The 144,179-nt window shown below is 36.8% G+C and overlaps 2 protein-coding genes across 5 annotated transcripts; both read right to left on the bottom strand.

Annotated features, from left to right (window-relative positions):
* Window positions 1–35,812: 35,812 nt before the first annotated feature.
* On the bottom strand, window positions 35,813–41,214 carry LOC121263476. Its single transcript, XM_041166383.1, has 6 exons — window positions 40,717–41,214; window positions 39,735–39,788; window positions 39,342–39,389; window positions 38,457–38,492; window positions 37,420–37,461; window positions 35,813–36,176 (listed from the first exon to the last, which is right to left on the bottom strand). Exons 1-6 carry the CDS (start codon window positions 41,191–41,193, stop codon window positions 36,063–36,065), a joined length of 771 nt encoding a protein of 256 aa, XP_041022317.1. The 5' UTR covers window positions 41,194–41,214; the 3' UTR covers window positions 35,813–36,062.
* A 21,974-nt stretch (window positions 41,215–63,188) lies between these two features.
* On the bottom strand, window positions 63,189–106,599 carry LOC121263477. Of its 4 annotated transcripts, XM_041166384.1 has the most exons (7): window positions 106,081–106,599; window positions 105,827–105,880; window positions 105,670–105,714; window positions 105,311–105,343; window positions 104,355–104,402; window positions 102,842–102,957; window positions 102,065–102,558 (listed from the first exon to the last, which is right to left on the bottom strand). In XM_041166384.1, the coding sequence occupies exons 1-6, from the start codon at window positions 106,474–106,476 to the stop codon at window positions 102,844–102,846; spliced, it is 690 nt and encodes a 229-aa protein (XP_041022318.1). In that variant the 5' UTR covers window positions 106,477–106,599; the 3' UTR covers window positions 102,065–102,558; window positions 102,842–102,843. The 4 variants fall into 4 exon arrangements, with proteins under 4 accessions (XP_041022321.1, XP_041022318.1, XP_041022319.1 ...); XM_041166385.1 differs by lacking the exon at window positions 105,311–105,343 and having other exon boundaries at window positions 104,355–104,399; XM_041166386.1 differs by lacking the exons at window positions 104,355–104,402; window positions 105,311–105,343 and having other exon boundaries at window positions 106,081–106,598.
* Window positions 106,600–144,179: the final 37,580 nt, after the last annotated feature.

Here is a 144,179-nt window from a genome sequence, read left to right on the forward strand (position 1 = left end):
AGTAAGAAGAGAACATATACTAGTATGCAAACATGAGCATTTACATAGTTTAGAATACCAAACAAAACACTTTTTATTTTCAGTATGCAAAGTCAGAACGTGTTATCAGAAATATCAGAGCGAATGTTCTAAAAAATATTCATATTCAAAGTTCCCTTGGCACAGTATAACGGAAACATCATATGAGAACGAAATCCCATGTTTAACACCCGTGGTAGGGTTGTGCAAATCCCAATGGCCAACTGAGCATAAACAGAATGTGACTCTTCGTTTTATTATTCTCGAAACCTCGAGTGTGCACATAGGAAAGATTACGCAGAAAACCATTTTGTTTCCAAATTGGGTTCACCAGAAACAGAAAAGTTGGTACCAACCCAACTTTTCGTTTCAACACTTCCAAAAGACTCTCCAAAAAGTCCTTGTACCCTACATCACTTAATCTTCTATGATCACAAAACTTGCAAGTACTCCTTATTCCTGACTCCCAGCCGATGCATCAAAATTAGCTGACAAAACAATGTGGAGAGAAAGAGGTGAGTTATCAACAACTCAGTAAGTAGAGAACATATACTAGTATGCAAACATGAGCATTTACAGAGTTCAGAATGCTGAACAAAACACTTTTTATTTTCAGAATGCAAAGTCAGAACGTGTTATCGGAAATATCAGAGCGAAAGTTCAAAAAAATATTCTCATTCAAAGTTCCCTTGGCACAGCATAACGGAAACATCTTATCAGAACGGAATCCCATGTTTAACCCCTTTGGTAGGGTTTTGCAAACCCCGACGGCCGTCCGAGTATAAACAGAATGTGAGTCTTCTTCTTATTATTCTCGAAGCCCTGAGTGTGCACATAGGACAGATTAAGCAGAAAACCACTTTGTTTCCAAAGTGGGTGCACCAGAAACAGAAAAATTGGTACCAACCCAACTTTTCATTTCAACACTTCCTAAAGACTCTTCAAAAAGTCCATGTACCCTACGGCACTTAATCTTCTATGATCACAAAACTTGCAAGTACTCCTTATTCCAGACTCCCAGTCGATGCATCAAAATTATCTGACAAAAAAATGTGGAGAGAAAGAGGTGAGTTATCAACAACTTAGTAAGAAGAGAACATATACTAGTATGCAAACATGAGCATTTACATAGTTTAGAATGCCAAACAAAACACTTTTTATTTTCAGAATGCAAAGTCAGAACGTGTTATCAAAAATATCAGAGCGAAAGTTCAAAAAAATATTCTTATTCAAAGTTCCCTTGGCACAGCATAACGGAAATATCTTATCAGAACGAAATCCCATGTTTAACCCCTTTGGTAGGGTTGTGCAAACCCCGACGGCCGTCCGAGTATAAACAGAATGTGAATCTTCTTCTTATTATTCTCGAAGCCCCGAGTGTGCACATAGGACAGATTAAGCAGAAAACCACTTTGTTTCCAAAGTGGGTGCACCAGAAACAGAAAAGTTGGTACCATACCAACTTTTCATTTCAACACTTCCAAAAGACTCTCCAAAAAGTCCTTGTAACCTACTTCTCTTAATCTTCTACGATCAGAAAACTTGCAAGTACACCTTATTCCAGACTTCAAGCCGATGCATCAAAATTATCTGACAAAAAAATGTGGAGAGAAAGAGGTGAGTTATCAACAACTTAGTAAGAAGAGAACATATACTAGTATGCAAACATGAGCATTTACATAGTTCAGAATGCCAACCAAAACACTTTTTATTTTCAGAATGCAAAGTCAGAACACGTTATCGGAAATATCAGGGCGAAAATTCAAAAAAATATTCTTATTCAATGTTGCCCTGGCACAGCATAACGAAAACATCTTATCAAAATGGAATCCCATGTTTAAACCCCATGGTTGGGTAGTGCAAACCCCGTCGGCCGACCGAGTATAAACAGAATATGAATCTTCTTCTTATTATCCTCGAAACCCCGAGTGCGCACATAGGAAAGATTACGCAGAAAACAACTTTGTTTGCAAAGTGGGTGCACCAGAAACAGAAAAGTTGGTACCAACCCAACTTTTCATTTCAACACTTCCAAAAGACTCTTCAAAAAGTCCTTGTACCCTACGGCACTTAATCTTCTATGATCACAAAACTTGCAAGTACTCCTTATTCTTGACTCCCAGTCGATGCATCAAAATTATCTGACAAAAAAATGTGGAAAGAAAGAGGTGAGTTATCAACAACTTAGTAAGAAGAGAACATATACTAGTATGCAAACATGAACATTTACATAGTTTAGAATGCCAAACAAAACACTTTTTATTTTCAGAATGCAAAGTCAGAACGTGTTATCAGAAATATCAGAGCGAATGTTCTAAAAAATATTCTTATTCAAAGTTCCCTTAGCACAGCATAACGGAAACATCATATCATAACCGAATCCCATGTTTAACCCCCGTGGTAGGGTTGTGCAAACCCCGACGGCCAACTAAGCATAAACAGAATGTGAATCTTCGTTTTATTATTTTCGAAGCCCCGAGTGTGCACGTAGGAAAGATTACACAGAAAACTACTTTGTTTCCAAACTGGGTGCACCAGAAACAGAAAAATTGGTACCAACCCAAGTTTTCATTTCAACACTTCCAAAAGACTCTCGAAAAAGTCCTTGTACCCTACGACACTAAATCTTCTATGATCACAAAACTTGAAAGTACTCCTTATTCCCGACTCCCAGCCGATGCATCAAAATTATCTGACAAAAAAATATGGAGAGGAAGAGGTGAGTTATCAACAACTCAGTAAGTGAAGAACATATACTAGTATGCAAACATGAGCATTTACAGAGTTCAGAATGCTGAACAAATCACTTTTTATTTTCAGAATGCAAAGTCAGAACATGTTATCGGAAATATGAGAGCAAAAGTTGAAAAAAATATTCTTATTCAAAGTTCGCTTGGCACAGCATAACGAAAACATCTTATCAAAATGGAATCCCATGTTTAACCCCCATGGTTGGGTAGTGCAAACCTCGACGGCCGACCGAGTATAAACAGAATGTGAATCTTCTTCTTATTATCCTCGAAGCTCCGAGTGTGCATAAAGGAAAGATTACACAGAAAACTACTTTGTTTCCAAAGTGGCTGCACCAGAAAATAGAAAAGTTGGTACCAACCCAACTTTTCATTTCAACACTTCCAAAGGACTCTTCAAAAAGTCTTGTACCCTACGACACTTAATCTTCTATGATCACAAAACTTGCAAGTACTCCTTATTCCTGACTCCCAGCCGAGGCATCAAAATTATCTGACAAAAAAATGTGGAGAGGAAGAGGTGAGTTATCAACAACTCTGTAAGTGAAGAACATATACTAGTTTGCAAACATGAGCATTTACAGATTTCAGAATGCTAAACAAAACACATTTTATTTTCAGAATACAAAGCCAGAACATGTTATCGGATATATCAAGGCGAAAGTTCAAAAAAATATTCTTATTCAATGTTCCCTTGGCACAGCATATCGAAAACATCTTATCTAAATAGAATCCCATGTTTAACCCCCATGGTTGGGTAGTGCAAACCCCGACGGCCGACCGAGTATAAACAGAATCTGTATCTTCTTCTTATTATCCTCGAAGCCCCGAGTGTGCACGTAGGAAAGATTACGTAGAAAATCACTTTGTTTCCAAAGTGGGTACACCAGAAACAGAAAGTCGGTACCAACCAACCTTTTCATTTCAACGATTCCAAATGACTCTTCAAAAAGTCCTTGTACCCTACGGCAGTTAATCTTCTATGATCACAAAACTTGCAAGTACTCCTTATTCCTGACTCCCAGCCGATGCATCAAAATTATCTGACAAAAAAATGTGGAGAGAAAGAGGTGAGTTATCAACAACTTAGTAAGTAGAAAACATATACTAGTATGCAAACATGAGCATTTACATAGTTTAGAATGCCAAACAAAACACGTTTTATTTTCAGAATGCAAAGTCAGAACGTGTTATCAGAAATATCAGAGCGAAAGTTCTAAAAAATATTATTATTCAAAGTTCCCTTGGCACAGCATAACGGAAACATCATATCAGAATCGAATCCCATGTTTATCCACCGTGGTAGGGTTGTGCAAACCTTGACGTCCAACTGAGCATAAACAGAATGTGAATCTTCATTTTATTATTCTCGTTGCCCCGAGTGCGCACATAGGAAAGATTACGCAGAAAACCACTTTGTTTCCAAAGTGGGTGCATCAGAAACAGAAAAGTTGGGTACTTTTCATTTCAACACTTCCGAAAGACTCTCCAAAAAGTCCTTGTTCCCTACGGCACTTAATCTTCTACGATCACAAAACTTGCAAGTACTCCTTATTCCTGACTCCCAGCCGATGCATCAAAATTATCTGACAAAAAAATATGGAGAGGAAGAGGTGAGTTATCAACAACTCAGTAAGTGAAGAACATATACTAGTATGCAAACATGAGCATTTACAGAGTTCAGAATGTTGAACAAATCACTTTTTATTTTCTGAATGCAAGGTCAGAACGTGTTATAAAAAATATCAAAGCGAAAGTTCAAAAACATTTTCTTATTCAAAGTTCCCTTGGCACAGCATAACAGAAACATCATATCAGAACGGAATCCCATGTTTAACCCCTGTGGTAGGGTTGTGCAAACCCCGACGGCGAACTGAGCATAAACAGAATGTCAGTCTTCGTTTTATTATTTTCGAAACCCAAGTGTGCACTTAGGAAGGATTACACAGAAAACCACTTTGTTTCCAAAGTGGGTGCACCAGAAACAGAAAAGTTGGGTACTTTTCATTTCAACACTTCAAAAAGACTCTCCAAAAAGTCCTTGTACCCTACGGCACTTAATCTTCTATGATCATAAAACTTGCAAGTGCTCCTTATTCCTGACTCCCAGCCGATGCATCAAAATTATCTGACAAAAAAATATGGAAAGGAAGAGGTGAGTTATCAACAACTCAGTAAGTGAAGAACATATACTAATATGCAAAGATGAGCATTTACAGAGTTCAGAATGCTGAACAAAACACTTTTTATTTTCAGAATGCAAAGTCAGAACATGTTATCAGAAATATCAGAACAAAAGTTCAAAAAAATATTCTTATTCAAAGTTCCCTTGGCAAAGCATAACGGAAACATCATATCAGAACGGAATCCCATGTTTAACCCCCATGGTAGGGTTGTGCAAACCCTGACGGCCGACCGAGCATAAACAGAATGTGAATCTTCTTCTTGTTGGTCTCGAAGCCCCGAGTGTGCACATAGGAAAGATTACGCAGAAAACCACTTTGTTTCCAAAGTGGGTGCACCAGAAACAGAAAAGTTGGCATCAACCCAGCTTTTCATTTCAACACTTCCAAAAGACTCTCCGAAAAGTCTTTGTTGCCTAAGGCACTTAATCTTCTATGATCACAAAACATGCAAGTACTCCTTTTGCCTGACTCCCAGCCGATGCATCAAAATTATCTGACAAAAAAATATTCAGGCGAAATCAACTGAGCTAAAAAAGGTGTCATCCATTTCACAAGAACCTTTTGGGAGATTTTATAAGCAACTGAGCAAAGGCTGGTAGGACGAAACTTGTCAAAACTCTTGGGATCATCTACCTTCAGAATCAACACCAAATAAGATGCCGTGTAATATCTAGGTAAAATAGAACCTGAAAAGAAGTCCTTGGCTATGTCGACGACATCCTCTTTTATTAAATTCCAACAACTTAGATAGAAACCTGAGCCAAAACCTTCAGGTCCAGGAGAACTCTCTTTCGGGATTGACTTCAAAGCATCAAAAATCTCAGGCTCAGATGGAGCCTTACCAAGAGACACATTATTTTCCTCAGAAATCGAACACTAAACAAGAGATGAAAGATCCACCTGTTCAACATCAGAATTAGTCGAAAGAAAGTTCTAAAAATAATTTAAAGCTCCTTGATGGACCTGTTTCGACGACTCCAAAATTGTTCCATTCTTTATTCGCATCTTAGAAGTAACTTTATTTTTCTTCTATTGGTTAGCCACCGCATGAAAAAATTTTGTATTCTGATCCCCTTTTATAAGCCACTTCTTTTTTGCCAATTGAGAAAGTCTAGTTTCTTCCCGTTGTTCCCAGGTATCCAATTCGAGTTTAGTAATCAAGAAGTCACATTCGACTTCATGATCATAGCCGCCTTGTAGACGACTCACTAAAACCTCCAATCTCTCTTCTAAATCTTTAATATTCTACCCAACATGCCCAAAGACCAATTTATTCTAAGCTCAGAGAGCGAACTTTGTTTTCTTCAACTTTTCCGTAAACATAAAAGACCCATAGCTCGAGTAGGTTCCTTCCAAACTTTTTCTACACATCTCTTAAAAGCTGCATGAGTAGCCCACATATTTTGATAGCGAAAAGGATGAGGACCACAGCTTACCACCTGTTTTTTAAAGTAAATGAGTATTGGACAATGATCCGATGTCTTCCTTTTAAGATATTCAAAGAAAGCTGAAGGAAACCATTTTCCGAACTGGATATTAATGAGGGCTCTATCAATCCGAGCCCAACTTCTAGTCTTCTAACGCTCGTCCTTGTGGTGGGACTTTTTATAAAATGATTTTAGAATGGACAACGGGAATTACCGTTCGATTTAAAACTTTTTACTTGCATACCCAATGTGCAAGACTTTACATTTATAAGATAAAATGTACTTTGAGAATAAAAGAGGTTTACAGCGGAAAACATTATTCTTACAATAAAAAGGTCTCTCGTACAATTAAAACTCATGCTTAGACTTCCTTGCTCTTCCCCATGGGCCGTGTTCGTCTTGGCCATTCAGTTCCTGTGGGGGGGGAGGCACATGCATAAAAACTAAAATGAGTCTATGACTCGTAAGCATTACTTCATACAGTTAAAATATAACAACATAGGTTTTCATTTATCCATTCATCATTCATACAAACTATACTTACATGCGAACATGCATATGTGCGTTCATTTGAAAACATCACTGAATGGGGTTTTCTTTTAAAATGGACTTTCTTTTCGTAAAACATTTCCCCCGTCAGTGCCTTCATTTCTTAAAAGTTCATGCATTCATGCATCCATACATTCTTTCTTATCATTTTAATAGGCCAGTACACACTGTTATGCCCCGTGTGTTGGGGTTAGCGGTCTTTATTTGGACTCAGACTCTGGCCGTGGCCACTGGTTGGGAATCCCTTTTTAGTTAGGGGGCAGCACTGGGTGCACTTCCAGTACTACTTACCCGGCATTGCAATCTGCCCATTCATTGGTACCCTTTTCATTCATTAATGTGGCCGTTACGTATCTTCAAACATTAAAGTATTAATTCATTCAGTCCTTTCTTATAGTTCAGTCCTTTCAGTTCAGTCATTTTCCTTTAACAGTTCAATTCATGGAAAAACATCATTTAAGGCATGGGCTTAAACTTTCAGTTCATTTCAACTCTATCTTTCATTTAACAGTTCATTCATGGAAAACATCATTAAAAAAACATACATGGGCTTAAACGTCATCTTTCATGGCATCCATAAGCATCACCTCATGGCACGCATGAAAGCATCGGTTCGTAGGATCCATAAAAGCATCTTTTTTCATGTCTTAAATGCATTTTTATCAGTTCGTGGATTTCCTTAGAAAATACATACAATAGATACAGTGTATAGTCATCCATTCACATACGTACAACTAATACTTTCATTGCGTAAAAAGGGGCTGCCAAGGAGGGCCGTACATACGTATACCTTTGAACACTTAGCATTTTCTTTTGTAAATCATCTTTCGTGTCGTTTAGTAATGCATCATAAGGAAAAGCTTTCATTTTTCGTTTCTTTATATTTTAGAAAACTCTAGAAGAGTATGAACGTAACACTTACCCGAACTCCATCCTACTTGCATATCATGCAGTCCATTCATGTGTGTGTCAGATGCCAACCTACATGCATACACATCACCTTAATGTCATTCTCTATCTAATGCATAAGTGACTTAAACTAGAAATAGAGCTACACATCACTTGGAACACTCTCCTTCTATCCCGTGCACTTACGTGCCCTTTATCATGCTAAACCCTTCGGGAACCACTTACGGTCACCACATCTTCCAACTCAAGGTTTTGTCTCGAGTGCTCATCCACTAAAGTGAACCCATATTTTACCTTAGGATTAAGACACTAAGACCTTCGTCTTACTCTCCTTACTAGTCACATTCGACGCATGATTCCAACCGATGAAATCATGAATCCCAATCCTAGATAATACACCCATCACTACCTCCATGCACCTTAGCTCACACTAAATCCTCATTCCCATCCATACAAGCCACACAGCTCTAAGCCAATTCTGAGGATTAAGCACCAAGTAACTGTGCTAAGGACAGATTACCCATTACCTATGGTGAATCCGTCTGGCACATGTGTCTAACCAAATTACACATGTACCTTATCCCTTTATCACCTAAGATCATCATATGACACGTTGATCACCTGCTTGTGTAAACAAGCACCATACTCCGATATCAACCTTCTCTTAACCCGGCTAGCATGACTCTTCATGCTACTCATCCCTTTCGACAGTTCATCCCAACACTTAACACGATAAGACTCCGTTCACAACCACGCCTTATGTCACGTCATATAACTCGAGACTACACCCAAGCTACACCGTGACCTTGTCACGTCACCTGACATCCCACTATGCCATTTCTACGCCAACTCCTAACCCATCACGAGTACGGTTCCTCACATACTCCTGTCACATCGTGACATTTCGTCACGTTCCTGCTACACCATTTCTACACTAACTCCTCACCCATCATAAGCACGACTGTCAGTAACCATGTCACTTCATGACGTTGCCTAGTCATGCTTCCGTTGCGTACTCTTACACTTGTTCTGCTACTTCACGCATATTCCTAGGCATAACTCCATCACGGTGACACTTGTCACCTCAGACTACAGGCTAAGCCATAACTACTTCGGGACACTGTTTCACAGTTCCCGACACTACTCATCACGTTCCACGCCCATCAATCACACAACCATCCATATCTCTGCCACACGCCATACGGAGTGTCGGTGCCTCGTGGAGTACACTCCAAGGTATACTCCCTTTACACACGCTACGACCCATCGCCATTACGACATACGTGCCACATGGTGCATTGCTCCACTACATGGAGTATACTTCACGTATACTCCCTTCACACGTACTACACCACATCACCATTATGGCATACCCGTCATATGGTGCATCACTCCACCATATGGAGTACACTCCACGTGTACTCCATTCACACGCACTACACCACATCACCATTATGGCATACCCACCATACAGTGCATCACTCCACCACATGGAGTACACTCCACGTGTACTCCCTTCACACACGTTACGCCACATCACCATTATGGCATACCCGCCATATGGTGCATCACTCCACCGCATGGAGTACACTTCACGTGTACTCCCTTCATACACTCCATGCCACATCACCAATATGGCATACCCGCCATATGGTGCACCACTCCACCACATGGAGTACACTCTACGTGTACTCCCTTCACACACACTACACCACATCACCACTATGGCGCACCCGCCATATGGTGTATCACTCCACCACATAGAGTACACTCCACATGTACTCCATTCACACACACCACGCCACACAGAGTACACTCCACGTGTACTCTTTCCATTTCACAATACACCAGGAGGGTATATTTTACATATACTCTCCTTATCCCACACTACGCCACACACAGAGTACACTCAGCGTGTACTGTTCCTATTCCACATGCCACATCACCAATACAACATACTCTACAACCACACTACACCGCACAGTCCACAACACTGCACAGCACAATTTCCAACTACGCTCCACACTTCACAGCGTACAACACAGATATGCCCAACACTTCACTACACAGAATGCCCAACACTTCACTATACATCACATCACAACATAGTGAACTCCACAAATACTAGCAGCACAGTCCACAACCTAATCAACTAATCAACATCTAACATAAATAATGAAAGATAGAGGGTTATACCATCGACGAGATAATTCATGCGTTGTTCGCTGATTGTCACGGTCGATGATGTCAGAAGGGTCGTACGTGGCGATTAACCCACGTACGGTGGCTGTTTGGGCGTTTGAATAGCTAAGTGTGGTCTTGGAATGGCTCGTGGTGGCCTTGTGATGGTGGCAAGGAGCGTAACACGGCGAATCTAGCCGTGTACAATGGCGGTTAGCCATGTGCAACGGCTATCCATCACGTGTAGTGGCTACCCACCACATAAAGTGGTGATTTGGACCTAGGGTTCAGCTAAGGGAGGTTGCTGGTGGAGCCGTGGAGGCTCGGTGGTGGTCTCATGGTGGCTGGGGTGGCGGAACACGGAGGAGGCATGGGTTTCCAAGTGAACCCGTGGGTCTTGAGGCATGGAAATGGGGGAAAAGCTTGGCTGGTCGTGGCTAGCTATAGAGGGGCTGAGGAGGTGCGGTGGAACTCGTGGTGGCGTTGGGGTGGCGCCACGGTGGCCTACAGCGGCGGATCGAGCTTGGGAAGGAGGGAGAGTCCGTGAGAGAGTGAGAGAGAGTGTGCATGCAAGACAGGCAGATCGGGGCCATGGGTGGTCGGGATATGTTGGTGGTGGCTGGAGGAGACTCATGACGGTGGCTGGACACCATGGGTGGTAGCGCACGGCGGTGGAAAGGGGAGAACCCGTGCGTGAAGGAGGGAGAGAGCCCATGCGGTGGAGGGAGGCTATGGGCCTCGGGTCACATGGAGGAGGAAGGGGGAGGGATGGGGAAGTGCATGGAGGTGCTTGGTGGCCGTGCACGGCGGCGCAAGGAGGGGAAATGGGTTAAAAACCCATTTCGGCTACTTACCTTTAAAAGAGAGGGAGGGCTGCAAGATGGAGGCCAGCTTTGGTGGAGGGTGATGGCCGGTGGGAGGAGCAGCTACCGTGGAGGTGGTGGCGCTGGAGGATAGCGCACGACGGCGCAGCAACGTGAAGCCCATTCCGGCTGTGCACTGCCGAGAGAGAGGAAGAGAGAGCGTGAGAGAGAAGGGCGGGCATGGGAGAACTCACCGGAGGGAGGAGGTGCCGGTGATGGCGGAGGTGAGGCTCATTGATGCACAGCGGCGCCGGGCTAGGCAGTGGAAGACACGGCTTGGAGAGGGACAGCGTACTACGTACGCGTGAGCTGAGGGAGGGAGGACAGAGAGAGCGCTGGGGAAAAGTGAGGGAGAAGGAAGAGGGGTCTAGGTATTTAACCCAATCCCTTCGTCTTGGGATCTTCAAAATGATCTACGATGGGAATTAAAATACTGATTTGAAAATACGTAAACATTAACTTAATTAAAAGCACTTAAAGGAATTAAGTTAGAATATTATTTAAACTAACTTTAGTTTATAAAATAATATTCATTCATCATTAATAAACGATGAAGTCTTATTTAATATATTTAAAAGGATAAAACTATTTAATTAATTAAAGCTTTCAACATAATTTAAATCCCATAATATTTTAAATAACTGAAATCATTTTCGACAATTATAATATTTTTGGAGCTCTTCAACAATATTATAATTGTCGTATTCAAAATCAAACTTAGTTTAATAACACTAGAAATACTCCTTATAAATATTTCCAGTACATTTAAAACACTGGACGTGCCTTAGAAGTCACATAATATCTTGAGAGACATGCCATCGGGGTTTGGCACGCATGATGAGGCTCACAGTCATTAGGGGGAAGGACAGACTGTTGCATAATCTTATCATTGGAATTTGCTTACATCAGAAAGAAGGAACGTACGTCAGAGAAAAGAAGTGTACGTAAAAAGGAAGGAGCAGGGTATTACAAGTCTGACCCTCATGGCCATTACACCACGACGGCCGACGTCCCACTACCTAGAGGTCCAGTAAACCACAGTGATCAAGACAATTATTAAAATCTTCCACAGAAGAAATCGGCCTTGGGTTACCACCAACTCTCTCACTATCATCTCGGATGATATTGAAATCCCCTACAACAAGCCATGGGGACTCATTGGTAACCACACCCTCTAAACTATGCCATAACCCTCTACGCTCCATGCTACTACACTTTGTGTAGATAAATGAAATTAAGAGCTTGTCTATACCAATCCGAAACCACCAAGATATTGACTGATTAGTCATAGACAGCACCTCCCAATCACAATTTCCACTCCAAAAAATCTATATTTTGCCATCTTCTTCCGCATTACTACAAAAATTTGGTAACCCCAACGAACAAGCCAAATGATTCATTTTATCAATCGCAACAAAAGGCTCCAAAATCCCAACAATATGCACTTCATGCTTCTTCACTAAATTTTTTAATCTATTTCTAGAACTGCCTAACCCATGCAAATTCCAAACCAAAATGTTATCAATCATAAATTGAGTTTAGAGGGTCGGGATAAAACCCGTTGTGATTGTCTCACTGAATGTTTCTTGGATTCAGACATTCGACTTGGCTGGTGACCCTCAGGATCCAAGTTGTAGTGTTTTCGTCGAGCCAGTGCTTCCGAAACACCTTCCTCTTCAGCATCTAAAAGTGAAACTTGTCGGTCCTCCCCCACTACTACAACATTTTCGTACACTATTGGAGGCCTACATTCCAATTCTAGAATTTTGGAGATCAGAGCGGTTTGGCCCCTAGAAAAACAGGGCTTCTACTACAGGCAACAATTCCATCATAGGACTCCCAATGTCAACCTGCACAGCACTACACCCTCGTACTTGTCCAGGCATAAAAATGGCCTCTTGCAATATTGGCATAGGGTCATCCAAAACCTCATTGACAGCATCTTCCATCCATGTAAACATCTGCCCAGTAACCATATCAATGAAGTTTGGTTCTGATTGTTGTATCATCAACAGGTCCTTGTCCTGTTTCTCCGAACTCCCATCCTCCCCCAAAACCAATGTTGTTTCCGTCACTAGTTGTTCTTCCATATCCTACCCAGACTTCATCGAAACCAAACCTTCCACCACATGTTCTTTGTCCCCCTCCTTCTCCTCTGTTTTCCCTTCCTCACTTGTTTTTCCTTCCTCGCTTGTTTTTCCTTTTCACACTTGCTGGTTCTTTTTTGGGACACGGGAACCTGCTCCCTCCACAATACGCCGAGTCTCCCCCATCCTACATACCACTTTCGTATGCCCTTGCTGACAACACTTAGTGCAATAAAATCCATGTTTTTCATACCTTGTCTCCTGCCATATGGTTCTGTTTGCAGAAATGACAATCGGAAAACCATTGACAGGGTCCTCCTTTAGATCCACCTCCACACACATTCGTGCACCTGTGGCCTTCGTTTTGTTTACTGTTGCATTGTTTGTGCCCAAGTATCAGCCAAATATGGTGGCTAAGATTTGTAAACAATCACTTATATACATGTGCAAAGGCAAACCAGGTAAGAAAATCCATCAGGGCACCAGCGAAGGTTCAACATGAAGATCAAACTCCTTGGTCCATCAGAATAATCTAAAATCGCACCCGTCAATTACACTACCCTTTCACGCCCAGGCATGTACGAAATCACTCTCCAACTGCATTTGGATGAGCACGTGAAAATCGTCCATAAAATTGATGATCGGCACCTCTACCAGACCCCAAGACTTAATCACCTTCAGCTGAAATTTATCAATGATGGCCTGTAACGTGAGAACTTTAATACCATAGCAAACTACAAATCATTTGCTACTTTTGGTGTAAGAAGCATGGTCATAGCTACTTACCTCTATGCTCCTCGATACTTCCAACGTCAATATAGGTCCTATTCCAATAAATAGCATAAGCATGTTAATACTCATACAATATTCTTTAGCCCTCCCTTTAAAAGAGAAAACCAAGATATTACAATCTAACGTCGCTTCTATGCTTAACATTAATCCCAAATGACTACTCATCACCTCAACTTATAAGAGAAATAACTTAAATATTAAGACATGCTAGCTGTCCATGGATAGGCTATTTTAAAAGCTTACATGAAAAGTAGTTAAGAATTCATAAGTTTCAAGTAAGGTCTCTTTAGTTCAAGCTCACTTTGGGTTGTGAATATTAGAAGATAAAATCTGGAAAATTCTCAATAATGGGCTTTAAAATAGATTTAGGCGTCTCAAGTAGGTTAAACAAGCTTAGGAAATATGCCCTTTAAATCAACTTGTAGTCCCTCATTATAAAAATGATAGCTTATCAATATTTTGGACTCTTGGGTTAGGTAGAATTTAACCAAACAAGCAACAATATAAATGGGCTATTTTTACATCAAGACATGGTGTGACATGGGCTTAGAGGTACTTGGACAGCTTTGCATATCATAATATATCATGCACAAACAATCTCTTATATCTAAACTAACTAAGCTATAACCTATTCACATAAGCAATATTTTAATTAGATTAGATAAAACCTTTCATTAAAATTAAAGTAGCATAAAGTATAGCAAAGTTACCAATTAAAAAACTTTAAAACCTTTAAACACTCAAGCTTATGCTTTACCCACTTAATACCTTTAAAGAGCAAGATATAAAATTATAAAACCAAGCAAAACCTTTAAACCAAACCTCTACCATCCTAAAAATAGATTACCAACCAAACCTCAATACAAGGCACATGATACCAACATATATAATTTAAAATCACCTTAATCATCATCTATGATTAAACCAAGTTTAATAACAACATAGTATTTTTGAAATATAGCAAAATACATAGCAAAATAACTATAATACATTTCGGTTTGGGCCAAAAACAGGGCATACATATTTATTTCAATATAAGAATTTAACTACACCAAAACACAAGCTAAAACAATTTAGTGAGCTTCCAAAATTACACTAAAATCAAATGAGTCAAATTAGGATTTTTATCTTAAGCTCTTAGCCCCTTTCAAGACACAAGTGGAAGACCAAATAGAGGTATACCCGTGTAGATGAAGAGCAACACGATATCACTGTTTTAAACCCCAAAACCGAAACATCATAGGTAAGAAAAATGGTAAAACTCGAAACCCACATGTAAATCACACTAGGGAATAAACCAAAAGTCTATTACCTTCAAGATTTCACCCTTTGGAAGGTGAAATCAAGCTTTATCTCCAAGCTTTGAGGCAAAACCGAAAATGAATATGGAGTGAGTGCTCTCGTACTGTTTGAAGAGGATGAGAGAAAAATGTTTTTCTTCTTCCCTTGCTATGGAGTCATAAGCTTGAAGATGATGAGAGGAGTTTGGTTTCTTGGAAAACAAAAGAGAGGAGAAGAAGAGAGGATCGGCTATGGCTTTTTCATGGAGAGAAGAATGAAGATTCTTTCTTCCTTGGGTGAGAGGCCGACGTGTAGGAGAAGAATACTTTAGGATTTGTTTTATTTTTTTCTTTTCTTCTATTTGGTAGGTTCCTACGTAAGCTTGGAGGAGGGAAATGGCATTTTAGTCTTTGTTTCCTCCTTCCAACACAAGGAACCAAATGGATGGTGGATATTTATCTACCTCAATGATACTTTTCACCTATCAATCCAATGGTAGAAAATAATTTGGTTATTTCTTAAATGAATAAAATTAAAGGATTTAAGAGAAATTATTTCAAGGTCTTAAAAAAAATAATACCCTTGACTTATTTTAATAAATCATATTTTAAAATAAAGCATACTAATCTTAAAATAAAATAATTAAAAGTAATAAAAATCTTTATCTCAAAATATTTAACTTAAAAATTAATAAAATGGTGTAAGGACCTACGTAGTAGGACTCGGGTCTTACATTGTCATTTCCAAATCCATGAAAACGAACCCTGGTTCACCATTCACGTCCACCGGATATCGCATAGAAAGTTACCGCTTGAGCAAACGTCTTCTTACCTGCATCTCCATGATCAGATCCCCCCGCCTACGTCGAGGACACCGGTGGGGGTGGGGGTGCCGCCATGGGTGAGCCCTAGCACTGAAAACGAAAAAGATCTTCGAAAGGAAATTCCAAGAATTTCGGACCTCTCAAAACCGCCTTCCCACGTAAATTGACTAATACTAGTTGAACCTAGTACTAAAAGCAAGAGATCTCCCATTGAGGGAGATCTAGTTAAGTCCTTTTTATTGAGATGCTCACCATAGAGGGAGTCCATGCCTTAAATTGACTAATACTAGTTGAACCTAGGACCAAGCTTAAGGCTTATGGAGGTTATTTGATGACTCAACTCTTCAACCTTATTTTCTAAATTATTTCCCTTCTTTGTAATTTTTCTTTTTCCTTTTTTTTCTTGCACTTTTCTTAAATTAAAACAGTGTGGTCTTATATGACCAAGCATATCACAAAATGATAAGTAGGAGTAAACTTACCTTCGGACTTACCTTGGTTGGGCTTCTTTGTCATTGATCTATCATGTGAGGCTATGGGAACATGAGATTTAGACATGGCCTTCTTTGGAGCTTCCTCATCTTGACTTCCTTTAACAAAAATGATACATTTTGATGAAGTGGCAACGGATAATGAGCCTTTAAGTTCCATACCTTGGGAAGTCATGTACTCCAAACCCATGCGATCACAACTAGATTTTTGAAAGCTCAACATCTTGTCAAGTTTCTATGTTGCATTTTTTTCTTTGCATTCTTGAATCTTTTTCAACTCCTTCTCAAGTATTCCTCATTGAGCATGTAACCTTGATACTTCAATTTCAAATATCTTTAGTACCTCGAACAGGTTACTCGTCTTATTTTCCACAGCTGTGAGCTTTTTATACTGCTTCTTATTTAATTTCTTCAATTTGACTACTTCCGCACGTAGATCATTGTAGGCTTCTTGTAAACTTAGCTCATGATCAGCCACAACTAGAGCAACCTCTGAATCACTGTCATCATCTTCACTTTCAAATTTGGTTAGATTAATATCAGAAAATTCAATAGTAACAGCAGAAAAGACTATAAATGAAGTTTCATCATCAGATGATGAACTAGAATTTTCAGAATCAGAATAGTCACTAATTTTGACGTTAAGAGCTTTTCCTTTGTTTCTTTTAAATTTTGGACACTCAATTCTTATGCGACCATAACCTGAGCATTCATAGCACTTTACTTTGTCATTTTTCTCATATTTTTCTTTATTTCATTTTTCTTTATCACTTTTCTTGTTAGTAAATTCCTTACCTCATTTTTGTTTTTCACTAGCTTTCTTGTTAAAAAAGAATTTTCTAAATTTCCTTGCAACAAGATCTATATCCTCATCGTTCATATTTTTTTCATCAAAAAAATTTTCTCGATCTTCTTTCACAGTTTTTAAAGCAATAAACTTACCATTCCTTGCTTGAGGAAGTGATGACTCATATGTTTGCAAAGAACCGACCAATTCTTCAACTTTGATAGCATCCAAATCCCTTTCCTCAATGGAAGTCACCTTTGGGCGAAATCATTCAGGTAGAGATCTTAGGATCTTCCTCACAACTCTTGAATTTTCCACCTTCTCGCCTAGATTGAACCTAAAATTCACAATATCGTTAAGTTTCGCATAAAAATTATTAAAGTTTTCATCTTCCAGCATTCTAGTTTCCTCAAACTTTGATGTTAGTAATTACAATTTAATTTTTTTTACGATTTTGGTTCCCTCATGTGTGACTTCCAAGATATCTCAAGCTTCTTTGGCCACCTCACACATGGAAATTCTCTTAAATTATTTAGGAGAAAATGTCATAAAGATAGCATTAAGACCCTTGCTATTCCAATTACAGTTGTTAATGTTATCTCTTGTCCGTGCATCAATGGCGGTCTTAGGCTTAGTCCATCCTTGCTCAACTGCATGCCAAACTCGCTCATCCAATAATTTGAGGAAAGTCCTCATACGAACTTTCCAATAAGTATAAATTTCTCCATCAACGTGTGGCGGGACATATAATGATGACATTATCTATAGGGAGACACAGATCATATTCAAATGAGTGGACCACGCTTTAATGCCAATTAAAATTACCCAAGTACCATTGTATTTAGTTCTCACGCTTCACCACTCAATCAATCAAATTGATTAGTCATATGTTATGTGATAATTTGATAAATAATCAAATACATAGAATAAATAAATTGCATACCACCAATTTTAGTGAAGAAAAGAAACCCTTTGAAGAAATTTTCAAAGGTAAAACCTTACAGGACAGTCAAATTCAAAAAAGTCAATCTTAATATTTGAAAATCAATTACAAGTAATTCTCAATTACAAAACTTTTGTAACTTGACTCTCTTACTTGACATGACAAACGATCCGTTTGTCTTCTACCACAGTGGCAGCTAGAACATCTGGCGATCTTCAAACTATTAACTCACCTCCTTGAACTCCAGTGTCTAAACTTGCTTACTTCAACTCCGACACGGAGTAAGCACACACTCAAAGAGAGAAACAATATGAAAATTCTGTAATGAATTTTCTCACCAAAATATGCACTGGAAAGTGCTCTAGAAAATACTCAGAAATTAACCTCTCTAGATCCTAACCAATATGATCCTTTAACTAAACAATCTGAAAGAAGTTTTAGTTTCAGTAGGACTCTGTTGACAGAGCGAATATGTTGTGAAGAATGCTCCAGACAGAATGCAGACACTTGCGATAAATTCTCTCTACAGAAATTGAACCCAGTTCAACTTCTTTTATGGATAAGAGCATATTCTTTGGAACTCGACTTTTACACTTATGACTTATCTAAACAACCTCTAATACTACTTAGATAAACTCAATATTGTTATAGATAAAGTCAAGATAATTTACATTCATCCAAAATACAAAATTAATGATAGGATAAACTCTATCATCTTAGTTACCTAGTCATATCCAAACTTATCAACTTAGTCACCTAGTCCTAGCCAAACTCTTGCATCTACAGGACCAAGCTTTATTTTTAAGCATATAGAGATATGTATATGTTTGTATGGTATGTATGTGTGTTAAACAAGGAATATACGGTTTAAATTTTATTTACATACACACACAAGCTTGAAATTTACACATTAATCCATCAAATATAAATATGACTAAGGCCTTGTTTGGATATTATTGTTCACAACTCATCTCGTCGTATCTCATCTTATTTCCTTCCCAAACATCACTCAAGGATACACACTTTTCAATTTTTATTTTTAACATTTTCATCTAATCATTACTCAATCATTACAACTTTCCCAAATCTCCAAACAAAACACAAAAAATAATTCAACGTTTTCAAATCTCAAAACAAAAATAATATTAAGGGTCTGTTTGGAATTGTGGTAGAAGTCTTAAAAAGTGCTTAAATAGCATAAAGCTCTTTAATGAGAAAATTAGGTTGTTTAGGTGTTAAATATTAAGGGTCTATTTGGGGTTGCGGTAAGAGTCGTAAAAAGTGCTTAAATAGCCTTAAAAGCTCTTTAATGGAAAAATTAGGTTATCTATGTGTTACCTATTAAGTACTTTTGATCTCAAATAATCAAAAAAGTACGTTTGAGGAAAAATATCATTTTGATGCTTTTCCTCAAACATGTTTTTCCGAATAATGCTGAATGTAATTCGAACTGGGTATGGTCATAATACTCATACAACTTTCAGATAATTACAACTTTCAATCTTTCAAGGATATGGTCATAATTTTTAAAAATTTAAATAATCGTCACTTCTACCTTAGAAAATACTTTTTTAATTTGTTTTCAAACAAACGTAATATGTTTAAAAGTGCTTTAAACATATGGTTATCAAATAGTAAATAAAATCTTAATAGTGAAACTTATTACTTAAGTTATAGCTATATGCCCTAAAGTTATAAGCTATATTTTCTACCGCAATTTCAAACATGTACTAAATAACATTTAATCTCAAATAAGTTAAAAAATATGATTGAGAAAAATTGAAGCTTTTTCTCAAACCTGTTTTTACGGATAATGTAAAACATAATTCGAGTTTTAAATGTCAGTGGCTGAAAATACTCATACAAATTTCAAACTTTCAAGAATATGGTCATAATCTTTAAAAAATCAAATAATCCTCACTTTTATTTCGGAAAGTACTTTTTTAATTTTTTGTCCAAATAAATGTAACATGTTTAAAAGGACTTTAAACATATGGTTACCAAATAGTAAATAACTTTTTAATAGTAGAACTTATTACTTAAATGAAAAGATATAAGCCATAAAGTTATAAGCTATATTTCTCACTGCAATCCCAAACATGCACTAAAAAATTATATTATAATAATATTTAACTTTCTAATATTTTTATTCTAACTTTTTTCTCTCTCATTTTCTAAAATCCAATAAAACATTTTAAGTCAAATCAAATTACTACTATTCACATATTTCTCATCTCATCTTAACAGAAGTGTTTGGTTCGAATGGTATGAACTTAGTTCAAATGCATAAATCAGTGTTCGAACGAGATTGTTTAATTATAATAATTTATTGAAAGAAATCCAAAATACCTTAAAAATAAATATTTTTTAATTTATTAGTTATCATTTTCAAAATATAAAAAATGTAGATATATTATATAGTATTATTTATGGTGAATTAAAATATTTAATATTCATAAATTAATTTTATGTAATTAATTTAAAAGTATTTTAATGAGTTCTTTTATGTTAAATAAGATTTTTAGTTAAATAAATATTACTTTAGTAAAATAAGCAAAAATATTTTTGACAATAAACAAGCTAGTAAACACCAAAAATAAAAATTATACATTAATTACATCCCAAAAATATAATGTTCGATACAACATAAAAAGGTGAAATAAAAACTAAGACTATCTATCTGGTAAGTAACTTAAAATCCTCCTGTGAGGAAGATATGCGTCCCTCCATCTCTTCAAACTTCTCTATGATGGAATCAACGATCTCCTTGAACAAAAGTCGGTGATGCTCCTCGAGTAGAGATCGTACCTCATGCAAAGTAGCCCCAGCTAAACACCAGCAAGAGCAGAAGCTAGATCACTCATCGTGCCACTATCTTGTGCTGCTGGACTATTAGCTCGAGTCTTCCGCAAGTGACCCTCGCTCCTGCTGAATGTCATCTTGCTAAGAGGCCCGATCTGTGGCTGCCTCCTCTCAGTCATTTGCACATTGACCACCAATCAGACTAGGAGGTTAGATATCATCAATGCAAATGGTAGACGGCCTCCACTAGACTAACGTGACTCAAATCAAATCTGGAGGAAGAAATATAATGGCAGATTAATCGGCTCTTCTTGAGCTATTCGTAACATAAATCTAGCTCGCTAGATGTCAAAATCAGTCTTATGTTTCCTCGGATCGACGTTAGTGGAAACAATTAAATTTAACATTCTAAAAAATGTTGTACAATCTACCTGCCTAATGTACAGCATTCAGCATCATCTGACGAACTTCATTGTTTGTGAGACCATCATCTGTTAGAGCTTCATCCTCACTATCACCCTCACCATCTGTCTCTGCATTCGGCACAGCCAGTGTAGGGTATGTGCCAATCACGTGAGGGATATCAATAAAATTAGAAATAACAAAGGGGGAGATAGTAATACTCACTCCCCGAATGGTAAAGGTGAAGGTATCCGCATTAGCCTCCATCTCACCGATGGTACAGTAGAACTCACTGACCATGTTTGAATAGGCAGCACCCCTCTACTGATAGATCCGTGCCTACACTCAGTCGGTGATGATGGAGTATATGCTCTATCTATCCCACGCAATATCGCAGAAGTCATCTAGAATGATCTTCCGCTCGACCAATATCGGTCTCCACAGCTGAGCACTAGCTTCTCCTCTAGGTTGGCTGGCTTCTCTCCCACATTTTCTTCCAGTATTAAAGAAACAGCTCGTTTGAATAGAAAATATTTTGTTCGAACTAACCATAATTACAATCTTAAAGCTAACCACTAAGTTCGAACTAAATACACATATGTTCGAACGGTATAAAGTCTCATTCGAACAGGAAAATTATATGATCTATTTTGGCCCAACAGTACTAAATATTTGACTGTTTGGCCAAAAGGACATATAAGTTCAAACAAAAATTATATCCATTTGAACTATTCTTAATGTAAATCATAAGCATTCAAATGGATACTATCATATTCGAACATTACATTGGCTGTTTGGCAATTAAGCGTTCCGACGACCTTGAATCCGTGCGAACAAAAACTTGCCCAACAGCCATGGTTGAGTCAATTCAGCACTGTACGTGAAAACTACATAAATCTTGAGAATCATTCGTTTAAATCGATATCAATGATTAAGGAGTGAAGCCCCATCATTTCTACCTATTATTCACCGAGTGCAATGGCCCGAAAACACTAAAATGGGGTCAAATTGATTCAAAATCCAACCCCCTTCACAGATCTCAAATATGTTTGTTCTAAAAATTTACATAGCAATAGGGGATTAAGGGCCTACCTCTTGGAAGATAGGGCTTTCAATGGCGGAGTTGGTGGTGGGAATGACGAGCGAGAAATTGAAAGTGAGGAGCTTCTAAGTTCGAACTGGGTTAAAGTGATGAGTTTCTACCGTTTGATATTCGAACTAGGTATTTGTATGGAACAGTTTCATTCGAACTGAAAATGGAGCGTTCGAACGTGTGTCGTATGTATTAACTATGTTCAAACCAACAAAAATGTTGTTCAAATGGGGTAATAAATTATTCGAATGTATCTTGACCTATTCGAACGTGTGAAGTATATATATATATAATAGTATATATGAATATTATAATACTAATTTGAATATTATATAGTATATATATTAGTATTATATTAGTATATTAATATAATATATATGTATAGTATATATATAGTATATTATATATATATATGTTATATATAGTATATTATATATAGAGAGGGTAACATTTCATTTTGGTTTGACAAATGGATGTCTAATGGCCCTCTAGCTATTTTGAATTCTTTAATCTCGTGTCCTCACTTGAAGATTAAAGATGTTTGGGTTGATAGTTATTGGGATGTGCAGTTGCTTGAAAGCTTGGTTGGGTGTAACAAGGCGAATTAAATTATAGTTGCAGTGTCTCATGGTCGTGTAGGAAAGGATGTTGTGATCTGGAAACCAAGTCATGATGGCCATTTTTCTTCAGCTTTAGCTTTGGAATTGGTTCGATTAAAAGGAGCTAAGTCGGAAGGTATGGATTGGATTTGGCATAACCTTCTACTAAAAAAAGCCTCTGTTTTTATGTGGAAAGCAAAGTTTAATTGTCTTCATGTGGATGCACGAGTTCAATATGTGGGTGTTCCATTAGCTTCGCGATGCAACTGTTGTAGATTGGGAGAAAGAGAGGATAGAGATCATGTTTTAAGTTCAGGTGAAATTGCCAGGGAATTATTGAAGAGGGTGTCGATTGCTTTGGGTGTGAAGTTTTTGCCATCTTTGAATTGGTGGCAGCGGGTATGTCATTGGTTTCGATGTGCAAAAAAATCTAGTTAAAAGGGATTCCTGATAGGGTTGTTGCCTATTTTGATATCATGGAAACTATGGAAGTGGAGGTGTTTAGCTAGGATGGAAGGAAGATATGATTTAGTGGATAGTGTTTGGTTTTCAATTAAGACGTGGTTGATGTTAATTTCGGGGAAGATTCGAAAGACAGGTGTTGTTTCTACTCTAGATGGTGTGATCCTGAAAGAGCTTGGCATTTCAATCTTTTCTAGTTTTCGACATCAACCACTGATGATCTCTTGGACACAGCCTCGGGCTAGTTGGTTCAAGCTTAATGTAGACGGTGCTTGCAGAGGTAATCTAGGCAGTTGTGGAGGTGGTGGTGTGGTCCGTAATGATAGAGGGAAACTGATGGTAGCTTTCTTGGCAAAGTTTACTCATGGTACCAACAATGAAGTTGAACTTTGTGTTTTAATTCATGGTTTATTGCTTTGCAAGGATCTTGATATAAGAAAGTTAGAGATAGAATGTGATTCTATGTTAGTGGTTTAGGGGTTGGAAAACTTTTATATAATTTGGTATTTATGGGATTTTTGGGAGGAGCTTATTGAGCTTATTCAATATTTTGATTACACGATTGCTCATCAGTTTAGGGAAGGGAATAAAGTGGCGGATTTTCTAGCAAGGCTGGGTGAGGGAGGAAGAAATTGTACAATTTTGGGTACCAATGATTTACCCCACCCGGTGAGAGGTTTGCTGAGATTGGATTATCTTGGTTTATCAAGTTTTAGGGAATAATGTTTTACTTTGGGTTTTGTTGGGTTTGGTATAGTTTCATAGTAAGCTTTTAGTTTGTGGTTGTATGACTAGTGTTTTGGTCTTCCTCCACCGTAAGTGAGGGTTCATTTCAATAAAGTATGGAGGTTCCAAAAGTAAAATATATATATATATATATATATATAGGGGTGTAAAAACTAACCAGAAAACCGGCCCAGACTGTAACACCCCTCTCATTCTTTCTGACGTAAGCAAATTTTGAAGACCGAACTTATTACAAGGAGGAGAGGATGTAAACAGCACGCCCCTTCTCTCTAGCGACTGTGAGCCTCGTTATGCCTGCCAAACCTCAAAGGCGTGTTTTTAATGTTTGCAATTGATTTTTAAAGTGAGCCAAGTGTTTTAAAGCCCACGAATATTTTAAATGTCTTGAAAATATTTATATAGAGTATTTCCAGTGTTATTGAATCAAGCCTATTTTAAGTAAGACAATTATAATATTTTTGAAGAGCTCCAAAAATATTATAATTGTAGAAAATCATTTTATCAATGTGATTTTAGTTATTTAAAATATTATGAGATTTAAATTATGTTGAAAACTCTAATTAATTAGATGGTTTTATTCTCTTAAAGATATTAAATAAGACTTCATCATTTTATTAATGATGAAGGAATATTATTTTATAAACTAAAGTTTAGTTTAAATAATATTCTATCTTAATTCCTCTCAATACTTTTTAGTTAAGTTAATGTTTACACATTTTTAAATCAGTATTTAAAGCTCAGTGTTAGATCGTCTTGAAGATCCCAAGATGAAGGGCCTGGATTAATTACTCAAGCCCCTAGCCTTTCTCCCTCACTTTCCCTTTCCCTCTCTCTCTCTCTCCTCTCCCTTCAGCTTACGCCGCACGCACCCCCCCTTCACCTAGCCGAATCTCCTTCAGCTCAGCCCAACGCCGCCGTGCACCGCCTAGCCTCACCGCCACCATCGACGACTCCCCCGCATGCCGGCGACCAAGCCAACCACCATCGGGCTCCCCCACACGCAACTCTCTCTCTCCTCCTGCGATAGCCCAACCGAAATGGTTTCACCCATTTCTCTCCCCCTTACGCCGTCGAATGTGACCCTCTAGGCCACCGTACCGCCACCAACGGCCTATCCTCTCACCCGCGAAGCTTCCACCCTCCAAGCCCAGCCTCCCTCTCCTTCTGCATCACACACACGCACACTACCCATAAATGGGACTCACACGGCTTCACCACCACCGACAGCCCTAGCGCTGCCATGTGCCGATTCTAGCCCCACCGAGCACCTCCCTTGACCACCATGACTCCTCCTCGAGCTCTTTCTTGCCAACCAAGCCCTCCACCTCTCTCAAGCCTCTCTCTCTCTCTCACAGCTCCTCTCCACCCATTTGGCCCAAATCCGCCTCCGTAGGCTGCCGTGCCACCTTACCGATGCCACCACTAGCTCCACCACACCTCCCTCAGCTCTTCCATGGCTAGCCAATGACCAACTGAGCTCCCCCTCCATTTTCCCTATTTGAGACACACGGATTCCCCTTGGAAACCCACGGCTCCACCATGCTCTGCCACCCCAGCCACCACGAGACCACCCTCAGCCCCCCTTAACTTCCCCTAGCCTAGCCCTCAGCCCAAACTGTCACTGTACGTGGTGGATAGCCACCATGTAAGGTGAATAGAAACTATACACGGCCTTAGCCGCCACCCACGGACTCCCCACCATGTCGACCACCCTCGCACAGCCTAGATCTAGTAGTTAAAATCCTAGATCTAGTCCCTGAGATAGTCCCGTCGTAAGGTCACGGTAGTGACCGCTACCGCCCAAGCTATTGGCTTCCGAAGCCACTGGTCACGCCAGACAGCGAGCAACGCACTGGTTATCCCATCGATGGTATAACTCTCTTTCCCTTTATCTTTGATATTATGTTAGTTGGTTGGTTAGGTTGCGGACTGTACTGTTAGTAATTGTGGAGTTCGTTGTGTAGTGAAGTGTTGTGGACTGTGCTGTGAAGTGTGGGTGTAAAATGTGTGTTGCAGTAGTGAAGTGGCATAGTGTGTGAAGGGAGTGTGGAGTGTACTCCATGTGGTGGAGCGATGCAGCATATGGCATGTATGTCGTAGCGTGTGTGAAGGGAAGGTGAAGCGATACATCGTGTGGCGTGTTGCGAAGATAAGGATAGTTGCGTAGTTGATGAACATAAAGTGTGATGAGTAGTGTCGAGAACTATGGAATAGTGTCCCGAAGTAGCTGTGATGTAGCATGTAGTCTAAGGTGACAGGTGTCACTGTGTAGTTGACTTATGGCCGGGAGTATGTGTGAGGTGACAGAATAGTGTAAGAGTAGCACAGCGGAAGCATGACGGGGAATGTCACAAAGTGTGTACCGGCCAAATAAAGTGTTAAGAAAGAATGTATGAATGCATCAAACTTTTTAAGAAATGAAGGCACTGACGGAAGAAACGTTTTACCAAAAGAAAACTCCTTTTAAAGAAAAAATCCCTCCTAGTGATGTTTTCAAAAGGAATGCATGTCTCATGTACGTATAGTATGTATGAAATGATGAATGCATGACTGAAAACCTATGTTAGTATATTTTAACTGTATTAAGTAATGCTTACTAAGTATTCGACTCATTTTAATTTTTATGTATGCCCCTCCCCCCACAGGAACTAAATGAGCAGAACGTGTCGAGACAGACACGGCCTAAGGGGAAGAGCACGGAAGTCTAGGCATGAGAGTTTTAATTGTATGAGAGGCCTTTTTATTTTAAGATTGATGTTTTCCGCTATAAACCTCTTTTATTCTCAAAGCACATTTTTATTTTATAACGTAGAGTCTTGCACCTTGGGTATGGAAGTAAAAAGTTTTGAAACGAACGGTAATTCCTGTTGTCCTTTCTTAAAATCATTTTATAAAAAGTCTCACCACAACAACAGGAGTTACACGAACTGGCCTGAACCAGTCTGGTGCATGGATCGGTTCCCTTAGTTCCAAAACCAGCCAGTACCAGTTTGATTCCAATTCTATGCTTTTTAGGACTGGACCGGACCAAATCAGTTCACTATATTATATATTATATATTAATTTTTTAAATATAATATATAATTTTTTTATATTATATATAATTTTTATATATAATAATATAAATTATAATTATAAATAAGATAATGTTATTATAATTTATAACATAAAATTTTAATTTTAAACATGAAAATTTATTTGATCAAATGCTTCAAACATAAAATATATATACTAATAATATTTTATGACCTAATAAATTCTCAACATATCCTTTTTGGTAAACATATAATACATTAGTATATTAATCATATTTCACTTTAATTAATTAGTATACTAATGTATATTAGTATATTAATTACATTTTATCCCCTAATACTAATACTATTAAAACCGAAAAATCAGACCGAACTGGATCGGAACCGATAAAACTAGAGGTATCGGTTTACAAGAGTAATCGGTGCATAATCGGTTTTCGAAAATGTAAAACTGGTGTATACCGGTTTGGTCCTAAATTTTTTCTAAAATCGGACTAGACCGGACCGATTACACCCATAAGTATATATAATATAGTATATAGCATATAGCATATAGTATATATATTATATATAGTGTATATATATAGGATATAATAGTATATATAATAGTATATATATAGTATACAGTCTAGATAATAGTAAATATAGTATAATAGTAAATATAGTATATTAGTATTATATATTCTATTGTATAATATATTTGTTATCAACAGATAGGGTACTTGTCTGAATGAATTAGTTTGTTGTTCGAACAATTAGTGTAATGCATCAAACTTTGTTCGAAAGAAATTTTCTCGTAGAATATGTTTGGAGGAAAACTTGGCACCAAATCCATGGAATATACATCCATTCCAACGGATATGTGGCATACGGAATCGATAGTGAATTTCTTATTTGTCTTCATTAAAGGAATATGTCGAGGAATATTCTGGTTTTTTTGTTCGAACGAGTGTGATGCTCGTTCGAATGGTTAAAGATTGAATTAAAACCTGCGGAATTTAGGTGCCATTGTGAAATTTTTGTGTTCGAACAGGTAATTACTCATTCGAATGTTACATTACAGACTTAAACCTATACCTTCAGTCATATTTCACGCGGATTGCATTTTATTTCCTTCATTCGGCCATGGAGATACTGCACACAGATAGAGGGCAGCGCCCACCTTGAGGAAAGAGGTTCTAGAGAGAGAGGAATTGCTTTGTAGTTGAGGTAATGATTGTCTTTTGTATTTTGAATTTATATGTAGTTATTTATTGGATTTGATTTATGGAATATTTGGGTATTTGGGTGTTAATGTTAAGAAAGTTTGGGTATTTTATAAGAATTCCTATATGTTTACCCATTAATACCCAGTGATTTATAATTGAATAAAAGCCATATTTTTTGATAATGAGAGGAGGGGGGAAAACAGAAGAAGAAAATAAGAAAGAAGAGAGAGGAGAAACCGAAGAAAAAGCAAAGAAATAGACTGCCAAACTGAAATGCAACGAGAAATGCAAAATATCATTTTGATTAAAATACAATTTGCTGAATAAAGGTTGAATTTTAAATATCATTTGGGTATTTGGGAGTTTCTTTGCAAAGTATTTACAAATTATATCTCATGTGTATATATAAAAATAAGGCTCAATTTACTCGTATGATGTCTCTGTGTAGTTGCTTAGTTACAAAGTTTTTTATTTATTAAATCTAGTTATTCTTGTATATTATGTAGATTTACAACTAGGTTGAGTTCTGTCCATGGCGAGTAGTGGATAGTTTGCAACAAGAAATGTATATGATTGCATTCTAGAGGCAGACGAACAACACGAAGAATTTGATAGTCTGACAAATGAAAAAGCATATCAACAAAACAAATCAGGCATCACTCCATTTGTTGATCTAAGCCAATATGACACAGTCTCGTTACATAGAGAAGATGTTCAACCAGAAGTAATTGAGGGTGGAACGTCAGAAGATTATGAATCAACTGAAGTATCTAGTGAGGATGAGGGCGATTGGTCCAGCAAAACTGATAGTGAATGAAATTAATATTTGTATAAGTATTGTTGTTATAAATATCTATATCATTTTTTAGAATAATAATTTATTACAATCTCAAATAGATATGCCTTCCAAATGCAAAGCAACTCGTGTGCCATCTTCATCCATTATCGACTCCCCAATTGGTTCACCTGCCATGAATGGTTGGCCAACATCACCAGACCGAAAAGAAGGTATTTTACCAAATTAAACACTATATTTATTGCTCAATTTAAGTAATATACATTTTCAAGAAATTAGTATTTAATTAAAAAGTGCTTTAATTATTATACATATATATAGTTGTTGTAAGTCAGTGCCGAGGTCGAGGCACTACAAGGGGTGTCTGCATAGAGAAAGTAAGGAAATGAGAAAAAATTAAAGTTGATATTCTTGATGATCACACCGGTAGCTCTGGGGATTCGGCAACTTGGCTTGCTTCTTATGTTGGTACCCTTACTCGCACATATGCATCGATCGCTACATCCTTCTAGGCCAAAGTTTCCAAAGATAAGAAAGATCACATCAAAAATCGTTACTTGGTAATAAGTTACTTAGCTAAAATTTAAGTATAACATGTTAATTTATAATTAGTTTGTATTTATACTAATTGTTTATAGTTTTTTGAAGGATGAGTTTGAACTTACTTTTGGCCGGCGAGAGGATCGACTAACGATTGAGGAGCTGATGTCCAATGTATTTCGGAGGTACAAAGGTCAATACCATGCACACTATCAGAAGTTCAATACTGAACAGAGGCGCGTCAAAATCCATTTCAAGCAATGCCACCAATGCCACCAAACGAATGGGAGAAGGTTTGTGATATATTTGAAAATTCTGCTTATCAGGTAATTTTGCTGCTATTTTTTTTATAATATATGATATATGTATTAAACATATAGACATAAGGTTTTTTTTTTTGCTTTTTTTTTTTTTTTTGCTTTTTTTTAGCAATGCAGTATTGCGAACAAAGCAAATAAATAAAATTTAACGATACACCATCATACGAGTTCTCGATCTTTTTATCGTTTATTTGAAAAAATGGTAACGTTATACAAGTCCTCTTAAAACATTAACATATATACTTTTTTTATTTAAGTTCTAATATAGATTTCCCTATTGCAGCAAGAAGAAAGTTCTATTGATTATAATCTAACCTAATTGTATGTCAAAATACATAAAAATCGTGATGGTATTTTGACCAGTATCGAAGAAGATGCAAATTGCGTAAGTTTACGTTTTTTTAATTCAATTGTCTAATAATATTTTTGTTACTTATAATAATTTTAATTTTTTTTGTAGGACAAGATGATATTACTTAAGCAAACTACTGCTGATCCATTTGATGAATCAACTGTCAACGATGCTTAGATCTTTTCTCAAGTTCTTTGACCACGTTCTGGATATTTGAGGGGCTTAGGACATTGCGTGAAGTCATTCTCAATATCATCATCCTCTTTTCAAGTCAGGTTGAATGACAAAACTCATGAGTTAGAGGAAGCAAGGCTTGAGATAGAACATTTAAGGTCCAAGGAAAAAGACTTGTTGACCCGATTTGATCAAGTAGCGAATTTAGAGGTAAGATTAGAGAAAAACATACAGAAGAAGCTTGAGATTGAATCTCAAAAAATGTTTGAACAGTGGCAATCGATGATGTCCCAAAACTCTATGCCACATCCACAATCCTAGAATTTATTTTTCTTTAATTGTCATTTTATTATTCTGTCCCAAAGAATTTGAATAAATGTGATATTTAAATTATATTATTTAATATTAGTACAATATTTTTAATTAAAATCAATTATGTATCATGAGTACTGTTCGAACGGAAAATATCCAGTTTGAACCATAAATCCTTTTACCTTGCGTTTGAACAGAAAAACAAAACCATTTGAACAATATGAGAAAACTCTAGTCCATTTGAAGTACTACAAAACCTAGAGCTTGAAGGGACTCCCGTTTGAACGGTCGTTTTATATATTTGAACTGGTGATTGATCTGAATTATTGCATATTTTATATATTTAGAATTAATATATTTTTAATTATTTTATTATTGGTTTTAGATGAAAAAATGATTAAGAGGCATTAATCCAAGTTGTGATCTAAATTGATTAATAGCATAATTTATGCTTGATTTTAATACATGTGATTTAATAATATTTTTTCACATGCACACACTTTTAATATTTTATTCTTTATTCTTTGTCTAGTTTTTTTTTTTTTTTTTTTGTCTTAAGTTATTTATTTATTTTCTTTGTCTAGTTTTGTTTTTGTTTTTACTTATTTGTTTTTGTTTTTGTTTTGTTTTGCAACCCCCAAGCTACTGCACAACCATGCACCAAACCACCGCACGGCCTGCAGCCCCGGCAACACCACCACCCCATGCATGAGCATGAATAACCACATTCACGTAAACCTCCGCTCAATTCCTTCATCTTCATACACAATGCCACAACCAAGCCTCCATGCAAAAACCACCATCTACCACTTCCGTGCCCAGCTAAGCTGCACCTCCACGAAAAAAAACATGCAGCGCCCCATCGCATGCACTGCCACCGTGAAGCCTCCTCCTGCACCACGGCAACCTCTGTTTCTCTACAACAAAAACAGAGCACTTGCTCTCCTTCCTTGCCAACCTCCGTGCGCCACGGCCCAGCCACCCCGTGTCCTCAAAAGGAGATCAAGCCTACACCGTCAGTCCCACACGAAGCCCGTGCCACCATCGGAAGCCCCCATGCACGCCGCAGCAGCCACGGAAGTGAAGCCCAGTAGCACCATCGCCTCGGCCACTACCTCCGTCTCTCCCTCTCGCTCAACACTCTCTCCCCACCTCTCAGTCTCTCTCATTCCCATTACACCGAAAAAGAAAGAAGAAGGAAGGATGGAGAGAAACAAAAAGAAAAAAAATGAAAGAAGCAATTCACGCTGGAAGAGGCAAGAAGTTGGCTAGGGGACAAAAAGCTGGCTGAGAAATAAATTTAAATTTATGTCATTTAACTTTCTTGCACTTTTACTTTCCGCTCATTTAAATTTATGTCATTTAATTTTCCTGCACCTTTAATTTCTACAATTTAAATTAATGTCATTTATTTTTTTTGCTCCTTTAAATTTTAGTTTATTAATTCTAGCAATTTTAATTTACTATTTTGTATTTTAATATTTTACTTTTCATCATTGCACTCAAATCCAACAAACTTGAATCTGGTTCACGACCAGTAAATTTTCTTTTTCATTGCACTGTTCTATTCATTGTACATATCATCATTTTATTTTTATTTTCTGATTGTAAATATTTTCACAATTTTACACGAGTTTGATTTTTAAGCACTTTCTTTGAGGAGACAATCTTGGAACTTATTCTTAATTATTAAGCGACAATCTCCTACACTTAGGATAGCCTTTATGCTACTCATTTTTTAGTGAGTCAACTGGTAGCAATCGTGTTTGAACAACAATTTTTTTGTTCGACACTTTGTCCGTTCGAATAGGATCAAAACGATTTGGTCGCTCAAATAGAGTTTTTGTACCGTTCGAACTGTTCAAGTTTGTTCGAACAGAATGATTTCCATTCGAACGGGTTTTTGGAATGAAAATATTTCGTATCAGAAAAAATTCTCGTTCGAACGCCTACGAATGGATCTGCCCAATTTCATCCCTAAGAGTATTTTTTGGGACGAAAATCAAATTTGGTCTCAAAAAACCTTTTAAGAATTTGAGACAACTTAGAGACGAATTGTTTTCAAAAATGGGGTTTTTGGGATGAAATGATTTGTCCCAAAAAACCATTTCTCTAGTAGTGCATCCTACACAGATCGAGAAACATAGCCAAGTGCTTTTAAAAACAATTATTGAAAAGTTGGTCACAGGTGTGACCAATCGAGGGGAAAATGAGCGGTTGGTCACAGACGTGACGTTGGAAAAATATTGTAAAGTTCATAAGATGAAGGTTAACATTTATGGCGATCATACTGGAGGTGAAGAAGAACCAACGGCTTGGTTTGCTTCTCATTTGGGTGCTCTTACACTGACTTATACGCCTTTAACTACGAGTTCATGGCAAAAAGTTTCCTAAGATGTCAAATAGTTTATTAAGAAGCGCTGTTTGGTAATTATTTAATTCATTTATCAAATTATTTAATGTCTATGCAAAATATAGAATATGCAATTAATTTGTTCGTGAGTCTTATTTTTTCAAGAATGACTTTGAACTAAATTTTGGTTGGAGGGAGGAGTGCAAGACTGTTGATGAGCTTATGTGTAATGCATTTCGGAAATATAAGGCCAGATGTCGTGAGCATTACAATAAGTTCGAGAACAAGGACGATGCACCCCAAAATCCTTTTCAGGATGTCCAACCTTCAAATTGGGAGAAATTTTGTGATATGTTTGATGATCCTGCATTTAAGGTAAATAAATAACTTGTTTTACATGTCATCATTTATAATCTTGCTTGCTAATATTTACAATTTCTATGCAGGAGCAAAGTTCTATAAACAAAGCAAATAGATCGAACTTGAAGATTTATTATTATGCAGGCTTAAGAACTTTTCACTGCCTCTCTAAAAAGTTGGTAAGTTTATTTTTTTCTCAAGTTTATTGTTTGTTGTATTCTATTGACTTTATTTTTATAAAATATTTGTCGTGTAGCAAGACTCAGATAACAATTACAATCTGACAAAATTATATGCTACATCACATAGTAATTGTATTGGAGATTGGACTTATCACAATGTCCGTGAAAATTATATAAGTATTATTATCTTTTTCAATTAAATGTATTTATATATTTGTGGCAATACTAATTTTTTTTTATGTGTACGAAAATATGGTTGCCCTGCGGACTGAGTTTGCAATTGATCAAAATTTTACAACAAGTGATCATGTGGAAATTTTTACAATGGTTCTGAGTCCATGTTCAGGCTATCTTAGGGGTTTGGGTCATTGTGTCAAGCCCTCTAGCTCGTCCTCATTGTCCAATAATGCCTCTAACACTTCTAGAGTATTAGAGGAAGCAAGGTCAGAGATCTAGGAATTGAGGACAAACCAGTATGAGTTAGTTAGCTGCCCAACGAGTTGACTTGGAGATGTGAATGAAACAATAAGAAGAGCAACAAGCAGAGTTTAGGAGAGAAATGCAACTCCAAATGTAGAAGTTTATGCAACAATTCAGGCCTCCAAGCAACTAATTTAATTTATAGATCAGATTTTCAACTCTCTTTTGTATTATGAAAACTACTGTTTTATTTAGTTGGTTTGCATTTACAAGACTATTTTTATGTTTGTTGAACATGTACTAATGTATTTTAAGATTTTATTTATGTGTATGATGTTTTCTATTAATGGGTTGAAAAAAATATTAAACTATTCAAACACAAAAAAACAGTTTGAACAGTTAATAAGTGCCAACCATTATTCAAACGGTGTAATCAAGACATTTGAACATAATGCCTAAACTGCATTCAAACAACCATCAGGCAAATCTAACATTACACAACTATTCGAATAATACACTAAATCTTCGAACGAATTTGAATGGAAAAATGTTTGAATGTCAAAATGGAAGTTCGAACTATCAACTACAAACGTTCGAACGTTAATATTTTTAGTTCGAACATTCAACTATATATGTTCGAATATTATATAACATTTGAACTTATATTGTGACGTTTGAACGGAATCTTGTTCGAACCGAATTTAATCAATCGAACAAATGTTGTAGTGCATGATTTGACCAAAATTATGGACTTCTAGAGATGTGTTAATGATCCGATTATGTCACTTTATTTATACACTTATTGGACCTTACAGACATTACCTAAATCTTATATTTGGCAATTATACAATGTATGATTTATGATGTTTTAAATCCATTAGTTTGAAATATTTTCAACACAATGGTTTCCTCCACAATGTATACGGTTTTTCTCTTCCAAAAGTAAGTTTAGTGTTATCAATGAAATCAGGATGTCATTTCTCTTTCTTTTTTTAAAAAAAGAAAAAAGCAATCGCTCAGACTCATGCTTTATCTTGGTTGAGATTCATTACACATATATCATTTTCTCTTTCTAAAAATAATTAACAAACCTGTGCTGTAACAAATTTCGAATTAGTTCCAATTTTACAAATTCCATTCAATAAAGATAACAGAAAGCACATGGACTCCCACGTGAAGATTTATAGTTCGCTTATTTAAAAAACACGAGATTAAATTTGAAAAATAAAAGAAAATTTCTCAATACTAAACAAATTTTAAAAAATAAACGAAACAAAAATCGCCGGCTTAGAGTAGTAATCTCCCCTCCCACTAGACCACCAAGTGGTGGCGAAGTTCGAGTACCTCCATTGTGCTTGGGATTGTTACTACATCCCATTTTGATATTGAAAAGTTGGCTTGGCAATAAGTGATATTAATATATATATATATATATATGTGTGTGTGTGTGTGTGTGTGTGTGTTGCTTTGGCTCATCCCATTTTATTTTGATGGTTAGCCAACTTTTAGAACTATAAGGAAATTAGCCATAATTATATTGTTCTTGAACTACTCCATTAATAAAGTTGTTTATAAAATTCAAGATGCTATTTATTTATAGACAATGAAGGCATAATAATATGATACAATATCTAGCTAGACTAATGCATGCGTACTATGATACAATATGGCATATAGTCAATTTATACACATGCATGCACACATTAATAATGCTACAAATGATCAGTACTGAACATAGAATAACATTTCACAACTTATAATTAACTTCTACTTTAATTTAAAGCAATTGCCAGATCTGTTTTACGTGATAATTAACCATCACATGACACTGCAATTTTCGGTACTGTCAGGAGCCTTTGAGACGTCGCCTACTACTTTTGATGTCATGTTTGCAGCTTGTCTTGCAAAGAATTTGCCGATTCGATCACGTTTCTGAAATTTGAACAATTACAAATATAATAAGTGTGTAATTGATCTATAGAGCATATACACAAAGCTAAAACAACAAATGGAGATTATTGGTTCATCATTCTAATTTATCTTGTATGCATGCCCGAAATTAAAGAAAATGTCCAAAAAGAAACAATTCGATGAAGATTTATAAGCTGGTTTCATGTAGAAGGGACTAAATAGTCATCATAGTGCTTTTAATAATCATCGACTCGACCTACCCCATTAGTAATCGTTCCCATAGAGAACATCTTCTTTATTCGTATTAGTATGAAATGTACATTAATTAGATTTAAGGTAGTCAATTTTTGACACAAATCAGACATGAAATAACACAATTAGGGTGAGAGTATTCTAGTTTGGGTTAATTCATGTCGACCCAAATTGACCAAATCAAGAATCGGGTCGTATCGGAATCTAGTTTCTTTAAATGAAAGGGAGATAGATAGTATTCAGGCTTATGGGTCAATCCATTTTCTTTTGGGGGATAGAAATAGTCGATGTTGTTATCTCTTCTATAGAGAAAATTCTTGGTGATCTGTTCATTAAAGAAGCAAGATACTTGGCTGGAGAGAGTGACCAAGTCCAACAGTAGCAAACTGAGATCAAATGAATCCAATGTTTACATGAGAAAGATGCAGATGCGAAACTTCATGAAAACGAGACCATGCATAAACAACTTGGTTGAAAGCGTAAGAGATATTGCTTATGATGTCGAAGATGTCGTTGAGACATATGCCTTCAAAGATTCATCCATGAGGGGTGCCGTACGTAGGCATAGAGAATTTACTCAAGAGGTTTGCTTGCATCTTAGCCAGGTCAAACGAGTCGCGTGTGGTGTCCAGTTGACCCGATCGAACGCGTATAAATAAATGGATTTATGTGTTGTGTCAGGTTGACCTATAAAATAAACTATCAGGTTTGGGTCAAACGTGTTTGACTTGTTTATTATTTATTTTGATTTTCGGTCGAGCCAAAATTGATAGAACCAACACAACATGACTCTTCTCGCATCCTTAATTAGATAAAGCAAAATTACTTGATATTTATTTCACATATGAACATATGAATTTATTAATTGGTCATGAAAAGTCTTTCAGCCCCAATTATTTTATCTAGGAAATTAAAGTTTTATCAAATTTTTCAAAATCACATATCTAACAATGAATTCTAATATTGTATTTGACTTTGATATCACATGGAAAAAAGTGAATGCGAGAATTACCCGGCGAGGTATGTTTGCAACTTTTCGATTTGCAATTTTTTCCTGCATCAATTAAGAAGTTGCTTTTATAAGTAACAACGTCTCACATATAATTGAGAAATGTTTTCATCCTTTTAACAATGGTAATAGGATTCAAACTGACTTGTATATATGATAAAAAAAAAATGATATATATAGTCATGGAGTGCGTAACTGCCGCACAATCATTTTGAAAAAAAGTAAATAAATATGAGACCCACATGAAAAAAAAACTAACTTTTTTTCGTAGTAAACCCCACTATTTTTCAAAACGATTGCACGGTTCTTGCGCATTCTACAACTGTATGTAGCATTACTCTATATGAAATGTATGGATCATGTGTGTGCAACAAAAGTATTGGACATAAGATAGAGAGGTAGAAGACAATACTAGAAATGCTAATTGTACTTAAGAAAAATATATAAAAAATTAATTTATTCACATGTCAGTTATTGATATGTTGAAAATTATAAAATCTTAAACTCAAAATTTTGATTTTCAAAAGAAATCTAATAAATTGATTCTACATTTTTTATAAATAAAACTGTAAGTATGTGTAACAGTAGTCATTAAATTATATTCATTTCTATCTTCTTGGTTTGGATGGTTTTCCTAGATCAATAAATTGGTCTTGGCAGCCAGAAGTCTAACACGGTATGTTGCTAGCAAGCCTTTGGTCGACTTACAAATTAAACCAAGATAGGGAAAAAAGAAAAAAGGAAAAAGAAATTAAAAATAAGTTGCTCAAGACTAAAAATTGTTATTTTCTTGTTTTGAACGAAGAATTGATAAAATTGCCTAAAAATATGTATCGTTTTACTAGTACGTTAAATATTCTTGTTTTTATCAACAATTAGAAGTCACAAATAGGCTAATAAGTAATTTCATTATCGATATTTCATGTGGCTTATAATAGGGAAACATGTCATCCAAGTGTGAGGGAAACATGTACCTGACACGTGGAAAAAGAAAGAAGGGAATTAATACAATTACATGTTAATTATAATGAGAGTTTTACCAGCTGGTTAGATGCATTTGCGACTTCTTCATTTTCCTACAGCAAAAAATATTTGTTGGTCAGGAAGAAGTCACGCATGCATGGTTGATACACAAATTTAAACACACATGATAAGTACGCATGCATGCATATACATCCATATTACCATTGCTTGTTGATATATCAATTTTCTATGCGTCATTGCTTGTTTTCAAGAAGCTCCAATGAGCCAAATCAAGCTTATAATATGTGTGCAGTTTATTAGGGAAGAAAAATTCTATTTATAATTAGCCTTTGTGGATACATACTTACTAATTAAGTGCTAACATGCTATAATATATAGGATTCAGAAGAGAAATTTTAAAATTTGAATTTTACAAATCAAATCTTATAATTTAAGTGATGTGGTTTGTACACTATACACCGGATTGATAATAGAATAACTCCATTTAGGAAAAATATGAGCCAAGTCGCGCGAGTGTAAGCAAATGAAAGGTGGATATGATTGAATGAGAAAGGGATATGGTCGAATATATTAGGATTAATTAGGAAAGAATTTTAGAGTATTCTCACACTTATCCTACAATATGAGTATGATTTTTAATGTAATCAAGAAGGGACCGATCCAATTGATTGAGAAATTTGAATTCCAAACCAACTGGAGTAATAACGAAATCGGTTCGTTCAAACTCAACTCGTTCCAAATTCAATATTATTTTAACCTAAATAAATAGTTACTATCCATTCCGAGTTAAAATAGAGAGGATTCTATTCCATCTAGGACCATGGCACCCTTACAAAACTTGCATAGGAAAAAACAAAAAAAATTCAATTAAAAAACACGAGATAGATCAAGAAGTAGAAGATATATAATATATATATATATATATATAAAAGAAAGATTACCTTGTAATTAAAGTCATCTAAATCTGCTTCATGAGTTGCAATGTTTTCCTAAATCAAAAAATATACATATGATCACAAAGAAGTCGAGCCTAGCTAGCTAAGAATATATGGCGTTTATCATGTTAACAAGAGTACTGATCATAAGACTCAAATTTACTGGTATAAAATAAGAGCAATGCTAGATACAGTCCCCATTTGAGGACTGCAATATAAGCCTAGGCAATTTTATCTTTAATTTGTTTTAAAATTACAAAATTATCCCTCCTGAAATGATATTTTTTCTTATTTAATAAAGGGTCTGCACATGCAGTCCCCAAGTGGGGACTGCAAATAGAATTTCTCATAAAATAAACAATAACGATACCACATTTAAGTAGAAGACATTAATTATACCTGATGATCCGATAATTCAGAGACATATTGACCTTCATTTTCATTGTTTTTGACCTACACCAAAGATTGCTTTATCAAAAAGTCACGTAGGATTAAGAAACTTGTTTTTTAAAAAAAAAAAAAAAAAAATTGTAAGAGATATATAAAATAAAATTAATCAGATTTGCAAGCATAAAAGATCACCATCATGTGATCGTGGAACACGTACGATTGCCATACATATTATTATATAGATCTAAGAAGAAGTACAAGACACAAATTAGTCGATCGATTAAAGAGAGAATTACTTGGCCATATTCATCTACGTCTTCTTTGATTTTACCATCGTTTTCCTGCATGACAAAGTTGTTGCAGCTATTAGAAGGGGAATTCAACAAAATTATTGTTACATATATACAGGCATGGAACCAGAACTACGTGATTGAGGAGGATCCAACTTCAGCATAAAAATAAAAATATACTAAATATTAATTAATATTAAAAATCAACTTATATCTATTTAGGCCTTGTTTAGATTCAGAAAGTGTTTTAATTCATCTTATTTCAGCATTACAACTTTATTAAATTTCCACATAAAATATAATAAACAGCATTCAACTTTTTCAAATTCTAAAACAATAATAATATTAAAAATTAATATTCTAACAATATTTTTGTAGCTTTCATTTTTCATCTAAAACTATCTCATCCCATCTTTAAATCCAAACCAGCCCTTAGTGTGTGTGTATATATATATATATATGTATAAGATTTCATGGATTGTTCTAGGGTAATATTAATGGAGGACTCCCATTCCAACCCCTAATTAGTTCGAATAAGATGGGTATGAGGGGGATCGAGCCATCATGTGTGTATGAGCGTGCCGAGGACGAATCTAACAAACATGGTTTCATTGAGATCTTTTTGTTCTATACTAACTATAAATCTAACAGACATAATTATTAGTACTACACTAACTATAAAGTCAACAAAGATGTTATACCTGAACTGGGTCTACTGCTGTTTCCGATGAGCGTTTGATGTTCCGGCGGAGTAAAGCGTAGTTGTCCAAGAAGACTGCATGATGGTGTTGAATCCTTTTGTTCCGGTAACATAAGGAGCAGAGGTCATAGCTATTACTAGAAGAATCAAAGCATTTGATGCAAGTGAAATACACTCCATTAAGAAACGTTTCGCAGCCACGACAATACAGTAGCCTCTTGCTTTGATACAGATAGAACAAGATGATAAACTCGTCGAAATCCAGGCTGCCATCACCATTTACGTCTAGATCCTTGAACAAAGAACAAGCAACACTTTCTGGATAATTTTCTTGCATGGAGAAATCCAAGAAATCAGTTAGGCTCATGCTCTTATTGTTTTCCAACTTCATCTTTCTGAAATCATCTTGGGCTTTCTCCTGTTGCTGCTCTGTCAAGTTTACGTAATAAGCTTTAGCAACCTCACGGATCTCCTCCATTTTCCCTTACAATAATTTTGCAATTTTATTGCGTGGACAACCCTCATATTTATGCATGGATCTGCTACAATGCCGAAGGCCAGTGGTTATGACTGAACGTTGCATTTGTTCACATGCTGTTCAAATGCACCCTGAGCACATGCTTAGGTCACATGCTTAGGTCACCACTATGAGCATATTAGCATTTTCTTTATTTTTTAAATATTAAAAAATAATAATAATACTGATACCCAAGAATTGTTAATAGCGAAATAAAATTTATAGTCATAAAGTAACTAAGTACCATGTAATTCCTTTAAAAAAAGTGAGCAACATTTTATTGCCACATAAAAAAAAAAAATTTAATTTTTTACAATTATATATAATAATTACGTAACTCGACTGTATATAACATTACTTTTATATATAAGAGTTGTGATCACAATTCTTTTTACTGTGTTTTGTAATTTTTTATAATTAAAAAAACACAAAATACAGCCGAAAGCGCTGTCACAACTCTCGATAAATCCTAAATTCCTGTAACATGACTCTAGAAAAAGAAATATTAGCATGTGACCAAATAGTACATTTGTTTTTGTTTTTTTTAATATTTAAAAATACTTCGATCAGTACCCCCAGCCCTTCTCGCATGATAGCTGGACCCCTGTGCAAAGGTTAGCGCTGGCATGCGTGGTTTTACTTTTACTGCCATTTGCACAAAAAAGTAGTGGGTGGCCATGGGAGCTCATAATTGGTATTAAAAACAAAAAGTGTCCAAGAATTTATAGACAATATTTTTTATAATACTCTACACAGTATATATTTTAATTGAAAGATATAAAATACCTTATAAATTATCATTTTATAATATTATTATATAATATATATATCATTACTCAACTAACTTTTTTCTTTGGAGATAAGGCCTGCCTGAGGAGTGGGGACGATAACACATATTGAAGGTACCTGATGATGTATACCCCCCCGTCCTCCAGTCTTCTTTGACCATAACACATATTAGCATTTTCTTTATTTTTAAATATTAAAAAAAAATGATCCTATGTTGTTGAGAATTGTTAATACATAAATAAAATTTTGAAGTGCGTAAGTACCGTACAATTTCTTTAAAAAGTGAGTAAACAAAATATTCACATGAAAAAAAATTAATTTCTTAATAATGAATCTTATTTTTTTTTCAAAACAATTACACAACGCTTGCTCACTCGACGACTATATATAATATTACTTTATGATTTACAATACTTTTTACTGTATTTTGTAATTTTTTATAATTAAAAAAACACAAAATACAGCGAAAGGCACCATCCCAACTCTGGATAACAATTCTCAATTCCTGTATCATGACCCTAGAAAAAGAAATATTAGCATGTGACCAAGTCACCAAACAGTACATTTGTTTTTGGTTTTTTTAATATTTAAAAATACTTCGATCACCCCATCTCGAATAATAGCTGGATTATGCAAAGGTTAGCGCTGGCATGGTTTTACTTTTGAAAAATTCTACGTGTCATGGGTTGACGTGGCAGTATTTTGAAGAGAAAATCAAAAGTTAAAAAGTAAGAATAGGATGGAGACTGGGGCTCATAATTGGTATTAAAAAAAAAAAAAAGAAAAAAAAGGGGTGTCAGAAATTAGAATAATTCATCCGAACATAGATTGTCGATGATTTGAACTTTTTCCTTGGAGACAAAGCCTGCCTTAGGAGTGGGGACGGTAACACAGATTGAAGGTACCTGATGATCGATACCCCCATCCTCCAGTATTTTTTTTTTTTTTTTTTGGTTAAAATCCCCATTGTCCAGTCTTAAAGTTTATAAGCATTTTTTAAACCTTTCATTGCACATTCAAATTCTTATAAAAAAAAGTAAATAATAATAGACATCAACATACGCACACAATAGACTGCATCCTACATATTACATTCTTTAAGGATACGTTTGGATGTTGAAATGAATTGAGTTGAATTAATAAAATATTAGAATATTATTTTTTAATATTATTATTATTTTAGAATTTGAAAAAATTAAATTATTTATTATATTTTATATTAAAATTTAAAAAAGTTGTAATGATAATTTGAGATGAATTGAGAGGAGTTTAGCATTCAAACGAAACATCAATTTTACAAGGAACAAATTTAGGGGTTTTTACGTCACAACGTCACATGAATAATCCAGATCCATGAGTGCAACCATCTTACAATTTCTTCAGTCGCTGATCTTAGGGAATTTCAATCCCATTTAAACGAATTTTGATCACTTTGACAGGAAAAACAAACAAAGTCAGTGCCGGTTAAAGTTTAAATGTATATAGTAGAAAATCACATTGGATGCAGATATATATATATATATATATATAAATATATTTCTAGTCTAGCCATTTTTGGCCAATTAAAAATGAAAAAAAAGAAGACTGCTTCACCAAATAAATTAGGCACATTGGATTCATCATTAATGCATTATAAATATCGTCTGATATTGTTCGTGTATCATTTGCTAAGCGACGATCTTGAATAAAAGGCACATTAGAGTGCAATAATAAATGGTTTGGTTACAAAAAATAAAAATAAAAATCATTTCATTTCATCTTATCTAATCTCATCTAATCATTACAATTTTTTCTAAATTTTCACACAAAATATAATAAATAATTCAACTTTTTCAAATCCTAAAATATTAATAATATTAAAAATTAATATTCTAATAATATTCAACTCATTTCATCTCAATTCACTATTCAAACCTTCTTATAATATAGAGAAATGCTTAGTGTCCCCATTTTGGATCCCAATTTTCTTACTTAGTGATTAAGTGTTTTTTTATGTTGTGAATTCTTTTTAAATGCTTAAAAACATCAATATATATATATATATATGTATAAATAAATACATTTAACCTTATCCGGACCCATCCTCATGCTACACGACTGAAAAACAAGCACCCATCCTAATTATAAGCCAATATATAGTACCCATCTGATCAATAATAGTACCCGTCTCAATAATAGCACACAGTAGCAAGCAACTCGTCGGAGACCACTCATTACATTTTCTTTCCTTTTCTTTTTTAACTTCTATCTTTTCTCCCTTTCACATGTTCAAAATGCACAAGCACGAGTGCACGAAGACAACAAGGTAACTTCTTTCTTTGTGAGGTGGCATACATCTGTTGTTTTCATATCTGTCATTTAATTAATACTAAAAACAAACCCTATATACCCTTTTATTTGCTTCTGTGAATAAAGTTCGTCTTGGCAGCCAATGATCAATAACTTTGGGCATTTCGTAGGATTTCAAAATCACATATTCCCTACAATTGTCTAAAATCCCAAGTATCTTCATTAAGTATATATGCAAAATACCACCTCTGAATTTCTTGTTGGCACTACCAAAACAGACAAAATGATCTTATCCTCTTGATTGTTGACATTTCTTGTTGGACCTTATGCAAAGGCTAGCGCTGGCATGGTTTTACTTTTAAAAAATTCTACATGACACGGGTCGACGTGACAGTATTTTGAAGAGAAAACCAAAAGTTAAAAAGTAGAAAGGTGTTGGGTGGGGACTGTAGAGCTCATAATTGGTATCAAGAAAAAAAAAAAGTGTCGAAATAATTCATCGATCGAAACATATTCTCGATGATTTGAACTTTTTTCTTGAAGATAAGGTCTGCCTTAGGAGTGGGGACGGTACTGATTATGTCGACGGGTCGACGTGGCAGTATTATAATGTTTTAATGGTACTGCTTTTGTCCAGATTCATTAGTAGTAGAGCTGGGGCTAGTTTGAATATAACATATCAAGTTGGCACCATAAAACAACAATTGAGATTGACCTGTTCTGTAACTATTGGGTCCCTTTCACTTTTGAGTATCCGATCCGTTGGGTTTGCACATAGGGTTTACACACTATATATGTATATTTTTCCATATCAATTTGGTCATGTTTTTGTTCGAGTGCATCTGGTTTTGCAAGACATGATACAGTTTTCACACCCTATTTATTAAAGTCATGGATATATATATATATATATATATATATATATATATATATATGCAAGGGATACACATATTTTCAATATTTTTCCTATATATACATTTCATCATTCCACCAATTTGCATTTTACCCATTAATATATCAACACTACAACACAATTACTTTTTAATAACGGTTGAGAAATTGTGACAGTCCACAAACTGTCACTAAAAAGTCTTTTTGGGACGGTTTCTGGAAACCATCACTAAGGATAGATGAGATTTTTTTTATGTTCCAACGTATGGAAAATTTACATTCAAACGTCACATATACGTTCGAACATTGTGGCTACTTACGTACGAACGTGAAATGTTTTGGCGTCAACGTTCGAATGAACGTTCGAACGTAAAATGTTTTGCGACAACATGCGTAATAACGTTCGAATGTTGGCGCCAATTTTAATTAAATATGACTCTAATTTAAAAATTATGTGGTTTTTATAGTGCATAATTTGTGAACAAGTTTATATAATTGACTTGTATATATTTATATATACACAATTTGTAATATATAAATATATATTTATGTTTATATGTATTTGAAGTGCAGTGATTTAGAATTAAAGACCATAGAAAAACCATATGTTTAAGATTGAGAATTGAATAGTGAAAAACCATAGAAATATTAAATAATATTTTTCTTTACAAATAATAAAAGTAAAATACAAAATATGATCGAATTTCTTAAACAACACTCAGATGATAGCGTTGTTCATGAAATTTGAACTTCGTACCTCCTCAGTCAAGGTATCAACCTTGTCGTTGAGGATACCTACACGATGGGCGATCTCAGAGACAAACGCCTCTATAGCCACGAGCGATCGATCGATCGATCTTACGATCGATATGCGCAGTCAGTTGTGAGATCACCACATCAATCCAAGCAGGCCGCACATCTCCCTCAAATGTACTCGGCGGCTGCTGACTATTATTCTCCACATGACCTGGCTCAGGCTGCGTCGGAGGAACTAGATCCTCTACAGGGGTAGCTGATGTCCCCTCGCCTGTCCAATGCTACGTCGATGCGTGGTCATGTCGAGGGGGCTCATCTGATCTTTGACCCGCTCCTCTGGTTGAGTTGGCACTCCCCGTGCAAGTAATAGTTGGCTAATCAGGACACCGTATGAGAGATTATCCGTGGAGATAATGCTCGCCTCGTAACGGATCCTCTCAAATATGTGTAGTGGCAAATTTATGAGATCTCCACGTGCCACTCGTATAAAAAACTGTGCCCGAAGCCAACTAAATGTGGTTTTATGTGCCACAGGATCCACGTCTGTTGCAACAATAAGGTGCAACATGCGGAAGAAAGGTAGCAGATGGTTCTGGTTGAATGCGTTCTTCCTCTCGATCTGCATGCGGTCCCTCCCGATGAGGATGTAGAAATCCTCATCTCAGTTATCATCCCGAGCCTTGAGACCAGTATTCTCGGCCTCTGACCGGTCTGCATCTCTAGTTGATGCTGGCTCAAATGGGCGGCCAGTAGATGATATAGAAGTGCCTACATCCTCACAAGGTGTAGCGTGTGCAGATGTCTCAACTCCTCGACGAATCCCAAGGTGCTTGACGATGACATCTGTTGAAATCTAAATGGAAACAATGGAAACATAGCGTACAGTCACAGTGTGAGAGAATGTGTCTTGAGGCATGTCACATATCCTCATATAGAACTCCTGAATCATTGAAATATATACCTTCTCCCTCAATGTGTAGATATTTCTCCAGCCTCTACTGACGAAAACATATCTCAGATTCGTCTGCTCCCATATGAGTTCGTCGAATTCATTAATCAGGACCTCTCGCTCTACCATAACAGTACAAGCCCCTATACGAGTTGTGTCCTGAGTGGCTCATTCCCTCTCTTGTTTCCTAGTATGCAGAGGATGAGTCATATCCTGAAAATAGAAAAGGAAAGAAAATTATTTACAATGATGCATTTTTTGTGTTAATTTTAAGTCGCTCTGCATTAACGTTCGAACATAATAAACTTAACGTTCGAACGTTAAGATAAAACATTCGGACGTGTATACTTTACGTTCGCATGTAAAACACATACGTGCGAATATATAACATACACCTTCAAACGTAAGTAGTAAATAAATTTAAATGACGTACGTTCAGATGTTTATCTTGTACGTTCGCACGTAAAACAGTTCGAACATAATAAACTTAACGTTCGAACGTTAAGATAAAACATTCAGACGTGTATACTTTACGTTCGCATGTAAAACACATACGTGCGAATATATAACATACACCTTCAAACGTAAGTAGTAAATAAATTTAAATGACGTACGTTCAGATGTTTATCTTGTACGTTCGCACGTATGTGTTTTACGTGTGAACGTAAAATATACACGTCCGAACGTTGAAGCATAAATAAATTTAAAAAGTAGTACGCTCGGACGTTATAATTAAATGTTTGGAAGTAAATTTTATGAAAAATAACGTCTGAATGTAAAACAATACGTTCGAACCTAGAAGCTTGAACGGCTATGTAATTGAAACGCCGTATGTTCGAATGTCTTGATAAAACGTTCGAACGTTACAACTCAGAATGGCTGAGTCGACTCAGCCATTATTGAAATCTCAAAAATCAATATGCAAGATTCTAAATGCCAAAATGCCACTGTAGAAATAAAGTATAAAGTTCAAGAAACTTTTCTACGGTGACTATTTGGCCAATGGCAAGCTGTGGTGGCCGGAAAATAGAGTTGAAAATCTGGCCACCACTTGACCTGTTTTAAACAAAATCGAATCCAAATCTTAAATAAAATACATGTTATTTGATTAAAAGATGAATGCCTACCTTTTAGTGACGGTTGTGGCGGAATTTGACGACGGCCACGACGGAAGAGTGGCGGCGTGCAAACGGGAACGGACTTAGATAACAGTGAAAATGACGTTTCGCCGTTCTATTTTCGCCTTATATACACGAGACGTTCGAACATAATTCTTATTACGTTCGAATATTTTTCGATTTATTTTTCAAAATAATGACTATAATATATTATATGATTAATATATGTTATATATTATAATGTATACTAAGTCTATAACATATAGCATAATATATATAATATTATATTATATTATATATAGTATATTATAGTATATATAGATATATAATATATTACATATAATACATATACTATATAATACATTATTATATATAGAGTAAATTATATGACTAATATTATATTATATATTATACTATAATATATAATATATAATATATAATACATATATGATCCATTATAAACTAATGAAAAGAATATTAGAACTATAAGCTCTTATTACTAACCCAAAACGATATACTTTATTATTACAATCTAGTACACAAAATTCTAGTGTACAAATTCCTAAATAGATTAATTGGAACCAAATTACTCTCCCTAATGAATGACAATTAGTGGATTTGTGAGTGCTAGTTATATTTCTAAAGTTTAGCAATATGTTTATACATGTGATTTTATGCTTACTCTTGAAATAATTGCGATTATTGTTTGTGAATTTTATGAATAGTTTGTGAGTTTATGGTGTTCATTGATTAATTAATATGTGTAGAAATATTGTTGTGAGAATATTGTTATTGTTGTGATATGGATTTGAAATATTGTGATTATTGTTTTTGAATTTTTATTGAATATGTTTAAGAAGAAAATTATAAGTTTAGGATCTTAATTTAAGTAAAGATTAAATACGGGGCTGGCCATTAGATTAGTAGATAGAAATGCAGTTTTAGTGGGAGGATCGATCCCTTTTGTTTTCAGAGTAATGTTCAAACATACTCCATGATTGTGTTACAAGTAATAAATATATAGATGACTGACTAGCTAGCTAGCTTGGTGATTATGTTGTAGTTGCGTACCTTCATTTGTTGCGTTTGTGGCTATGAAGTGGGCCGTGAGTATCTTCAGACATCGATATAGGAGTCCATTAAGTGAGTCCCAGCCGTATGGGCCTCTGCTGATTGTCGTGGTTATATTAAGTGTCCATGTCGACGGTATAAAAATTTGTGTGCGATAGGGTTGAATGAAGTTGAAAGTCATATATTTATGAACCGTATGGATCTGGGTTGGATGAAGTTAAAATCATACAAATTATGACCCTCAGATGACGTGATTCCGGAAAATCATTACTATATAGTATATATATAGTTCATTATATATATAATGCACTATATATATACTATGTAGTGGATTATATATATATATATAAGTTTTGTTGTTAGTTTTATTAATTATATATTATTGATTCATATATATAGTATAGTATATATACTATATTATTATGTTTTCATTTAAAGTATTATGCTATCATACTATATATATATAAAATATAGTATATATACTATACTATAATATAATATATAATACACTATATTATACACTATATATAGTCAAGATTACTCACCTTGGCATCCACCTCTCATATTCTTAAAAATGATTTTTTTTTTCAACATATTCACGAGTGATTGGAGATGATGCCTAAATACACAACTTGAGTAAAGAAGAATTTAATAAGTAACAATGAATATCTCGAACAAGCAGGTTATATAAAAGAAGAAAATAGTGACAAAAAGTTAGAATGTGAAAAATGCGGAAAATTTCCCGCTCAATTTAGGCATCTCTGTGATGATCTGAAACGTTTGGACGTACATTTTCACCATATGTACATTTTCAATGTAAACCTTTCTAACATTCGAACGTGAAGATAAAAGTGCGAGAAATTTCCTGCTCAATTTAGGTATCTCTCTGATGAACTGAACGTTCGGACATTGAAATTTTACGTTCGAACGCTAGTCGATGAAAATCATTGAGAATGGTAAACGTTCAAATGTAAAATTTCTAATGTTCGAACATCAAAATAAAAGTGCGGGAAATTTTCCGCTCGATTTAGGTATCTCTGTGGTGATCTGAACGTTCAAATGTTGAAGTTTTACGTTCGAACGTCAGTCGATGAAAATCAATGGGAATGGTAAACGTTCGAAAATGAAAATAAAAGTGCGGGAAATTTTCTGCTAAATTTAGGTATCTCTGTGATGATCTAAACGTTTGAACGTCTTTCGCAGAAAACATGCCCGAGTTTTTTAACGTTCGAACGGTTTCTAAAAATTGAGTAGGATAATATAACTTTCGAACGTACAACAAAAACGTTCGAACGTTTTGTTTAAAAATTTTATGATTGAATGAATACAAGCACGGGAGGCAGTAAATTCATTTCTGCTGCTTCTCCCGTGCGCGCAACAGAGAGAGACGTGAGAGAGAGTTAGAGTGAGAGAGAGTTGAGTGAGAGAGGGACGTGGGTTAGAGAGAGAGAGATAGAGTGAGAGAGTGTCAGAGTGAGAGTTAAGTTGAGCTTTGGTAAAAAAAATTTACTTTTCTTTTGCATTTTCCTGAATTTTATGATATTTGTTTGTGTTTTTGTTATATATATTTATAATATGTTAGTGTTGTATTTTTTTGAAGGATTGGTTGTTTTGCCAAGCTGGAAGCTTTTGATTTGTAAGAGGACATTGTGAGTGTTAGGTATATTTCTAAAGTTTAGCAATGTGTTTATATATTTTATGCTTACTCTTGAAATATTGTAATTATTGTTTGTATAGTTTTTGAATAGTTTGTGAGTTTATGGTATTCATTGATAAATTAATATGTTTATAAATATTGTTGTGGGAATATTGTGAATATGTTGTGATATGGATTTGAAATATTGTGATTATTGTTTGTGAATTTTGTTTGAATATGTTTACATGGTTAGAAATATATTATCTTTAGGTTTTGGATTTATGTGAAAATTTTGATATAATATTTTTGGATTTTGAAGAATTTGTAAGTGCTGGTTATATTTCTCAAGTTTAGGAATATGTTAATACGTGTACATGTGATTTTATGCTTCCTCTTGAAATAATTGTAATTATTGTTTGTGAATTTTGTGAATAGTTTGTGAGTTTATGGTGTTCATTGATGAATTAATATGTGTAGAAATATTGTTGTGAGAATATTGTTGTTGTTGTGATATGAATTTGAAATATTGTGATTATTGTTTGAATATGTTTACATGATTAGAAATATATTGTGTTTAGTTTTTAGTATTTATGTTAATTTTTTTGTGCTTTTTGAATTTGTTCTTTAACAAGAAAATTATAAGTTTAGACTCTTAATTTAAGTAAAGATTAAAAAAGTTTAATATACATTTAATATGAGACTTAATATTTAACATTTAATAAGTATATATAATATATTCATACGAATTTAGTTAGAATATGATTATTATTCAAGTTATAACTATAGTACAAAATTTAATTTTAAAAAGAAAAAAAAAAGAAGTATATAATTTAACTATATATAAAGTATAACATATACATACAATAACTATAATTAATAATTACTTATTAAATATTCTTACCATTGTGAGGTTCCAAACCATTATATTATTAAATATATATATATATATATAAAGAAAGTAAAATACTCTTCAAGGAAAAAGTGTTGAACCTACCAAATAAGTAGAGAGTTGGAATAAATAAATATACTTATTTATAATAAACTAGAGAGTAAATAAATAATGATCAAATAAATGCTTATATAGAAATTATATACTTATTGTCTATATAAATAAGTAACTCACTCAATTAAGTATAACAATTAAAATTATATTTTGGGAATGATAATAATTAAAATTATATAATAATCTTTGAAATTATATATAACAATTATAATAACAATTATATAATAATAATTAAAATTATGGGGAGGTGCTAATTAACAATGTCTTAAGATATATAATAACAATTAAAATTATAATTTAGGAATAATAATCCGATATCAATCATTATAGTATTTCGCATAGGATAGCCCTAGCCAATCCAAAATCACGCCAAAAACTTTGTTGCCTGTTGAAAAGTCTGAAGTTTCGATTCCATAACTATTAATTTTTAACTTTTTTTTATAAATTAACAATGTCGCATTCGTATTGTATTATATTGTTAAACTAGAGAGAGATGAAAGAATATGTGAACAAAGTTTCGTGTCTTGTACACCCCAGGAAAGAATGATCTTGAAGAAATGTCTGTCAAATTGCTTGACTCTCAAAGTCTCTCCGGCCTTGAGAGTTGTCAAGGGCGGACAATTTGTGACAGTTAAGTAATTAAACTAAAGTTTTGACATTTCTTCATGATCATTCTTTCCCTTTGTGTACTGATAAGAAATTTGTTCACATAATCTTCTATCTCTCTCTAGTTTAACAATATAACACTACTAGGATGTGACATTGTTAATTCAAACGATATGGAGATATTGTTTATAGTGTTTTTTGATAGATATGTTCTGATATTGTATAAATAACCTTAGATCCGTTTGAGAATTAGTGTACATTTATATGTCCACTAATTCCTGAATTGTCCAGTGTGGACATGTTGGGATTATATTATCTGTATTGCACATGTTCGTTACTCCTACTTTCCACGTTTAATGTGAAGTTTTGGTGTCTTCCTCTACTGTTCGGAGGGTATACTATTCGGAGGGTCACAATCCCTCTATTTGAACATGTATACTTGGAGAACTATGGGGAGATGCTGCTGAAATTTCTACTAACGTGGAAAGTAGTAGAGTGACGAGATTTGTGCAATATGGATAATATAATCTCAAATGGGATATGACCAACTACCTTATAAAAAAAGTAATGAGAATTGGAGCATACATGCATACGAATTTTCTATGTACTTGTTATTAATAGATAGATGTTATTAGAAATAGATAAAAATTGGATGCGTCTAGACGATAGACTTGGAAAGGATTACATACCCTATGCACGTGGAGTAAGAACCTTCATTGATTTTGCACGGGCCTCTGCTGATAGTCATGGTTACATTAAGTGTCCATGTCGAGGGTATAAAAATTTGTATGCGATAGGGTTGGATGAAGTAGAAAGTCATATATTTGTGAACGGTATGGATCTGGGGTATACCCGATGGGTATTGCATGGTGAGCCGTATGAACAGTCAGCAGATGTATTGGTTGATCATCACAATTATTTGCGGCACATGGATGATGATTATGAGCAGGATGAGATGGAGGAGATGTTGGGTGACATTGGAGCATGGATGTTTATGGATGAGGTTGACGACAATGCCTCGAGTGGCGGAAGGACTTATTGTGAAGATTTCGCTTCAATGTGGGAAGATGCAAAGCGGGAGCTTTATCCAGGCTGTACAAAACATTCCAAAATATCGTTTATTTTGCGATTGCTTCACAATAAGTCATTGTATGGAATGTCGACAAAAGCAATAAATATGATACTGGACTTATTTAATGAGGTGCTGCCCGAAGGGTCTATATTGCCCAAGAACTTTTATGAAGCAAAACAGTTGAAAAAGGGATTAGGATTTGAGTACAAGTCCATACATGCATGCAAGAATGATTATGTTTTGTTCTGGAAGGAAAATGAGGAGAAACAAGCATGTCCTGTATGTGAGAGTCGAGGTGGAAGGGTAAGAAAAACGTGTCGTTTAAGGTGTTGCGGTCTTTTCCCTTGAAACCTAGGTTGCAAAGACTATATATTTGTAAGAAAACAACTCACAATATAAGGTGGCACGAAGAGAAAAGGGTTAAGGATGATGCATATATGAGGCACCCTGCTGACTCACTTGCGTGACAGTCTTTCGATAATCAATATCCAGAGTTTGGGATAGAAGCTCGGAACATGTGCTTGGAACTCACAACCGATGGATTCAACCCTTTTGGGAATATGAGTACAAGTTATAGCACTTGGCTCGTAGTGTTGATTCCGTACAATCTTCCAGCATGGAGGTGCATGAAGGCGCCCAACTTTTTGTTAACTTTACTTATTCCCGACCCGAGATCACCTGGGAATGACATTGACGTATTCATGCAGCCGTTAATTGAAGAGCTGAAAGAGTTATGGGAAACAAGCGTTAGAACTTATGATGCATCCACATTTCTTCTAGTTAGTTTTATTTGATATAATTAATTATTTTCAAGAATGCCGCCAAAATGATAATGAAGAAATGTGCCTCCGCCAAGTCCAAGTACTGAACGCATTGAGGACTCCCCACTCGAGGAATCCGCTCCTGAAGATCAATTTAACATGCAAGAGAACAACAGTCAGTCCACACCTACTAGTAAGGAAATATTGTCATTGATAATTAATTATATAGTTAATATTTTTGTCTCAATAATTATATAATTATAATTATACTATCTATTATCATGTAGTTGATGCATTTGCACGTCGCGGTCGTGGCTATACATGTGGCATCTCTCTTGAGAAAAATAGAAGGCACGGAAAACTCAAGATCACTATTCTTGATAATTCCACTGGAGGAGTGGATGATAGTGCAGCAGCGCTTTCCTCCTATATTGGCACAGTAGTTCGAGCTTATGCTCCATTTTATGTGCGCTCATGGTGATATGTTCTGAATGAGATTAAGAAGCACATTCGAAGTCGTGTGTTGGTGAATTTAATTTGAGAGTACATTTTTTTCACCTAGATTAATATATCATATTTTTGACCTGATTCACTTGTTAGGATGAATTCGACCTCGACTTTAGTCATAGCGAGGATTTGAGAACCGTGAATGAGTTGATGGCTACACTATTCCGACGTCACAAGGGACGATGTCATGACCACTTCAAGAAGTTTGAGACGTTGGAAAAGGCTGCGCAGTCTCATTTCCAGCAGATGAAGTTAGATGATTGGAGAAAGTGTTGTGATCTTTTTGCATCTCCAGATTATTAGGTATTTTACATTTATATCTTTTAATTATTTACATTCACATTCGTTCTATATATTATATGTATACATATTACAATTAACATTCTTAATATATTTTGTAGCAGTTGAATTCTACAAATGCATATAATTGATCCGCTCTGACTGTCCACCATCATCCATGTTCAAGATCATTCCACCGTCTTGCTAAAAAAAATAGTAATTAAAAAATTAAAAAATTTATTTATTTTTCTGATATTCTTTTATTTAAGTACTAACATTATCTTTTTAAAATTGCTAATGTCGCTTTGCCAGATACATGATGATCCTGAAAACTTTTCCCTCATTCATGTCTATGCTGCTACTCACACTAATGAGCACAGTGAGTGGATGGATCCTGTCGCTGTAGATAATTATGTAAGCAATGTTAATTTTGTTAAATAAATTATATAACATGTGAATAATTTTTTTATTATTTCTATTTCTTTTAATACGTTACTTATTAACGATCATTACCTTTTAAATTGCAGGAAAAAATGATAGAGATGTAGTCGGTTTCTGGGGAATCCTCTCCTAGTGACATAGACATATTCACGCAAGTGCTCGGGCCGCAGTCTAGTATGGCAAGAGGTTTGGGACGATCTATCAAGCATAGATGTTCATCCTCCTCAACCTCATCGACTTCACAAATTAATAATCTTACCAAAGACTTAGAAGCTGCACGGCGTGAGAATGAGTATATGAGGTCAAGACAGCAAGAGTTAGAGTCTCTCTTAGAACGACAATCTCATTTAGAGACGCGTTTGCAGGACCAATAGAGAGACCAAGAGGAAAGAATACATAGTGAAGTCCAAGAGCAAGTGCAACGGGAGATGATGTTGCAAATGAAGCGTGTTATGTTGTTGCAACAAAATCGCTGTGGGCGAGGAAAAAAGAAAAAATAAATTTTATCAATAGTGGTGGCGAGTTTTAATATCTAATTTTAAAATTTTATAAGACATTGTTATTTGTTAATTGATGCTATATAATATGATACAATTGGTATGTTTTTAAATTTTATGAAATTAGTATTTCTGATCTATACGTTCGAATGTAAAGTAAAAACGTTCGAACATTGGTTCCCATTTGAACCAACATTCGAACGTGAATATATAAAATTGTATAGCAACATTCGAACGTAGGCATATACCTTCGAACGTACTGACCCTCAAATGAACAAAACGTTCGAATGATTAAACGATTAACGTTCGAACAACCCTCTGAATGTACCACTTGCATTCGAGCGCTCCTTCGTTTACATTTGAAATAACGTTTGAACATTGGTCCGTTAACGTTCGAACGGATATTTGAACTTTTATTATAATTAACGTTCGGATGTATAAACGTTCAAACGTAAATATGATACGTTCGAACTATAATCAACAAACGTCAACTTCTCTCATTCGAACGCCAATCGGTCGGGTTGCCGTTCGAACGTTCAATTGGACGTTTGAACGTTACTTTCTGTGACAGTTCTCAACCGTCACAAAAAAAGGAAACGTTCGAACATTCAACCAAATGGAACACTTCCAACCGTCACTAAAAATATTTTTAATGATGGTTCAATAGTAAACCGTCACCAATTGTTTTCTATGACGCACATTAGGTGACGGTCGTAGTGACAGTTTCAAACGTCACCAAATATCTTTAGTGACGTTTTGGCAATTTTTGGTGACGGCTTCCTTTGTCACAAAAGACAAATTGTGTTGTAGTGCAATGATAGAAAAGATTCCTGATTTGTGTGAAGACTTGAAACACCATATGTCGACTAAAAGCAGTATGCCAAAGAAGGGTGATAGAAATTAATCCTTCAAATATATATGAGTTTATAACTTGGTTTAATCCATACTTGGAATTTCAACATGCCAACAGTCCTACTATCTGATCTACACGTACATGTACATACTCGTATAGAGAAAATCTTAGTTGATTGGGAGTTGTTTGGGGTCTTGGCTAGCACAACAAAATCAGCACTACCCTTAAAATCTGATGCAAACTTGGACCTGTTGCAATACAACAATAGCATAAACTCAGACCATAGCACGAACAGATTAAAAACCACCTATTTATATACTACTGCATGGTCGTAATATATATGTTGAAACTACTACTAGATTCCTAATCCATATTATGATGGATTTTGAAGCTGATGCACAGTTTGTACCTTACCCATCACAGTAACATGAAGAACCTCTTAAGTTTGGTAAAGGTTCAATAAGTTCTACTTGAGATTAAGTTAGGAAATTTTCCGAATGACAATATAATGACAGAGTACTATACACATATACCTACACACACACATAGATGTGCGCTGTGTGGATCGATAGTCATATATAAAAGCAATATATATAAATATATATAACAAACACATCCTGCATATAATATATATAACTACTTATGAACGATTGTCTCTTAAATTTCTGCATGTTCTTGTCATATAAAATAAAAAGGTACATGCAAGCAGTATGCCAAGTACTATATGTTTTAATACATGAATGAAGTAATTAAAAGTACTGTAGTCATATGAGTCATGTCCTACCTAGCTAGTAGTGCATGCAGGTTTCTCGAACATTATATATATATATATATAACCTTATATATTTGGGGAGAAGACTGAAAGTAATCTCACTGTTATCCCGCATATGTACGTCGTTCTTTCCATATATCAAATAGTCAAATCAAGCAAAAGAATATTGCCCACATGGTAAGGGACATTTAATCATGCAGAAAAGTATATGGGTATATGTCCAGAAAACCTAGTAAGGCAAGAAAGGTTACATGTTATCATAGTACAATAATTTAATTGAGTTCTCAAAACTTATATCACCATTGGTGACATTTGTATACATAGTTCTGAGATATCATTTAGTATGTACTGAAAATATGAACTAGCTGTAGATAACTAATATTGCATGAAAATGATGATTTATAAGTTTTATAATGGTAATTGGGTGGTTTTTCATTCCATTGAATGAGTTGGTTCAAATGATGAATGCCGTGAGATTATAAATCTTAGCAAGTAATCAACCAAGTAACCCAAGAGATTAAAATGCATTAATGCAGCCAACAAACATGACGAAACACAAATGTAAGCCAAAAATCTCATTTTCTCCCGAAAATGATTATTTTCTAACGCCCACAAAAAAAATCTCATTTGACCCAAAATACGCCATGAATAATATCCGTCATTTTCCCATAAAGTGGCCCAATCATAAACCAACCATTTTCCCAGAAAATGGTGCTCGTAACCATTAAATCATAATCTGTCATTTATCCGAAAAATGGCCCAACATAGTCATTTATCGGACACTGTAGGTGGAAATCACAGGCGGGACTTTACCACCATCCCTACCGTGTGCACCGTAGGCGGGAATCATAGGTGGGACTACCACCATTCCTGCTTATCACCATCCTTACAGCTCGCGCTGTAGGCGGGAATCACAGGCGGGACTACCACCATCTCTGCTTACCACTATCCCTACCGCATGCACCGTAGGCGGGAATCACAGGTGAGACTATACCACTATCCTTGCTTACCACCATCCCTACCGCGTGCACCGTAGGCGAGAATCACTGGAGGGACTATACCACTATCCCTGCTTACCACCATCCCTACAGGTCCTTTTCCTTTCTCTCAAACCGATCAATCCAATCATTTCAAACATACTCAAAATCATTTCTCACGTGAAAACCCAGTATCACACAACAACTCCATCCTCCAATCCAACCGACTCTCTTACTCCTCGGACTCAGTCCGACACAACCAACTAGTTCACAATAAATATGAGTTAGTGCAGAAAGACATTTAAATCTCAAAAGTTCTTTGAAAAAATACTTACAGTGCTATAATATGATCTTCGAAGGATCACGGATGTGCTAGAAGTGGCGACACAATAATGTAACAGTGAGAAAATGCACAAGGCCATGGGTCTAAAAATGCTAGATTTTCAACGGAAACAAACAAAGACTTGAGATTACTAGGGAATGGCTTAGGGATGTGGGTAAAGCTAATGGTGGTTGTGGTTGGCCGTGGGTGGCGGTGTGGGCAGCGGTTGGAGGCCAAAACACTCAAATCAGAAATGGGGGTGGACAGGCTTCACCGGTGGCAAATCGGGGCTGAGGATGGGTGGGTTAGGTAGCGGGGGGTCGCCGGTGATGTGGTCAAGAGGTGGTGGCCAATGGCAGCGCGACAGCGGTTGAGTAGTTTAGGCATTTCCTTATGTATAAACAGGTGGAGGAAAGTCTGAGCTTATCAGACTTGATCCAGCCGGTTGTTTCAGTGGAGGAGAATAATATGTTGAGTTAGCTCCCTTCAATCCAAAATATCAAGGATGCTTTGTTCTCCATTCCAGTCGATAGCAGTCCTGGGCCTGATGGGTTTGGCTCTAATTTCTTCCAAGCTTGTTGGCATATTGTCAGTAGGATGTTGTGGAGGCAGTAAAGGACTTCTTTTCTCGGGTTGCTCTTCCCAGGAATTTTTTGGCCTTATACTTGGTATTGATCTCGAAGGTGGAGGCACCTAAAAGTTTTGATAAGTTTTGACTTATCAGTTTGTATTATGTTTTCTATAAAGCTTGTTCTAAAATCATGGTTAGTCGCCTCTCACCTCTTCTCCCATGCATTGTTTTCCCAGAACAAGATGCTTTTATCCCAGGAAGGAGTATTTTTGCTAATATCAGTCTCACTCAGGAGCTTGTACAGAGTCTTCACAAGCTGGTCCGGGGTGGGAATATAATTCTTAAACATGATATGGAGAAAGCCTATGATAGTGTGGATTGGAGTTTTTTGCTCCATGTTCTTGCCACCTTTGGTTTCTTGGAGCGATTCTGTGGTTTGATTAATATGTGTATTTCCCAACCTTGGCTTTTAGTTGTTCTGAATGGAGTGCCTAAATGTTTTTCTTAGTGTGGGCGTGGGTTGAGACAAAGGGATCTGCTGTCGCCTTATCTCTTTATCATTATTGAAGAAGTTTTGTCTTATTTGATTAAGCAACAATTCTTGCAGAAATAGATTGGTGCTTTTTCTCACCCTCAACAAGCCCCAGTTATTTTACACTTTCTCTATGCGGATGATATTGTAATCTTTGCAAATGGGAGTAAATCTTCAGTTCAGGTGATTTCTAAGACTCTAACAACTTATGAACGATGGTTTGGTCAAAAGGTTAGCTCTTCTAAATCCTCCATTACCTTTTTGAAGCACATTGTTAATGCTAGACGATGGAACCTATTGAGGAGCTTGGGTTTTGTGGAAGGAAATTTGCCTTTTAAGTACTTAGGTGTCCCCATTTTAGATGGTCGATTGAAAGATGGTCGACGGAACCTATACATTTGCTCTCTACGGTCCATGCGCCTTTATCGGTATTGAAAAATATTACTAGAAGCTTGAGTAATTTTTTCTAGGGTGTGAAAGATGGTAAACTGAAAAAACGTTGGAAATCTTGGGATAAATTGTGTCTTCCAACATCTGAAGGGGGTATGGGCTTCCGCAATTTGCAAGATGTTCAAAAGTCACTTTTCATGAAATTTGCATGGAAAATTTTAACGGAGGATTCGCTGTAGTCTTGGTATTTCCTAGCAAAATATATTAAAGATCAACATATTTCTTTGTTACCTCAGGGAAAGGGAACTCGATTTTGAAGGAAAGTGCACTCGTGCCTTCTGGAGGTTGTTAATCGATCCAAGTGGAAAATTTGTGATGAAAATGTATCTTTTTGGTGGGAGGGTCTTATTGGTGCAATGCATGAGATTGTGGATTGTCCAAGTTTCAAAGTTAAAGAGTGCAAGATTGATAACTAGTTGGATATGGCCTTGATTACTCGGCTACTAGGTGAGGATAAAGCGGCTGAGGTATTGAGGGTTTTATGTAAGAGTAGAGGCAGGGAGGATGTGTTAGTTTGGATAGAAGATATGACTGGGCAATTTACTACCAACAGTGCATGGAATTGCATTAGAATTTGGCCTCCCCTGGTTCGTTGGGCTAACTGGATGTGGCATCCTTGTCTGCCAAAGAATATGTCTACTACGATATGGAAGGCATATCATAATTCACTGAATGATTATGCGAAACTAAGATCAATTCGGATCCCCGTTGTGTCTACGTGTGATTGTTGTTCTTCGAGTGGGTATGAGGATTTGGAGCATGTCCTTGCAACGGGTAATTTTGCAAGAGAAGTGTGGCTGTGTGTGGCAAGTCAATTGGGGCTGGGACGTGTAGCGGCGTCTACCTGGGTGCAACTAATTGGCATGTGGTTCAGAAAGGCATCAAATAACTCGCAGATGGGGCAGATTTTGGAGATATTACTGGTAGTAATTACTTGGCTTCTGTGGCTGAGGAGATGCCGATCTCAAGCTGAAGGAAAAGGAGATTCGGTAAATCAAGTATGGTTGCAGGTGAAGCATTGGATGGTACAGATTTAAGAAAAGTTAAAAAATTCTAAGCTGCAGTCGGTGCAAGATATTGAAATTTTACAAGTTCTTCAAATTCCTATGAAGGGTCCTAAGCAGAGGTTCCCTCGGCTGGTTCGTTGGTCTCATCCAAGTGCAAGTAGGATGAAGTTGAATGTTGATGGGGCGTCAAGAGGGAACTTGGGTTCTGCTGGTGCAGGAGGTGTTTTGCGGGATTCGGATGGAAACATTACATTGGCATTTTTTGTTGCTCTGGGAATTGGGAATAATAATTTTGCGGAACTAATGGGAGTTTTGCATGGTCTTCGATTAGTTAAAGAGTTGTCCATTGTTGATATTGATGTTTAGTTGGACTCGTTGCTGGTTGTAAAGTGGCTGAAGGATAAAGTTTGTAAAACATGGTATCTTGAGGATTTTTGGGTGGAGGTAATGGGTATTTTACAGGGCCTAAATGTTCACATCTATCATGTTTTTCGAGAAGGAAATAAATCTGTGGACTTCCTTGCAAGGAGAGGGGCAGATGGGACCAATGGTCAACGAAGGTTGGCTCAGGAGCTACCTTCTCTTCTCAAAGGTATTTTACGGCTCGAAAAAATTGGTCTTCCAGATATTGGGCTGGTTTAGTATTTTTTGTTATTGTTGTTGGTGCAATGTTGAGAGCTTTAATATTGTTTATTTTGTTGGTTTGGATATTTGCGATGGGTTGAATCTCCTTGAGTCTTGGATGTTAGCACGGTTTTCCTCCGGCATAAGTGAGGGTTCTTAATAAAGTGGGCAAGGGTCACTCATGGACATGTGACTTCTTCTCTAAAAAAAGAAAAAAAAAAAAAGAAAGGAAGAGAGTTTATTTATTTGTCTTTTATATTTGGATAATTAGTATTTTGGTCCAATCTTTTATGTTTTATGCCCTAACCCCAAATGGTAATTTAGGGCATGATGGTCCAAGACTTCGATTAGAATTAGGCCTGCACATTGGCCCTCCCAAGAGATTTATGGTCCAATCTCTTATTTTTTTTTTTAGGAAGAGGATGGTACCTCAAGTTTATTGATTGCCCTCTGGTGGAGGAAAACCGTGGTTACAAACCGAACACCTGGGGATTACAAATAATTCAATAAGATCAGTACCCAGGCGTCAAAATACTAAAGCCATAAAACCTCAATACAAGCTAGTCCAGAATAACCAAAAGAGAAAATTGCAGCGAAAGCATAAGAAACACACAAACAACCTGCAAAACAAAGTTCGCCCAAGCAAGAAATAAAACAATACAAAACCAAACCACAAAAACTATAAGCAATAAAAACATAAAAGAAAAAAAGGTCACATTAGTAGCAGCGTAAAGAGGGAATACCCAGCTTATCTGAGCGGATTAAATCTCTCAACAACCTCGGCACTTCTCCAATCACTTTACACTTCATACAATGACCTATTGCAGCATACTTTGCTAGCCAATCTGCCGCTTTATTCCCCTCTCTAAAGACATGACTCACAAAACAAACCAATGAATCCTGCTAAACAAACCGAGTTAAACTGTTCTTTAACTACTCCAATAAAGTTGTTTATAAAATTTAAGATGCTGTTATCTATAGAAAATGAAGGCATAATATGATACAATATCTAGCTAGACTAATGCAAGCGCACTATGATACAATATGGCATATAGTTAATTTATACACATGCATGCACACATTAATAATGCTACAAATGATCACTATTGAACACAGAATAACATGTCACTTATAATTAACTTCTAATGTTAAAGCAATAGCCAGATCTATTTTACGTGATAACCATCACATGACACTACAATATTCGGTACTGTCGGTAGCCTCTGAGATGCCGCCTGCTACTTTTGATGTCATGTTTGCAGCTTGTGTGGCAACTAACTTGCTGATTCGCTCGCGTTTTTGAAATTTGAACGATTACAACTATGATGAGTGTGTAATTCTATAGAGCATGGGCCTGCTACAATGCCTAAGGCCATTGGTTATGACCGAACAGTACTGCATTTGTTCACATGCTGTCCAAATGCACCCCGAGCACATGCCTAGGTCACATGCTTAGGTCACATGCTTAGGTCACCACCCCGAGCATATTAGCATTTTCTTTATTTTTTAAATCTTAAAAAAAAAATAATACTATATCACCCAATAATTGTTAATCCAAAAATAAAATTTACAATCGTAAAATAAGCAAGTATCATGCAATTCATTTAAAAAAAGTGAGTAAACACGCTATAGTCATATTAAAAAAAATAATTTTTTAATAATAAATCTTACTTTTTTTTAAAATAATTATTTAACGCTTACCACTATAGAAATATATATAATATTAGTCTTATATATAAAAGTTGTGCTCACAATTCTTTTTGCTGTATTTTGTAATTTTTTATAATTATAAAAACACAAAATACAGCAGAAAGCACTATCACAACTTTCGATAAATTTTAAATTACTGTAGCATAGCTCTAGAAAAGGAAATATTAGCATGTGACCAAACAGTACATTTGTTTTTGTTTTTTTCAACAGAGAGGGCCTCGACGTGGCAGTATCTTGAAAAGAAAGAAAGGTGTCGGAATAATTTATCGGACATAGATTCTCGATGATTCTAATTTTTTTCCCTAGAGATAAGGCCTGCCTTGGGAATATTGAAGGTACCTCATGATGATCGATACCACCATCCTCCAGTCTTCTTTGTTTTGTTTCTACTTACAAAACTTCAAACAAAAGTAACTATATTCACTTTTAAACGACTTATCATATGTCTTAAAGATGCAATTCTTTTTTTTATTTTTATTTTTTTATCAGGTAACTAGGTATTACGTTTCATGTTAAGACAAGCTTATAACGTTTCATAATTGTAGTTTGCGATCATAGAACTGGCTATTACCTATATTTTAAAAATATTTTATCTTAAGAATAGATTCAACAGATTAGTTTTACTACATCAAGAAATTTTATCCGAATTATCAAAATTACTTCAAAATTTGGAATTATATCATTTCATTTTATCTAATCTTATCTAATTATTATAATTTTTTCAAATTTTCACATAAAATATAATAAATAATTTAATTTTTTCAAATCTTAAAATATTAATAATATTAAACATTAATATTCTAATAATATTTTATTTAACTTTCATCTCAACTCAACTCAACTCACTATCCAGACCTTCTTATAATATAGAGAATGTTTGGGGTCTCCATTTTGGATCCCAATTTTCTTACTTAGTGATTAAGTATTTTTAATTATGTTGTGAATTTTTTTTAATGCTTAAAAATAGGAAAAAAATATAAAAAAAAAAAAAAGATTTAACGTTATCCGGACCCATCCTCGTGCAACACGACTAAAAAACAAACACCCATCCTAATTAGAAGCCAATAATTCTGCAATAGTACCCATCTCAATATTAGTCCCTATCACAATAATGGCACCCATCTCAATAATATATAGTACCCATCTGATCAATAATAATACCCATCTCAATAATAGTACCAAGTAGCAAACATCTCATTTGTGCTAGTGATCTCAATGGATGGATGGCTCCATCGGAGACCACTCATTACATTTTCTTTCTTTTTCTTTTTTAACTTCTATCTTTTCTTCCTTCCACATGTTCAAAATGCACAAGCACGAGTGCACGTAGACAACAAGGTAACTTCTTGCTTTGTGAGGTGGCATCTGTTGTTTTTTTATCTGTCATTTAATTAATACTAAAAGCAAACCCTATATACCCTTTTATTTGCTTCTCTGAATAAAGTTCCTCTTGGCAGCCAATGATCAATAACTTTGGGCATTTCGTTGGATTTCAAAATCACATATTCCCTACAATTGTCTAAAATTCTAAGTATCTTCATTAAGTATAGTACCTTAGTCCAATGGCCTACGCTTAAAGAAAATATAGTACACAGCAGCAAACAACTCATTTGTATGATCAAATTAGTCACCACAATAAAATGTCAAGAGACATAGATATCATCATTGTAAAACGTTTACCATGCCCAGTGAAAGGGATGTTTGTATCCCCTATCAAGCTGGGCCCATCTAGAAAGGATATTTGCACCCCTAGGCCAGAGCAAACTTACCCTAGAGGCCTAGCGATTAGTAGAACAGTTAGCCCATGAGTTGCGTAAGGAAGAAGAAGGCCCAAGGCCTGAGCTAGAAACTAGTCGACGGCGAAAGATAGGATGATGCCTACCCTAACACTACCTTGCAGACGCATGTCGTGATAGGGTCATGCTGCATTTAAGGATCGGATACGGGTTGTGGATAGATATCACGTCAAGACCTCCTATCCCTGACAAAATGCACGGAAGGTGGCCGCACCCACCCAGTTGCCACAAATGCATGGCCGGGGAGGCCCCACTGCATTAAAGACAAACAATGTGGTATCCTGTATGGGAGACAAGTGCCTCTGACAAGGGATATGGAGTGCCATCTACACAAGCAGTATAAAAACAAGTCACTAAGTTAGAATTCGGGACTTACATTCTCTTGCTTACTGAAATTTTCTCCAAGGAACAAAAAAACTGACTTAGGCATCGGAGGTGACCCTTCAACCCCAAGCCCCTCATCTTCTCTGTGTTGAAGGTAACTAAGGCCAATGCCTGATGTGCAAAACACATTGCCAGCACCCATAAAGACTTGAGCTTTCAAAAGCTCAGACATCTAAAAAGAGTCAAATACAAACTCAGTTTCAATATGAACAAGATTTCCTACAATCTTCAGTGTCATTGATGAACCCAAGAAAGATAAGATTTGGAAATGGAGGATTGGGTTACAAATGAATACAAATTCAAGGTTACAAATAAAGATAGGATTTGTAATCCATTTGTTATGCAGCTTATTGGTCACAAATGGAGGTCTGGGTTACAAAAATTAGATTGCCATGCCAAGGCATGTTCTAGGTCACAAAGTTTAGATCCAAATGGGTTACAAAGCTCGCAAGCAAACAACCAAAAAAATAGTTTCTGTAGCATATTGTAACGACCCAATCTAGTATTATTAGGAATGAAATATGGATAACTTTATTGGACCTAAATTAGGTTTAATTGGTCCTTTAGGATAAGCCCATAAGCAATAATTATTGAAGCCAGTTATGGATTTTAGTTAGACCTGAGAGCCCAAAAGTTTAGTGTAAGGGCCATTAAAATTTTGGTGTGGTATTAACAGGCCAATATTTTTGTAAGCTTCATACTCCGATACTAAGCTTCAACTTAAACTGAACTAGCTTGACCTTTCATACAACCCGTCCATAACTAAGGCACATGTCACAACAGATGAGGGTCGACGTGGCAGTATTTTGAAGAGAAAACCAAAAGAAAAGGTGTTGAAATAATTCATCGAAACATATGCTCGATAATTTGAACTTTTCCCTTGGAGATAAGGTACCTACCTTAGGAGTGGGGACGGTAACACATATTGAAGGTACCTGATCTACCCCCATGCTCCAGTCTTCTTTGTTTTTCTTTTGAAATCCTCATCCTCCAATCTTGAATTTTATAGATTACTTACAAAACTTCAAACAAAAAAGTCATTATATACACTTTTAAACGACTGACCACAAGTCTTAAAGATGCAATTTTTTTTTTATCAAGTAACTAGCGTGTTATATTTTTTTTTAGCAATTCAGTGCTAAGAATTGCTTCACAAGGTGCAGATGATGATGTGACGACAATTTCTACCTCCGACATCTTATGTTGGACGTGGTTTGATAATAATCTTGATAATTGTGTTATGGATAATTTAGTCAATGGATCTGAATAGTTGAATGGGATACAAGCATACATCTCTTATAATCTTTTTTATTATTATAACTTTAAAATAAGTGATTTGAATAGTTGAATGAGATTTATAATAGTTAGTTTGATAGATTTATACTACTATATATAGAATAGATATATTTTTAATATACTAAAACATATATTAAATAGCTTTAGTTTCTATCATAAGTTAAAATATTTATGTCAATTAATAGATTTAGGTATATAACATAGAGAAATGGAAATTATGTTATCCCATTTGAACAAAAGATATATTGTTCGAACGAAATATTTCATTTCTTGTTTTTAGTCAAATGTTCATGACTTTATTAAAAGACCTCACATATGGCGGAGGAAAACCATGTAACAAAAACTACCAACCACCAAAGGAACTTAAATACTAGCTGAGTAAAAACAAACGTAAGAGACACACGACCCAAACGAAAAATCACGTCCCAGGTCCGATGTGCGGCATATTTAACTTGTCTAGCCCTGAATGAAATGTTTCATGTTCAAAATCTTGATATTACATTCGAACTAAATGTAATGAAGTATTGTTCGAACAATCCATTACCCATTTGAACGAAAACCAATTTGAATAAATACTCAAAACTTTCCCTCCGCACACACATCGTTCAAACTTCTCTCACCTACATCTCACGCCAGTTAGAATACCAGACTTTAGTTGACTACCGTCTTCGCCACCGCCATCGTCACACACCTCTCTCACCTCGGAAAGGTACTTACCTCAAACATATACGTTGTTCACAGTTCCAATGGGGTTCGGATCTCGTTTGTGGATCCAAGCCCCATTCCTTTATTTTTCGACAACCTCACACGGTGGATGGCCATCTGAATGAGAGAGTGATAAACTCATTCAAAAAATATTTAGGGGAGAAAGTTTCGGGAATGAATTGACTCAGCCATTGATGTCTTCTTGAGTCCTGTGTTTGAACATCTACTCTAAACATTCGAATATTTAAAGTTGCTAAACACTATATCCGCTTGTTTGAATACCAAGGTGCTTTGTTTGAACACTATAAACTTAACGTTCAATGTAAGCTCTATCCATTCCAACACTATGTTGATTCGGACCAAGTCATTCCCCACTATGACTAATAATTATGGTCGAATGATGTCAAGTTGGGTTCAACCACCAACTCGAATATTGGTACGGGAGTAACTTTTGTTCAAATATTGCTTGTTGTTCGAACGAATACTATATTAGTTAAAACAACAACTTGAATAAGTGTTCAATTTAATAGTAAGTTTATATACGAGTTGGCATTTGATCATTATTTATGTTAATTTGAACACCAACCGAAATACATATTTATCATTTCCATTAATGGGCAATCTGTTTGTTGCTAGAACGAAGACCATGTTCGTTAGAACATTTACCAAATTAAGTGTTCATAGTAAACGTACATATGGGTTGGTGCTCAAACATTGTTTATATTAGTTTGAACGCCGACCTGAATATGCAAACATTTCCATTTTCTCACAATCTACGAGCTCTTTGAACAAAAAATACGTTCATTCGAATATCAAGTCGGTTAAGTGTTCAACTTGTTAGTTAATGTACATATTGGTTGGTGTTCAAACATTGTTTATGTTAGTCCGAATGTCAACCTGAATCGGTGTTCAACATTCCTAAGTCCTTGAATTCTGCTTGTTGTTCGAACAAAGATTACATTCGTTCGAATATCAACCCGAATAAATGTTGATCATATGCCAAACTTGATTACATACTCTTCGGTGTTTGAAATAGGTCTCTAATAGTTCAAACACAACCCATAATACAAAATCCACTTAGAATACCAGTGTATCTGAATGCTTCAACTATATATTAAATATCTTAATGTTCATTTTTTTAATTTTCAAATTTTATACATCATGTTTACTAATGGATCGAAACGTGCTAGGTCATTGGAGTGAACATCTTTGACAACATTGAATTGGCCTCCTAGGCCGATACTAATCGAGAGGGTCGTTAAGCTCAGTTACTTCAACAAAATCATTTGGAAGGGTAGACCCTCTAGTCTATATTCACTTATATGAGATGGAGTCCCATTTATGACCAGTTAGGAGTTGCCTATCCTAATTTGGTGTACAAGTTCTATGAGGGAGTCAGTGAGATGAGTACCGCAGATGAGGCATGCACCTTCACAGTATGAGGGTGAGTATAATTACATCCTTAGTTGACAAGATAGCTGAGATTCATCACATCCCTCGTGATCCCGGTGCATATCCAACATTGCACGTGATTCAACAAGTGGACGGAACCAAGGAGCTCATGGAGAAAACTGCTTAGAGAATGAGCTTTCCAACGATGAGGTACGTCAGTTGATGGTCAAGGAAATAGCTTTTCCTTGATCAAAAACCGACGTACCTCATTGTCAGTTGATGGGCAAGAGCACCAGGTAGGTTGACTGCACGACATTCTTTTGAATGTTGGCACTGATTGTCTCATATAACATAGACCTGAGGAAGCAAACATCGATCGAGCTAGATTCATATTGCAATTGGTGAGAGTCCAATCCGATGGATCTGCACCTATATTACCTATCTCGAATTAAAGATGAGTCTAAATACTTGTCGGGGAGTAGTATACCATTTGCATTGAGCGTCAGCTCGATGAATATAGTCACCTTAGTCAAAAGCACGGGCCATCTCTGTACTAGGTGGCAGTCAAAGCCTGCTGAGGCCATAAGTGTTCCACCCTCAGGGAGACGTACTACAACCACCTCTGTAGCTGCAAGTACAGATGAGATTGCAGATGTTGTGCGCACCAAGATCTGGGCAGCATTTATTCATATTTTGTGCATAGAGATACATGCTACCAATGCTAATATTCTACTCATAGAGATCTGTGCGGCAATACTTGAGCTACGGACAACCCTTGCCGCTGATATTTTTGTATCTACTTACTGGTTTTACATAATGGGCATCATTAACGTTTACACATGATCGCTTTTTATATTTACTGAAACTATAATGTTGTAGGTTCGAATGGGCGCTAAGAGCATTGGCATTGAATTGGCCAAATGCCTTTTTATCTTTATATTTGACTAATTTTAACAATAACTGGCCCACATTGAATTAGCCAAAGACTTTTCATCTCAAATATGAGCTACAGTAATTTCATTTTTCTTTTCAAAGATGAAAAGTCCTATAGCAAGTTTAAACCCATTGTTTATTATATTTCAGTTCCTTCTCTCTTCCGCGGCTCTTTTCCTTGATATCGTGTGATGAAATTTTGTTTATTAGATTGTGAAAATGAATATGAATATGATTATTGGAGATTATAGGAGGTTATGAAAATAGAATTAATTAATTATAAAAATATAAAAATAAAAAATAATAATATTTTATTATTATAGAGAGTGTGATGACTAATCCAATGTAGACTTTAGGTTTTGAATGATTAGTTAAAAGTAAAAAAGTTACATATTAGTCAAAATTTGAAGAATAAAATAGCCAATCCAATGCCAATGCTCTAAGAGTTCGAACAATATATTTTTGTTTGAACAATATTGTCTACGTTCGAGTGAAAATCTTTCGGTTCCAACAATGTCCAATACTGTGTGCCAAAAACTATATACAATTTACACACCAAATGTCCATTCGAACTACAATTATACGTTCAAATAGAAATTTATGTTCGTTCAAATGGTGAACCATCAATTCGAACAAGAAATCTATTTTTGTCCCAAATCCTTCTGTTTGAATGTCAAGTGTCTTGTTCGATCAATAAAAGGATTGCTGGGACTTTCTAGGAGTGCGGACAAAGGATTTTGTCCTAAAAGTGATCTTTTGGGATCAAAAAATTCTTTTTCATCCCAAAAGATCCGATTTATTGTACTGATTGTTAGCCAACTTTTTAAGAGTCTCTAGACTGCTGAAGTATGTCAATAAAAAGTAGTACTAGACATGAATTTCTTAATTTGTAGACAATAGTTAGCTAGAAAAAGAGCCTATTCATTTGAATTTTATATTTGGATAATTAGTATTTTGGTCCAATCTTTTATGTTTTATGCCCTAACCATATGGTAATTTAGGGCATGGAAAACCAAAACATCGATTAGAATCATGTAACTCCTATTTAGAACTATAAGGAAATTTGCTATAATTAAGTTGTTCTTGAACTAGTCCAATAAAGTTGTTTGTAAAATTCAAGATGTTGTTTATTTATAGACAATAAAGGCATAATATGATACAATATCATGCGTACTATGATACAATATGGCATATAGTCAATCTATACACATACATGCACACATTAATAATGCTACAAATGATCAGTACTGAACACAGAACAACATTTCACTTATAATTAACTTCTAACTTTAATGCAATTGCCAGATCTGTTTTACTTGATAATTATCACATGACACTGCAATCAGTACTGTCCGTAGCCTTTCAAATGCTGCCTTATACTTTTGATGTGTTTGCAGCTAGTGTTGCGAATGCCTTGCCAATTCACTCACGTTTCTAAAATTTGAACGATTACAAATAAGATGAGTGTGTAATTCTATAGAGCATATACACAAAGTTGAAATAGTAAATGGAGATTCTTGGTTCATCATTCTAATTTATCTTGCATGCATGCCCAAATTTAAAGCAAATGTCCACAAAGAAATAGTTCGATGAAGATTTATAAATTGGTCTCATGTAGAAGTGACTAACTAGTCATCACATTGCTTTTAATAATCATCGACCCAACTTACCCCATTAGTAATCGTTCCCATAGAGAACATCTTCTTTATTCTTTTTGATATGAAATGTAGATTAATTAGATTTAAGGCTATCAATTTTTTACACAAATCGGACATGTAATAGCAAAATTAGGCTGACAGTATTCCAGTTTGGGTTAATCACGTCGACCCACACTATAAGAAAAACTACCTATCTCGACGATTTTGATATTGTTGCAAAAAAATCGCTGCAATAGGTCACTTTTGCTGCGATTTTATAATCGTCGCACCGTTCAACATTGACAAATGATTTAAAGTGGGTGGTCCCTTGATTTTGAGTATTTACAGTGAATAATAGTATTTTTGCAGCGAAATATTTCATTGGGAAAAGTAGAAACCTGTTGCGACGCTCAAAATCATCGAGAATCGGTCTGGGGTGCCGAAATAGGATGAAATCTTTTATTTTCCCCCCCGATTTCTTTCCTTCTCCACTTCGCTCTATTCTTTCCCATTCCTTCTTCATTCGCCAGTCTTTCACATCTCCTGCTTACTCCACCCACCCCAAACGATAACTGATTCCATTTTCGATCACCACCCAAAGCCCTCTCCTCCATCCCATTTTCCTCCCGCAGAAGCTATGGTCGAACTTGTCTCCACCCCATACTGTGCCGTGCAATTCGTCATTAGAAAATGTTGGATTTTTTCAACTGCTTCCTAGTATCCGAGGTCAAGATTAGTTGTTTGAGCGAACTGGGTACCTTCCATCATCACAAGTATGGCTACAATTCGAAAGTGGAGATTTTGTGATCTTCATCTGCACTTGTTTAGTTACAAAATTTAAGTTTTTTGTTAATTTGTAGACTAAATATATGGGATTAATTACACTTTATCTCCTCAAGCTTTCAAAACTTCTTAGTCTCCCTTTTGTCTACCATCAGCATTCTTTGGCATACTGCTATCAATGATAGAAAAGATTCCTGATTTGTGTAAAGACTTTAAACACCATATGTCAACTGAAAGCAGTATGCCAAAGAAGGGTCATAGAAATTAATCCCTCAAATATATATGAGTTTATAACTTGGTTCAATCCATACTTGGGATTTCAACATGCCAATAGTCCTACTATCTGATCTACATGTACAAGTACATACTCGTATAGAGAAAATCTTAGTTGAATGGGAGTTGTTTGGGGTCTGGGCTAGCACAACGAAATCAGCACTGCCCTTAAAATCTGATGCAAACTTGGACCTGTTGCAATATAACAATAGCATAAACTCAGACCATAGCACGAACAGATTAAAAACCACCAATTTATATACTACTGCATGGTCATAATATATATGTTAAAAACTGCTACTAGATTCCTAATCCATATTATGATGGAAACAGTGTCTGCAGGGCATATAAAACAACCATAACCGTTACAAAATTACATGTTTAGAGACAAGATTGATTTCCAAAGTACTAAATGGTATACTTTATGTTTTCTATTGCAACTAATGTCCAATTGTTTTACCAACTATAAAATTGCAAACAAAGTAATTTCAACTTCGTTGTCTAACTACGCCTATACTTATCAGAGAAGAATAGGTGTATCCCTCCTGTCGTAACCTTGACCAAATTATGTAATAGTTATGAGATATCCAAGTCTTTGAAAATCTCCCTATCCATAGATATGGAATTAATATATCGGAATTTATTTTAATGCAAGAAACCAAATTACATGCAGGTTCTTCACCCTCTCCAGCAAGTGTAGAATTCCCACATAGGACTGACCAAAAATAGTAGTAGTAAATAAATCTCCCCATGACAACTTCCTCAAAAGGTTACCAAAAATTATGGTCAAAATTCAAAAGTAGTTGTTGCAGCATGGCATGTTGTTGGCTCATGAATTGTTTGAGTCTCTCTTTGAGACTCTAGTTCTGTCTCCATTTCAGACATTCGATTGTTTACATGTTCCTCATACTCCTGCATATGGTCCCTCATAACCATGAAACCACCTTCCATCTCTTCAAGCCGATTTTGGTAATACTCTGCATTTTTCCTATTTTCTGCATTTTCCTTGGCAAGACGTTCATACTTCTCATTGGGTATTCCAGGCAGTTTAGGTGTTTCACGCATAACAAAGTGTCCCAGGCCTCTCAAATACCCTGACCTATGTCCCAATACCTCCCTGGAAATGGTTGCTGCAGCTTCATCTATTCGACCCTCTAGCTCTTTGGCATTCATCATTTGAACCATCTCATTCAATGGAATGACAAACCACCCAATTACCATTATAAAACTTATAAATCATCATTTTCATGCAAAATTAGTTATCTACAGATAGTTCATATTTTCAGTACATCCTAAAATGATATCTCAGAACTATGTATACAAATGTCACCAATGGTGATATAAGCTTTGAGAATTCAATTAAATTATTGTACAATGATAACATGTAACCCTTCTTGCCTTACCGGGTTTCTTGAGCGTATACCCATGTACTTTTCTGCATGAATAAATGTCCCTTGCCATGTGGGCAATATTCTTTTGCCATACACTAAACAGTTCAAAATAATACTAGTGCCAGATAGTACTTATATAAAACAGGGGAAGCTTACATAATTCTCTTCTATAGTTGGTGTGATAAATCTCCCATTTTTATTTGACCAATGCACATCTTTGTAGAAATCAATCATGTTCTTGTCCTTCTACAGAATCATTTGCAAACCATGTTAGATTACCATGTTCCCTTGCATTTCGAATGATATCTATAAATTAAGATTCCCAACATCCATGATGTTAAAACAATATATGTACCTTTCTTTCCATTAGTACAACAAACGACGTCCTTCCGCTTGTGTGGTTGGCCTTTTGTTTACGCCTATTTTCTTTGTTTTGGTTAGACATTTTCTACAATAAAACAGTCACATCCTCAATTCTAAATATATACATTAATTACATTGCAAACCACAAAAAGATGTATTGTCCTATAAAACTTTCAGATGTACTTTTATAGCTCATGAACTATTTTTTTATAGGTAGATATCTCAGTTTAGGTGTTACAACTCATTGTAATACTCATCATTGGCTTCCTAAGACAATTGTTTCCTCCTTTAAAATGAATATTTGTTTTACCTTATAAATCAGTTAACAGAGTAAGGCCTTTACATGCTTACCTTAAATTCATCACTCGCCCACCAATGGCATAGCCACTCGCAAACTGGCCTCTCTACCAATGTGCCTCCATTAGCTAGTGCCTCCTTGTGTGTTGCATAAGTCAAGTATTTACAGTGTAGCTTGTAATGAAATGCATTATAAGCACGAGATAGCTAACTTGTGACTTTTTGACGATGATTTTTCTTGGGCCAATCCAAGACAAAGTCAGCCTATCAATGTCATTTTGTTAAACACCCATGTATCATATTGATGTCTTAAAAATTCATATACCATATTGTTATATAGTTGCCTATATAATCTTAATAACCCATGTACCATTATTTATAGGCTATATTTGCATAGTTTGTGTTTAAAAGAGCATAATGTTCTAAAATATCATTTTCCTAACTCTGATTTAACAACCACTTTACATATTTATAATTGGTAAAAGCTGTGTTAATACCATTGCATGCACCCTTTACAAACCATAGTAACATTAGAGATTGTTATAAAAATTAACACAATGACATATAACATGCAGATTGTCTCCACTACCATTACCAAATATTGGAAACTCAATCTTAGCTATGAACACAGCTTGCTAATTTGGTATGCTGACTTATTAACTTTCCTCATAAACACAGCATGCTCATTTAGTATCATCTACCTCTACAGTATATTTTGTGTCCTCTAACTCTACATAGCATGCTGATTTACCATAAGCAAATTTAATTGTACATTTTCTAGTACTCTAAAATGCAGTTTTATAAATCATTCAAGTTAGAAACCCATACTCGAACATGTTCACTAAGTTCCTCTTTCTCCTTTCCGTCAACGACACTCGAGCTAACATGCCTCATTTCTGCATAGTGCATCATGACCCACGAAACACTTGTTGTGTAGACTGTTCTATTGTTGCATGATGGGCCGATCTTCCCATCTTTGATCTCAAGTGGTATCTTCCCATACTTCTGCAACCTCTCAAACTCCGTCCCCTTCGCTACTCCCCTAACACATTTACTACTACTATTTTTTACAATATCACAGTAGCACAAACAGCCATACATTATATTTCTGTATATCTTACAATGTATAAAACTTGACTATCGGGTGTTAATGAAAATGTTAACAAAAATAAAACATTATACTTACCCTCAGTTGTTGTATTCACCTCTGCAAGAGTACATGGAGGCAACTAAGCTGGAAATTGGTCATCTGGAGGTTGAGTGGAGTCATCTGAGTGAACCTCAGCTTCATCTCTCAAAGTCCAAGCTGTTGGTGCTACCTGCGGCTGTCGAAGTGTAGCAAGCAACACTCTTCCTCTCCCTCTCCCTCTCTTTGATGCATTCATTTCTTCTGCATGGGTTAACTATCCAAGCTACAGTTTCCTTAAGACAACAAGTTAAAGGTACACCATGAAACTACTACTTTCCATATTTAGATAAGAGAAGTACCTACAATGAACAACAAAACTTTTTATTGAAGTTGTGGAAAATGATGAAGCCATTTTCTAAAGGCTTACCGAGTTAGAAGTAAAAGCTGAAGTAGATTAATGGTGAAACAGATTAATGTTTTTCATACACCCTGAAAATCCACGCCATATATATTGTTGATGTCTACGCTCCAAAATACTACTCATATTTTATTTGGTATTCTGTGGAGAACATGAACTAGCTCAGAGAGTTAAGAATCATTATATATACAAAAAACATTGTCTCACTGGACAAACTAGCAGCTTACAAAATGAATTCCACAAAAAATACACATAAACAAAATACTAAAGTGGCCACCGAAACAACCAATAGGGTTGTTATTTTCAACAACTTGACAATAGGTGAAGCCAAAACCAACCAACTGGCACATTTCTGCCCAGCAAAAAGCTTCTTTCTGATGCATCTTTCTACCAAAGATATATTGTAGAACAAGCAGTGTCTCGCACTCTTTTAAAGTTCACAAAATCTGCTACATCGTTGAGCTTCTTTTTCAATTTTTGGGGTTGAATTGACAAAGGCTAGCTGCACTTTGGCTAATGTCAATTTATCTCACAACTTTGATGAAATAGTCTGGAACACATATTAAGCAAAATATCAACAAATGTCACTGAGGCTAATTATATAACCAATCCTACTTAGCCTAAAATGAAGATACTAAAAAATGAATTACCACATGCCCATGCACTAGCAAGACCCAAAAAACTGGAATTATTAGACCCCAGGTTCGCAACCATATACTACATCCCCTTGTCCTTCTTAACATTCTAAAAAACAACCATAGTAAATTTCCACTTATAAAAGAAGGAATGAAGTCATTGCAGATATTTGAGATGCCACAGATAGACATCATATTGTTACTAAACAAATTATGTAAAAATATCTATAATCACATTGCTATCACATACTGGTAGAAAATTGCGGGAAAATAACTTGGGTCAGTAAGAATGCTTACTTCTTAGGAAATACTATAGAAGCAGGCATTAATATAAGGTTAGCTTTCTTATCAATATCTTAGCATCAGATCTCTAAAACTCAAACATGGATTAGCATCCTAATGTTTCAAATAACCTAAGGGTATTTACAATAACCTACTAAATCCCCTAAAGTCACAAAGGGAAATACACATAAGGTTAGCACAACGATATTAGTTGTAAGCTTTCAGATTACTCATATCTTACTTGCATTAATCACAGAAGATTAAAACTTGTACATCATGGAAGAGCCAAGAGATATGCCAGTTGTCCTCAATATCTATTTCGAGCATCATAGCCAGCCTCAGTCAAGTCGTGGGTTAATTTTTAGATTCTGCAAATGACATAGCTGGGATTTATCATCATACATGTTTCCTTTCATTGCTATGGGTATGGTTATCATCATTTTCATCCGCTTCTTCATTATCAGGAAGGGGTATTGCATCTTGCAATGTTGTCATTTCAGCAACATGGCTTTGTTCTACGTCAGATATATGCAAGGGATTCCTCGTGCCATTTTTAGTATTTTTGGGTACAACTTCTACGTAAGAAAGGTCGTTCTCTTGAAAAGCAGCAAAATTGGGATTTTCGTCATCATCGTCATCATCATTAACCAATGGTATAATTGGAATATCATACATGTTTTTGTTGTTCACCTTTTGCGCAGCGGACCAATTACCACTCAGGCTAGTGTCTTAAAGGTAAAACACTTGGGAGGCTTGACAGGCAAGGGCGAATAGCTCATCCTTATACCATTTGCGAGAAGTGTTGACACTAATTAGGTGGTCCCCAACACATATTCCTCTCTTCCTATCATTGGTATCAAACTAGTCACATCTAAACAAATATACATGATGCCAACCCATGTAACGTAATTGCAATATGTGGATCAATAGACCGTAGAAATCAACAGGCTTTGATAGGTGTTCCCCTTTAACAACCACCCCACTATTTTGGGTTTTGAGATAATGTCCACGCAAAACTGTGTGGCATCTGATGCCATTCATTATGCAAGCAGAATATGAAGCAACCCATGGGTCTGGTCCACAAGCGAGTGCATATATGGATTCAAAGGCCTCATCAAGATTTGCTAAATGTAGTTCTTGAATATGTAGATAATGGTGTGCAACACGTTAGACATACTCTAGAAAGCAAATTGACAAAAAACAATGTGTGGTTTGATTTTAGAGGTAACCTACACGTGTACGAAACTAACTTGAAAAATCAATTTCATGTCTACGTTCTACATTATCGGGAGAAATTTCTTGCATCTTCGTATAGTGCTCACTGCATACACATAGTTACCATTTAAGTTGGGTCATGAATTAACAAGTTCAAATATAATTATAAGGTAGAAGTAATGGAAACAACCAAATACTTACGTTAGGTACTGACCAATCTCTGGACAATTATTAAGCACGTACCACATTGCCTTTGCCAGGAGAGTTTGATCTAATCGATTGGAGGTATGCGAGCCCAAACGACGTACCTTTTGTGAGAAAACAGGCAAATTGTCAGATTCTACACCCATATCTATATCACTATTTTGTTTCTCCCGATTATATATGGTCTCAACATCATGGATGTACAAGGAGTAAAAAATCAAGCATTCAACATGGACATATGCTTGAGCAATTGAACCTTTCGGAAGAGCCTTATTTCTTACATAACGCTTGAATTTTCCTAATATCACTCAAAATTATACATCCACCTCTATTGAACTGGCCCTACAAGGTAGCTTCACAGGGTAAATGAATGGCTAGGTGTACCATGACATCAAAGAAAGCAGGTGGGAAAATCATCTCAAGCTTGCAGAGGATAATTGCAACGTCGGGGTTGTAGTCGCTTCAATATTTTGAATGTCATCGTCCGTACGCACAAAGCCTTGAAAAAGGAACCAAACTCAGTTAATGCAAGCCATATATCGGATCGTAAAAACTCACTAATTGCAACTAGAAGTAATCTTTGCATGAACACGTGACAGTCATGACTTTTCATTCCCGATATCTTTCCATCAACAACTAAAACACATCTAGAGATGTTCGAGGTAAAACCATCTAGAAATTTAACAGATGCTAGCCATTCACAGAAACGTCTCCTCTCTACTAATTCTAGCATGTAGGAGCCGAGCATCATGGAGTACTCATTTGCTGAAGGTTGTAAATGTAATTCTTTCCTTAACCCAAGCTCCTTCAAGTCCTTACATGCATTAGCAATGGCTTTGGTTTTTCCTTCAATACCCATGAATGTTCCTAAGACATTGTCGCAAATGTTTTTTTCAATGTACATGATATCGAGATTATGTCTTAACGACAACATTGACCAGTAAGGTAAATTGAAAAATATACTTTGTTTAGTCCAGTCCAATTCATCTGGTCTGCGTTTTCTCTTTCGAGAGCTTTTGCCGAATTCTACATTACGAACATACTCTAGTTGATGAAGTACATCATGTCCCATGACCTCTGGAGGTAGCAAGCGATGATCCTCACCTCCATTGAATGCAACCTTTTTCTTTCTCCAAGTGTGTGTGGATTGCAAAAAGCAACGATGACCCATATACTAGTGTTTTCTCATGTTTCAACCACATAGAATCTATATCTCCATTGCATAACGGGCAAGCCATCTTTCCTTTTGTACTCCACCCCAAAATATTAGCATATGTGGAAAAATCATTAATAGTCTACAATATTGCGGTATGTAACTGAAAATTTTCAGACTTTTATGCATCATAGGTATCTATGCCGTTCTCCCAATAACTCTTTTAATTCATTCACTAAAGGCTGGAAATAAACATTGATGTTGTTTCCTGGTGCTTTGGGACTAGGATTGAGCAATGAAGGCATTAAGTATGGATCTTTCATGCATAACCAATGGGGCAAGTTGCATGGCACGATTATCACAGGCCATATGCTATAAGGTTTACTGTTATTAATGAACGGGTTGAACCCATCACTAGCTAGCCCCAATCTGACATTGCAAGCATCTTTTACAAACCAATTGTGGTCTTTATCAAATTGTCTCCACATCTTAGAATCAGCAGGATGCCTTAAACTACTATGGTCATCAACTCATTGTTCTCTATGCCATTTCATGGGTTTTGCTATATTCTTTGACATAAATAGTCTTTGTAACCGAGGTGTGAAAGGAAAATATCGCAATACCTTTTGGGGAATCTTCCCCTTTTTCCCTCTACTTGACGCCCACTTCAACTCCTTGCATTCAGAACAAGCTTTTTTGTCAGCATCATCATTCCAAAATAGGATACAGTCATTTGGATAGGCGTCTATCTTCACATAACTAAAACCCAACCCATGCTCTAAGCGTCAGGCCTCATGGTATGAGTTAGGCAACTGAATATCTGGAAAAGCTACTTTTAACAAGTCTAAAACCATGTTAAATGACTTGATAGTCCACCCACCAATTGTTTGATATGAAGTAGCTTAACTATAAATGAAAGCTTAAAGAACTTTGCACAACCAAGATAAAGTGGAAGTCTCATATTTTCTAACAATTGGTGGAAATTTTTCGATTGCCTCTCACTCATGGTGGGCTTTGAAGTAGTACCATGTTCTCCTAAATCATGGTCCATGAATGCTCCAGCCCAAATTCTCAACCATATCATCAACATAATTCTGACTTTCATTATAAGTATCGTCATCACTGTCTGACGAATTAACAATCCAACTTTCACCCTCCCCATAAAATATCCAATGTGTATAACTTGGGTTAATACTTATCGTGAATGGATGATCTTCAACTTTATTTATTGGTAGGAAAATGTTATTACAACATCTCTTGCATGGGCACCTGAAGGTAGTGCTTCCAGGTGCATGGGCTTTTGTCATTGTGAAGAGCTGATTAATCTCTTCACCATATTCCATGATGTAAACCTGTTTGACACGTGCATCCAATTCTTGTCCATTTGCCTCAATTGATATGAGGATATCTCTTCACTTTTACCACAATAATGAACTAAGGCCAGTTCAATAAAAATGATTTAATTAATGAAGATCATAATAAGGAAATGGCATTCTACACTCTTGACAAAACTACATAAACATCACATAATTGCATATCTTAACAGGCAAGTTTACATATAAACCGAGTGAGTTAGTAAGGGACATGAATTTAGCTTTAGATTTAAGAGATTTAGGCTTCATGCGTAAATGTTCAAATTTAAGAGATTCACATTAGAGCACTCTCATTCGCTTAGGCAAAGTTTTAGACAAAGTTTGGCTAATATGCCAATTTTTTCCTTATGCCTAATTGGATGCGAACTTGGACTTCACATTTGATTAGTTATTTTACTCTCTATAATAATAAAATAATAGTATTTTTTTAAAATTTTTGTATATAGTTTTTAGTGCATTATTTAGTTATTTTTAAAATACATTTTATTCTCATTTTAATAATTTCCAACAATCTCTATATCAAAATACATGAAAATCCATCTATCAACCAAAATTAACTTCATAATCTGTCACAAATTCTCTCTCTCTAAAAACCCTCTCCTTCGAATCTAGCTGGGGGGAAGGGGAGCTTCGGCTCCTTCTTCCTCTTCCTCTCCTCCCTCTACTCGCCGGCCCTTTGTCTCCGGTGGTTTCGTTTGTTTTTTTTGTTTTTGTTTTTTTTTTAAAGATTTTGGCCGAATAAGGGAGGGTAGCTGGTTCGGGTGGCCATCGTCCGACATGCAAACCACCGGGAGAAGCCTTACCCACCAATCTTGCTGTTGACTGGATTGGGTGCCATTCGGAGCGGAGCATTGCGCTGACGCGCGATTTTAAAGGAAACGCGTGGGTCACTCAAACACCGCGATTCATCTTCCATCGATGCCATCCGCGACAGCTCAGGGCCCAGTGACTCCGGCAACGTCTTGACCGACCACTCAACTCCTTCCCAGTGTGGCGCGTGTCATGCACGCACCACCGATGCCGTCCCTTTTGTGTTTCTCGATTATGTTTTGTTGGTGTTGTTTGGTGGTTTCTGACTTTATGTCGGTGTGTTTTTTGTTGATATTTGTTTGTTGGTTTTATTTCTAGGAAAAATAAAGTGAAATAGGCTATTGGACTTATGTCCATAGCAGTGTTGGTTCCTCCTTCCTCTGGTTAGGAGGATGGGTGTAGTGTTTACTTCTCCTCTTTTGGAGGATGGAGTTTGGATGCGGGTTGGTTCTACCTCTGTTTTATACAGAGATTGATACTCTCTTTTTTTGAGAGTTTTTGAAGTTCTGACAATGTCGTTACAAAGATATTTGTGTACGGGGAGCGTACAACAGGATTTTAGTTTGGCTTGTAACTTTGAGTCACAGATGTAACTTTCTTAAGGAATGAAATTATGTCTATTTCCTATATAAAAAAAAAACCTTCATAATTTGTCAAAATTTGTCAAACTGAATTAGTTAAAGGTTTTAAATCTGTTCTGAATTAGTTAAAGGTTGGTGGTGGGAGACTTTGTGTTTTTGTGTCCTAAATCTATCCTGAATTAGTTAAAGGCTTTTCTGTCTGAGTTTTAATCTATCCTGAATTAGTTAAAAGTTTTTCTATAATAGCAAGTACCAACACCAAAGTTTTTAGTCATGAATAACTAAATTTATTAAATGAAATATACTAACAAAAAATCAGCTAACATGATCAAACAGTTTTCTCTATCTTGTGTAATGCATAACGTCAGTTACGATGTTCAAAGAAAAAATCATTACCTTTAAGATGTAGGGTGTTATCAAATATTTGGTACTATACAGTAGGTTCAACTACTAAATGCATGCAGTAGCATAATATATATAGGTAAAACTATTTGACTAAAAACACAATGACTACTTGGTTAATAAGCAGTAGCAAATAATAGAATCCTGGGATTTGCTTCAAATTGTCATTACCTTTAAGATGCATGGAGTTATCAAATATGTTAAATTTGCATGCAAACCCAATATTTTAGACCCATAGCTCAATGCATGCAAGATATGTTGAACACTTGACAAAAGGATAGACTATATGGGAATTTACTCAAACAATTGGCATGCGGGAAATCGATGAACAAATGACTTAGACAAGAAACTTATATATATGTTAAAAAACCCTTGGTACTGTGGAATTAGGTGGAAAGATTGCTTAATTCAAACTCTTTGATTCTAAAGTAAGGCCTGATATATAAGAGGCCATTGGTCTGCTATGAAATCAATTGATTTCCCTACAAAATTGGGTGTGAAATCATGTTCGTACACATTGGGCAGCAACTCAGCCTGAAGAAATGGGTGTATATGCTTATATATACTAGACACATAGTATGGAACAAATAGAAGGAGATCACTTAACGCAGGAGGTGGCGCACTGTCATGGGCTGCCACGGCGACATGGTGGGCCAAGAGAGAGAGGGCCAGAGTGACAGTTCTAGAGAGACACAGAGAGAGAGAGAGAGAGATCAGAGAGCATGATCAGGTGGAGGAGAGAGAGACACCTTTCTTACCAGCAATTTCGCGACGGTGTTGCAACCGGCTCACGGTGACATGAGCAACGGGAACAATTCCATAGAGAAATAAGAGAGAGTGTCTAGTCAGATAAGCAAAAAACTCTGAAACACAAATACGCCCGTAGTTCGTTGTCATACTCATTACTTGGGTTTTTTTAGAGTAAAAGGTTTTATTGCGGCGACAAACTGTTGCCGCAAAAATATTCGGACTACCTGGGTTGTAACCGAATATTTGAGTTTAAATATATTGTGCATCTTTTAGGGATTTTTTAATGGCATTTTTTCTGTATCTTTCTTAACATTTTTTCCCTCGTAAATTTCAGGATCCAACCAAAGTTGGACCAGGCACACTGTTTGTTTTATATTTTTTTTCTAACACTTTTTGGAAGGATATTTTTAGAGGCCTTTGTGCTTATTGTTTTTTATATAATGAATATCTTTATAGACATTTTTTAACCCTTTCATTGTTCACTCAAATTCTTATAAAAAAGTTAATAATATATATATATTAATAGACATCAACATACGCACACAATAGACTGCATCCTACATATTACATTCTTTAAATCACGATGTGAAACATCAATTTTACAAGGAACAAATCTATGGGTTTTTACGTCACAATGATCCAGATCCATTGTAACGCCCCAAATCCGGGAGGCTTGGAGAATTTCTACTTGTCACTCATAAACACATCTCCCAACACATCCAAAGAATAAACTCCAAAAAAACTTCATAAATGAAATCAATCTCAAATCTTCTCAATAATCTCATTACAAACTCCACACAATCTTTAATGCAATAATAATAAATCAAAGGGGTCCATAACCTCCCGATAGTCATAACAAACCAACTAAATATTTCATAAATCTTACTAAACTCAAGACATAAATGAAACTCAAAGATATTAAAACTAAGAACACCAGAAGTCCTTCTTCTAGCAACATCTCCTCAGCTTAGACACAAACAACATTCTAATCCAGGTCCTCATTTGGACTCACCATATCATCTGAAAAATATTATAATGATAGGGGTTGAGTTATCAATAACTCAGTAAGCAGAAATCATATGCTAGCGTGCAAACATGAGCATTTATCAAGGAGAGTATGCAGAACAAAATATTTTTCCAGAGTTATCATGCAGAACAGAACATATTTTCAAAATAACAGAGCGATGGTTTTAAAACAAATAGAACCCATGGTACTTTGGCATAACATAAACTGAGTATCATCGTCAAATCAAAACAGAGCATCAAACAGAGCAGAGACCATGTTTCACCCCCGTGGTAGGGTTGTGCTAATCCCGGTGGCCAAACCAGCAGAGATAGAGGTGAAATCTTTCCTTTATTCTTTTCGGAGCCCCGAGTGTGCACACAGGAAAGACCACAATAAAACCACTTTGTTTTCAAAGTGGGTGCACTCAGAGACAGAGAAGTTGGTACCAACCCAAACAGAGCAGAGCATAACAGAGCAGAGCAGAGCAAAGCAGAGACAGAGTCAGATACAAAATCAGTACAGCATGCCAAAGGTTTTCAGATGCCATATCAAAATAAAATAGAGTACCAAAACATAATCAGATCATTCTCACATGCTGAAAATAAAAGTCGGAGCATCTTTCTAAATAAATGCACAATTTTTCAGATTCTCAATATCGCTCTTTTTCAGATTTCAGAGACAACATGACAAAATTTAGCTCATGTCTATACAATGCATGTCAGAAAGTATTTTCTCTTTTCATACAGATTTCATGAGTAATGCAAATAAGTGACCGAGGTTGGTTTTTCCCAAGTTCTCATTTCATCACAAAAATATGCAAAGTTTTCAGAAAGTCAACCTCAGTCTCAATAATTCGTGTAAGGTCTAGCATAGGAACCCCGCTTACCTGACTCCTGCAGCGTATTATCTATGACTTGAATACGGTCTCTATCCGTCTCGCCACCTATTCATAAGATAATATAAACTAAAAATTAAAGTCTAACAATACACAATTGGTCTTAAACCACTCAAGACTCAAACTCTAGACCATAATTCAACGAGTTTAATCAAACTTAACTAGCCAAATAACAATCCGGACAGCCCACACTTCGACCCAAAATATTCTATACTAAACTCAGTATGCTGGTTATAAGTGGAGACTGATTTGGAACTGAAAAAGTGTTTGCTGAAAGTTGGCTCGACAGTTGGCTCGAGCCAAGTTCGCTCGACATACTGCTCGAGTGAAAGCAAGTCAGAGAGGTTCGCTCGAGTCTCGCTCGACACTCCACTCAAGCCAATGTTCATTTGGTTGTTCGCTCGAGTCGCGCTCAACAGTCTGCTCGAGCGAAGTACGCAGATTTTGCCAACTTAACCAGTTTACACTACACAAAGCACTCTTCTTTCCATTCCCAACTCCATAACATAAAGTATAAACTAATACTTCCAAATATTTTCTCAACCACCAGTCCAACAATTCCACTACAATGAAACTTCAAATAATCCAAACCTAGTACAAAACACCAACCCGAAATACTCACCACGCAACAACCAGAAAAACTCACAAAAGCTACTCAATCTCACAGCCAAAACAGATACTGCAACAAAATGAAGATAAACCAAACCCTTACCTGTCGAAAAAGGAGGGGATGCGAAATGATGCCCGTGTGTTGCAGATGGAAACCGAAATGCAAAAATGGAGAGAAAACAGAGTGCAACAGACGGTGACACTCGGGAAACCAGAGGCAACGCAGCAATAGAAATCCACGTGAGGAGGTCTAGGGCAAAGGATTCGGGAACTCAAACTAAAGCCAACAACAAGAAATACAGATGAAACCGAAAAGAAAAGAGAGACGTGCGCGAGAGAGATGCGGGAGAAACTGAAACTGAAACAGAAAAATGCGGAAAGAAACGGAAGTTGAAGAAGAAAACACTCACCTCAAAAACGACGTCGTTCGGGATTCTCACTAAACACGAAAATAGCTGGGCCATTTTCACGCACTGATCCGGGCCACTTTGATGAAGAGGCAGGGCCTTACATCCATGATTGCAACCATCTTCAAATTTCTTCAGTTGCTGATCTTAGGGAATTTCAATCCCGTTTAAAAGAATTTTTAACACTTGGCAAGAAAAACAGACAAAGTTTCAGTGCCAGTTAAAGTTTAGATGTATATAGTTGAAAATCACATTGGATATATATATATATTTCTAGTCAAGCCACTTTTGGCCAATTAAAAAGAAAAAAAAAAGGCTGCTTGATCAATTAAATTAGGCACACTGGATTCATGATTATTGCATTATAAATATTTGATATTGTTGGTGTATCATTTGCTAAGCTACAATCTTGAATAAAAGGCACATTCTAAATAGGCCAATTAGATACTACAGTGCAATAATAAATGGTTTGGATACAAAAAATACTTAATCTCATCTAATCTCATCTAGTCATTACGAAGTCTCCGATCCTTTGCTGATTTGGTAGCGCAAACACCTCAACCTATTCCTGAGGTGGAGGTGCCTCGGTGGCCTTTGAAGGTGTTTGAAGGAGGGCAGTATACCTCCTTTACGAAGGAGGAAATCGGGCGATCAGCTCAACCTTTTAGGTTCATGCTGGTTTTAAAGCTATTGTGTAAAAGGCCATCTTTGGACAATATCAGAGCATTCTGTTGTTGTAACACCCCGAATTTTAGTATATTTTTTTATTGAAGGATTATTTTTCTTAATTCGAAATTTATTCTCTTATTTTAAAATTGTCAGATATTTTTAAATGGTTTATTTTATGATCTTTAAATTGTGAAAATTAATTTGTTATGTTTTCTTAATATTTATTATTGTTATGCATTTAAATTGTTCTTTAATTTAAATTAATTGATTGTTGGATTAAATTATTTTATATTCATTGTATCATTACGTTTAAATTATTTTAATTAACTTGCGGTTTTAAAATCTTTTTCGTTGGATCATTTTTGTGACCCAAGATGTGAGGATTGGACCTCATTTCTTTCCCTCTACTTTTCTTTTTCTTCCTTTTTCTTTTCTTCTTTCTTTTTTTTTTCTCCCCATTTTCTTTTCTTTCTACTTCTCTCCCGCTCGGCTTCTCCCCTCTCTCTCCCCACGTCCACGTCACTTTCTCCCAGCCCACCGCCGCCGCGCTGCTGTGGCCGGCACCGCCCAGCCTTTCAGCTCCCCTCCCTCCGGCGACCACCCCCTTCCATTTTCAGCGTCCCTCGTGCCGCCGTTAGCCACCACAAGCTCCTCAAAGCCGCAGCATTCCTTGCGCTGTTGCGCCGCCGTCGCTCCACCTGCGGCCACCATTTCTTCATCACTTCATCCTCGACCTCCTAGCAACCCAATGCACCCATCCATAGCTCAGATCTACCACCGGTGAAGTACTTTCATCAACATTTCCGTTTTGGGCTTTTGGGCATTAAGCCGCCTCCTACGCCACCACCAAGGGCAAACCACAACCACCACTAGCTTCACCGATATCCTTAAGCCCTACCCTATTAATTTCGGGTCTTAGTTTGTCTCCGTTCAAAAGTGAGTTTTTGAGACCCACGGCTACAGTGTATTTTACATTGTTACATTGCTGAGCCACCATTTCTTGTAGCTTCGTGATCCTTCAAAAATTATATTATAGCACTGTAAGTATTTTTCCAAAGAACTATCGGGATTTAAATATATTTTTGCACTAACTCATATTATTGTGATCTGGTTAGACATGCTGGACTGAGTCCGAGGAGTTCGGGGGTCGGATGGATTGCGGACGAAGTTATTGTGTGTTTGGTTTGCATTGTTCGTTGTTGGTATGGTGTTGTTCATGTACATGACATATTGCACGCATGATCATGTTTGTAAAGGAAATTGAGTTTTCGTGTACATGCATTCATGTTCATGTGTTTATTGAAAACTAGGTTTTCATGTGTTAAAGGATTTTTGGATGCGTGTGTATCACGACCCCAAGCCGAGATGGGGTATTATCTCGTTAGTGCTCCTTTGGTCACTCGGGAGCGGAATATATTGAGTGACGTCACCTGGGTTGACGCTGGGCGACAACGGAATCAGATGAGATGGTCTCATACTGACTCCGTGGCCCCTTTGCTGGTGGGGGCTAGAGGATGCTTGGCCACAAATGCGCTGGGCGCGGAACTGGGCATCGCTACGAAGCCAAGAAGTGCGGATGATCCCTAGGGGAGATCATGGTGCATATGATTAATGGATTAATGGGCTGTTTTCTGGGAAAATAGCGTGTGTTGCATAAAAGGATTTTTATGTGATTCATTTTCTGGGAAAATGATTTTTTTTTATTTGGTCAGAAAATGACGGATTATTATTTGTTGGCCAAAATGGGATTTTGGCGTGTGTTCGGGGAAAATGATTTTTTTTTTGGATCTGATGCATATTTCATCATATGCATGCATGTTAGTTGCACTAATATGTTTTTATCTCGTGGTTATTTGGTTTATACTTACCTGCGGTACCGTTCTATGGTAACGCAGATTTTGATGCAGAGGAGGATGAGGGTGAGAGTGAGGATTCGGCTCTTCCCTAGGAGTGATTATGATCACTCGTATTCTGGTTTGAGACTTGTATATATTTTATTTGGGATGACTATATAAATTTTTTTTAAGATGATTTGTTTTGAATATTTGTATTTAAACTTCTGGTACTTAGATGAATTATGTATATTATCCGCTGCGTTGTTTATTGTACACTATTGCATGTACACACACTTGACACTTTCGTTGGGATGCATGACCGTTTTGTCATCATCCTGACGTCTCGATTCCCGTGTTTCCTTACATGGGGGTCGGTGATTTAAATAGAGCGGTCCAAGTTGGGTGCACCTATGAGCGCTTCCTAGCCCATAGAACCCCTTACTTTATTGGGGAGGAGGATCCACTTCGAGCTAGGAGGTGGATTGAAGATCTTGAGAGAACTCTTGAGGTCAGTGGGTGCACGGAGGCCCAGATTGTATTGTATGGAAGCTATTTGCTGCAAGGTGAAGCAGTAAACTGGTGGCAGACCAAGTGGCAACTCCTAGAAATGGAGTTAGGATCTTTTGCTGCTGTGTCCTGGCAGCGATTCAAGAAGGAGTTTGATGACCGTTTCTTTCCTGTTTCGGTGAGACGGCAAATGGCTTGAGAATTCAATAATTTGGTACACGGAGACATGACTGTAGAGCAATATGCTAGAAAATTCATGGAGCTTGGGCGATTCGCTACTCACCTCATTGCCACTGAGGAGTTGCAAGTTGAGCATTTCTAGGAGGGTCTGCACCATGATATACGCTGACAAGTAGCCTGTCTTCAGATTGTGGATTTTCAGAAGTTAGTGGATTTGGCCACTATTGCAGAGCGGGAAAATAATTTTCTGGTAGGCTCCCCTCCAGGTCAGAATAGGCGGAGTTTTGCTGGTGAGGGTAGTAGTTCTGGGTCACCGCATAAGTTTGTACAGAGGATTGGGGCCCATTCGCAGACAGCCTCTGATGTTTGTGCAGGAGGCTGAGCTCCAGTTTGTAACAGGTGTAATAGAGCCCATGAGGGCGACTGTGGCCAGAGGGGGATTCAGTGCTTTAGATGTGGCCAGTTGGATCACTTTGCTCGAGAGTGTCCCAATCAAGCCCAAGGAAATCAAGGAGGACGAGGAGGTCGACGAGGTGGGAGGAGCAGCCAGAAGCAGTTGGTTCAAGCCCGGGTATATGCTGTGACTCCTGATGATGTGGATTATGGGGCTCCAGAGACCCGCGATGCTGGGGTGATTACTGGTATGCTTTTAATTTAATTGTTGGATTTGATGTTTGGTGTGAGTTGGTTTTTTTGGATTTCTCTGGTGTATGTGTTTGCTCAGGTAGAGTCCATCTATATGATTTTTATGCATCTACCTTGTTTAATTCTGGGGCGTCTCAATCTTTTGTGTCCGCCACTTTTGCACGGATGTGCAATCTAGTCACAAAGCCGTTACCACAATCCTTAGTAGTGACTCTTCCAAATGGCGAGCTGGTGTGGTACTCCAAAGTTGCTTTAGGCTGTCCTTTGGATTTTGGTGGGAGGACACTAGATGCAGATTTGATTGTATTCAAGTTGCTTGGATTTGACATAATTTTGGGTATGGATTGGTTGCATTGATATTCTGCAAATATTAATTGTAGAAGTTGGATAATTGGCTTTCAACTTTCAGATGGAGACTATTTGGAATTCGTGGGAAGCAAGTTGAAAGCAAGACCTGCAGTTATATCTGTAATTCAAGCTAAGAGAGATATAGCTTGTGGAGCAGACGCTTTTTTGGTTCAAGTGGTGTCTACGCCATCCGAGAAGAAGTCTTTAGTGGATATTCCAGTTGTGGAAGAATTCCCTAATGTGTTCGTGGACGAGTTGCTCGTGTTCGCGATATGGCATTTGTTATCGATTTGGAACCTGGGGCAGCTCCTGTGCATAAGGCTCCTTACCGTATGGCACCGGCTGAGTTAAAAGAGCTGAAAACTCAATTGCAGGAACTGGTTGATAAAGGATTTATTCAGCCTAGTACTTCATCGTGGGGAGCACCTGTTTTGTTTGTCAAGAAGAAGGATGGTACACTGAGAATGTGTATAGACTACTGGGAACTTAACAAGGTGACTATTAAGAACAAGTACCCTTTTCCTAGAATTGAGATTTGTTTGACCAGCTTCAGGGAGCAACTATCTTTTCGGAGATTGACTTGAGATCAGGGTACTATCAGTTGAGAATAAGGGATAAGGATGTGCCCAAGACTGCTTTCAGAACGTGGTATGGGCATTATGAATTTAAAGTGATGTCTTTTGGGTTAGCTAATGCCCCTGCTGCCTTTATGGATTTGATGAATCGGGTATTCCGAACCTTTTTGGATTCATTTGTGGTAGTGTTCCTTGACGACATTCTGATTTATTCGCGAGATGTGGGAGAACATGCTTGTCACCTTCGTTTGGCACTTGGAAAGTTAAGGGAGCATCAGTTTTATGCTAAGCTAAGTAAGTGTGAATTCTGGTTGGAAAAAGTTAAATTTCCTGGACATGTGATTTCCCAGGAGGGAGTGGCCGTAGATCCTAGTAAAGTGGAAGCTGTTTTGTTATGGCCTCGCCCTTCAACAGTTTGTGAGATACGGAGTTTCTTGGGGCTTGCCGGTTATTATCGAAGATTTGTGGAGGGGTTTTCTCGTCTATCCGGACCTCTCACTGCTTTGACTAGGAAGAATGCTGAGTTTGTATGGTCTGATAGATGTGAGAGAAGTTTCTTAGAGTTTATTTTGGCACTCCTGGAGCCACACAAGCTATTTGTGATTTTTAGTGATGCATCCAAATTCGGGTTGGGATGCGTTCTTACACAAGAGGGACGAGTTGTTGCTTATGCATCTCGTCAGTTGAAAATTCATGAGAGGAATTATCCCACCCATGATTTGGAATTGGTGGCTATAGTTTTTGCTCTTAAGATTTGGCGGCATTATCTGTATGGCGAAGTTTGTGAAGTTTTTACTGACCACAAGAGCTTGAAACATCTGTTTACTCAGAAGAATCTCAACATGAGGCAGAGGCGGTGGTTAGAGCTGATTAGCGACTACCAATGCTAGATCAAGTATCATCCTGGAAAGGCGAATCTAGTCCCAGATGCTTTGAGTAGGAAGTCTCATCAGGTGGATGAAGCAGAGTCATCAGATTTGGATTCTCTCCTTTGTGGGATGAGGAGGCTTCTTATTGAGAGTTCACGGCAGGAAGAGTTATTATCCTCGGTTTTGGATGTCCCAGCAGTCGATTTTGAAGAATTGAAGACTCTTCAAAGAAGGGATCCAAAGTTGTTGGCCATTAGGAAGAGAGTCAGGAAGTCTAAAGGACCCTTGCACTATAGTCTGGATAAGGATGGTATTCTCCGTTTTTGGGATCGTAGGGTGATTCCTCGAGATTCAGAATTTAAAGAGCGAATTTTGGCAGAAGCTCATGCGGCTCCTTATTCAGTTCATCTAGGAAGCACGAAAATGTATCGAGATTTAAAGAGAAATTACTGGTGGGAAGGAATGAAGGTGGATATTGCTATGTTTATTGAGAAATGTGACACGTGCCGTCAAGTTAAAGCTAAACATCAAAGACCAGCTGGTAGGCTTCAACCTCTCCCTATTCCTGAGTGGAAGTGGGATGATATTTCTATAGATTTTGTTGTGGGTTTGCCGAGGACTCCTTGTGGAAAGAACTCAGTTTGGGTGATTGCTGATCGGTTGACCAAGAGTGCCCATTTCTTGCCTATTAATAATAGCGACTCTTTGGGTAAGTTGACTCGGTTGTATGTCAAGGAGATAATGCGTTTGCATGGAGTACCCAAGAGTATCGTGTCAGATCAGGACCCGCAGTTCACATCCCATTTTTAGAAGAGTTTGCAGGCAGCTTTAGGCACTAAGTTGAAGTTTAGTACTGCATATCACCCTCAGACGGACGGCCAATCAGAGCATACTATCCAGACCCTTGAGGATATGTTGCGAGCTTATGTCATGGAATTTTAGGGGAGTTGGGAGAATCACCTGCCACTAATTGAGTTTGCTTACAATAATAGTTTTCATTCCTCCATTCAGATGGCCCCGTATGAAGCTTTGTATGTGAGAAAGTGTAGATCACCGTTGTGTTGGGATGAAGTTGGTGAGAGTAAATTGATTGGGCCTGAGATAATTCAAGAAATGAAGGATCAAGTTCAGTTTATAAGGACTAAAATGACGGAAGCCCAAAGTCGCCAAAAGAGTTATGCAGATACAAGGAGAAGAGACTTATCCTTTGAGGTAGGTGATTTGGTTTACCTTAAAGTCTCTCCTATGAAAGGGTTTAAGCGCTTTGGCAAGAAGGGAAAGCTTAGTCCGAGGTATGTTGGCCCTTTCCAGATTGTAGAGAAAGTTGGGCTTGTTGCTTATAGAGTTGCCTTGCTGGAATATTTTGGGGATGTTCATGATGTGTTCCATGTGTCATCATTGAAGAAGAGTTTTGGATAGCAAGAGCCGCATTTTGTTGACCCTGAACGCATTGAACTTCAGCCTAACCTTACATACGAAGTTGCCCGACGCAGATTGTGGATTGGAAAGAGTAAAGGTTAAGGTCTAAGACAATACCTTTGGTGAAAGTGTCATGGGGCGATCCGTTGGCTCAAGATTTCTCTTGGGAGAGAGAAGCCGACATGAGGGAGCAATATCTGTATTTATTTGATTGACTCTGGCGGTATGATTCTTAAGTCTGCTTTTAGTTGAATCTTATTCCTGTCCTAGCTTTAATGTTTGACCTTACTAATTTCGAGGACGAAATTTTATTTAAGGGGGAGAAAATGTAACACCCCAAATTTTAGTGTTTTTTTTTATTGAATGATTATTTTTATTAATTCGAAATTTATTCTCTTGTTTTAAAATTGTCGGATATTTTTAAATGGTTTATTTTATGATCTTTAAATTGTGAAAAATAATTTGTTATGTTTTCTTAATATTTATTATTGTTATGCATTTAAATTGTTCTTTAATTTAAATTAATTGATTGTTGGATTAAATTATTTTATTTTCATTGTATCATTACGTTTAAATTATTTTAATTGATTTGCAGTTTTAAAATCTTTTTCGTTAGATCATTTTTGTGACCCAAGATGTGAGGATTGGACCTCATTTCTTTCCCTTCACTTTTCTTTTTCTTCCTTTTTCTTTTCTTCTTTCTTTTTTTTTTTTCTCTCCATTTTCTTTTCTTTCTGCTTCTCTCCCGCGCTGCTTCTCCCCTCTCTCTCCCCGCGTCCGCGTCGCCTTCTCCCAGCCCACCGCCGTCGGGCCGCCATGGCCGGCACCGCCCAGCCCTTCAGCTCCCCCTCCCTCCGGCGACCACCCCCTTCCATTTTCAGCCTCCCTCGTGCCGCTGTTAGCCATCACGACCTCCTCAAAGCTGCGGCATTCCTTGCGCTGCCGTCGCGCCACCTTTGGCCACCATTTCTTCACCACTTCATCATCGACCTCCTAGCAACCCAATCCACCCATCCTTTTCTCTGATCTACCACCGGTGAAGCACTTTCATCAACATTTCTGTTTTGGGCTTTTTGGCCTTAAGCCGCCTCCTACGCCGCTACCCAGGGCAAACCACCACTACCACTATCTTCACCGACATACCTAAGCCTTACCCTACCAATTTCGGGTATTGGTTTGTCTCCGTTCAAAAGTGAGTTTTTGAGACCCACGACCACAGTGTATTTTACACTGTTACGTTGCTAAGCCACCACTTCTTGTAGCTTCGTAATCCTTCAGAAATTATATTATAGCACTGTAAGTATTTTTCCAAAGAAATATCGTGATTTAAATATATTTTTGCACTAACTCAAATTATTGTGATCTGGTTGGACATGCTGGACTGAGTTCGAGGAGTTCGGGGGTCGGATGGATTGTGGACAGAGTTGTTGTGTGTTTGGTTTGCATTGTTGGTTGTTGGTATGGTGTTGTTCATGTACATGGCATATTGCACGCATGATCATGTTTGTAAAGGAAACTGGGTTTTCGTGTACATACATTCATATTCATGTGTTTATTGAAAAGTGGGTTTTCATTTATTAAAATATTTTTGGGTGCGTGTGTATCACGACCCCAAGCCGAGATGGGGTATTAGCTCGGTGGAGCTCATTTGGTCACTCGAGAGCGGAATATACTGAGTGACGTCCCCTGGGTTGTCGCTGGGCGGCAACGGGATCGGACGAAATGATCTCGTACCGACTCCGTGGCCCCTCTGCTGGTGGGGGCTAGAGGATGCTTAGCCACGAACGCGCTGGGAGCGGAACTGGGCATCGCTACGAAGCCAGGACGTGCGGATGATCTCTAGGGGAGATCATGGTGCATATGATTAATGGATTAATGGGCTGTTTTATGGAAAAATAACGTGTGTTGAATAAAAGAATTTTTATGTGATTCATTTTCTGGGAAAATGATGTTTTATTGATTTGGATTATTTTCTGGAAAAATGACGGATTATTATTTGTGGGCCAAAATGGGATTTTGCCGTGTGTTCGGGGAAAATGATTTTTTTTTTGATCTCATGCATATTTCATCATATGCATGCATGTTAGTTGCACTAATATGTTTTTATCTCGTGGTTATTTAGTTTATACTTACCTACGGAACCCTTCTATGATAACGCAGATTTTGATGCAGAGGAGGATGAGGGTGAGCCTGAGGATTCGGCTCCGCCCGAGGAGTGATTGGGATCACTCGTATTCTGGTTTGTGACTTGTGTATATTTTATTTGAGATGACTGTATAACTTTTTTTTAAGATGATTTGTTTTGAATATTTGTATTTAAACTTCTGGTACATAGATGAATTATTTATATTATCCGCTGCATTGTTTATTGTACACTGTTGCATGTACACACACTTGACACTTTCGTTGGGATGCGTGACCATGTTGTCATCATCCTGGCATCTTGATTCCCTTGTTTCCTTACATGGGGGTCGGAGGCGCCACAATTGTGGTCGTTGGGGCTTGGGTGCTCAATCGGTGATTTCGGCGATGGCCAATCCTAGATCTGTATTTGTAAGGATGTGTAACGAAGAGGACTTTATTAAAGGGTTTTCCTGAGAGGCTTCTGAAATAGATGGTGTGCCGTATCATGTGTTTCAATGGTCTCCAGATTATGTTGAAGATCAAGAACCATCCATGGTGCCGGTATGGATTTTTTTACCAGTTCTCCTCCGAACTATTATCATGACTCTTTTTTGAGAAATATTACTATACCCCTGGGCCAATTCATTCGTTGGGATAATTACGCTCGATGTGCTACGAAAATGGATGGTGCACGGGTATGCATAAAGATGGATGTCTCGAAGGCTCCATTGGAAGTGTTCTGGATTAGTGTTCCAAACAAGCCTTTGAGTTGGATTCAATCTATGGTATACGAAACTCTCCTGGCATTCTGCTCTCGTTGTTGTATGCAAGGGACAATCTGAAAACCTGCACTCGGGATGGGAAAAAACAACAGGGTGGGGAAGGGAAAGGCCGGACGATTTGGGGTAGGAAGGAAAAAAAGAAGGTTATCATGGAGGAAATAAATCTAGAGGCGGGTCCTAGTAAAATAAATGTCGAGAAGCCGAATCATGAATCTTAGAAGGATACAAACATAAGTTTAAACGTGGCTGGTAATGACGTTAGGAAGGAACTAGAAATTGAAGAGCAACATTTGGTGGATCATAGAAGTGTGGGATCTGACGTCGAGGGACAAAATGAGAAGGCATTGCTAGACTTGGTGGTCGTTAATGAGGATCATGGGCCTATCCGAGGGCTGAGGATGCAGTTCTCCAGTCAGGGAAGGAGGTTGAGGGTGAGCATCTTCATAGCTTGCCATGGGCTGAGAGGGCGGAGGGTAATGATCATCATGAGGGTGGCAGTGCTTGGTGTGAACTAGAAGTGGTAAGGGAACCAAGGGATGAGGTCTGTGACGTTCTTGAACCCAGAGAATTGGTGGAAGTGGAGGATGTTACTTTGGAAAATGAAGAAGAGGTGGAGATCAGTTTACGGGCTCAATCTGATTCTAAAATGAATGTGCGGATGGAGAATCTAGGGAAAGGAAAAGTTTGCAACTCAGATTCGGAACATATGAGTCTGAGCTCTAAGATATTGAAGGTTAGGAGATCGACACGGGCCATAAGCAAGCCCCTTAAAATTAACTTGTGATGTAGCCTATTTTATTTTGGAATCTGAGGGGTGTTAAAACATCCCAAAAGAGATTGAGTGAAAGGTTTTGCTAGGAATCATAACTGCACTGGAACCGTTTCTATCTTTGAATCGAATGGGTGCATTACAAAGTAGGTTGAATATCATCGAAAGTGTCTCTAACGAAGAAATGAGAGGTAAGATCTGGGTGATGTGGGCTGGTGGGGTGTAGGTCTCTGTTTTAGCTGTTTCCAATCAGTATATTACTATTCTCATGTCAGAAGGTGACAAAAGTGCATGTATTTCTTTGGTTTATGCGAAATGCTCGCAAATAGAGCGAAGGGAGTTGTGGCAAACCATCGCTGATGGTATCAATGATTCGGTGCCTTGGATCATTGTTGGTGACTTTAATGTCATTCGAACCCATTCAGAGAGGAGAGGAGAACATCCTAGGCCGGTTTCTGCTATGGAAAAGTTTAATGCATTTATTGAGTTTGCTGGTCTGACGGAAATGAGATACGAAGGGAATCAGTTCACATGGTGAAATGGCCAGTTGGGTATGGCTCGAAGATGGTCTCGTCTGGATTGTGCTTTGGTCAATGCAGATTTCCTTGAGATATTTCCCAATGCATATACAAGATACCTCCCCCATAGTACTTCGGATCATGCACCGGTATTGATTCCGTTGGAAGTGGAGCATAGAGCTTATGGGTTTCCAAGATTCAAGTTTCACCAAATGTGGGTGACGCATAAATCTTTTTTGAACTGTGTGGCTTTGGCCTGGGAGGATGGGATTGAGGATCATGGTATGATGAGGTTAGTCAGGAAATTAAAACACCTGAAGTCTGTGCTTCGGGTTTGGAATCGTGAGGTGTTCGGTAATATTCGCCAGCAGATTTGTCACCTTGAGGAGAGGTTGGCCAGATTGGAGGTTGGGGTGCAGGAAGGGGCTAGCGAGGAAGATGAACAAGATTATTTGGTGGCAAGGGTGGAGTTAGATGTATGGTCTAAGTGCGAAGAGATTCGTCTAAGCCAACAAGCTAAGCAAAATTGGCACACATGGGGAAGCATCTGCTCAGTTTTTTGGCACTCTGAGTAAGAAAGGCAAAGCTTGGGTGCATGAAATGAAGCTTCAGGATGGGAGTTGGCTCAAGAGTCCGAAAGAAGTGCATGAGGGGGCGGTTGAGTAGTTTAGGCATTTCCTGACACATAAACAGGTGGAGGAAAGTCCGAGCTTAACAGACTTGATCCAGCTGGTTGTTTCATTGGAGGAGAATAATATGTTGAGTCAGCTCCCTTCAATCAAAAATATCAAGGATGCTTTGTTCTCCATTCCAGTCGACAGCAATCCTGGGCATGACGAGTTTGGCTCTGGTTTCTTCCAAGCTAGCTGGCATAATGTCAGTAGGATGTTGTGGAGGTAGTATAGGACTTCTTTTCCCGGGTTGCTCTTCCAAGGATTTTTTCGGCCTTATACTTGGTATTGATCCCGAAGGTGGAGGCACCTAAAAGTTTTGATAAGTTTTGACCTATTAGTTTGTGCTCTGTTTTCTATAAAGCTTGTTCTAAAATCCTGGTTAGTCGCCTCTCACCTCTTCTCCCAGGCATTGTTTCCCCGGAACAAGATGTTTTTATCCCAGGAAGGAGTATTTTTTATAATATCAGTCTCACTCAAGAGCTTGTGCAGAGTCTTCACAAGCCAGTTCGGGGTGAGAATATAATTCTTAAACTTGATATGGAGAAAGCATATGATAGTGCGGATTGGAGTTTTTTGCTCCATATGCTTGCCTCCTTTGGTTTCTCGGAGAGATTCTGTGGTTTGATTAATATGTGTATTTCCCAACCTTGATTTTCGGTTATTATGAATGGAGGGCCTAAATGTTTTTTTCAGTGTGGGCGTGGGTTGAGACAAGGGGATCTGCTTTCGCCTTATCTCTTTACCATTATTGAAGAAGTTTTGTCTCATTTGATTAAGCAACAATTCTTGCAGAAAAGGATTGGTGCTTTTCCTCACCCTCGACAAGCCCGAGTAATTTCACACTTTCTCTATGCGGATGATATTGTAATCTTTTCAAATGAGAGTAAATCTTCAGTTCGGGTGACTTCTAAGACTCTAACAATTTATGAATGATGGTCTGGTCAAGAGGTTAGCTCTTCTAAATCCTCCATTACCTTTTTGAAGCACATTGTTAATGCTAGACGACGAAACCTAATGAGGACCTTGGGTTTTGTGGAAGGAAATTTGCCTTTTAAGTACTCAGGTGTCCCCATTTTAGATGGTCGATTGAAAGCCGTGCATCTAGAGGAAATTGTAGGAAAAATAAAGGTAAGGATGGAGGGCTAGAAAAATAAAATCTTGCTGAATGGAGCACGGGTGTTGCTCTTACGACAGGTCCTAATGCGCCTCCCTATACATTTGCTCTCTATGGTCCATGCGCCTTTATCGGTATTGAAAAATATTACTAGAAGCTTGAGTAATTTTTTCTGGGGTGTGAAAGATGGTAAACCGAAAAAAATATTGGAAATCTTGGGATACATTGTGTCTTCCAACATCTGCAGGGGGTATGGGCTTCCGCAATTTGCAAGATGTTCAAAAGTCACTTTTCATGAAATTTGCATGGAAACTTTTAACGGATGATTCGCTATGGTCCCGATTTTTCCGAGCAAAATATATTAAAGATCAACATATTTCTTTGTTACCTCAGGGAAGGGAACTCGGTTTTGGAGGAAAGTGCACTCGTGCCTTTCAGAGGTTCTTAATCGATCCAAGTGGAAAATTTGCGATGAAAATGTATCTTTTTGGTGGGAGGGTCCTATTGCAATGCATGAGATTGTGGATTGTCCGAGTTTGAAAGTTATAGAGTGCAAGATTGATAATGAGTGGGATATGGCCTTGATTACTCAGTTACTAGGTGAGGATAAAGCGACTGAGGTATTGGGGGTTTTATGTAAGAGTAGAGGCGGGGTGGATCTGTTAGTTTGGACGGAATATATGACTGGGCAATTTACTACCAAGAGCGCATGGAATTTCATTAGAATTCGGTCTCCCCTGGTTCGCTGGGCTAACTGGATGTGGCATCCTTGTCTGCCAAAGAATATGTCTGTTACGATGTGGAAGGCATATCATAATTCACTGAGTGTTGATGCGAAACTGAGATCAGTTGGGATCCCCATTGTGTCTACATGTGATTATTGTTCGTCGGGTGGGTATGAGGATTTGGAGCTTGTCCTTGCAACGGGTAATTTTGCAAGAGAAGTGTGGCTGTGTGTGGCAAGTCAAGTGGGGCTGGGACGTGTAGCGGCGTCTACCTGGTGCAACTAATTGGCATGTGGTTCAGAAAAGCATCGAATAACTCGTAGATGGGGCAGATTTTGGGGATATAACCGACATTAATTACTTGGCTTCTGTGGCTGAGGAGATGACGAGCCCAAGCTGAAGGAAAAGGGGATTTGGTAAATCAAGTATGGTTTCAAGTGAAGCATTGGATGGTACAGATTGGAGAATAGTTACAAAATTCTAAGCTACAGTTGGTGCAGGATATTGAAATTCTACAAGGTCTTCATATTCCTATGAAGGGTCCTAAGCATAGGTTCCCTCGACTGGTTCGTTGGTCTCGTCCAAGTGCAGGTAGGATGAAGTTGAATGTTGATGGGGCGTCAAGAGGGAACCCCGGTCCTGTTGGTGCATGAGGTGTTTTTGCGGGATTCGGATGGAAACATTAGATTGGCATTTTTTGTTGCTCTGGGAATTGGGAATATAATAATTTTGCAAAACTAATGGGAGTTTTGCATGGTCTTCGATTAGTTAAAGAGTTGTCCATCGTTGATATTGATGTTGAGTTGGACTCGTTGCTGGTTGTAAAGTGGCTGAAGGATAAAGTTTGTAAAACATGCTATCTTGAGGATTTTTGGGAAGAGGTAGTGGGGAATTTACAGGGCCTAAATGCTCACATCTATCATTTTTTTTAAGCAGATAAATCTGCAGACTTCCTTGCAAGTAAAGGGCCGGATGGGACAAATGGTCGGTGGAGGTCTGCTCAGGAGCTACCTTCTCTTCTCAAAGGTATTTTATGGCTCGAAAAAATTGGTCTTCCAGATATTAGGCTGGTTTAGTATTTTTTTTTTTTTTTTTTGTTGTTGGTGTGATGTTGAGACCTTTTAATGTTGTTTATTTTGTTGGTTTGGATATATGGGATGGGTTGAATCCCTTGAGTCTTGGATGTTAACACAGTTTTCCTCTGCCATAAGTGAGGGTTCTTAATAAAGTGGGCGGGGGTCACTTATGGACATGTGACTTCTTCTCTAAAAAAAAAAAGAAAAGAAAAAAGAAAGGAAGAGAGTTTATTTATTTGTCTTTTATATTTGGATAATTAGTATTTTGGTCCAATCTTTTATATTTCATGCCCTAACCCATATAGTAATTTAGGGCATGATGGTAAACCAAAACTTCGATTAGAATTAGGCCTGCACATTGGCCCGCCCAAGAGATTTATAGTCCAATCTTTCATGTTTTGTTTTTTAGAAAGAGGACGGTACCCCAAGTTTATTGATTGCCCTCACTTGTGGCGGAGGAAAACCGTAGTTACAAATCGAACACCTGGGGGTTACAGATAATTCAATAAGATCAGTACCTAGGCGTCGAAATATTAAAGCCATAAAACCTCAATACAAACTAGTCCAGAATAACCAAAAGAGAAAACTGCAGCGAAAGCATAAGAAACACACAAACAACCTGCAAAACAAAGTTCGCTCACACAAGAAATAAAACAATACAAAACCAAACCACAAAAACCATAAGCAATAAAAACATAAAAAAAAATGCTACATTAGTAGTAGCGTGAAGAGGGAAGACCCAGCTTATCCAAGCGGATTAAACCTCTCAGGAGCCTCGGCACTTCCCCAATCACTTTACACTCCATACGATGACCTATTGTAGCATATTTTGCTAGCCAATCTGCCGCTTTATTCCCTCTCTGAAGACATGACTCACAAAACAAACCAATGAATCCTGCTAAACAAACCGAGTTAAACTGTTCTTTAACTACTCCAATAAAGTTGTTTATAAAATTCAATATGCTGTTATTTATAGACAATGAAGGCATAATATGATACAATATCTAGCTAGACTAATGCAAGCGCACTATGATACAATATGGCATATAGTCAATTTATACACATGCATGCACACATTAATAATGCTACAAATGATCAGTATTGAACACAGAATAACATGTCACTTATAAATAACTTCTAATTTTAAAGCAATAGCCAGATCTGTTTTACGTGATAACCATCACATGACACTGCAATATTCGGTACTCTCAATAGCCTTTGAGATGCTGCCTGCTACTTTTGATGTCATGTTTGCAACTTGTGTTGCAACTAACTTGCTGATTCGCTCGCGTTTCTGAAAATTGAACGATTACAAATATGATGAGTGTGTAATTCTATAGAGCATATACACAAAGTCGAAACAGTAAATGGAGATTGTTGGTTCATCATTCTCATTTATCTTGCATGCATGCTTGAAAGTAAAGAAAATGTCTACAAAGAAACAGTTCGATGAAGGTTTATAAATTGGTTTCGTGTAGAAGGGACTAAATAGTCATCATAGTGCTTTTAATAATCATCGACTCAACTTACGTACCCCATTAGTAATTGTTCCCATGGAGAACATCTTCTTTATCCTTTTTGGTATGAAACATAGATTAATTAGATTTAAGGCTGTCAATGTTTGACACAAATCAGACATGTAATAACAAAATTAGGGTGAGAATATTCAAGTTTGGGTTAATTCATGTTGACCCAAATTGACCAGATCAAGAATCTGATCGTATCGGAATCTTGTTTCTCTAAATGAAGGGGCGAGAGTATTCAGGCTTATGGTTCAATCCATTTTCCTTTGGGGGATAGAAATAGTCGATGTTGTTCGTCTCTTGCATGGTGAAAATTTTTGGTGATCTGTTCATTAAGAAGCAAGATATATACTTGGCTAGAGCGAGCGACCAAGTTGAATAGTTGCAAATTGAGCTCAAACGAATCCATTGTTTACATGAGAAAGATACAGATGTGAAACTTCATGAAACCTAGACCATGCATAAACAACTAGATTGAAAGCATAAGAGATATTGCTTATGATGTTGATGATGTCATTGAGACATATGCCTTCAAAGATGCTTGAGGGGGTGTCTTACGTAGGCATACAGAATTTACTGAAGAGGTTTGCTTGCATCTTAGCTGGGTCAAGCGAGTCGGGGGTGGTGTCCAATTGACCCGATCCAACCCGTATAAATAAATGGATTTATGTGTTGTGTCAGGTTGGCCTATATAATAAGAAAATTCTAGACATAAACCCCATACTCCTGGACACCACTTAGAAATATGTGATTTTATTCTTTCACCTTCATATTTTATATTTGAAATATGAGGGTAAAAGAGTAAATTCACAAGTGGTATACAGGAGTGTGAGGCTTCTATGTTGCACGACTCATATAATAAACTATCGGGTTTGGGCCAAACTTGTCTAATTTGTTTATTATTTATTTCAATTTTTAGTCGAGCCAAAATTGATACAAACCAACACGGCATGACTCATTTCGCATTCTTAATTAGATAAAGCAAAATTACTTAATATTTATTTCGCATATGAATTTATTAATTGGTCATGAAAAGTCTTTTTGCCCCAATTATTTTATCCAGGAAATTAAATTTTTATCAACTTTTTCAAAATCACATATCTAACAATGAATTCTAATATAGTACTTGACTTTGATATCACATGGAAGAAGTGAATGCGAGAATTACCCCATAACGTTGTATGTTTGTAACTTTTCGATTTGCAGTTTTTTCCTGCATCAATTAAGAAGTTGCTTTTATAAGTAACAACGTCTCACATATAATTGAGAATTGTTTTCATCCTAATTTTAACAATGGTAATAAGATTGAAATTGACTGGTATATATGAAACTGAAAAGATATTAATTATAGTCATGGAGTGCGCAAGTGCGGCGCAATCTTTTGAAAAAAAAGTGAATAAATATAGGACGTACATAAAAAAAAAAAACTAAGTTCTTAGTAGTAGATCCCACTCTTTTTCAAAACGATTGTGCGGCGTTTGCGCATTCTACGACTGTATGCAGCATTACTCTATATGAAATGTATAGATCATGTGTGTGCAACAAAAGTACTGGATATAAGATAGAGACATAGAAGACTGTACATGAAATGCTCATTATAAAATATGAAACTCAAAATTTTGATTTTCAAAAGAAATCTGATAAACTGATTCTACGTTTTCTGAAAATAAAATTATAAATATATGTAACACTACTCATTAAATTATATCCATTTCTATCTTCTTGGCCTTGGTAGCGAGAAGTCTAACACGGTATATACGTTGCTAGCAGCAAGCGATTGGTCGACTTACAAAACCAAGATAGGGAAAAAAGAATAAAGGAAAAAGAAATTAAAAATAAGTTGCTCAAGACGAAAAACTGTTATTTTCTTGTTTTGAACGAAGAATTGATAAAATTGCCTAAAAATATGCATCTTCTTCATTCCATCGTTTTACTAGTACGTTAATTTTTGTTTTATCATCAATTAATAGAAGTCACTCATAGTCTAATAAGTAATTTCATTATCTATATTTCATACACGTGCAAATAGGTTGGCATACACGTCATCTAAGTGTGAGTTAAACATGTACCTGACACGTGGAAAAAGAAAGATGGAAAATACAATTACATGTTAGATGCATCTACCTGGTTAGATGCATTTGCGACTTCTTCATTTTCCTACATCAACAAGTATTTGTTGGTCAGCAAGAAGTCACGCATGCATGCATGCATGGTTGATACACAAATTTAAACACACATGATACGTACGCATGCATGCATATACATCCAAATATACACGTCATGTGCATAAGCTAAACTTTATGCAATTGTTGATATATGCAATTTTCTATGCGTCATTGCATGTTTTGAAGAAGCTCAAACGAGCCATGTCAAGCTTATTTGCGTTTTGTTTATTAGGGAATTAGAAAAATTCTATTTATACGTACACATATATAACATATAGATACATGTATATATATATACACACACAAGAGAGAGATTACCTGGTAATTAGAGTCATCTAAATCTGCTTCAGTTGCAATGTTTTCCTAAATCAAAAAATATATAAATGATCACAAAGAAGAGTACTGATCATAAGACTAACATTTACTGGTATATATAAAATAAACAAGAAGGATACCATTTAAGTAATAATTATACCTGATGATCCGATAATTCAGAGACATATTGACCTTCATTTTCATCCTTTTCAACATACCCCAAAGATCAATTGCTTTATCAAAAAGTGACGCAGGATTAGGAAACTTGTTTTTTTTAAAAAAAAAAAATGGCACGAGATATAAATAAAATTAAACAAATTTACAAGCATATAATCTTATGGTATATATATATATAATCTTATGTTATATATTATTAGTACTACACTAAGTATAAACTCGACAAAGATGTTATACCTGAACTGGGTCTACTACCATTTCCGATGAGCGTTTGATGTTCCGGCGGAGTAAAGCGTAGTTGTCCAAGAAGACTACATCTCTATGGTCATGTTGAATATTTTTTTTCCGGTAACACCAGGAGCAGAGGTCGTAGCTATTATTGGTGGAATCAAAGCATTTGATGCAAGTGAAATAGAGTCCCTTAAGAAACGTTTCGCAGCCACGACAATACAGTAGCCGCTTGCTTTGATACAGATAGAACAAGGTGATAAACTCGTCGAAATCCAGGCTGCCATCCCCATTTACGTCTAGATCCTTGAACAAAGAACAAGCAACACTTTTTGGATAATTGTCTTGCAGGAAGAAATCCAAGAAATCAGTTAGGCTCATGCTTTTATTGTTTTCCAACTTCATCTTTTTGAAATCATCCTGGGCTTTCTCCTGCTGCTGCTATGTCAAGTTTACGTAATAAGCTTTAGCAACCTCACGGATCTCCTCCATTTTCCCCTTACAATAATTTTGCAATTTTATTGGCTGGACAACTCTCGTATTTATGCATGGGTCTGCTACAATGCCGAAGGCCAGTGGTTATGACCGAACGGTGCATTTGTTCACATGTTGTTCAAATGCACCCTGAGCACATGCTTGGGTCACATGCTTAAGTCACATGCTTAGGTCACCACCCCAAGCAATTAGCATTTTCTTTATTTTCTAAATATTAAACAAATGATAATACTATGTTACCCAAGAATTGTTAATAGAGAAATGAAATTTACATACGTAAAGTAAGTAAGTACCATGCAATTTTTTTAGAAAAAAAATTAATTAATTAATTAATAATAAATCCTATATTTGTTTTTAAACGATTAAGCGACACTTATTAACTCCATAGCTGTAGATAAATAAGAGTTATGATCCACAATTCTTTTTGCTGTGTTTTGTAATTTTCTATAATTAAAAAAAATAAAATACAGCCGAAAGCACTGTCACAACACTCGATAAATCCTAAATTCCTGTAATACGACTCTAGAAAAAGAAATATCAGCATGTGACCAAACAGTACATTTGTTTTTGTTTTTTTTAATATTGAAATTAAATACTTCGATCACCCCTTCTCGCATAATAGCTGGACCCTTATGCAAAGCGTACGTAGTTGTCCAAGAAGGCGATAATGTCACAACAGACACTACAACAAATTTGAGATTTTGGGACGAAATTATTTAGAGACAAAATTTTTTTCATCCCTAAAAGTCATTTTTTGAGACGAAATTTAAATTTTGTCCCAAAAAATCGATGAATTTAGAAAATCGTTCGAACGTCAAAATAACCGTTCGAACAGTATTTTCTGTGACGAATTTAATCGTCTCAAAAAAATTTTTCCGTTCGAAAGTGAAAAAATACGTTCGAACAGTAAAATTTGGCGGATAATTACTTTATTATGGCGGGGAAAGTTCAAAAACGTTCGAACGAGAATTTGTTGTGTTCGAACGGAAAATATTTGGTGGTAAATCCTGGCGGGAAGGTTTCTAAACCGTTCGAACGGAATATATTTAGTTAGAACATATTCAAGCACCACATTTATACATTCGAAGGTATAATATTAATCTCGGTACGAAACTCAAAATATAAAAAATATATATCATATATACAAATTCATTAATTAATTTTATGTAATTAATTTTAAAATATTTTAATAATTTCTTTTACGTTAAATAAGATTTTTAGTTAAATAAATATTATCAACCACATATATATTAATCAACCAAATAAAGCAAATTATCAAAATACCATATATATTGTTCATAATTACAACAAAAGAAAATATAAATAAAAGATAAAAACTATTGTGATGCGAGGTCTCTACACACATCCTCGACTGCAGCTAATTGTGTCTCTACCTGTGTCAGTCGAGTACTAACTGTGACCTGAGTTGCATTATTGGCATTAATCACTGTACGTAACTCATTAACCTCTGTACGTAACCCAGAGACGGTAGCCATAATCTCTATACGCAACTCAGACATGGCAGTATGCACTGCATCAATCACTGCTGATGTGTGTACGCTGATCTCAGCACGCAATATGTCAACCATCTCCTCGCGAATATATGTGCGTGATGTCTCAACCTGTGTAGATGTCTCTCCAGCCGATACTCCAGTATCTCCCGTCTGCGCATCTCTCTGAATCTCAGCCCTGTCAGGAACAGCCCCACGAAAACGAAATCTAGAGTGTCCCATGCTCCGTGATAGGGTGGTGCTGTTGATCGGTGCCATCGGAAATCGGGAACGCTCGGCAGGTTCGGACACAACCCCGGCATGTAACAAAAATCGAGTGATGAGGATCCCAAACGGAAGTATATCTGTCGTAATGAACCATGCCTCTGATCGGATTCTCTCAAATATATAACCAACGAGGTCGATCGGGATGCCACGAGCGACCCGTATCATAAATCTCGCTCGATCCATGCTGACCTCCGTCTTGTGCTGCCGTGGGTCAATATTATTGGCAATGATCAAATTCATAATCTTGAAGAAAGAAGATAAATCTGTCTGCCTAATACTCTTGGAGCCATCGTACACTGGAGCATCTGGACCAACAATCAAGTCTCTGACCTCGTGATCAGTAAGTGTATCGATCTCATCTGTGTAATCTAGTCCCTCGTCCTGAGACATAGCTGCATCACCTGAAGGACCAGACTCTCTAGGCGGCAGGTTTGGATAGGCATCAAGAAGCCTAGGAATATCCAGATATACAGCGAGTCCATCTGCTGAAAATATAACAGGAGCTCCTCGGACACAGATCCTATATACCCCTCCATCGTCTGGGCTAGCAGCACCGAGCTCTTTATAGAACTCAGTAACGATCTCAATGAAGGAAACGAGCTCCATTCCTTCTTCTCGCTGATCTAAGATTGGTGCCCAACCACGATCATTGAATACTGATGGGAGGGAATGACCCTCCCATATAAGAGCGACAAAATCAGACAGTTTTACCTGTCGCTCAAGTAAAACGGTCCGCTCTCGAACTATTTGGATGGAAGGTTCTCCTGATCTACCACGTTTACGGCCCCGATAAGACATTATTATGATCCTGAAATTTTAAAAATAAAATATACATTCAAGATTAGTGATAAAATCTAATTACGACTAAAAGATTTACAAAATTATATACTAATAGCAATTTAATAAATTAATTGATAGAACATATAATCAATTAAACGATGAAAACAATTTAATAAGCTAATAAAATGTTAATGGAATGAATTTAATAATTAGCGTTTGAACGTATAAATATATGGTCGAACGGACAATTAATAACGTTCGAACGTGTCGATCAAGTTCGAACGTACAGGTTTACCCGTTCGAACGGACTGGTTAATACCGTTCGAACGTAAAACAAATCTAACTCGGTCATGGCTGAGTCAACTCAGTGGCCATGAAAATACTCAAAAATTAATCGATTCCGTGGTTTCTTCGACTAAAAACAAAGTACTCTTCATTTCCAAACATCCTACGATAGATTTATGATGTTCTACGGTAATTATTGATGAAAAAATGCCATTTAAAAAAAAAACAAATAAACCATAAAATTATAAAATAAACGGTAAAATGAGTTTGAAAATACATACCTTTACTTGGGAGGAAAAGTGATTGACGTATGTGCTGATCACGACGGCAGACGGCGGTGAATGTAGTGCGTTCAAACGTTTTCTCGCTTTTTCAAACAATGGGGACGGCGGCGTGAGAGAAGGAGCTGCCTGCTATAACTTATACGTGCATAACTATTCGAACGTTGATAGTTAAAGTTCGAATGTTGATATAAAACCGTTCGACCGTTACTATTTCACGTTCGAACAGAAGTTTTGTAAGTTTATTAAAAAATATATTAAATGTATACTATATTTATATTCCTATAAATTGTTATAATATATATACTATTATAGTAGATTATATATACTGTAATATATATGTAATATTATAATATATATTATGATAGTAGAATACTTTAAATGAAAGCATAATAACTTATAAAATATTTTTTTATAGTATAATAGTAATATATCATAATACTTTACTCTCAAAGTGTTATATATGAGATATTAATATGTATATAGTACCATATAATAGCATGTAGTGCTATATGGTATGAGTTTATACTTAACTAATATATGTCATATTATATATTCCATTATACTTTACCTACTAAAGTTATATATGATATTATACAACATATATATATAGAGTATAGCTTACTAATATACTATCATCTTATAAATTTCTCTACACTTTATTATGTGACCTTAGTATATTTGAGGCTATATATATGTGAGTATATATTACTAATACATATGATCTTAATAATATATATGATAGTATAGGTCACTACATATATGATAATATATATTACTATATATATATACTATATATTTAGTATAGATTACTATATATATGATAGTATATATTACATTATATATGATAGTATATATAACTAATACATATGATGTTATAGTACTTTTCATTTAATGATGAAAAAAGTTATATTTAAACATAAAGGATATGTGTTCGAACGGTACTCGTAAACCGTTCGAACATATATGTTAACGTTTAAACGTAAAAAAACATTCGAACGGACAAGGCAAATGGCGGGAAAACATCCCGCCAAAAACAAGACAGCTGGATTACCGTTCGAACGTAATTTATCATAGTTCGAACGGATTATTGCAGTGGTGGGAAAATATCCCGCCAATTAAACTATAGTATCATCTAATATGTCTATATATATTAATGTTTTTCTTTTATTCAAAAGGTGTAATGAAAAAAAATATAAATAAACATTTACAATACCGTTTGAACAGTTAGAAATTAAAGTTCGAACTGTTAATTTTCGAGCGGTAATAAATCAATAACGTTCGAACATACTTTTGTTACGTTCGAAAGTGAAAATTAGGAGGGAATTTTCTCCCTCTTAATATTTTCACGTTCGAACGGTTAGTAAATAACCGTTCGAACATGAAATGTTCTTCAAAAACACGACAGAACCTCACAATTCTGTTTCTCTCCTCCTGCTGTCGCTCCGTGTGGTCGCCCGAAGATTACCCCTTCGCATACCAGAGGTGTTCTTTCTCAAACTAGCCCTTAAGCTCAAAAAAATTGTTCATCTCACTCCATTATTCTCGGATTATTACTTGTAGGATAGTTTGTGATTATTCTCGGATTATTTCCTTTTCATCTTCAAAAATTCAGGTATTTCTTTTAAAATAGAAATGTATGGTTTGAACTTAATATTTTGCAATGTTAGAAAGTTGTATGCTTTGAGATTGTTGTTTGTGTTTGTTAGAGTTTGGGATTAATGGAGTTTTCGGCGTTGTTGAAGGCGATTGGAATCTGGAATGAATACGTTCGAACGGGTTCGGATTACCGTTCGAACGTATTCATTTTGTTCGAACATAGGTTCTCATAGTTCGAACGGATAATGACATTACATCAATAACGTATACAGAATACGTTAGGTTTGGTATGGTTATAAATTATATGTACAACTAAATCACAAATAATTAGGACCAACTGCCATTTAATATTGTTAATTCTAAATAAATAAAATTAATATTCAAATTAAAATACTACTAAATCTTTAAATTAAAATAGAAATAGTTAAGATTTAATAATACTTAAATACTTAAAGATAAATTAATAAGTTTAATATTCAAATTAAAATACTACTAAATCTTTAAATTAAAATAGAAATAGTTAAGATTTAATAATACTTAAATACTTAAAGATAAATTAATAAAATTAATATTCAAATTAAAATACTACTAAATCATTAAATTAAAATATAAATAGTTAAGATTTAATAATACTTAAATACTTAAAGATAAATTAATAAGTTTAATATTCAAATTAAAATACTACTAAATCTTTAAATTAAAATAGAAATAGTTAAGATTTAATAATACTTAAATACTCAAAGATAAATTAATAAGTTTAATATTCAAATTAAAATACTACTAAATCTTTAAATTAAAATAGAAATAGTAAAGATTTAATAATACTTAAATACTTAAATATAAATTAATAAAATTAATATTCAAATTAAAATACTACGAAATCTTTAAATTAAAATATAAATAGTTAAGATTTAATAATACCTACTAATTAAGTTTTTGTTGTATTGTTGTATAAATAATATGTTGTTATTGTTTGACATATATTAGCATATTTTGCATTGTTTGTTCATCAAAATAAACCTTAGACCCGTTCTAGAATTATCAATCCGGATGAATGCTTGATTGATAACTCTTGAATTGTCCAGAGTGGACAGTTTGGGATTGTAAGATCATTCTCGCAAACTATAGAACTATATCTGTTGTCGTCCAACATTATGATTTTGGTAGATTCATCCATTGTTCTCTGGATATGCAGTTTCGGTGATGGTGCAACGACGTGTTAATCGTCAGTGCACACAACCAAACGAGCATATTTGGAGAACTATGGGGAGATGCTGCCGAAATTTTGTTGGACGTGACAGATAATAGATCATAGGTTGGCGACTATGATCTTACAATACCGAACGGGATAGGACCAACTACCCTGTGAAAGGTGGCATACTCATTAATTGGTACATGATACATAGTTGTTTGCTGATGCATTACAATATTGTTTGTAATGAATATAGTCGGCATGGATAAGAGTTGGATGAGAGTTTGCGATCGATTGGGTCAGAATTACAATGTATATGCTGAAGGTGTTAAGAAATTCTTAGAGTTTGCATTGGGTACATGTGATAGTGATGGGCGTATCAGATGCCCATGCAGAGAATGCAGGAATTTGCGTTCTCATAAGATAGACTTGGTGAGAGAGCATCTGTTTGTCAAAGGTATTGATAAGGGTTATACTGATTGGGTCTTACACGGTGAACCATATCCAACTTCATTTGAAGCTCCACATGAAGAAGAAGAGATCGATGAAGATGTACAACCAGAGATTGTTGGAGATGATTACGATGAGGATATGGAGGAAATGTTAGGTGACATCGGTGCGGGAATGTTTATGAATGAAGGTGACACGGACACATCAAGCTCAAATGATGCAGGCCATAACACTTTTGCACGCTTTTGGAATGATTCACAGCGTGAGCTATATCCAGGATGCAGAAGACATAGTAAGTTGTCGTTTACCGTAAGATTGCTTCACATAAAATCAATGTGTCGATTATCTATTAAGGCAGTCAATATGTTACTTGAGCTGTTTAAAGAGGCACTGCCGACAGACAATACTTTACCTCGTAACTTCTATGAAGCAAAAAAGTTGAAACGAGGACTCGGATTTGATTACAACGTAATACATGCATGTAAGAATGACTGCATATTATTTTGGCGAGAGAATGAGCAGTTGAACGAGTGACCTATATGCCACGAGTCAAGATGGACATCGGACAAGGCAAATGTTCCGCAAAAGGTCATACGCCACTTTCCATTGATACCTAGATTACAACGATTATTTATGTCACGCGCAACGGCTATAGATATGACATGGCACTCATCAGACAGAGTAAGGAACGATAATATTTTGTCACATCCTGCTGACTCCCAGGTGTGGAAGGAATTTGATCAGGAACACCCATGGTTTGCTGAAGAACCGCGTAACGTAAGACTTGGGTTGGCAACAGATGGATTTAATCCTTTTGGGAACATGAGTACTAGTCATAGTACTTGGCCAGTTGTACTTATGCCGTATAATCTACCACCGTGGAAGTGTATGAAAGATCCATATTTTATGATGAGTTTGCTCATCCCAGGTCCGAGGTCACCGGGAAATGATATAGACATACACTTACAGCCATTGATTGCAGAATTGAAAGATTTGTGGGAGAATGGGGTTGTCACATTTGATTCGTCAACAGGCAAGTCGTTCAAGATGCATGCTGCGGTGTTGTGGACAATAAATGATTTTCCAGCTTATGGGAATTTGTCAGGTTGGAGTACTAAAGGGAAAATGGCATGTCCAACTTGTAACAAATATACCAAATCTGAATGGCTTACGTACGGGAGGAAATTATATTTCATGGGTCATCATCGATTTTTACCTGGTGACCATAGATGGCGTGGAAATTCTAGAATGTTTGATGGAACTGTTGAATAGGGCCAACCTCCACCATATTTGTCTGGCGAAGAAGCACTTGCACAATTTATAAATGTTGGTTGTAATGAATTTGGTAAAAAACAACGAAAGAGAAAACGAGCTACAAATGAGTTGAATTGGACAAAGAAGAGTATATTTTTTGAACTCCCGTACTGGTCGAAGTTAAAATTGCGACATAGCCTTGATGTTATGCATATTGAAAAAAATATTTGCGAATCCGTATTGGGAACATTGATGTCAATTGAAGGAAAAACAAAGGATACAATAAACTCAAGGAAGGATTTGAAGCGGTTGGGAATAAGACGGGAAATGCAGTTGCAAGAAAATGGTTCGTCTGTCTACATGCCGATTGGGTGGTATACATTGTCAAGGAATGAAAGGGTTACATTTTGTGAGTGGCTAATGAAGATCAAATTACCGGACGGTTATGCCTCGAATCTAACAAGGTGTGTGAGAACAAATGATTGGAAAATAACTGGATTAAAAAGTCATGATTGTCATGTTTTCTTACAGCATATCTTGCCTATTGGTATCCGTGGGTACTTGACCAGAGATGTGCGCGTGGCTTTGACTGAGTTGGGTGCATTTTTTAAAAACTTATGTGCTAGGACGTTGAATGTAGAAGCTTTGGATCGAATGGAACGAGAAATTGTCATAATATTGTGTAAGCTAGAAAATATTTATCCACCGTCATTCTTCGATGTCATGGTTCACCTAGCCGTTCATTTGCCACGTGAGGCTCGACTTGCAGGACCAGTTCAATATAGATGGATGTATCCCATTGAACGATTTCTTGGATAGTTGAAACGTACAGTGGGTAACAAGGCCCGTCCAGAAGGATCAATTGCAGAAGCATATATTGACGATGAGTGGCATACCTTCTGTTCCAAATATTTCCATGGAGTTGACACTGGGTTTGATCGGCCAGAAAGAAACTTTGACGTTGACCGAGCAAGACAACGGAATATATTTTCTGTGTTTTCCCAACAAGTTCGTCCAATTGGTGCAGTGCGTGGTTATGACTTGTGTGGAAGAGAGTTCGAGAAAGCTCAGTGGTACGTGCTGAACAATTGCCCTGAGATAGAGAACTACTTGAAGTAAGTTATAACTTTTTCTTAATTTAAATTGCCTCATTAATTTTAAAAAAATACAAAATATAAAATATTTGTGGTAATCATCAATTTCAGTGATCATATTAACGTGCTCAATGAACTAGGAGTAAATGATATAAACCAAAAACATGAAGAGGAGTTCCCGAGATGGTTTGAAGAACGGGTAATGAAATTACATATGCGTTACTCAATAACAAATGAAAAATTATTAATTTCAACTTTGATATAGTATACGCTTTACTCAATATGTAGGTTGTACAATTGCATGCGAATAATCCAAATGATATATCTGATGAACTGTATGCATTGGCGCGTGACCCATCGAGACGCGCTGCTCGATTTTCTGCATGTATTTCTCGGGGAAGTAGGTATCACACACTGGATCGAGATTGTTATAGGAAAACCCAAAATAGTGGTGTCCTAGTCGAAGGAAGTCATGATGGAGAAAATATTGATTTCTATGGGGTTATTGTCGATATAATTGGATTGAAATATTTGGGAGAGCTTGCGGTGTATCTGTTTAAGTGTGATTGGTGGGATTTAAGCAATCCTCGTACTGGAGTCTGTGATGATGAATATTTTTTGAGTGTTAATACATCAAAAAAATGGTATGAAGATGATCCTTTTATTTTGCCTTCTCAAGCATCTCAAGTATTCTACTTAGATGACCCGAAGTTAGGAAATCAATGGCGAGTAGATCAAAAATATTCTCCAAGAAATATATATGATGTTATCCCTCAGGCGGAAGGACAAGATGAAGAAGAAGATGACTCTTCTACTCAAGAAGCATACCAAGAGAGTCAACCCGCCTTAAATTTGTTTGTGGATTTGAGCCAGTATGAGATGATTCCATTAAATAGAGAAGATATTGAGGCTGAAATTGTTGATGCGACAGTTGAGGAAAATGTTGAATCATCTGAAGTATCTACAGATGATGAGAGTGAATTGTCAAATGAAACTGATACAGATTCTGATTGACCAATTATGTGTTAACATTACACTTGATGACAAATATTTTACTTATTGAATGTATCAGTAGTTTGAAATTATGCCGCCAAAGAGGAAGGAAGTTCGCAACCCATCTCCACCTGTTCCTAGCTCTCCTTCATTGTCACCATTAGAGATTGATTTTACAGAACAAGGTAAAAATCTAATACTCATAAAAGTTATTAATTATGGTCCTATAATAGAGATATAAATGAAATTGATTACAATGTTATATTTTATAGAATCTACAGTACAATCTCGTCAAAGTCGAGGCACCACCAGAGGGGTGACGTTGGAAAAATATCGGAAGGTAGGTAAGATCAAGGTTAACATTCCTGACGAACATACTGGGGGCGAAGGACAACCAGCAGCTTGGCTTGCATCACATGTAGGTGCTCTTACACGAACTTACGCACCTTTGGCAACGACTTCATGGAAGAAAGTCCCCAAAGATGTTAAAGAGCTTATCAAGAAGCGTTGTTTGGTAATGTTTAAAACATTGATTTAGTAGAATAAATTTCTATATTTTACTTAAATTTAGAATATTATAAATGATAATGTATTTGTGACTATTTTTTTAAGGATGATTTCGAATTAAATTTTGTCGGAGAGAGGAGCGTAAGACTGTGGAAGAGCTTATGGGTAATGCATTCTGCAAATATAAGGCGAGGTGTCATGAGTATTATAATAAGTTTGAGAAGAAGGAAGATGCACGCCAACATCCTTTCCAGGATGTCCGACCTTCTGAGTGGGAAAAACTTTGTGACATGTTTGAGGATCCATCATATCAGGTATAATGAAATTTAATTATTTTACTTGTCCTATCTGTCATTTCGCTTCATCATATTTTCAATTTCTTTGCAGGAGCGAAGTTCTATAAACAAAACAAATAGATCAAAATTGAAGATTAATCATCATGCAGGCTCAAGATCTTTCCATCGCCTTTCTAAGAAATTGGTATTGCTATTTTTTTTATTGGATATAGTTAATTATTTGGATGAATCATAATGACTTTATATCTTAACACATTTATTGTAGCAAGATTCAGATACTAATTATGATCTGACAAAATTATATGCTGCATCGCACACTGATCGTAATGGAGAGTGGACTCATCCTGATGCCCGTGAAAATTATGTAAGTTTTATAACCTGTTTTAATTAAATATATTAGAATATTTATGACGATATTAATTCTTTATCTTATATATGGCTAGGATAAAATGATTGCCCTACGTGCTGAATCTGCGTCAGATCAAAATTCCTCAACAAGTGATATTGAGATGTTTACACAAGTCCTGGGTCAACGTTCAGGATATTTGAGGGGTTTGGGTCGTTGTGTAAAGCCTGGTCCCTCTTCCTCTTCCTCTTCTTCTGGGAATGCATCTATGACTTCTATAGCGCTAGAGAATGCGAATTCCAGAATCGAAGAATTGACTGCAAGACAGCATGAGTTAGAGGCTCAATTGGCAAAACAAGCAGATATGGAGATGCGCCTCAAACAACATGAAGAACAACAAGAAGAGTTCAGAAGACAGATGCAACTCCAAATACAGCAGCTTATGCAACAGTACAGGCCTCCAAGCAACTGATGGATTTTGGGATTATCTATTTATGTACGAACAATGCCCGTCTCGACTGTTATTTATTTAGTTTGCGCTTATTTTAACAATTTTGTGAGTGTTAAACAGTTTCTAATGTATTTTTTCAAATAGTATGAATGTCTATTTGGTTTTCTATTATTGATTTAAATTAAAGAGATATTGTTCAAACGAACGTAAAACGTTCGAACTCTATGTAACGACAATAGCGTTCGAACGTAAACATAATGTTCGAACGAAATTTATGTTCGTAGAGTTCGAACAATCACACAACGTTCGAACGTAAATAATTTCAGTCGTGTTCGAACATAGCCTATATCGTTCGACCTGACCATTTAACGTTCGAACACAAAGACAATTCATAACGTTCGAACGAATTCATGCGTGTTCGAACATATTTCGAAATCGTTCAAACACGTCACTACTGTTTGAACTTAAAATTTTTTCCGTTCGAACTATTTTCTAGGACGAATTTAAACCGTGATAAAAAAATTTTTCGTTCGAATCTGTTCGAACGGTTTTCTTCAATTTAGTCCCAAAAGAAATTTTTTGGGACGAAATGGTGATTTTCGTCCCAAAATACCTTTTGGCACAGTGATATTGGAACGACTTTGAGACGAATTTTTTTCGTCTCAAAAATTTTTTTGGGACGAAATTGGGATCTTTTAGGACGAAAGATCATTTCTATTGTAGTGAGATGAGGGTCTCGACGTGGCAGTATTTTGAAAAGAAAGAAAGGTGTCGGAATAATTTATCGGACATAGATTCTCGATGATTCTAACTTTTTCCTTAGAGATAAGGCCTGCCTTAGGAGTAGGGACGATAACATGACATATTGAAGGTACCTGATGATCGATACCCCCATCCTCCAGTCTTCTTTGTTTTTCTTTTTTTTTTTTTTTTCTAAAAATCCCCATCCTCCAGTCTTGAAGTTTATAGATTACTTACAAAACTTCAAACAAAAAAGTAATTATATACACTTTTAAACGACTGATCATAAGTCTTAAAGATGCAATTTTTAAGAAAAAAAAACAGATGCAATTTTTTTGCGATGTTAAGAATAGAAAAAAAAAGTTGTCCTATCAAAAAAAAAAAAGAGATGCATTTTTTTTTTTTTTTAATCAGGTAACTAGCTAGCGTGTTATATTTTAAAAAAATTTCATGTTAAGAGTAGATTATAACGTTTCATAATTGTAGTTTGCGATCATAGAACTAGCTATTACCTATATTTTAAAAATATTTTATGTTAAGAATAGATTCAACAGATTGCTTTTACAACGTCAATAAATTTTATCTGAATTATCAAAACTTCAGAATTTGGAATTATATCATCTCCATATATACTTGATCAGCGCATAGAATCTGGATACGAATTCGGATACTTGGCAATACCTACATCCGCATCCGAATTTTGAAATACAGGTCGATATCTATCAGGCTAAGACTAGTCAAATTTAAGATGGATATCCGGATTTAGGCCGAAGATTTAAATCTAGATATTCTGACCACCCGGTTTGTAACCAAATATCGGGGTTTAAATATATTGGACTTTTTTAATGGATTTCTTAATGACATTTTTTCTGTATTTTTTTAACATTTTTTTCCTCGTAAATTTCAGGTTCCAATCAAAGTTGCACCAAGCACACCGATCGTTTTGTATTTTTTTTTTTTTTACAAATTTTTAAAGGCTTTTTTTTCGAGGCCTTTGTGCTTATTATTTTTTATATAATGAATACTTTTATAGTCATTTTTTAAACCTTTCATTGTCCATTCAAATTTATATAAAATAAATAATACTTTTGTAGGCATCCATCCTACATATTACATTCTTTAAATCACCATCAATTTTACTAGGAGCAAATCTATGAGTTTTTACGTCACAACCATCTTCAAATTTCTTCAATTGCTGATCTTAGGGAATTTCAATCCCATTTAAAAGAATTTTGATCACTTTGACAGGAAAAATAAACAAAGTCAGTGCCGGTTAAAGTTTAAATGTATATAGTACAAAATCACATTGGATGCAGATATATTTATTTCCAATAAAAAAAAAAAATGGTTTCATTTCATTTCATCTAATCATTACAATTTTTTCAAATTTTCAACTTAATAATATTAAAAAGTAATATTCTAACAATATTACTTAAAACATTAATAATATTAAAAATTAATATTCTAACAATATTTTATTCAACTTCCATCTCATCTCAACTCCCTATCCAAACCTTCTTATAAAATATAGAAAAATGCTTGGGTCCCCATTTTGAATCCTAATTTTCTTACTTAGTGATTAAGTGTTTTTAATTATATTGTGATTTTTTTAAAATGTTTAAAGACATAAAAAATATATAAAAAAAATAAATACATTTAACTTTATGGGGACCCATCCCCATCCTAATTATAAGCCAATAATTCTGAAGAAGTACCCGTCTCAATAATAGTACCTATCACAATAATGGCACCCATCTCAATAATATATAGTACCCATCTCAATAATAGTACCAAGTAGCAAACATCTCATTTGTGCTAGTGATCTCAATGGATGGATGGCTCCTTTGGAGACCACTCATTACATTTTCTTTCTTTTTCTTTTTTTCCTTCTATCTTTTCTTCCTTTCACAAGTTCAAAATGCACAAGCACGAGTGCACGAAGACAACAAGATAACTTCTTTCTTTGTGAGGTGGCATCTGTTGTTTTTATATATGTCATTTAATTAATACTAAAAACAAACCCTATATACCTTTCATTTGCTTCTCTGAATAAAGTTCCTCTTGGCAGCCAATGATCAATAACTTTGGGCTTTTCGTAGGATTTCAAAATCACATATTCCCTACCATTGTCTAAAATCCTAAGTATCTTCGTTAAGTATATATGCAAAATACCACCTCTGAATTTCTTGTTGGCACTACCAAAACAGACAAAATGATCTTAACCTCTTGATTGTTGACATTTGTAAAATGATCTTAGTCCAATGAACTTAAAGAAAACATAGTACACAGCAACAAACAACTCATTTGTATGATCAAATTAGTCACCACAATAAAATGCCCAGAGACGTAGATATCATCACTATAAAACGTTTACAATACCCAGTGAAAGGGATGTTTGTATCCCTTATTAGGTTGGGCCCATCAAGAAAGGATATTTGCACCCCCTGGGTCGAGCTGAACTTATCCTAGAGGCCTAGTGATTAGCAGCACAGTCGACACATGAGCTGAGTAAGGAAGCAGAAGGCCTAGGGCCTGCGCTATAAACTAGTCGATGGGAAAAGATAAGATGTCGCCTACCCTAACACTACCCTGCAAACGCATGTCGTGACTGGGTCACGCCGCATTTAAGGATCGGATACTGGACATGGATAGAGATCACAACAAGACCTCATATCCTTGACAGAATGCACGGAAGGTGGCGGCACCCACTCACCTGCAACAAAGGCATGGCCAGGGAGGCCACACTGCATTAAAGACAAATAACGTGGTATCCTATATAGGAGACAAGTGCCTTTGACACGGGATATGAAGTGTCATCTCGACAAGCAGTATAAAAGCAAGTCACCAAGTTAGAATTCGGGGCTTACGCTCTCTTGCTTACTAAAAGAACAAAAAAACTGACTTAGGCATCGGAGGTGACCCTTCAACCCCAAGCCCCTCATATTCTCTATGTTACAGGTAACTGAGCCCAGTACCCTGTGTGCGAAACATTGAGCTTTCAAAAAATCAAATGTCTAGAAAGAATCAAATACAAACTCTGTTTCAATATTAACAAGATTTCGTACAATCTTCAGTATCATTGATGAAGCAAGAAAGATAGGATTTGGAAATGTAGGACTGAGTTGCGAATGAACACAAGTTCAAGGTTAAAAATGAAGACATGATTTGTAATCCATTTGTTATACGGATCCTTGGTTACAAATGGAGGTCTAGGTTATAACGTTAGATCGGCATGCCTTCTCATTCTAGGTCAAAAAGTTTAGATCCAAATGGGTTCCAAATTTAAGATCCAAATGGGTTACAAAGCTCGCAAGCAAACAACCAAAAAAATAGTTTTTATATCATATTGTAACGACTTGATCCAATATTATTAGGGATGAAATATGGATAATTTATTGGACCTAAATTAGGTTTAATCAGTCCTTTTGGATAAGCCCATGAGCAATAATTATTGAAGTCGGTTATGGATTTTAGTTAAGCTTGAGAGCCCAAAAGTTTAGTGTGAGGCCCATTAAAATTTAGTGAATGATTTAGGGATGGTATTAATAGGCCAATATTTTTGGGAAGCCCAATTGAGATTTGTTGGATTATTTTGAACAGGACACAGGCCCAAAATTTATTTAAATGGATTATAGAATGTTTAGTAGGCTCAATAATTGAGTTAAAACCATTTAATATTTATGGACTAAGTGGGCCCCATTTAATTGAGATTAACCCCAAGAATTATTTTATAAGCCCAAAAGTATTTATCAGACAAGTTGGACTTCGTTCGCACTCATGTTTAGGCTAGTTGGAATTTATTAAATACTCGGCCCATGAAAATATGGACAAGCCGAATAAATTATTTGGATCGCTTAAATTGGCCCAACCCATTTATCAACTCAATACACTACCCAAGATTTGGGCCCAAATATTTGAAATGGACCCTACCCGATTACCCCAAGTGAGACCCGCTTGCTCTAAACCTATGGACCTGCATATATAATCCATGCTACCATACATGCACGTTTCTTCCGCTCCTCTTTCACTAGGGCTTCCAGCAGCATGTACACACACACACACACACATGTTAGATCGCACTTCACGCACAACAGCCTCGTCCCCAAGCTAGGGTTACCATCGATCACATTCTACCAAAGTCCACGCCCCAAAAGCAAACTAGCCACATTGTTATGATGCTGAGGGTTAAAGGTTTAATCAAATTAATATCCAACAGTCCTAGGACTTTTGGATTAATGGTTGGGGATTTAACAATTGGTATCAGAGAAAGGACCACGTCACAGGTTCAAGTCATGGAGGGGGTGACCTATAGGCTAGATTAAAATGCCTTATGGGCATTGTGTTAAGTCATTGAATACTGATAGATGAGTGAAGCCACCAAAAGGGAAAGGGCTACCATCGGGTCAATGTCGATAGAGTGGGCAACTGTGAATGTCGAATTTAGAAGCGTGGTAGAATGTTATAATGCTAAGGGTTAAAAGTTTAACCAAATTAGTATCCAATAGTCCTAAGACTTTTGGATCAATAGTTGGGTCTTTAACACACAACCACACGTCCAGCACCACCAATCACCATCAAAAGCCCCTGTTCCAAGCGATAAAAGCCAAATCAACCAACTGTCAAAGCTCCTCCACACCGCTGCAACCTAGTAAGCTCAACCATGGCAAGGCCACCACCCACTCAACCCTCTCGGTTTCTTCCCCACAGCCCCACGCATAGTAGCCCCTTCCTAGTTTTGAAAGCCACACAGCCGCTGCGCCACTGTGGGATAGCCCCACTGCCTAACCCCACATGAGACCGACAACCACCTTCATAATGAACTGAACAAGCCTATGTATGAAGCACCATAGACAGATGTCTCTCCTCCTCCACACATCAACCCCACACAACATGCCCCTACTCTAGCCGCCTCAAAATATAGCAACATTTCCCAAACCGAGAGCAATCGGAGCACCATTCCCCGTCTAGCCAACGCTAGTGAACTACACCATCACTTGTCTAGGTTGCCTCACTGGAAGGGCCACCTGCGCCATGAGTCACTGTCCTTGTTTGGTTGCTGCTGCACCATGAGCCTCCATTGCCCGAGCATTACCATACATACCCCTCAAGCTGTCTCGAGTCAATACCCTAGCCAGCTCTCTTTCAGTGACTCTCTCTCTCTCTTCCTCTCTATTTCTCCCCCTCCTGTCGGTATACCTCAACTATGAGTGCAAGAGTAGTGATTAGCTTACCACTTATTCACAATTTATAGTGTGAAAAACAAAGATTCAAGTTGCAATGAGAAACATGAAAAAATTTCAAAAGGGTCAGTATTTCCCGTCTCATTTTCAAAAATGATTTTCTAAAGTCCCACCACAAGGATATGCACTACAGGGTGTAAGCTCTGTCCATTCCAACACAATGTTGGTTCGGACCAGCTCATTCCCCACTATGACTAATAATTATGTTCGAATGATGTCAAGTTGGCTTCAACCACCAACCTGAATACTGGTTCGATAGTAACTTTTGTTCAAATACTGCTTGTTGTTCGAACGGATACTACATTAGTTCGAACAACAACCTCAATAAGTGTTCAATTTAATAGTAAGTTTATATACGGGTTAGTATTCGAAAGTTGTTTACATTAGGTCGAACACCAACCCGAATATGCAGACATTTCCATTTCTCACAATCTACTAGTTGTTTGAACACAAAATAGGTTCATTCGAATACCAAGTCAGTTAATTAAGTGTTCAACTTGTTAGTAAGTTTACATATGGATTGGTGTTCAAACATTGTTTACGTTAGTTCGAACGTCAACCCGAATCGGTGTTCAACATTTCTAAATCCTTGGACTCTGCTTGTTGTTCATACAAAGCCAACGTTCATTCAAATATCAACCCAGAATAAATGTTGATCATATGCCAAACTTGATTACATACTGTCTGGTGTTCAAAAAAGGTCTCTAATAGTTCGAACACAACCCAGAATACAAAATGCACTTAGAATACCAATGCATCATAATGCTTCGACTATATATTAAATATCTTAATGTTCATTTTTTTAATTTGCAAATTTTATAGATCATGTTTACTTCTAGATCGAAACATGCTAGGTCATCAGAGGGAACATCATTGATAGCACTGAACCGGCCTCCGAGGCTGATAAGCTCAGTCACTTCAATGAAATCATTTGGGAGGGCAAGACCCTCTAGTCTATATTCACTGATAGGGGTTGCCTATCCTAATCTGGTGTACGAGTTCTATGAGGGAGTCAGTGAGATGAGTGTCGTAGATGAGGCATTCACCTTTACTGTATAAGGGGTGAGTATAATTACATTCTTAGTTGACAAGATAGCTGAGATTCTTCACATCCCTCATGATCCTGGTGCATATCCTACATTGCACATGGTTCAATAAGAGGATGGAGCTGAGGAGCTCATGTAGCAAACTACCCAGAGGAAGAGCTTTCCAACGATGAGGTACATTGGTTGATGGTCAAGGAAATAACTTCTCCTTATCATGGCGGCAAGGCCACCAGGTAGGTTGACTGCACAACATTATTTCAAACGTTGGCACTGATCGTCTCATATAGCATAGACCCGAGGAAGCAAACGAAGAATTTCAACATCGATCGGTTTAGATTCATATTGCGATTGGGGAGAGGCCATCCGATGGATCTGCGCCTAGATTACATGTCTCGGATGAGAGATGAGTCTAAGTAGTTGTCGGGGAGTAGTCTACCATTTGCACTGATGATCTTTAGACTACTTTCATCTGTGGGAGTGGAGGTCACTTCGTCTGAGCATCAGCTCGATGAATATCGTTACCTTGGGCAAAAGCGCAGGCCACCACCATACTAGGTAGCAGTCAAAGCCTACTAAGGTCACAAGTGTTTCACCCTCAGGGAGATGTACTACCAAGACCTCAGTAGCTGCATGTACAGATGATATTGTGCGCACCAAGATCCAGGCAGCATTTATTGATATTGTGCACATAGAAATACGTGCTGCTATTGCTAAGATTCTACTCACAGAGATCTGTGTGGCAATTCCTAAGCTGTAGACAACCCTTGTCGCTAATATTGAGAGGAGCATGACTCCTCTCACAAATAGGGTGGATGCTCGTTTGAAGGAGATAGAGCTAATTGTTAAGACTTTGGGCATGGACTAAATTAATGATTTTTTTTACTTTAACTTTTGTTTTGTGGCATGTTATACATTTACTTTAATATAGTTTTTTTTTCTACATACTGGTTTTACACAATGGGCATCATGTAAAAACGTTTACACATGATTGGTTTTTATATTTAATGAAACTAAAACACTGTAAGTTCGAATGGGCACTGAGAGTTCAAACAACATTGTCTACATTCGAGTGAAACTTTTTCACTTCCAACAATGTCCAATACTGCTTGCCAAAACTATATACAATTTCCTTGCCAGATGTCCATTTGAACTACAATTATACATTCGAATAGAAATTTATGTTCGTTCGAACGGTGAACCATCAATTCGAGCAAGAAATCTGTTTGTGGATGATATCCTTTTGTCCCAAATCCTTCCACTCGAATGTCCAGTGTCTTGTTCGATCAATAATCGAATTGCTAGGACTTTCTAGGATGGACAAAGGATTTTGTCCCTAAAAGTGACCTTTTGGGATGAAAAAACTTTTTTTCATCCCAAAAGATCAGATTTGTTGTAGTGATGGTAAGCCAACTTTTTAAGAGTTTGTAGACGGCCGAAGTATGTCAATAGAAAGCAGTACTAGACATGTATTTCTTAATTTGTAGACAACAACTAACTAGGAAAACAACTTATTCATTTGAATTTTAAATTTGGATAATTAGTTTTTTGGTCCAATGTTTTATGTTTTATGCCCTAACTCATATGGTAATTTAGGGCATGGAAAACCAAAACATCGATTAGAATCATGTAACTCCTATTTAAAACAATGAGGAAATTAGCTATAATTAAGCTAGATCACTAATGCGTACTATAACACAATATGTTATATAGTCAATTTATACACATGCATGCACACATTAATGCTACAAATGATCAGTACGTACTGAACGCGGAATAACATTTGACTTACTAACTTCTAATTTTAAAGCAATTGCCATATCTTTCACGTGATAACCATATATCACATGAGGTTGCACTCGGTACTGTCCTAAGCAGTTGATGAGATGCGGTCTGTTACTTTCGATGCGACGTTTGCTCCTAGTGTTGCAAATGCCTTGCCGATTCGCTCACGTTTCTGATATTGGAATGATTACAAATGTACGTAATGAGTGTCATGCTCTATAGAATATATACACAAAGAAATAGTAAATGGAGATCTTTAAATATTGGTTCCTAATTTGTTTAATTTGTTCGTTTTCTTTAATTAATTTATCTTACAGGCCCGAAAAGAAATGTCCACAAAGAAACACACTACAACAAATTTGACTTTTAGGGATGAAATTATTTTGGAACAAACTAAATTTCGTCCCTACAAGTAGTTTTTTTAAGACAAAATTTAAATTCAATCCCAAAAAATTGATGACTTTACAAGACCGTTCGACCAGATAAATATCCGTTCGAACAGTATTTTCTGTGACAAATTAAATCGTCTCAAAATTTTTTGTCCGTTCGAAAGGACAAAAATTTGTTTGAACAGTAAAATCTTGGCAGGGAAGTAATTTATTATGCCGGAGATAGTTCAAAACCGTTTGAATGAGAAATTTTGTTGTTCGAGCGCAAAATATTTGGTGGCAAAACCTGGCGGGAACGTTTCTAGACCGTTCGAACGGAACATATTTAGTTCGAACATATTCAAACACCACATTTTAATGATTTCTTTTATGTTAAATAAGATTTTTAGTTAAATAAATATTATCAGCCATACACCACATAATATAAATCAATAATTACTCCAAAAAAGACAAAATATTTAATTTATAACTAAAACACATTATCAAAACACCATATATACTGTCCATAACTATAACAAAAAAAATATAAATAAAAAATAGCAACTACTATGATGCGAGGTCTTTGCACACATCCTCGACTGCAACTAACTGTCTCTCTACCTGTGTTAGTCGAGTGCTGAGCATGACTTAAGTTGCATTACTGGCATGAATCTCTATACGTAACTTAGAGATGCTAGCATTAATCTCTGTAGGTAACTTGGACATGCTAGCAGTAATCTCTGTATGCAACTCAGACATGGTAGTACGCACTGCATTGATCCCCGCTGATGTGTATATGCCGATTTCAGCACGCAGTATGTCAGCCATCTCCTAGCGAGTAGATGTGTGTGATGCCTCGGCCTGTGTAGATGTGTGTATGCCTTTCCAACCGATATTCTAGGATCTCCCAGTTGTGCATCTCTCTGAACAGTTGTGCTTGGGATTGTAACCTCATCCCATTTTGATATTGAAAAGTTGGCTTCACAATCAATGATATTAATATGTTGCTTTGGCTCATTCCATTTTGATGGTTAGCCAACTTTTTAAGAGTCTTTAGATGACATAAGTATGTCCATAGAAAGCAGTATGTAGACAACATGAGCTAGCTAGGAAGAGAGCTTATTTATTTGTCTTTTATATTTGGATAATTAGTATTTTGGTCCAAGCTTTTATGCTTTACACCCTAACCCATATGGTAACTTAGGGCATGATGGAAAACCAAAACTTCGATTAGAATTAGGCCTGTACATTGTCCCGCCTAAGAGATTTATGATTCAATCTTTTATGCTTTTTTTTTAAGAAGAGGACAGTACCCCAAGTTTATTGATTGCCCTCACTTGTGGCGGAGAAGAACCACGGTTACGAACCGGACACTTGGGGTTATAGATAATTCAATATTATCAATACCCAGGCGTCAAAATACTAAAACCATAAAACCTCAATACAAACTAGTCCAGAATAACCAAAAGAAAAAATTGCAGCGAAAGCATAAGAAACACGCAAACAACCTGCAAAACAAAGTTCCCCACGCTAGAAATAAAGCAATACAAAACCAAACCACAAAAACCATAAGCAATAAAAACATAAAAAAAAAAAGAGGTTACATTAGCAGTAGTGTAAAAAGGGAAGACCCAGCTTATCCAAGCGGATTAGACCTCTCAACAACCTTGGCACTTCTCCAATCACTTTACACTCCATACGATGACCTACCGCAGCATACTTTGCTAGCCAATCTGCTGCTTTATTCCCCTCTCTGAAGACATGACTCACAAAACAAACCAATGAATCCTCCAAAACAAACCGAATTAAATTGTTCTTGAACTACTCCAATAAAGTTGTTTATAAGATTCAAGATGTTGTTTATTAATAGACAATGAAGGCATAATAATACAATATCTAGCTAGACTAATGCATGCGTACTATGATACAATATGGCATATAGTCAATTTACACACATGCATGCACACATTAATAAAGCTACGAATGTTCAATATTGAACACAAAATAAGATTTCACTTATAATTAACTTCTAATTTTAAAGCAAATGCCAGATCTGTTTTACGTGATAACCATCACATGACACTGCAATATTCAGTATTGTCAATAGCCTTTGAGATGCCGCCTGCTACTTTTGATGTCATGTTTGCAGCTTGTGTTGCAAATAATTAACTTGTTGATTCGCTCGCGTTTTTGAAATTTGAATGATTACAAATATGATGAGTGTGCAATTCTATAGAGCATATACACAAAGTCGAAACAGTAAATGGAGATTGTTGGTTCATCGTTCTAATTTATCTTGCATGCATGCCCGAAATTAAAGAAAATGTCCACAAAGAAACAGTTTGATGAAGATTTATAAATTGGTTTCATGTAGAAGGGACTAAGTAGTCATCACAATGCTTTTAATAATCATTGACTCGACTTTCGTACCCCATTAGTAATCGTTCCCATGGAGAACATCTTCTTTATTCTTTTTGGTATGAAATGTAGGTTAATTAGATTTAAGGTTGTCAATGTTTGACACAAATCAGACATGTAATAACAAAATTAGGGTGAGAGTATTCCAGTTTGGGTTAATTCATGTCGACCCAAATTGACCAAATCAAGAATCGAATCGTATTAGAATCTAGTTTCCCTATATGAAGGGGAGAGAGTACCTGGGCTTATGGGTCAATCCATTTTCTTTTGGGGGATAGAAATAGGTGATGTTGTTGTCGCTTCTATGGTGAAAATTTTTGGTGATCTGCTCATTAACAAGCAAGATACTTGGCTGGAGCAAGCGTCCAAGTCCAACAGTTGCAAACCAAGCTCAAATGAATCCATTGTTTACATGAGAAACATGCAGATGCGAAACTTCATGAAAACGAGACCATGCATAAACAACTGGGTTGAAAGCATAAGAGGTATTGCTTATGATGTTGAAGATGTCATTGAGGCATATGCCTTCAAAGATTCATCCATGAGGGGGTGCAGTACGTAGGCATAGAGAATTTACTCTAGAGGTTTGCTTGCATCTTAGCCGGGTCAAACGAGTTGGGTGTGGTGTCCAGTTGACCCGATCCAACCCATATAAATAAATGGATTTATGTGTTGTGTCAGGTGACCTATATAATAAGAAAAATTTTAGGCATAAACCCCACACCTAATTAAGTTAGAAACTTTCCCCTTTCTCTCTCTCTCTCTCTCTCTCTCTCTCTATATATATATATATATATATATATATTCACACTTGGACACCCGAGTAAGCTTGGCAGGGAGATATTCGAGCTAAAACTATCCATTAATATCCCCATTAGCTCATTTACAGTAATTACGTATATCTATTCTATATTGCATGGTACGTATTTCATTAATCCTAAACTACCAATATTATATATACATCATAGCTACACACAAGAATACAACATAGCAGAGCAAGAGTGCCGATTATCAACATTACAGATTAATGAAGGATAGCGCGACAAGGAGAAAAGATGTATAACCCCAGAATTTGAAAAGAAAATGGGTATCTTGGTCCAGAATTTGCAAGCCAACGCAAAAGGGTGGTCTTGGGATTCGAAATCTTTTTGGAGTGGTCAAAGCTTTACATGCAATGCAAACTAGCTTGGAATATTTTGGTTTCAAATTCACCATGGGCTTTCTTTATGAGACAAAAGTAATTGTCCAATGTATTATCATTGGAAAACGTTGTTGTTAAGCCTTGGCATTCACATATTAATTGGAAGTCAATATATATCCACATTGTTCCCTATTATATATACAAGCTAAAAGTCATCAATGGTTGTTTGAGATGGTTCCATAAATTTTTTGGTTTGATAATTGGATGGGAAATGGCTCTCTAGCATCTAAAGGACCAACTCTAAGCAGAAAGACTTATGTTCAGTCGTAGGATGGAAGATGTATAAGTTGCGCATATTGAATAATCCATTTGTAATGCAGGAAGTAGTAAGTTACAATATAAAGCTCAAGGAAGGTTTGGAAGCATTCAAATTATGGAAATTCAACTCCAAATATGCTTGGGATTTGTTGAGGCCGCATTCAAGTTTATTCATTTTCTCAAACATTTTATGGAATCCCATCTTACCACTTAAATTTTTTGTGTTTATGTGGAAGCTAGCTATGGAATGGTGCTATCCCTTTTGACAACAAAGATATATACAAGCTTGTGGTATCCCTTTTTTGGATGAAGTTTGTGTTCTATAGCTGAGGGGCTGGATATTCATGTACCTAGTTCTTGCTCTTTTGCATTATCCATCTGGGCTTATTTTGCGTAGATTTTTGGACTTTCCAGCTGCATAACTATAATGATCAAGCGCACAACCTAGTTCTTAAGCCTAATCTAGCTCCACAAAAAATGAAATGACCCAAGTATATTTTTCCTTGGTAGCCCGAAGTATCTCTCTCTATTCTCTCCTACGCAAACACCACCCTCCCCGTCTCTCTCTCTATCTCCCTCTCTCTTCAATTTGTCTCCCGTTGCCCTTTCTATTACGCCGTCATCGTCCAGCTCTGCCTCTGCCATCCTCCACATTGTCCGATTGTAACACCCTGCTCCTTCCTTCTTACGTACGCTTCTTCTTTCTGACGTACGTTCTTTCTTTCTGACGTAAGCAAGTTACGAGGACGGAATTTATGTAATCGTCCACCCCTTCTCTCTAACGACTGCGAGCCTAGTTATGTGTGCCAAACCCCGATGGTGTGTTTCAAAAGATATTATATGACTTCTAAGGCACGCCCAGTGTTTTAAATGTACTGGAAATATTTATAAGGAGTATTTTCAGTGTTATTGAATTAAGTTGATTTTAAATACGACAATTATAATATTCTTGAAGAGCTCCAAAAATATTATAATTGTCAGAAATCATTTTAATATTATTATTAAAATGATTTCAACTATTTAAAATATTATGGGATTTAAATTATGTTGAAAGCTTTAATTAATTAAATGGTTTGATCCTTTTAAATATATTAAATAAGACTTCATCATTTATTAATGATGAAGAATATTATTTTATAAACTAAAGTTAGTTTAAATAATATTCTACCTTAATTCCTCTAAGTACTTTTAATAAAGTTAATGTTTACGCATTTTCAAATCAATGTTATAATCCTCCATCGTTAGATCGTTTTGCGGATCCCAAGATGAAGGGACTGGGTTAAATACCCAGACCCCCCCTCTTTCTCCCTCACTTTTCCCTCAGCTCTCTCTCTCTCCTCCCTTAGCTCATGCGTACGCGGTACGCTGTTTTCTCTCTCGCCCGATGCTCCACTGCCCAGCCCAGCATTGTTGTGTGCCGGTGAGTCTCACCTCCACCACCATCGACCTCCTCTCACTCCGGCGAGTCCCCCCATGCCGGTCTCTCTCTCCCACGCTCTCTCTTCCTCTCTCTCGACAGTGCACAGCCCGAATGGGCTTGATGCTCACTGCACTGCCGTGCGCCCCCCAACGGCGCCACCACCTCCACGGCAGCTTCTCCTCCCACCGGCCATCATCCTCTAGCAAGCTCCGCCTCCCTCTCCCCCTCCATCGTGCACACGCACCATACCCATGAAAATGGGTTCACAAGGCTTCAAGGTCACCGACGCTCCTAGCGTCGCCGTGAGTGACCACCTTAGCCACCGGACACCACCCCAAGCACCTCCTAGTCTCCCCCTTCCTCCACCCTTGAATCCATGGCCAGTAGCCCCTCCTCCATCTCATGGTTTCTCCCTCTCTCACGCACGGGTTCTCCTCCCTCCACCACCGTACGCTGCCACCCATGACAGATGACCACCATCTTCAGCCTCCTCAAGCCACCACCGATCCATCCCAACCACCCACGGCCCCGATCTGCCACCCATGCAGGCACACTCTCTCTCACTCTCCCACGGCTTCTCCTCCACCGTGCAGCTAGATCCGCCGCCGTGAGTCACCGTGGCGCCACCACGAGTTCCACCGCACCTCCCTTAGCTGAACCCCAGGTCCAAACCACCACTTTATGTGGTGGGTAACCACTGCACGTGATGGACAACCACTGTACACAGCTAGATCAGCCGTGTTACATTCCTTGCCACCATCACAAGGCCCACACGAGCCCTTCCAAGACTACACTTAGCTATCCAATTGTCCAAACAACCACCGTATGTGGGTTAGCTACCACGTATGACCCTTCTGACATCATCGGCTGTGACGATCAGTGAGTAACGCACGGGTTATCCCATTGATAGTATAACCCTCTATCCCTCGTTAATTATGTTAGATATTGATTAATTGATTTGGTTGTGGACTGTGCTATTAGTATTGTGGAGTTTGTTGTATTGTGATATGTCGTGTAGTGAAGTGTTGGTCATTCTGTGTGGTGAAGTGTTGGGCATATTGGTGTAGTGCGTTGTGAAGTGTGGAGCATAGTTGGGAATTGTGTTGTGCAGTGTAGTATGGTCGTGGAGTATGTGCTATATTGGTGATGTGACATGTGGAATGGGAATAGTACAAGCTGAGTGTACTCTGTGTGTGGTGTAGTGTGGGATAAGGAGAGTATATGCAGAATATACCCTCCTGGCGTATGTGGAATGGGAAGAGTACACGTCGAGTGTACTCTGTATGGCATGGTGTGTGAATGGAGTACACGGAAAGTGTACTCCATGTGGTGGAGTGATGCACCATATGGCGGGTATGCCATAATGGTGATGTGACGTAGTGTGGAATAAGGAGAGTATATGTGAAATATACCCTCCTGGCATAATGTGGAATGGGAAGAGTACACGTCGAGTGTACTCTGTATGGCATGGTGTGTGAATGGAGTACACGGAAAGTGTACTCCATGTGGTGGAGTGATGCACCATATGGCGGGTATGCCATAATGGTGATGTGACGTAGTATGGAATAAAGAGAGTATATGTAAAATATACCCTCCTGGCTTAATATGGAATGGGAAGAGTACACATAGAGTGTACTCTATATGGCGTAATGTGTGTGAAGAGAGTACACGTGTAGTGTACTCTATGTGGTGGAGTGATGTACCATATGATGGGTATGCCATAGTGGTGATGTGGCGTAGTGTGTGAAGGGAGTACACGCAAAGTGTACTCCATGTGGTGGACTGATGCACCATATGGCGGATATGCCGTAATGGTGATGTGGCGTAGTGTGTATGATGGGAGTACACGAGGAGTGTACTCCATGTGGTGGAGCGATGCACTATATGGTGGGTATGCCATAATGGTGATGTGGTGTAGTGTGTATGAAGGGAGTACACGAGGAGTGTACTCCATATGGTAGAGTGATGCACCATATGACAGGTATGTCATAATGGTGATGTGGCATAGTGTGTATAAAGGGAGTACACGAGAAGTGTACTCCATGTAGTGGAGCAATGCACCATGTGGCGCGCATGCCATAATGATGATGGGTCGTAGCGTGTGAAAAGAGAGTATACGTAGAGTGTACTCCACGAGGCAGCGACATTCCGTGTGGCGTGTCATAGAGATAAGGATGGTTGTGTGATTGATGGGCGTGGAACGTGAGGAATAATGTCGAGAACTGTGGAACAGTGTCCCGAAGTAGTTTTGGCATAGCCTGTAGTCTGAGGTGACAAGTGTCACCGTGATGGACTTATGGCTAGGAGTATGCGTGAAGTAGCAGAACAAGTGTAAGAATACGCAATGGAAGCATGACTGGGCAACGTCACAAAGTGACGTGCTTACTAACAATCATGCTTATGATAGGTGAGGAGTTAGTGTAGAAATGATGTAGCAGGATAGTGACGAGATGTCACGATGTGATAGGAGTACGTGAGGAACCGTACTCATGATGAGTTAAGGGTTGATGTAAGAATGACGTAGCGGGATGTCAGGTGACGTGACAAGGTCATGGTGTAGCTTGGGTATAGTCTCGAGCTATATGAAATGACATAAGACGTGGTTGTGAGTGGAGCTTTGTCGTGTTAAGTGTTGGGATGAACTGTCAACATGGACGGATATCATGAAGAGTCATGCGAGTCGGGTTAAGAGAAGATTGGTATCGGAGTATGACCCTTGTCCCTACGAGCAAGTGATCAACATGTTATATGTTGATCTTAGGTGATAAGGGGGTAAGGTACATGTGTAATCTGGTTTGACACATGTGCCGGACGGATTCACCATACGTAATAGGTAATCTATCCTGAGCACAGTTACACAGTGCTTAAGCCTCAGAGTTGGCTTAGAGCCGTGTGACTTGTATGGATGGGAATGAGGATTTAGTGTGGGCTAAAGTGCATGAAGGTAGTGATAGGTGTATTGTTAGGATTGGGATGCGTGATTCCATCGGTCAGAATCATGCTTCGAATGTGGTTAGTAAGAAGAGTAAGACTAAGGTCTTAGTGTCTTAATCCTAAGGTGAATCATGGGTTCACTTTAGTGGAAGAGCACTCGAGGCAAGACTTTGAGTTGGAGAATGTGGTGACCGTAAGTGGTCCTCGAATGGTTTAACATAGTAAAGGGCACGAAAGTGCATGGGATAGAAGGAGAGTGTTCTAAGTAAAGCGTAGTTCTATTTCTAGTTTAAGTTGCTTATGCATTGGATAGAGAATGACGTTAAGGTTATATGTATGCATGTAGGTTGCCATCTGACATGCACATGAATGGACTGCATAATATGCAAGTAGTATGGAGTCCAGGTAAGTGTTACGCTCATACTCTTCTACAGTCTTTCTAAAATATAGAGAAACGAAACGAAACGCTTTTCCTCACGATGCCTTACAAATGGACACAAAAGACGTTTTACGAAAGAAAATGCTAAGTGTTCAAAGGTATACGTATGTACGGCCCTCCTTGGCAGCCCTTTTTACGCAACGAAAGTATTAATTGTACGCATGTGAATGGATGACTATAAGCTGTATCTATTGTATGTATTTTCTAAGAAAATCCATGAACTGCACGAAAGACATGAAAACGAACGCTTTTACGGATCCTACGAACTGAGGCTTTCACGTGCGCCATGAGGTGATGCTCATGGATGCCGTGAAGGATGACGTTTAAGATGACGCTTATGGATGCCATGAAAGCCGATGTTTAAGCTCATGTATGTTTTAAAGTGACGTTTTCCACGAACGAACTGTTAAACGAAAGATAAAACTGAAATGAACTGAAAAAAGAAAGACGATTTTTGGGCTTACGCCCCAAACGATGTTTTTCTCATGAAAAGAAATGTTTTCTCATGAAAATGAATGTTTTCTCATGAACTGAATCTTAAATGAAAGGAAAGAACTGAATGAAAGCTCCAGCTCTTTAGAGCTGGCATGAACGAATGAATGAAGGCATGAAATGTATGAAGACACATAATGGCCACATGAATGAATGAAAGGGTACCAATGAATGGGTAGATTGCAATGCCGGGTAAGTAGTACTGGAAGTGCACCCAGTGCTGCCCCCTATGAAAGAGATTCCCAACCCGTATCCATGGGCGGAGTCCAGGTCCAAAGGAAGACCGCTAACCCCAACACACGCGCATAATAGTGTGTACTGGCCTATGAAAGTAATAAGAAAGAATGTATGTATGTATGAACGCACGTATGCAAGAACGCACGAACTTTTAAGAAATGAAGGTACTGACGGGGAAACGTTTTACGAAAGGAAAGCCTTTTTTTAAAAGAAAACCCCGTCCAGTGATGTTTTCGAATGAATGCACATATATATGAATGCACCGCATTCTTGCAGAAATGAAGGCATTGACGGGGGACACGTTTTACGAAAAGAAAATTCCTTTTCAAAAGAAAACCCCGTCCAGTGAAGTTTTCAAATGAACACACTTATGCATGCACTCATGTACGTATAATATGTATGAATGATGAATGCATGAATGAAACCTACGTTGTTATATTTAAACTGTATGAAGTAATGTTTACGAGTCATCGAGTCATTTTAGTTTTTATGCATATCCTTCCCCCCTGACAGGAACTAAGTGAAAAGGACGGACATAGCCCATGGGGAAGAGCACGGAAGTCTAGGCACGAGTTTTAATCGTACGAGAGACCCTTTTATTGTAAGATTAATGTTTTCCGCTGTAAACCTCTTTTATTCTAAAAACACATTTTTATATGATAAACGTAGAGTCTTGCACCCTGGGTATGCAAGTAAAAAGTTTTAAATCGAACGGTAATTCCAGTCGTCCTTTATAAAAACATTGTATAAAAAGTCCCACAACAAGGACGGGCGTTACACTAATCCTGAGGCTAGACTGGAAAGCCTCCCTCTCGTACTCTATGTCGGTTTCACTCTCCTTTATTTTTCTCTCTCTTCTCTTTATTGTGTCGTAGCATGTCCCTCGGGCTCTCTCTCATATCTCTGTTCATTTGCAGTCATCGTGCACTGTCGCACATTACCAAGCGGCCATCTGCCCCATGTCGTCGTCAAGCACACTGCCACCATACTCATTTGCCTCGCCGCCTGTCACTACCGTCGCTTAAGCCCTCAATTGCCCCTAGTTCCATCAGTCTGCCGCACCTCGCTTTTGTAACACCTCGTATCCAGATGTCGGAGAATTTCTACCAGTCACCTAAACTCATATCTCCCAATACAAATATAATCTCCAAAGGTTTCGAAACAAAAACATAAATTCACCTATTCAGCTTAATACATAAATTTCATCCACAAGGTCATCAATGCAATAAATCAAATAACATAAATCAATGTTTCCACAATCTCCCAATAACCTCAACATAATAAACTGATAGCTCCATAAGTCTTAATAAGCCAAATAACATAATGAAAACTAGATACTCAAAAGAAACTCCTCTATTAGCGATGGTACCCTTGGGTACTTGACTCCCTATCCTCAGTTAGCCTTGCTCACAATTTTTATTCCTGATCCCTAACTGAACCATCAACATCATCTAAAAAATATTGTGAAGATAAGGGGTGAGTTATCAACAACTCAGTAAGCAAAAAACATATACTAGAATGTAAACATGAGCCTTTTCAGAATGCAGTAGCAAATCATTTCAGTTTCAATATGCAGATCTCACAACGTTTTATCATAATATTAGAGCAACATTTCAAACTGTTCATATTAAAAACCCTTTAACATAACATGATTGAACGTCTTCATCTTATCATATCATATCATATCGTATCATATCATATACTATGTTTAACCCCTGTGATAGAGTTTTGCTATCCTTGGTGGTCAAATTAGGTAATATCAAAATGTGAAACTTTTCCTTATTCATTCTTGGACCCCGAGTGTGCACACAAGAAAGAACATGCAAAAAACCACTTTGTTTCCAAAGTGGGTGCACTCATATTAGAAATGTTGGTACCAACCATATAACAGAATCAAAACCATCGTATTAGAACCAAAATCATAATAGAATAAAAAAGTCATGCCAAAGGTTTTTCATATGCATATCATATCAAACAAAGTGTTGAACATATTCACATCATTTTCACATAATCAAAATGGATTCAGAGCATCTTCATAATACATGTAAAAAATTCTCAGATTTCATATTCGCTCTTTTTCACATTTTAGAAACAACCACCACAAGAAAATATTACTCATGTCTACACTTGTCATGTCAGAAGACATTTTTCTCTTTCATACAGATTTCATGAGTAATGTAGAACACATGACTGAGGTTGTTTTCACATTTTCTTTTCAAAACATATCATGCATATTTTTCACAAATCAACATCAGTTCATTTTCTTTTTATGCAAAGTATAGCATAAGAATTTGGCTTACCTGACTCTTGTAGTTTATTATCTACAGTTCAAGATCGTAATCTAGCCATGCCACAATAACCTAAATCATGAAATATTTGTTCACACGTTAGTACCCACACACTAGTACATAACTTAGCTAACAAATATTTCACCTTCACAAGGAAAGAATAAAACAAGCTCATAACTAGTTAACTACATGAAACAACCCGCAAACCAACAAATCCAACAACCAACCATCACCCATTTACTCCCGGTATGTAAACCCCTCCACCATTTCACATACTACTGTATCACGCAGATCATAACCAGCCCTCAACACTACATTAGCCACTCTCCACATGTTACACGCAACCCAAACAGCAACATAATATCCAACCAACCCACAAGTCAAACCCAAACATCCACATGACTTACAACAATTCCAGCACAATCAGTTCAACACACTTCATCACTCAATCAGCAATAAACCACCCCGACAACCAATATCAACTCAAAAAGAGTCTGGATGCAACCCCAAAATAGTTAACAAGGACTCAAACTGTCAATATAAAAACCCCAACACAGTTAGCAAATAGCTTTAAACAGCCAACCAACACATACTAATCCAAACCTTCACAGATCAACCCAACAAAATCAACTCAACAGCAAAAATTATAAATCCAAACACCTAACGTCACTCTAACAACCAATATATAACTCAAATAGTAACAAATCAAGCACTCCTCAAACCCGAGCATCTACACCACTCACTGCACGCCCAACACAATTAGTCCAACATCACAACCAGTCCAACACAATCAGCTTGCATGCTACATTCCACACAAACACAACATCAACCCACACACTATCCACGCTTCATTTCAACTAAGAAATCACAAATCCACAATTCCCAACACATAACAAAATAAGAAAAGTCTTCAAGTGGTACTAATATACAAATCACGTACATAATAAAGATACTAATAATGCTCTAAAATATCTTACCAAATTTTCACGCGTTTAGCTCAATGAAATTGATGGCAAGAGGACATTGTCTAAGGCTTATTTCCATGCCCGACGTGACGAGGACAATTTGACGATAGTGTTGGACAGCGACAATGTACCACGAAGAAGTAAATGCTCTGAAATGATAAATTTGTGAATAAGAATTTGTGAGGCACTGAGAAACCGAGACGGTAAAAGAGAACGTGAGAGAAGTGCACAAAACTCACCTTCGGTGGGTACAACCAATGGTGGTGTGGACAATGGCTATAGGGCTTGTCGGCAACACGGACCCGAGAACGAGCCAATGGACTCGCTACAACCCACGATGTAGGCCGAGGGGTGGTGGCGATGTTCTGTCAGAGAAGAAATCTGTGAGGTGCATGATGAAATATAGAACCACAAAGAGCTAGGTGAGTGAGAGAGAGATGGGGAAAACACTCACTGTCATTTGATGATGCCCATGTGAGGATGCTAGACGGTGGCACTGATCCAAAGAGACCCATGGACAGAGCCGGTGACTCTCTGGTATACTTGCAAAAATGTTAATTTCGGGATAGAGAAAACACACAACTAGAGAGAAAGAGAGTTAAAGAGCTCAGAGTGGGTGTTGTGTAAGAGTGAGATCAGAGAATAATAAGAGATCTTACCACTGCTCGGCAGAGAGCTCAGCAACGCCAATCCAGGAACCCACAAAAAATCACAGCAAATCGCAGGAGAGTGAGAGAGATAGAAGGTGAAAGGGAGAGTCTGTTGAGAGAAGAAATCTAGATGTGAGAAACAAACATAACAAAAGAGGAAGAAACTGTCGAGACGTGATAGAGGTGAGATCGGGGAGAGAGGATTTCGGGAAGAAGAAAATGAAGAGAGAGAGAGAGAGATAACTGTCAGGGTGGGGGGAAAAAGAACCTTACCCATTCGATGTCGTTTCATCCTGAAGGGTTGGGCTTCCATCTGGTTTGGGCCACGGGCCTGGGCTTTATAGCCTTGCTATGGAGTTAATTATCCCTCTCGAAAATAAAGATTTGAAGTGGTATATAATTTACCGAGTATTCGATATAACTCACACATTCGTGTACAAACCAATGCAGACGAAGTAACACAAATATTTCTGATAGTCAGTCTATTTCCATTAGCCAGCCGGTGGGAGCAAGAAGTTTGGGATATGTTTGGTGTTTCTTTCATCAATCATACTTCAGGTTGTAAGGCATTTCCACTACATAAGAAAATACTTGAATTAGATCTTGAAAATGATCGACTCAAATAGATGTTCATCGTAAGGTTTTTTTTTTCATCTGTCTTTCTCTATTTCTTCGCTTTCTCTATATCTCTGTTTATTTTTGCTCACCATCTCACCATCTCATTGTTAGTTCCTCCCCCTACACTCCACCCCACCCTACTTGGAGTATGTCACACCACACGCCTAGTTCAATCGTCGTCTTAATAGTCTATCTCATGAGGTAAGATGCGTCTCTAGTTGGAAAATTGTGTTGATGTTATGGAGTTTGTTGGATGTTAAGGTCACTGTGGGAATTGGGAATTTAGTTCAAATTTGAGTATTGGGTTTATGGTGGATTTGTACTATTCGGCCATTATCGAGTCTGATTTGTGTTTCTAGGTGTATTAATGGTTTTGTATTGTAATGGCTTCGTTGTGATAATGTTTCTTTGAGATTTGGATGGAATTTGGTTGTTAACTTGGAGATAGAAGTAAGCGGGTCGCAATGAAGTATTAATAGTGAAGGAGTACTTGTGAGTCAATGGGTATAAAAACATGTTTTTGAATATGGTTGGTTGGGTCTGAAAGTTGGTTCATTAGGTCTCAAGATGATAAATAATGGAGGGTTTGTTTAGAGTATCTATGCAATTTTTCAAAATATTTGGAATTGGAGTCTTTGGTGTAAACATATTTGGTAAGATGTGGTAAGATTTTTTTTAAATGGGTTGACTTGTTAAGTAGTGAGTGCTTATGAAATATTTGAATGGATATATTCATAATTGGAGTAGTTATGGAAGTTATTTTGTTGGTTTAGAGTTGAGTAATAATCGGGTTAGAAGAATTCAAACCATGGGATCATATTGTCGTAGAGTCATTTAGTTGTGCTGTCTTATTTTAGATGTGCTAGTTTAATTCTATTAATTTATAGTTTGTATTAATTATATTTAGATGACGATTGATATGTGCTTGGCACTATTTTGAGGAAATCTAGAGAAGTTGAAAAGTTAAAGTAAGTAGTGCTCCTATGCTAGATTTTGCCAAAAATTGCCTAAGGTTGATCTTTGTGAAAAACTTGTGTCTTTTTGTTATGAAAACAATCTTAGTCATTTTCTCCACTATCCTTTGTATCTAAAAAATGAGATAAAATATTTTCATGGTAAGTGTTGACATGAGCATTTTTGGCACTCTATTCTTAACTGTATAAAAAGAGCGAATATGAAATTAGAAGTTTGTATATGTATATGGTATTTATCTACCAATACTCTATTATGATATGATGTTCTATCTAAAAATCATCTTGCATAACATTCAGTTTCTAATTCTGTTTTGAACTTACCACGGATGTAAACATATGGTCTCTGTTATTACGTTGGTACGGACATTTCTATATTTGTTACACCGTTTTTGGAGACAAAGTTGTTTTCTTTGTTGTCTTTTCTGTGTGCACACTCGGTGCACTGAGTTCAAAAGGGAGAGATTGCATATTCTTTTTCTGCTCAGTTGATCGTCCGGGTTTGCATAACCCTACCACAAGGGTTAATATGGTATATGTTTTGTTATGATGTTGTTCAGTGATGCCTTTGCCAAAGGACTTTTGTATATCGTATTATTATAAATAATTATTTTTGAAATGTCACTCTATTATTTTGATAATTTGTTTCATTCTGCATTTTGTAACTGACTCATGTTTACATACTAGTATAGGTGGCATAAATGGATTTATGAGATTTTAGAAAATGTATAGCAGTGTCGAGTTAACTTGTTTTGAAATTTTTTCGAGGTATTTGATTTTGGAGGATTATTGTATCTAAATTTTATATTTTGTGGATTTCAGATTAGAAGGGTTCACCCTCGGGTACGGGGCATGATAGTAAGCATGGGATGGAAGGATAAACTTGGTACATGGTGCTCTTTTTTTAATAACAGCAATCAGATCTCTTTCCTTGAACATATGGCTCCATGGTTTCTTCTTTGGGAATTATGGTTGACCTGAAATTCTGCACATTCGACGTGATCATGATATTATTAAGCGAATGATCTCTATCATTATTTGGATTGTTACATCGCAATATCTTGTCGTTGCAATACATCTCAAACTTTGAAATAAAAGTAAGGAAGCCATTATTGGTTTTGTTGGATGTTTCCTCCTTTCGGTAAATGAAATTGAACATAGATGGTGCCTCAAAAGGTAATCCGAGATTTGCTGGATGTGGTGGTGTTATATATTAGAGATGATCATGGAAACTTTTTAAATGGTTTCCCTTGTTTCTTTGGTTATGGTACTAACGCATTTGCTGAAATTTCAGCTTTGTGGAATGGTTTAATGCTATGTTACCCGCTTGGTATTCATGACTTCACAGTTGAAACTGATTCCTTATTAGTGGTAAGTTGGTTGCAACGAGGAAACAGCCGCCATGACAATTTTATGAGCTTTGGCACAACATTCTTACTTTTCACAATTTTATATCTTTTGAGATATTTCATGTTTTTAGAGAGGACAAATGGTATAGCAGATAGATGTGCAAATCTAGAGGCTCTTAGATTTAATGCATATTTTTCTTCAATTCTACAACTTCCAAAACAAATCTATGGCATTTTCTTACTTGATAAATCTAGTTTACCTTATTTTCAATTTAGCTAATTCGTTGTTTTTAGATTTGTTTCAATTCTATGTTGTATAGGAAAAATTTGTTTTGTTTACTTAGTTTGAATACTTGTACGTGAAGTATATATAGTTAGTTTACAATTTTCTTAAAGTTTGGTTTAGGGAATTTTGTGACTCTCGATTTTTATTTTTATAAAAGGTATTTATCGGTCAAAATAAGGGCAATCGATAAAATTTGAGATACCGCCCCTCTTCCTAAACAAAAGAGCTAGAGTAAAAAAAATTGCTACAAATTATAAAGAGAAATTATATTTGTAATAATAGAGTACGCAAGTGTCGCTTACTCATTTGAAAATAAAAAGAGTATATATGGGTTCTACATGATTTCATCGATTGATTGAAAATGAATTGTAAAATTGTTGTAAAAGAGTTGTAAGTGTATCATTACTCCTTTTAAAAAGAATACAGGGCGTTTACACGATCTGTTTCTAGCATGAATCAATTATAAATGACTTATCCAACTCCACAATAGTTTCGTTTTATATCGAAAGACTTTGTATTAAACATAGTGATCACTACAACACAATTTATCTTTTGTGACAGAAGAAACCATCACCAAATATAACCAAAACGTCACCAAAGACAT

The sequence above is a fragment of the Juglans microcarpa x Juglans regia genome, chromosome 4S (genome assembly GCF_004785595.1).
Source record: "Juglans microcarpa x Juglans regia isolate MS1-56 chromosome 4S, Jm3101_v1.0, whole genome shotgun sequence".
NCBI classification, from domain to species: Eukaryota; Viridiplantae; Streptophyta; class Magnoliopsida; order Fagales; family Juglandaceae; genus Juglans; species Juglans microcarpa x Juglans regia.

Bases quoted from the DNA above. Each gene is read 5' to 3' on its own strand.
- LOC121263477 (XM_041166384.1), bottom strand. From the start codon at position 106,476: ATGAAGTTGGAAAACAATAAAAGCATGAGCCTAACTGATTTCTTGGAT. The intron at 105,881-106,080 runs GTATAACATCTT...TCTTTGGGGTAT, and splicing joins TGGTAGTAGACCCAGTTCAG to GTTGAAAAGGATGAAAATGA. The intron at 104,403-105,310 runs GTAGATGCATCT...TCTTAATTGATG, and splicing joins TCGCAAATGCATCTAACCAG to CAGGAAAAAACTGCAAATCG.
- LOC121263476 (XM_041166383.1), bottom strand. From the start codon at position 41,193: ATGGAGGAGATCCGTGAGGTTGCTAAAGCTTATTACGTAAACTTGACA. The intron at 39,390-39,734 runs GTATAATTAATG...TTTTTGATTTAG, and splicing joins CTGAATTATCGGATCATCAG to GAAAACATTGCAACTCATGA. The intron at 38,493-39,341 runs GTAATCTTTCTT...TTTTTGCTGTAG, and splicing joins TAGATGACTTTAATTACAAG to GAAAATGAAGAAGTCGCAAA.